Source organism: Ixodes scapularis, unplaced genomic scaffold (assembly GCF_016920785.2).
Source record: "Ixodes scapularis isolate PalLabHiFi unplaced genomic scaffold, ASM1692078v2 PGA_scaffold6__148_contigs__length_123643588, whole genome shotgun sequence".
Taxonomy (NCBI): Eukaryota; Metazoa; Arthropoda; class Arachnida; order Ixodida; family Ixodidae; genus Ixodes; species Ixodes scapularis.
Genome location: NW_024609881.1, coordinates 1,482,573 through 1,598,809, shown reverse-complemented (window position 1 = coordinate 1,598,809; position 116,237 = coordinate 1,482,573). Strand labels below are relative to the sequence as shown.

General features: G+C 46.6%; 3 protein-coding genes across 6 annotated transcripts; 1 reads left to right on the top strand and 2 right to left on the bottom strand.

Annotated features, from left to right (window-relative positions):
* Nucleotides 1-24,537: 24,537 nt before the first annotated feature.
* On the bottom strand, nucleotides 24,538-34,418 carry LOC8024445 (serine/arginine-rich splicing factor 2). Of its 3 annotated transcripts, XM_042294586.1 has the most exons (4): nucleotides 33,864-34,417; nucleotides 28,946-29,032; nucleotides 26,518-27,207; nucleotides 24,538-25,710 (listed from the first exon to the last, which is right to left on the bottom strand). In XM_042294586.1, the coding sequence occupies exons 1-4, from the start codon at nucleotides 34,253-34,255 to the stop codon at nucleotides 25,704-25,706; spliced, it is 1,176 nt and encodes a 391-aa protein (XP_042150520.1). In that variant the 5' UTR covers nucleotides 34,256-34,417; the 3' UTR covers nucleotides 24,538-25,703. The 3 variants fall into 3 exon arrangements, with proteins under 3 accessions (XP_042150520.1, XP_042150521.1, XP_029823051.3); XM_042294587.1 differs by having other exon boundaries at nucleotides 24,538-27,207; nucleotides 33,864-34,418; XM_029967191.4 differs by lacking the exon at nucleotides 28,946-29,032.
* Nucleotides 34,419-34,602: 184 nt separating this feature from the next.
* LOC121838383 (dihydrofolate reductase-like) lies at nucleotides 34,603-72,969 on the top strand. Of its 2 annotated transcripts, XM_042294590.1 has the most exons (5): nucleotides 34,614-34,697; nucleotides 43,394-43,649; nucleotides 49,863-49,974; nucleotides 59,521-59,805; nucleotides 71,834-72,969. In XM_042294590.1, the coding sequence occupies exons 2-4, from the start codon at nucleotides 43,426-43,428 to the stop codon at nucleotides 59,764-59,766; spliced, it is 582 nt and encodes a 193-aa protein (XP_042150524.1). In that variant the 5' UTR covers nucleotides 34,614-34,697; nucleotides 43,394-43,425; the 3' UTR covers nucleotides 59,767-59,805; nucleotides 71,834-72,969. The 2 variants fall into 2 exon arrangements, with proteins under 2 accessions (XP_042150523.1, XP_042150524.1); XM_042294589.1 differs by lacking the exon at nucleotides 71,834-72,969 and having other exon boundaries at nucleotides 34,603-34,697; nucleotides 59,521-59,850.
* On the bottom strand, nucleotides 69,270-110,643 carry LOC121832953 (protein-lysine N-methyltransferase EEF2KMT-like). Its single transcript, XM_042294588.1, has 8 exons — nucleotides 110,095-110,643; nucleotides 93,941-94,078; nucleotides 91,708-91,809; nucleotides 89,144-89,224; nucleotides 86,486-86,541; nucleotides 75,943-76,175; nucleotides 71,364-71,498; nucleotides 69,270-69,452 (listed from the first exon to the last, which is right to left on the bottom strand). Exons 1-8 carry the CDS (start codon nucleotides 110,170-110,172, stop codon nucleotides 69,334-69,336), a joined length of 942 nt encoding a protein of 313 aa, XP_042150522.1. The 5' UTR covers nucleotides 110,173-110,643; the 3' UTR covers nucleotides 69,270-69,333.
* Between the last annotated feature and the right edge of the window lie 5,594 nt (nucleotides 110,644-116,237).

Here is a 116,237-nt window from a genome sequence, read left to right as displayed (position 1 = left end):
AATCCTTGGTTACGTTTATCACGATTCATGGGGGTCCCCACAAGCAGGACCCTTCTTATGAAATGTTTGATGCTTTTGTTCTTGTTGTTTCTTACTAAAGATTGTGTTGTATCGTTTCGCACGCGTGGAAATTCAGCAAAGCGTTAAATATTAAGTCGGATGCTCCCATAATCTTAGTGTGTTGGTTTGTAGAACCTTTGTTCCTACATATTTTTTCTTATATCGCACAATCCATGGCCTCCATAAAGCGTGGAATCTTGATTGCAGATGGGGGTTCATCAACAAATTAATTCGATTGATCGCCACCCTTCAATAGACTATAATCAAGCAATAAGTTCGTTAATTGATTATTCTCCAGTCATATTACATGAAAGACGTTAAAACTACACATTTTTATTATCGTTACTACGTCATAAATGGCCATATTGCATTCCCTTCCTTTTCTATTTTCTTTTTTTTTTTTTACAACTTCTACACGAAGTTCGCTCCGCTGTTTAAAAAAAAAAAGAAAAAAAAAGAAAGAAAAAAACAAAAAAACACCGCATTGATATTGATGAACCCGAGAGTCAGTGACCTCGCCCACTTCCCCCCCTCCCTCCTCCCCCCCCCCCCCCCCCCCCCCCCTTCCCCCTGTGTACGCCACTGGACTGTACATAAAATAAAAGGAGGTAAACAAGTATTATCGATAGGATTCTGTGTTTTCGAAGTTTATTTTTCGTCAAGTTCGAAGAATGTTTTCCGGAGTTTTTTTTTTTTTTTTGCGAAAAATTCAGAGTTTATAGGAGTTTCTTTTTGTTCGGAGCTTAATTATGAAAACTACATAAATAATACCCGGGTGTAGATGCATGCTAGATAAAGAAAAATAAAACGTGCTTATATCAATTAATATTTCTTCAGCTGGATTTGGTGTTGTTGCCATTGCCATTGGCAATACTGATTTGTCCCAAGGCAAAAGTGGCACACATGTGTGGCTTCGATAAACGTCGATACCTTAAAAATTAGCTCCTGGAAGTAGTCGCTGAAAAGCACGTATTCATCCCATCCTATATTCCATGCTACTCCGCGGCCGCGCGAGGTGGAGTGGTAAAGGATGTAATAGGGAAGTTTCAACTGCCCCTCTTCCAAATGTATGCAATCTGTATGGTCCATAGCTTGAACTGATACAAAAACACAACCTCTCCTTCCTCTTAAAACACGAATAGTATGGCCCAAACTGGAAACCAATGCAGAGGCTTTGTCGAGACTCGAAAGTACAATGACATGTCGTCCCGACAGCAACGTACCCTTGACCATAGCCTCCTCTATACGGAGAAAGCCTGGCACATCGACGACGGAGCCATAGAGAGCGCGGCCGCAGGAAAAAGGAGAGGAGGAGCGCGCCGAACGGTGACCAATATGGTAGCGCAGAGCAGAAAGGGCAGACACTATGCCTTGACGGCATAGTGCTCCCTCTTTCCACCCTTTTTCATCCTTTCCCTTTTCCTGTCTCGGTAGCAATAAATGTTGCTGCTGTGTTTTGCGGTTTTGTTACGGTTTTAACCGGAAAAGGTCAGTTTCTTAGTGCCGCGTCGAGGCGGGGGGGGGGGGGGGGGGGGGGGGGGGGGGGGGGTGAGAGAGTGCTTTGCATGGTTCGACATTGTGTGACGTCTTCGTGATTGCCCTCTTCCAAGGTTCAACATGCAACGAAAGAGTCCTTGTAGGTTGACCTTTGCGGGACATTGTGATCAGGCTTAGAGTTCCAAATTCCTGATCCTAAAAAAAAAGAAAAAAAGTTCGGATTTGGGTTAGTATAAGGTTTTTCGCTTCATGAACTTCAGAGGACATCGATGACACCCTCTTTCAAACTTCTCTGTGGTTGAGAACATAAATACATTGGATTTATTGTGCCATTTGGCTGGTTTTTGTACGGTCATCACCTCAGACGGTCACGTCGTCAGAATGGGAAGGAAAAAGAAGCACGCTAAAGATTGTGCCCGCGCGTTCCTCGATTCTGAGGTGTCTTGACGGAAGTTGTATCGAAGACCACGTATGTATATGTGCCGTTATTCTTTAAGTGATCAGAAATATCACAGCTACAAGGATCATGTGGTCCGGTGTCCAACAGTGTTTCTTTCGTATTAAAAAAAAAAAAAAAATAAAATAAAACGCTGAATATATTTGGGAATAAATATACACCGAAAAAAGCCGGAAATGAAATATTTAAATAAACACAGAAAAAGGTACGCCGAATTTCGAAAAAATAAAAACCGAAAACGCGGAACCCTACCTCTGGTCTCCTGAACATTCCCGGAATGTTCTCAGAACGTTCTCGTGCCACATGGGCTGCCGGACGCTGATTTGAGTTGGTCACGACGCTCTCCTGGCGCTCCGAGAAAAAACTTCTTTTTTTTTTTTTTTTTTTTTTTTTTTGATTTTTGCAGTTATAGGAGACTTTACTTTCAAAGATGTATTTTTTCTGCGTGAACTGTTCTTGCTACAAACAGCTGTGGTTGCCAAGTGCCGGACCGCGTACACTGCAACAAGTGACAGGACTGAATTCCAGGCACAGCAGAAACAGAGTCCCACTCCTTTGCTGTCATGTCCCTGAACGCTTTGTGGGATCTTGCTACCAACACAGGTACCGATAGAGTAACCAAAGGGTTGTCTCAACAGCGGCTATATCACAAAGGAGACATCAAACCTAGTAGCGCGGTCCCCACATCTCCGCGGCAATGTAGACGACGTTTAGGGCTACATTACCGCGGGTCGGTTCGATTAATTACCTCCGTCGGTGCCAATGATCGTCTACCTTGTCTCACTCTCTCGAATATAGCGGAAGAGAAGACACACGTACCAGAGTAAGGACAGAGTCCAAGAGCATTTATTGGAACACTCTTTAAATGAACTGCAATGTCCCCATCCAAAATGCCCCCCGCGCCGGCAAGGCAAGGAAAAGGTCCTTACCTGGCCAAGCGCGGGGTTCCAGAGAGCCAAGACCGGGGAAGCATCGGAGAAGTCGCCGACACACGTCCTATCTCTTTCGCGGTCACCCGGACGAGTCCCTTTCCCGAAAGCGGGAAAACAAGAGGCGAAACCTCCTCGCCTGTCGGCAGTGATTCGCATCCGAGCGGGGGAACGGAAAGGGGTCCCCCCGGGAGAGAGTGAGAGGAGAGCCCCCCAAGCCAGGCGGCCCTCCGTCTCACGAACAGGTCGGAGCTCACGGCGAAGAAGGCCGAGCGTTCCGACCCGCGGCCGTTATCGCAGCCATCGGGGAAGGGAGACCAGAGGAATCCCCACACTTTGACGTCAGCTTTCGGGAGGTGGATTAATTTCACGTTCGACAGTTTAGTGTCCAGTGCGACAACCATCTCTGACGCCGGCTTGATCGCCGACATGGTGGGCCCTTGGAGGCTGTACAATGTTGCCTGGTGCTTGACAAGATCCCCGATTCTATCGCAGGCACTCTTAATTGCCATGTCCAGTCGCGGAAAAAAATCCACTTCGCTAACGTGCGCTTGCTGCTCTGCAGTTCGTGTAGTTGGTACTTGTCTTTAAAGTGGCTCGCTGCACCATCACTGACGTAGGTTACATAAGCAAACACTGGAATCCTCAAGCCACACGTGCACCTTGCTAACAGCGTAGCATGCGTGTGCGAAGTCGCGGTACATGTCGTCACTTATGACGGCGCAACTGCAGGTTCCTTTTCTCGTCGTGACCACGCAGAAGAATATGGAGACGACTCTTTTTCCAGTGCTACGGCTGTATTTCCTCGGGCAGGAAAACCGTCCACTTCTCCGCGAAATCAAAGTGGAGAACAATGCTAGATTTCCGCAGAAAATTCTTTGCATCGCTTATCGCCTTCCCCTGGAAGCGCCTGATAAAATCGTGGGATGTCCACACACTCTTTTGAAGGTGCTCCATAAACGTATTCGGGTTCACTTCCTTCTTTATTCGATCGCCTTTCTCCCAGACTGCGTAAAGCACTTCCTAATCTGGAATTCCAAGGTTAGGCGCCTCAAAACACCCAACCGAGGGGCATGCCCTGCACTCGCATGCCCTGCACTCTCCAAGTAAACACTTGGCAGAAGGTGAACTGCACAGGGAAAGGTCACGGAGGTCTTCGGCGCTTCTTATGACACATGCAGTTTTGTCCAGGGCGCACACAGCGAGCTTCGTGTTGGCGCAATAAACGCACGCACAAACCTCATGCGAGGGGATGTGCACTACCCATTCTGGATTCAAAGAATAGAATTTGGTAACGCCGATGGCTATGTCTGGGTGAGCTGTATTGGACATCCGATGAACCTTGCGAATTCACCGCGTCATCACACGTCTCGCAATATACTCTCTCGTTCCACTATGACGCCAACGACGTCTTTTTTGTTCGGACTCTGCTGCGTACAATTCAGCTCATCTTAATGGTGTAATAGTCCATCGCTACGCGCAGCTCCACCTCGCAAATTGCCAACACTCCCAGTTTTTCTTTGTTATGTCTTGATTTGCGGAGCAAGATTTGCGGAACATCTTGAATTTCTTTCGTCGAGAGCGACTCCGAGAGCAGCGTTAAAAGTCGGCAGCGCTCATGGTATGAGTCCGATCGAAGCGTCAAAGACAGACCTAAAGTTGCTCAACAACTCTGAGCAGGTACTGCAGCTTTGTGCCGAGGTTGCAGGCTTGTTTCCCACGCCATACGCTGTAATGACGCTTGATCTCACCTTCTCGCTCAGAGCGCGTTCAGTTTCTTCCAGCTTTCGCTTAATACCTCCTACAGTGGTTTTTCAGTGCAGAACGTGGTTTCAAAGGTGAAACTCCTGAAGAGGGCGCGTACCTGTTCAGCTCTTCGACGGCTGCTTGTTCCGGTACGAAGCTTCCCTCAGGTCCCGTTAATTACGACGATTCCGCAGTCATTTCCTTGAAACGGCTAAAGCAGTTCACGGCTGGAACCCAACGTCCCTCTTCGTCTTTTGAGGAAGTTTATTTCTTCAAATACGAAACATGTCTGAACATAGAATTAATAGTGATTTTATATATCCTACAGTATATAGAGAAGTTCGAGGAAAATAAAATATACGAATGTACAAATCGCGACACCGGCGTTTTTTGTTTTTTTTTGTTCTTTTTAGTTTCCTCAACAGCCTGTCGAGCGACGCAAAATTTTAACACCGGTTGGGGTCTAAGCTGAGCCCGTTTCACCGCATAAGTAATTGCGAAAATAATGTAATTTGTCAATCTACGATAAGAAAATCCGGAACCAACTCCTTCGTACTAACTCTGTCACGCCGTGTAGATCATCGTCGATGCAACGGGGGCGGTGGCCCGGTTGCATCGGTTGGTATTTTTAAGTTTTGTTTATTACCGCATATAAAATTCAATTGATATCAAATGTACAATTTAGTAAAACAAAAACGTTTATGTTTTTATTTGGCTCATAACTTGTATAATTATGCCCAATCATAATAGGCTTCTGTTTGGTTATTTTAACTTTTGACTTTTTCATTTTATGAAGGATTTGTCTAAGATGTATTCAGGAAACTTGATTGTGAACATTTTCGACAGAGATCTGTCTGGTTGAGAAAAGATTATGTTTGAACAAAAGAACTCACACCAAAATAGTAATTAAAAAAAAAAAAAAAAAAACGGTTCAGACAGCCGTTTCAAAACCTGCTCGGTTTCTTCATCAGGGATGACTACATCGCCGAGGAGCAGCAGCAGTTTTCATCTTCTTCTTAGTTGTTTTCGACTCGAGTTTTCTTCTTTCTTATACAGGTGGTTTCTTGTTTGTTGCCGTCGTCAGGTGGCGCAATCCATGGACATACACTAAAACCCCTTCATGTTTCAAAAGTAGCGCAAGGTGCGTCGATGCAGAAGGCAAGGCAGTCCTTGGGAAGAACATGGCGGCACAGCGCAGCACTGAGCTAGATTTCAGACGCCATGAACTTCCCAGAAGTGGCGCGCGGCGCGTGCCTAGAACGTTTCTACAACAATAGATGGCGCCACTTTTCCCAGGATAGAGAGGCTTTAATATACACGAGGGGCTTTAACATACACCGTTGGCAAAGCACCCAGGGACCTCTTCATGTTTCCCGGTGTGTGTTGTATGTGCCACGACTCCATAAAAGCGTTTTCCGGAATTGTGGCTCAGTTTCAATCACATGCGCGTTCGTAGAAAACCATCTGCACAAAAAAGAAGAAATTTCGAGTCGAAAACAACTAAGAAGGGAGGAAGAGGAAGCTACCGACCTGATCGGACGTTCCCTTGCTTGCTCTCTACCGTCTTCATTATTTTGATAGATCTGAGCCCGTCTACGCGTCCCTGACTGGCATCTAAGGGATCAGTCGTGACCGGGAACCGGCCACAGCTCATCGCGGCACGGATTGCGTCGGGTGACCGACACGGAATGAACTCCCAACCCGGTAAGCCTACACCGGCATCAGCGATGGATCTCTCCCAGCAAATTCCTGCTGAAGGCGACCACAACTATCATGTCATCCAGGGAAATCTGACGGGCAGCTCAGCTTTGAGAAAACGACCCAATGACATTGATGGCGATTCCCCCGAGTCGTCGCTGACACCAGCCAAAGTGCCGGCTGGAGCAAACGACGCAATGGATCAAGGATTCACAGAGGGTGACCTAGAACGATTCATTCTTGTGGAGCACCGCCGACAAAGAACATCAGGAGTCCCGGTACTACTGACACCAGCAGACAAGGCGCATCGCCTCCAGCAACAAAATCCGCTGATATTAAGCACCCAAGTCAATACGGCAGCAGGCGGCCCCATCATACGTCATCGCTTCACTGCCAGGGGGGGTCTCCTGGTGGAAGTAGCGGACGCCACTTCAGTGAACAAGCTCTTGCAAGTTCGCTGTCTTGGTGACATACCCATACAAGTAACCATACCCAGCGCCTATCTTCAGAACTATGGACTGATCAAGGCAGTGCCCACGTGGTACACGGATGCAGAAGATTACTTACAACCAGAAGGTGTCATCGCCGCTCGCCGCCTTTATCGTCGCCGAGGGAAGCCTGGCGACGCCGCAAGTCCATCAGATCGCGTCGTTCTCACGTTTCGTCCGAACACAGAGCGTCCGACGAAAGTGAATCTAGGATTTACTCGGCACGAAGTCGTCGAGTACATTAAGGCTCCTCCGAGGTGCTTCAATTGTCAAGCCCTTGGCCATGTGGCGAAATATTGTAAGAACACCTTAAAATGCAAGAAATGTAGTGAACCACATTCCAAAGACTGTGTAGTCGGGACACCACCGAAGTGCGCTAACTGCGGCGGAGAGCATCCAGCAGACTATGCAAATTGCAAAGTACGTTTGGCTGCGCTCAACAAGACAAAAAGCTTCGTGCACGGTCCGCGACTGACCCCTCCCATTAAGGACGACCCTCCACCTTTGTCGTCTTTCCCGCCATTGGATGTTCTTCAAGAATCATCAACCTCGACGGCCCCTCAGCAGCAAGTACAGCAGAGAACCCCTAAAGAAGCTAAGCCAAAACGTACTCCTTCGAAAAACAAGCAGGGGGCTCAGAATGAGTCCACCAATGAACCACAAGGAGCTACAGAAACATCAAGACCTGCTCCGCCACCTCCATCTAAACGCAACAAGCAGTCTAACAAGAACACAGATACCCATGCTGGGTCCACAAGGAGGCCACTGTTCCCAGCGCTTGGATTGATGACGGTCGGCGACATAATAAGTCTTATCTTCTCTGTCCTTGAAAGTTTTACTTCCAAGCTGCCATCCTGCACCTTTAAGAGCATCCTCGAGGGAATTATGGTCTTTAAACCCGCAATTGTAACAATGATCACCAGTATGCATCAGTCTAATGGCTAATGCCTCTTCTTTTGAAGATGATGTAAAACAAGCCACAGTATTTCAGTGGAATGCGAGAGGGTTACCTTCACGTCTTTCAGACTTCAGGCAGTTTGTATTCAAGTACCGGTTCCCGATCCTAGCCATCTGTGAATCACGTGTAGCCGCAGATTTCCGCCTGTCCGGATACGAAGTGTTTCAGTCGGCTCGGGATTCTGGCATTAGTCGGTTATTTCTAGCTCTTCGGAAAGACCTCACTTATGTTCACCATGATGTCCCATCACACCCGAATAATGAATACGTCTCTGTAACTGTTCGTAGGGGGAAAGTTTCATTCACCATAATTGCTTCATATGTAGCCCCGTCCTGCGTGTTTGACGTTTCTAGATTGGATGCTATTATTAGACAGTGCCCAGGGCCAATCTTATTGACAGGAGACTTTAACGCTCATAACGCGGCCTGGGGGAGCGCAAAAACTACGCGTCGTGGAAGAGAGCTGCTTGATCTGGCATACGATCATGACCTTTGTGTTTTAAATGATGGGCCACCGACTTTTGTTCGAGGCACCCGTAGCAGTAGTTGCTTAGACGTCACCTTTGTGTCACGCGAAATTGTCTCACGGAGCTCCTGGTTCGTAGATGTCGAGTGCCATGGCAGTGACCACATACCAACCTACACCACAATTTCTGGTTTCCAAGTCAACACCAAGCCTCATTCTGTATTATACACCGACTGGAAAAAGTTTAAAGATGATGTAGAAGTGCGCCTCCAAACCACTGGTACCTATCCTGAGTTTATATCTGCCATCCAACTGTCAGCAAAGGAAGCAACGAAAGCTGTTCACCTTTCGCCCTCCCGCACCACGGTGGACGCAGAATATGAGCGACTGCGGGCAATCCGCCGACGCGCAGAGAGGCGTGCAAGGCGCACAAAATTACCTGCTGATATCCGCAATGATAGAAGAACTCAAAAGCCCATGCGCCGCCATCTTAACAAACTTTCCAAGAAAAAGTGGAGACGCACTTGCGCTTCTTTTGACCCACGTGCCTCCTTGTCACTTATGTGGCATATAGGGCGAGGGTTACGATCTGCACCACAGCAGAGAACACCATTTAATGCTCTCTCAATCTTCTTACGAAGGCCAGCTCTTGCAATTGCTGAGGATTTCTGTGCTTCACTTGTAGGCCCATCAACGGTGAATACTATCGACCCAACAAGTGTGAGCTTTGAAGAGGTTGCTGATGATACTTCAAGAGCGATGGATAATATGTTTAGCGCATTTGAACTCGATCAAGTTCTGGCATCTTTGACTCACTCTTCATCGCCTGGACCAGACGGTATTACGTATGGTACACTTGCACACCTTGGACCTCAAGCCCGCCAACATCTTTTAGACGTATTTAATGCTTCCTGGCTGTCCAGCTGCGTCGCTCAGGAATGGAAAACCGCTTGCGTAGTACCCATCCTGAAAGTCGGTAAGTCTCCTTTCGATATCAAATCCTACCGACCTATTGCGCTTACAAGCTGTATCGGAAAATGCCTGGAACGAATGATTCTTTCGCGTCTGGAATGGTTTCTCGAATCCAACTCACTCTATCCGGAATCAATGACAGGGTTTAGACAAGGCCGCAGCTCTATCGACAATGTCATTGACCTAGTTGCTCATGTCGATGATCAGAAGCTCCGTGGCAAGCTCACAACGGCTGTATTTCTAGACATTCGGGGAGCCTTTGATAATGTTCAGCACTCAGCAGTTCTGCAAGGCCTAAGATCAATAGGTATCGGAGGTCGTCTTTATGACTGGATTGCCGACTACCTCCACAATAGGACAATTTTCGTCCGCACGAGTGATGGAGATACCAGCCACCATATTCTCACCAAAGGTGTTCCGCAAGGAGGGGTTTTGAGTCCAGTCCTATTTAATATCGCCCTCATTGGTCTACATGCACTAATCCCGGATTCTATCCATATCTCGCTGTACGCCGACGACGTGTGTCTTTGGACGTCAGCAGCGTCTCCTAAGAGAATACATTTACGCCTGCAAGCTGCTCTCCACAATATATCGAGGTTTTTGGCCATGCGAGGCCTTGAGTTATGCCCTGCAAAATCTGCTGCTATTGCATTCACTAGAATGAAAGTAGATCGTTACACCTTATGAATTGACGGTACTACTATTCCATACGTTCCATCTCATAAATTTCTTGGAGTTTATATCGACAAAGGGTTAACGTGGAGCTCCCATTTGTCACATCTCAAAAACAGACTCTCTGCGTTTATTACCTTAGGACGCTTTATAAGCGGCACAACTTGGGGTGCTTCAACAGCGGCACTCCTTCGTTTATACAACGCCTTATTTGTTGGAGTTCTTCGCTACAGCCTTCCTGTCATGCATGGACTTAGTCCTACCAACCTGAAAAAACTCCAATCTCTTCAAGCACAAGCACTCAGAGTATGCCTCGGAGTCCCTAAATCTACATCCACCATTGACACCATTGCTGAATCTCACTGCCTTCCAATAATAGCCATTCGAACCCAGGAAACTGTTCGGAATCATATTCGACACTTAACAAAACATCGCGCTCATCACCTGGCTGGCTTACCAGAAAGGTGTTTTTATAGCCGTATTGGACAGCAGATTCTAGACCATACTGACAGCATACCGACTACGTTTCAAGAATATATGCTACCTACAACGCCCCCATGGTTCCTCTTCCCACTACAGGTGTATACAACCATCCCGGGAATACCTAAAAAGGCAACTCTTCCTGCAGTCGCCTTGCGGCAGTTTTCACTGTCTGTGTTGTACACACGACATTCCTCCTCCTGTCACATCTACACGGATGCATCCACGACTCATACTAGCTCCTCTATTGGCATTGTAATTCCCGCCCTCACCCGTACAAATGGTTATAAGCTTTCACATCGAATGTCTTCAACAGCTGCTGAACTTGTAGCAATTCGTGAAGCGTTAAGATTTATTATTGCAATGCCTCCTCGTTCATGGACGATAATAACAGACTCTAAGTCATCGCTGCAGTCCCTAGACTGCCCAAGCAAGAACAGCCCTTATAAGCAACTGCTATTACAAATACTTCAACTCCATTACGACGGGGCGTGTCAAGGCCACTCGATGTACTTTCAGTGGATACCCAGCCATTGTGGAATTCCGGGCAACGAAATGGCTGATGCTGTCGCAAACCGAGCCCAAACATCCACTGAGCTGATGCAAGCCCCATTTACCAGGACGGACATCAGAAGCGTGGTGAACACACTCGGAAAAAGAACCGCCTCACGTCTCTGGGAAGATGCCGCTGACAAGAGTACACCGCTACGAATCATTGACCCACATTTAACATTTCGAGCACCTCCAGGTCTTAAACGGCGACGTGAGGCTGTGCTTCATAGGATACGCCTGAAAGTTGCATATACGAAACGTTACCTATTTTGCATTAGGCAAATCGACTCTCCAAATTGCACCACGTGTGGGATTACTGAGGATTTAAAACATATAATGACAGAGTGCCCTAACTACGAAGATGAACGACTTCAATTGCACGTACATCTCAACTTATCTCCTGGAACTTCTCTCACCATGAAAATGGTACTAGGTCCCTGGGAAAATGAGGCTTTTGCCGGAAGAGCCACGAACGCCCTCATCAGGTTCCTGTCAGAGACAGGCCTGGACAAGAGACTTTAAAACTGCACAAGTTCTAACCTTCCTCCTTTTTTTTTTTTGTGTGTGTGTGTGTGCGTGATACTTTATTTCTTTCTTTAACCTTCGTATCCCTCATTCCCCGTCCCTACTCAGAGTAGCCAGTCAGGAGATGACTCCCGGCTAATTTCTCTGAATTCCTTTTTCTTGTCAATAAAAAACAAACAAAAAACAAACAAACAAACAAACAACTAAGAAGAAGATGAAAACTGCTGCTGCTCCTCGCGATGCAGTCACCCCTGATGAAGAAACCGAGCAGTTTTAAAACGCCAGGCTAAACCGTTTATTTTTTCTTTTCTTTTTTTAAAATTTGGTTGGAGTTTTTTTTTTTTTTTTTTTTAACATATTCAGGTAACAGGATAAAGGTCCTTTAGCTAAAGGACCTTATTCTCTGCGGCCAATCAATTAACGATCTTCCGCGCGTGGCGTGTGCTCGCGACCCAAGATCACGGGCTGATTCGCCGATTGCAAAGGGACCCATGTTAAAGGTACCTTTATGTTGACCGTGTGAATGGGGTATGAGAAACATTGTAGTTTTTGCAGGTTTGTTTCTTTGCACTTCCCTACAGTGTGCTAAATACGAATATTTGTCTTACAGTTTTACAAGTGTGGTTTTATTTAAAAATACAATTCACGTTACTGAGTATCAGGAAACGACTTCAAGAACTTGCCCTCAAGCCAAAATGTTCCGTTGCACACAGCATCGCTGGCAGCCACACGGCCATTCAATCAATTGATGGCTGGGTGGGCTTCTGGTAGAGAGCTGGGTAAAGAAATAGATTTATTTTTTGAGAATATTTGGACTTCTAGTGGGAAACCGTCGGGGGTAATAAATAAAACAGAAATCCCAGCCAATAGTCCAGGTAAAGGATTACACGCGAATGGTTTTTATCCAGCGAAATAATAATGCACCACGTTGAAGTGAAGCTAACACGCCGAAATTACCACTTTTACACATAGCCACACTAATTTGGGTGCCTCAGTGTTTTCTTTTTTTTTTTTCGTCTTTTTTTATATCTTCTACATACAAAAGAATTTAAAAAGCGGATTGTGGAATAAATTAATAGACCTGTTACGTGATGGGTAATTATTAGAAAAAAGTACAAGGAAGACAAATGTTATTTTCGCAAAAAGCAGACTTAAATAATGACTGAATTTTATATTTGATAAATTTAAAATTAATATAGAAGTCTTTGTTAAAAATATAACACCGGCCGACATCCCAGGAATAGGACCGGAACGGACAGGAACGGTATTATTATTCATGACCACGATGTGAACCCAATCGGTGAAAACTACTTGTCCCTCGATTCCAGTGCTTGGATGTACGTTTGACCGCATCTGCAAAAAGCCATCGAAAGGGGGATGTCGAAATTATCTAAGTAAAAGAAATGCGATCAACAATGATATGTCAGTTACACACACAAACAAACACACGCACGCACGCGCGCACACACATACGCACAAAGAAACTATGGCCGAGTTTTATTTTTCTCAAATTTCAGATTTTATATAGAACGTTTTGTGATAACGAATAGAACTAAAATACTGCCGCTCGATAGCCGGGGTGTATAATTACAGGCTAATAGTATTTAGTGGTAACATTTTTATGAATCATATTGCAAAAAAGCCAACCAGCAGTAACTACCACTTAGCCGATTCTGGTGCCTGCGTGGTTATTTGACCGTTTCTACAGGAAATAAAACAGAAAAGGGGGAAATCAAAGTTTTCCACTAGGAAGGCAATATCACGAGAAGCAATACATTAAAAAAGACATCTCATTATGACTAAAGCAAGGGTGCATGCGAGCTGCTTCAATACTGACATGGTAACCCTGGAGCCGGGGCTCCAGGGCTGCCATGTCACCATGACCTTTTTATTCGTGTTTAAACGAAAGTCAAATTTCAGTTTTTATCATTTTTTAGATTTAATATGAATATTTCGTGATTCTGCGACAAATAAAAATAAAACCAGTAACTAGCCTCAGTATAGGACGACACGGTGATAGTATTTAGTAAGCAGCAGCTATGACGCATCGTAAGATATAAGGCTCCCAATATGTACCAGATTTTAAAAGGCACAATGTTTAGCATTTGTATCTCGGCAAATAGTTATTTCTACCTAAGAAATCTGATGTATGCATTTATTCCGACAATAAATGCGGAGGGCAAGTTCGTCTGCTTCTTGCGCAGGGGGTAGCGGTGACGTCAGAATGCCGAGCCCTGATTGGCTGATCGCGAAAGACGAAAATAAGCCCACTTGCGAGGCGTATACCTGAAGTTTGACATGTTTTTCGTATTTATGCCAGCCAACCAAACTACTCAGGTATTGCAAACACGAAATTTGGTTTTCACCTTGCTCCACCTTTAAATGCGTTATTAAGCGAAAAAACGAAGAACAAACTTGAAAGCAGTTTTGTTTTCTACGAAGTAGCAAAAATTCCAAAAATTGGTGTATTCGAGGTATAAAGATAATTTTATCGGGACCGCATTATTTGTGGTGGCGGAAGTCAGAAAATGCGCGACACTCGCTAATTAGTTGGATAATTAATTAAAAATGACTGATTAACTTTTTTTTATTAGTGGAAATGGACATAAGGCGCTCCAATTAGATACTTGCTGAGCGACATCGAAAACCACTAAATCTGTAATCTTCAGAAAGACTGAGCGCGTGAGAAGCGTAGTGGTGCGCTAAAGTTACCACTCGTGGATGGATGGAGGAAGCTTTTAAAGTTGGTGGGCCGCAACTACGACCACAGTAGAGCAGGGAGTCACCGCATGCGTAGAGCTCGTGCATAGTTATACTTAAGCTTCTTTTTTATTTCTTGTTCTCATATTGTCTTTGTATAATTTTCTGTTTTATCTGTGTACTATACATATAATATTTGCGTGCCCCCCCCTATGTAATACCCTCATACATAGGGCCTTTAGGGGTATTTTAAATAAATAAATAAATAAAATGGCTGACCCAAAAGCCGGGTGAGCTTTGCGCGGGATGTCACGGATGTCACGTGCGCGGGATGTCACGTGTAAAGGAAAAGTCAAAGCCGACAGTGACTGGGGCTATGTTCCAAATCTTACCCGAGTAACCTGCCTCCTACGTCAGCGGGTAATACCACGTGACATCGCGAGTAAACGATCCGCGACTCGATTTTGGAACGGCCAGGATAATCACCTGGATACTACACGGATTGGCTTCGTCTTGCGCGACGGCAAAAAGAAAACACAGCAGCGATGGCAGAAAATAGCAGACGATCCTTTTGATCCTTTTGATCATGGAGAAAGCACCCGAAGAACGGTAATGTTAATGACGACGCGGTGTATTTTGAGGTGGATCCACCAGCTCCTTTTACTCACCTTCGTTTTGAGCTGTATATTGAGATCAAAATTACTTACTCCTTACAGCTAGACATAAGAAAATGTGTTTTTATTAATCAGCGCGATCGCTGCAATTCTAGTCACGGTGCCCTAAACGCATATATTCCACGCATTGTAATTTGCACCGATTATGTTTTGCAGAAATATATTCCACACGGTGTAGCGGTACAGCGCGAGGGTGTTTTCTCCAGAATGATATAAAACTCACGTTCGCTTTGACGCGAATGTGATTACAGTGAAATTTTCGAAGCCTTCACTGCTTTACAAACGTTATCCTCTCATTACACACACTCTGGAGGAAACAAAAATATTACATTATCATATACCGAGTTCAAACATTTTCGGCCTTGAACGTGAGATTACGGCATTCCCCCAACGCCGAGGACGAGGATGCGGAGAAGCTCCTGTTTACGCTCGCACTCAGATAATAACAAGTACACGTTCCCGGGGAAGGTGGACGGTCTGGATGTAATGCAGTCAATTCCTGCGTTGACAACAGCAAATCGCAATAACCAGACATGCTGCACCTAATTCTTTGTAATTTCGAATGTCCGCCACCAAAACCAACGGAGCAAGCGAGCTTTGACGGCTGTCGGCGCAGAAAGCAGACGACGAACAGATCACGCGACGTATTTACTCGATTTGATCTGACTTTACCCCCCGATCGAGGAGGGTAGCGCGAGTAATTACTCCGGAGTAAACAACCCGCTTCTGGAACGTGAGTTCTGACGTCATCGAGTAAGCTCGAGCAAGTTTTGGAACGCCACGGTACGAAAACTTTACTCCGGAGTCGGATCGAGTAAATTTTGGAACACAGCCTGGGCGACCTCGGACGCCCCTCTTCCTGTGTGGAGGGTGGTGAGACTGTTATGGTCCGCCAGTCGGTTGTGTTGACGACTTGGTGCGAATTTGGTTCAGCGGAACTGCATTGTCCAAAAGCGAGCGCCCGACTCTCTTCTCCCCACCCTCTTCAGAGGGTGATCACCACTACTCATGGCTGTTTCCTTTTTGTGAATCGTGCCCCGCAACGCTCTCGGCGACCCGCTACGAGAACAGGGACTCTGTAGGCAAAGCTAGCGTCACGTTCCGGAGAGCGCAGCGTATGGAAAACAAAGTCAAATTTGGGGGGTTTTACGTGCCAAACCAACGACGGGTATCTGGCACGCCCCAGGGGAGGACTCAGGATTAATTTGAACCACCTGGGGAAGTGGGAAAACAGTCTACGAAAACTCCCTAATTACCCCGACCCGGGAGCAGGGTTGTAAAAGTTACTTGAAAAATGTACATACGATACAGTTACAGTTACTCATACGAAAAGGTCTGAAGAGGACTCTGCCCGCTGCGTGTCGGAGGGTGTTTACGTCGTCCGTTCCTGCAAGCCTGCTGCTACCAAGGTACCCGTAAAGCGAGTGTTGACATACCTGAAAGATAATTCCCTTTCCGTGTTACCTGCTGATAAGGAGGGAGGCTTCGCGGTTCTTTCACAAGGGATGTACAATGAAAAAACCCCGGAAGCTGTTGAGAAGGTATTTAATCGCCATAGGAGTGTGTCGCTGCCAAAACTAAAGTCGGAAGCAAAAAACTGTGCAAAGAACTTGAACTCAGTAGTGTTGTAAGGAGCACGCGCGAGTGTTTAGATGTTTTCTTCAGTGCCAAAGCCCACAAACTAGAAATGCCCTTACGCGTAATAATTTCCGAAAGAGGCACGTGGTAGAAATCAACCGCACTACATTTTTAAGAGAAACTTAATATGCTACACGTTGACGACCCTTTCCTCGTCAGATGCTCTGAAGAAGTTCTAGACTTCGTAAAAACTCAGAGAGGAAACGCTCTGAGGGCGTTTTCGGTCGATGTGAAAGACCTTTATTACTCCCTCCCACATTCCGGCTGTCGTGTGTAGAGGAGTGCATCGCCAAGTTTGGAGTGGTAGCCTTTCAAAATGAGCTAGGGATGTCAAGCAGCGCTTTTTTAGGATTACTCAGTTTTTATCTTCGAACAACTTTTATTCAGCGGGAGGCAAGCCTTACTTGCAAAAAAAAAAAAGGCCATATGCATATTTTTAACGCAATTGCGAACGCACTACGGCCTTTCTTTTTGCAATACCAAAAATCAGATTTCGGTGTGATGGCGCTTCCTGGATTTGTATCCTCCCTTGGAAAACTTGGCGGTGCTCGAGCAGAGGATTATCGGCGAGTCGGGGAAGAAACCGGGTTTTTCCCGTGCCGACACCCTTCTATCCCGCCTGCTCAGCTCCTCCTCGCTTCGGGTCGCGGTGGCAACGGCGCTTTGCTTCACAGCGTGGAGCGGAGGTCCAAAAGAAAGTCGAGTCGCAGGAGACCGCGAAATTTGACTCATTGCACTGGCGTGGATCGCGCGGGAACTTCAAATTCGGCATTTGGAAATTGTTTTTTTAATTCAGAAATACTGAATTCACAAGTTCCAAATTTTGAGGGTAATGTCCCGGCATCATTTTCAATCGTTTCGGATAATAAAATGAAACATGATTTTGATGTGTTGGTGCCTCTTTAAGGCGATGGACTAGAAATCCATTGGGGTCTCCCTGCACAGGTTCGAATCCTGTCGACGGTGCAAACATTTTTTTCTTTTTTTAAGAAGACAGATGGAATCGCAATCGATGACAGCACGGACACCGAACGGAAAAGGCTAGACCCTAAGGAGCTTCGCCCCTAAAAGAGGTTTATTGGGAATGACACAACGAAATGCTTTGCATCTAAAGTCACAGGTCCCTGACCTTTAGGTCCAAAGGTCGCCGACCTAGTCAGAGACAAATGACTTGCCACCCACCTGTTGGAAGGTGTACTCGAAGAGCAGAGCTAGGAACTGAAGCACAGGACAGTGGCTGTGTTCTCCTCAAACCGGTGAAGATGGACACTCACAAAGAGACGCAAAAACCCTTTAAGAGCCGGTTTCAGGGATCAAAGGTAAAAAGAAGCTTTTAGGTACGTAGATGATTTTCTAGTTTTCATCGCATCTGACACAGACGCTTTTGAAGCAGAGGCTGTCAAAACCCTAACCACTTTTAAGGAATGTTTTGGCCCACTCGAGGTCACGCATGAGATACCTGTGGACAACACTATTCGCTTCCTTGACATCAGATTTTTATTTCTCGACGACCACATCTGTTGGTGTTATGAGCCACGTGCAAATAAGCCGTTACTTCATTTTCATTCAGCCCACTCCAAGCTAGTCAAAAGAAGTATCGTTAACCTGCGTTTCATCAATGCACTAAAAAAGTCTCGTGAGCCTTTGATCCCCAGTGGTTTTGATCAGCAAGTTTTGCGCTTGCTCGCAGCTGGGTACCCTAAACACATTCTTGTTGCGGTTGCGGAGGGCCTTCTTAAAAAGCGCCGTCTCGTGGAAAACAATGGGAGCCTGCTGGCAATACAAAAAGGAAAAGTTGTTGAGATACCGTATATACACCGAGTGACGCACAATTTAAAGAAAGTAGCAATGCGATCAAATGTAAAGGTGTTCAATAAGTATGCGAAATTCGCTATGAACTCCCCTGTCAAGAGTACGGCAGCAGAACGTGACCGCAGTGCACTCGCACTTCACAGTGCGAATAAACCCGCTAAAAAATAAAATAAAAAAAAAGGCAAGAACGAGTTAGGAGTTTGCATGTCACGCGAATTCCTAACTCGTTAGGAAGTAAATGAGCTGCACTTAGAGTATCGGCACTATGTTCCCCGGCATTGTTTGGTACTTGTGCAGAGCGGACGCAACTGCCGATAGTCATGATTGAAAAGTGCGACTTCTTCAGCATTAGATTTGCTGTTAGGAAGCTCGTGTATTATTGCATTTATCTATCGCGAACTGTTTGAAACTTATGTTGAGTACGGAAGAAAACGTTTCCTCTATAGATGAACCTTACGATAACTGGCAACCATGATTTTAAGCCACAATATGGCCAAGTGTCTTTACTATTTGCGACTCCAACTAACTACAGGTGGCGCCACTCATTTTTCAAGATGGCGGGTTTAGTGAGGGTCAGAGATGCTAGAGCACTATATAGCTCCTTCGGAGCAGAGTAGCGCAATACACGGCTCTGGAGTGGCGCAGAGCCGTTTATACTGAGAGAGTTTGGCCTTCTTAAGGAGATTTTGGCAGTCTGACAACCACAGCAGCGTAGTCTGACAACCGGGGGATGACTACTTCCGTCCGCCATATTGTGGATCTGACTCATAGGAACTCTACGCGATTTCACAGGAATGAACAAGACAAAGAAGTAACGCCATATTGTGTTATCGCGAAATCCGCTGGTTCTAGCGGCCAACAAGCTCCGCCCATCGGCCAAACTCTCTCAGTATGAGTGGCGCAATCTAGAACGCCCTCTTTCGGTGACTAGCGGCGAACGCCCGGGGGTTCCAACTCCGATCAGAAATGCATGGGGAACGTCAGAAAGTCGCTGTTTCTTGAATATTGTGGGGATGTACGGAGCGTAAATAGTTTTTGACATAATAAGGGAATAGTTTACAATAATTTGCGCTAAGTTGCGTGCCATGTAAGGGCGTAATTAAAAAAAAAAAAAATTGCCTGAGCTTCATTACGCAGCAGATGACACGGCGACGTCACGGAGACGTCGCACCGTCCACGCGACCCGCTCCGGCCAACCCAGGAAGTCCATCTCCGCTGCATACAAAGATCGTCTGCTTCAAACGCCATTGCCTTGGAAATTGCCTTCTCAAAATTTTCAGACGCATCCGATATTATGAAAACTTCGATAAGGTGTTTATTGTTTTATCAACTTCACGACAGACTAGTTTCGAAAAGTGTAAACTTGGCGTTTATTTTTTAATCAGCCGTGTTGAGTCGATCTCCATGTGTTCTCCCATAGGGCGGGCCGCCTCCTGGAACCCTGAGTACCACGTGACTCGCGCCGCGCTGCTCTGTCGGCCATGTTGTCGGGGAAACACGCGGATCAAAGGATTGCGCTACTCTGCTCCGTAGGAGCTTTATAGTGCTCTAAGAGATGCGTGCCGCTGTTGAGCCTGTCTAGTGTGCTGGCTTCACTGAGCGACATAAATTATTTCTGGTAATGCGAGGAAGCTAATGTTTTATGAGCGCCGGTCACCTCTTTAACCTAAAAACAAGAACGGTGTTTAGCGTATGAATTACGGAAGGATGCGCGTTTTAATTCTGGAGCGAAACCGAAACTTACCTCCATTTTGCATTTAATTTTTGGACAGAGGTCTTCATTTCGGATTCTTTCGTGACTCAAGATGTGTCTCACATCGTAATTATTTACTTAGAAAAGTTGTTCGCGGAAACTTTATTTTGTGACATACTGTTCGATCCAGGATTCGTGGTTGTTGAAAAAGTCAGTGCTGATATCTGTGCGTTCTCGCTGACTTTTTCTCGCTCAGATAATTGCCATGGGAAATAATGACAATTATCCCAGCACAAGAATAAGAAAATAATTCAAATTTTTACAATATGTCCACGAAATGCCTAAACTAATAAACGTTGCTCTCACTGCAACAACCCAAGACGGAATCCGAGTCAGACAGCTGAAGTGTGTGTGTTTTCATAGCACCGCGTGACCGCGTAGGACTTCATATTACATCCAGCGTTTAACTGTTTGCTGTTTTTCGTTGCTGTTAACTGTTTTTCATATGCTAAAAAGAAAACAGAATTATACCTTTCTGGAAAGACTATTTTGGTTAAATAGAGTATTCTCGTGATCTTGGCGTTAATTAGAGGCATACATTGCCGCGATTTGTATTAATAATAATGATATTAAAATTCACATATTTGAATAAGTAATTCTTCAAGCTCTAATATAAATTGTTGTTTAGGATCTAATTTTAGACGCGCGAAGAAATATGACAATGAAAACTGTGCTAATTATCATCACTGGTTCCAATTGCTGCAATTTAATTACAAATAAAATAAAAATAGTCTAAAATCAATGAAAACATTCTAGCTAATGTGAGAAATCCATGTAAAATTACAATAATTGTGAGTAAAATATATTGTGCTATCAAGGTCGCGACTTTTGACAATCGGCGAAACGTCCAAAGTCGCCGCCAATATACTTCCAGACCAAATGCCCAAAAGTTAAAAAAAAGCTTTCTTTTAATTACTAGTTTTTTTTCATAACATTTAATTACTTTTGTATTTGCTCGCCGTCGCTTTGCCAATCTCAGCCTTTCCAGTTCGTAGGAACGCCTACCTGCTAGCACGTCTGCTCACTGCAGCACGTTTCGTTGGCGTTGGAAGCCGGTGAAACAGCAGCGAGTTTTAATATTGCGTATACGAGCGAACTCAAGCCCTGTGTGTTTGCGTTAGCTTTGCGCGTTCCACACTGCGCGTGCGCGGAGCCCGAAATCGCGGTCTTGGATGGCGCATGGCGATGAGGCGCACGCACAACGTGGGGCACGCAAGTCTAACGCAAACTCACACCGCTTGCGTTTGCTTCTATGCGCAATACTAAAACTCTCCAGTAAGGTACAATCCCATACCGGCTGCAGCACTACGTTGGAACAGTGAAGAGTGTTGTTTGCATTCGGAAACGACATTTCGCGAGCCATGATTGCGAGCAGTTCCGCCATGCCCGCTGAGCAGGAGAATCGGGGTTCTGGAGTTGCAATCGAAGTCCTGGAAGTAAAAACGAGTATAGTTTTTTCTCAATCGCATTCGCTGTCTCTTACTACTTTTTACTCCCGAATCTCTCGGAGATGTGCGTCAAATATTCACCGTTTTGGGCTCGCCAGAAGCACATTAGATAGTGGCTGGGGGTCTAAACCTAAGGATCAGATGTCAAAGGCTATAAAAATCTCGGCCGCAAGTTGTCACAGCGCTGAGTAAAGCGTGTTTCACATGCAGCGGTTTTGGCCCTAGAGCGGCGCGATTTCTGCCGCCGCGGCGCTCTGGCCAGCACCAGCGGTTGAGCGGCACGAGCGCCGCGACGGCAGAAATCGCTGTGCTCTGTGCAAACGGCAAAGGGCAGCCCAGGGGTTAGGGTGCCTGCATGTCTGTCTGTCTCAGGGTGAAGACATCCATTGTTGCCCTGAATGTGCCAGCGCGTGACGCTCTCGCGCACTCGGTGCGTGACTTGGGCGGTAAAATGGCGTCTATGCATTAGCCAAAGCTACGCGCTCGAGCTGAGTGACACCGGATTGCGCGCACTTCGAATTGCACAAGAAAACGATTGGGCGGAAAAATGGTTGAGATGTCACCACTCAAGCAAAAGCGCGCGTGTATATGAAGGCACTCTACCAGGGGTCAGAGCCGCCAGGGGTGAGGTGACAGCGCCCCCCGCGAATGTCGGCGGGAGGTGGCGATTGCCCCAATCGCATAGGCCGTAAGAGGAGGAAGAGAGCGCGCGCTTCGAGTCCGGCCGTGACCAGACCAAGCGCTCACGCCAGTAGCTTTGACAGCGTTCGGAGTATAAAGGGAACGGACGATCGTCTTGCATGCTTTCGCATTCACAACCCACAAGAAATGCTTCGGTCCACCTCGAGCTTTTTTTTCTTTTTTAGACACAACTACCACAGGTAATTGAAGTTGTGGGTTTATCAAAAGCACACACTCAATATTATGAAATAGAAGCAAAACAATACCAACTTTTTGTGGCTTCGAAAAAGCCGCAAATAGTAAGTGGATTGAAGAAACAAGTGTTGCACAGTCACGTGACTTCACAAGACGTCATTCAAAAAGCGCTCAGATGACCACCAGACAAGAGGGGAAGGGGCAGCTTCCCTCTTACCAGGATCTTTTGTGCTTCCAGGATTTGCACAAACGTCGCTATTCTCCCATATTACAGAGTAACCAGTCCCTCAAAATTCCTACAAAAGCAGTTTCCCTCTCCTCCTCTTACGTGGTGGTCAAGAATGCGATGTGACATCAGCGCAAGCCCCCCCCCCCCCCCCCCCCCCCCCCCCATGTATATATATTCTTCCTCCCTAGTCCAGTTACTATAGATAACAATCTTTACCTTTCATCGATGCGTCCGGAGGTGAGATGAGCACTGCTGAGACGTGTGAAGAGTGGTGATATTTCAACTTTTTTTTCAGGGGACCCGTTTCCTCCTCCCGACTTTGATTTAGAGCCAATTTTTTACGAAGGAATGGCCCCCATTAACCTTCTATGAATCGGGCATTACGAGACTGATTGACAACCTACCTTCTAACTCGTCCCCAGGCCCTGACAAAAGAACAGCGAAGCTTCTCAAACTTTGGAACATCTCCTCGTTTTTAAACAATGGCAAGACTCGGGCGAAATACCCGACGTCCGGAAGCATGCTCAAGCAGTTCCAAAGTGTGAAAGTGGTTCGAAAACCAATATCGTGACAAGTGCACCCACTAAACTCGTGGATAGAATTTTCAAACATAATGAACCACTGATGCACGCACAATTACTTCTTTGTAAACCAGCACGGTTTCCGAAGGTCTTACTCTGGAGAAACGCAGCTTTGAGTATACTAATGACATACATGAAGACCCGCACCGAAATCCGTTCATTGACAATACACGTTTTGGCAATGGAGTGGATTTGAACTAGTTTTTAACCGTACACAAAGCGTTAATTATATCGGCAAGATTCACCACCTGTCAAATCGGGTGCGCCTGAGCGAACCTTGCTCGGTCCGTTGCTGTTCCTCATACATGTAATTTGACTTGCCAACTTGTATTCGGTCCACAATTAGATTACATGCCGATGACTGCCTGATCTATCGGGAAATAGGCTGGATGACTGCGCACTTTTGCAGAATGACCAGACATGTCTCGAAACATGGTGTGAAGAGTGGCAGGTGAAAATTAATGTTTCCAAAACAAAATTTTTCAACTTCAATACCAAACATACAACAGTTCATTTTCATTGCGTCTATTGAAAATGTTCCTACATACAACTATCTTGGGGTCCATGTTGCCTCCAACTTTTCATAGGTGCCTTACAAAAATTACATTATTGCAAAGGCCAACAAAACCCACCGTTTGTCAAGGCGACACATCTACCTTACAACACGGGATGCAAAACTGGTTGCATATTCATCTCTCATTCGACCCAAGCTTGAGTATGCATCAGTCATCTGCATCACTCGTATCTAACCGTTAAGCTAGAAGCCATACAAAACCGAGCTACTCGCCCTTCATACTTCACAACTACACTTGCACGAGCATTACAGCACTGAAACAGCAACTTGAGCATTTTCTCTCAGACTATCGGAAGATGTCAGTTGGTCACCCTGCATGAGTTGCAATATCTCTAGACTGAATTAACAAGAGCAAATCACTTAAAAAAAAAGACAGGGCAGAGCACTTACTGTCAATAGAGAATGTACCATCGCTCGCCACCCAAGAAAGACTACTGCAGAACCACCAGCCACATCTTTAAAAGCTTTTAAGAAATATTGACAACCAATTTACACCAGACAACTACATTACATTTATATTGCAGCACTCGTGCTAATGATGTACAGCTGGGCCTCGCTATCATGGCAACGGCAAAGACTCCTCATTTAAGTGCGGAAGGGGGTAATTCACATTTTCCGAGAGATGTTTGTGTCACTAGTACAAATTGGTCAAAATTCGGGAGTCTCCTGGGAAATGCTGTACACTTGGCAGGTATGTTATACCCAGCCAAAAGTGCACCACTTCACTGCAACTCAAAAGTAACACGAGCCACAGAAAGAGGCGAATAAATGACATTTATTTCAAAATTAAGAAAAAAAAAAAAAAAAAACCTTTTGCCAGTTGATTTTTTGCATCGATGAACACACACAGGACACAATACGCTAGACCACAGAGATGAAAAAAAAAAAAAGAGAAATCTAGAGGGAAAAAAAAAAGGAGAATCACCAAACAGCATTCTCTGCACAGCACAGCCGGACAGCCCGCCGCACGCCACTGCTTACTGCAGGCCGGCCCCAGCTGCAGCCAGCCGCGCCTGTGGCGAGACTCGGTCAGCGCCCGTGTTCCCAGGAGAGCCCCCCTACTTACGCCCGTCAGCGGGAACAGCAACCGCAGCAGCACCCCAGCAACCGACACGACCGCCTCACTCGTCCAGGAGGAAGATGAATCCGCCGAAGGCAGCCCCCGCCCCACCCAAAAGGTACGGAACCCCAAATTCCCCGAGGGACTAACCAGCAGCATCTAGTCCTGCCATGGTAGATTAGCAGTCCCAAAGCGCCTCACTTCTGGAGACCCAGAATGAACTGCAGCCTCAACATTCACCCCTATCACTTCGATGGAGCCTTCTAAATACCCCATTTAAATCCCTAACAGCCCTTCCCAAAAGGGGTACCCATCAAACCCAGTTTTTTGATACCCAGAAAAGACTAAATCCCAGAGGGTCACCCTCGTTCTCTAAAAAGAGGTTCCCCCTCAACACCCCGGTTCTCCATACTTGCTGACTGCCCTAGAACCTATGCTTGACCCCCAGGATTAAGCCCCTCAAATTCACAGAACACTTTCCCCAGAGGTATACCCTTTTGAAGTGAACTGCAGCTGTTAGAGCAGGGTCAATCGGACATTGAAGCACCCATAAAAGGTGAAACGACTATCCAGCCTCCTTTCCCAAATACCCACATTTCCCTCAGTATTGAGACTACAGGGAAAAACTCTGGCCTAGCTTCCCTGATCTGGGGTAAACCACTGACATAGCTATCACCTTACGGGGGATGACATAGCTATCTGGGAGATGGCCTCGCTTTTCTGGGGGAAAACGCTCAGAAGGGAAGGGACATCAGCAGGACCGTCAGCAACACCTCTCCGCCCGAACACAGGCCGGCTGCAAACTGGGCACGGCTCAGCAACACCGCTTTCAAGGACAACCATCCGCCTTACCAACCCCTCAGCGCCTGCAGTCACAGACAGGGGGCAACACAACCACAGGGGAGGTCAGGCCACACCCTACCTGCATCAGACAGCCAACGACACAAGGAGAAACAGGGCTTCCCTTCGACACTGGTCGCTAATCAAAGGCGCCGTTTCTTCTTGTGTCCGTTGGCAAGACTCAAGTGTGCGAATGCGCGACCAGCACAACTCCCGGAAAGACCTTTGCGCAACATTTAAGCAGTACATCCTGTCTTCCTCCCAGGGGCTGTGCCAAGCGATCTTTGCAGCTCATAAAACAGAGCAGTGAGGGACTTCAGATTAGGATCATGCCTTCCCAAGCACAGGGACATCCCTCTCTCAAACAAGGGTGCTCTTAAAAACGCGCCCAAAGCTCGGCATGACTCTTCACACAACAAACAAGGCAGGCACGTTACAATGTGCCCACGAATTAACACCGACGGGAAGGGGTGGCTCAGTTTGTCAAGAACGATGGCACGGTGGCACATATCACGGGGAGATTGATACATAGTAGTGCTATTCGTTTACAATCCCTAGGCGTCCGGACTGTCTAGGCACACTACAAAAATGTGGCAAAGAAGGAGCATGGGGAAAATATCGAGCCACAGGAAACGAAGTGGTGGAACGGCAATGCCGACTTGAAACAATACAATGAGGTAAAGCAAGACTGAAAACTTTCAAATGAAAACAACTAAGGCGAAAAACAACAAAACAAAGGGAAGCAGGTACTTCAATTGTTCCTGGACATATTGTAACCCAGCAAAAGACGCAAAAAAAGATACTTTGTGAAGACGAATAAAGGAGCCCCTCACATGTCTGGGTTGGAGTCCTGAGAGGGCGACTTGGAGCGCGAGCGCTCCCGGGAAGCGCCAGGAGAGCCCCTGGCTCCTCCCCCGTTCTCGGCATCCCCGCCTCCTCCGGCAGACGGCGACCTTGCCCGACCGCCCTCCCCCTCCCCCCGGGGACTGCGAGAGCGCGACCTCGACGACCGACCGCCGTCCTTGCCCGCCCTTGGGCTGCGCGATCCGCTGCGTGCCTTCGCCTCCCCATTCACCGACCGGCTGCGGCTCCGGCCCCCTTTCGACTTGCTCTGGTTGCGGCTACGACTGCGGCTGCGCCCCGACTTGGAGCGGCTGCGGTCCTTGGACTTGGATCGGCTGCGTCCCTTCGACTTGGACCGGCTGCGCTCCTTGGACTTGCTCCGGGCCTTGGTCCGGCTGTGTCCCCTCGACTTGGATCGGCTGCGTCCCCTAGACTTGCTCCGACTGTGGCCCTTGGATCGGCTGTGGCCTCTGGACTTGGATCGGCTTCGGCCCTTGGACCGACTGTGGCCTCTGGACTTGCTTCGGCTGCGGTTCTTGGATCGGCTACGGCCCCTCGACTTGCTGCGGCTCCGGGGTTTCGACTCCCGGCGACGGGAACGGCTGCGGCTCCTCCGGGACTTGCTTCGACTGCGACTGCGGGTGCGCTTGCGGCCCTTTGAGCGGCTCCTGGAACGAGACCTGTCGGGAATAGACCGCAAGGTGTGTGAGTACCGAGAGGGCAACCACCACGGCAGCCAGAACAAGCTCTAGGCTGGAAGAAAGACCTAAGGTCATGCTGGTTCTATCATGCCACTCACTCCAGCCAACACTCAAAAGCAGGAACCCAGACTTACACCCGAGAAGACCTGGCCCCAATAAACATACACTAATTTCCTGAAAGGGATATTGCCGGTCCCAACCAAGCCCTCACCTTGTAACAAAACAAAATCCAATGCATACCTGTCTGCCAACAAGCCACCACCTGCCCAACTGATGCAAAGATATACTCTTTTTCACCCCAAGAACCTTAGGAAGAAAAGTCCTCATGGAGTTAGATAAGAAAATTAAGATCTATGCACCGCAATATCACATTAAATGGAGGTGTGCTATCTCTGGGAATGAAACAGCAAAACTCCATCTAACCACGTACCACGCGTTTAACCCGTTTCAGAACGTGATAGACACAAAATTTGCCACAAACTCCACTAAAAAAATATTGCAGACTGCAGATTTGTGTTTCATGGTGCAATTAACAAGTGGAAACCGGTTAAATGTGCGTGCCATAGAAACTGGCATTGTGTGTACAAATTGTGAACAAAAAATGCAAAAACTCAGTAAGAACTCGCATATCATGGGAATTGATATTAAGCGTGCAGAGTGCGGACAAAAATGAAGAAACCCGCTTGTCACATGCAACGGTACCGCAGGTCGTGCGGTTCTTGTCGGACGTTGCGTGATGTCAAACGGATGTCCGATGTCTGTTTTGAAATTTTTATGATATGTAAATTTACCCGGAAAAAACGGATGAGTGATCTCTGAGAGGAGGGCCCTTTGAGATTTTACAATAGGTGCATTTCAGATTAGATGTCATTCTACCAAGACATTTCAAATGCACAAAAACACTGCTTGTTCCTTCGACAACCAAATCTTGTAGGAACTACTTTGCACAGCGTATAAATAACACAATTTCTTTTTTCTTGAGGTGAAATCGAGTATAGGTGATGCACATCCTAAACCACATCATCTTGCCAGCCCAACATGCAGGTAACATTGACTTGGCCAACACACTCACAGCACAGGGGGGTTACAAACTTGCACACAAACACAGACGCTCACAACCAAGGGCAAAGTATGCAAACAGGGTGTCCACCACAGTCGCTGAATTTTTTTTAGTTAAATACCTACACTGATTTAACGGAGCAAAGGTACTAAAAAAGTCCACAGTACTGCCCCAAACACTCTGTGCAGTGGTCAGCACCAGCCCAGACGAAGTGGGACGTGGGTCACAGTACGCCCAAAACCGCAGGCTTAAGCACACATACGTCCAAGGGAATCTAGAGATCTCCCCCTCCCCATAGTTTGCTTCACTTCAAGCGAACTCCAGATTTCAAGCACGGTGCACAGACGACACACCATAGTCACTGAGAGAACGGCGGTGTTTTAGTTGTCCCACCTCCAGCCTTGCACGCGCAGCCAATTTACGGTGGAAGGCAACAACCGTATGCCAGGGGCATCCAAAAGGCATCCTCGCAGCTTCTGCTTGCACTCAAGTGAAATCGAGTACAGACGTTCGCAATGCAGGCTACGCTGAGTCCCCTTCCCGGGGCTAGACACCCTGGCAAAACAAAGTGGGAGGGAGTGGGTGGGCAGAGGCTTCTCGCGGATGGGGTGCGAGGGGGGAACACCAGAGAGGAGGGCTCGGCCAGAGAGCGCCCACCTAGAAGCGGACTTGCGGTGCTTCCTCTCCCTGGAGCGGCTCCGGGACCGGCGTCTGGATCGGGACCTCGATCGAGTGCGACTCCTCCTGCCCGTGGTAGACACCTCCCACCGGTTAGCAGACGCGTCCGTCGCAAGCGGCCCACCCGCTACCAAAGCCAAGCCAAGCCAAGCCCCCCCCCGCCCCCCCCCCCTTGGCAGACCCTCTCCCAAACTCTGAGCAGTCGGGGACAGGTTAAGAACCCAGTCTCCACTCCGTCTGCCTTCAACGCTCGGTACATGGAGGTAGGAAGAAGGAGGCGACACCGGCTCGAGCCAGCTAAGCGAAAAAAAAGCGAGCAGGAAGCAAAGGCTGCAGTCAGTGGGACGAAAAAAAAAAAAAAGCTGTTTACAATTCCCTGTGATGCCGGATTAGAGCACAGCTCTTGAGGAGGATGATGGAAGTGTACTGAAGGATAAGTATGACTCCTTGAGGTCATGTGACCTCACGGGGGCGGGGGGTCACGTCACCTCGCGGTTACATAGAAGCCGCTCAGGTCGGAAACAGGCCCCTAAGAGCTGCCCTCTAAAAAGCTCTTTGCACCAGATCTGCACCTCTTTCCACCTAAGAGTCTCATCTCCCTCGGTTTCAGCTCTAGTGGCGTCAAGTTGACGCCAGAAGCTTCCTACCTCCATGGTTCAGTCACACGCGCAGCGAAAGGCCGGCAGAAGGTGCCGAGCACGCTTTGGAGACTGAGCTTCTAATGAATTCTGAGCCTGCCAAACTAGTGGCGAGTTTGTGCGGACTCGTACGCCTCCTTTCTAGTCTCGGTGTCATTATTCCCAATCTTTTGTGGCGCAGTGTAATCAAAGAACAAATATGAGTCAAGCAACCTTTTCCCACACTGATGGCAAAAAGAATGCAGAATCTTAGAGGGCAGCCACTTCTTTATGTCAGCAGCAGACAGTGATCTGCCATTGTGCCATTCATTCATAGTCATTGACAGCACGAGAACAGCAGGGAGCTTCTCGAGATGTTCCGCTTCCTATCTCTCGTAACGCTTGGGCATTTCATGAGATCCGAGCATGAAGGGAGGAAGCTTCTGGAGGCCACATGACGTCACCAGACGAGAAGTCGGGGAACGTGGAGCCCCCTTCCTCACTGAACGCAACCTCTACTTCTAACTGGCTTGAGCCTGTATGTCGTCTCCTCTTTCTCCTACCTTCGTAGAATCAAGCACGGACGTGCAGCCGGGCACCACGAAAGGCAGTCATGCCAGGCATCCTAAACAAACGCCTTTCTAATAACGACAGGGACTACTGCTATTGATTATCCGAGGCTGCCATATTGTGGGCAAATACCCCGAGCATGCACTGCAACGAGTGCTGCTCAGTCTTCCAGGCATACTTGGGTCAAAATGCATTCAACACAAGTGCCACGTCACTGCTCGGACCCAAAAAACCCTTCCAAAATTGTGAAATGATGCACAGCAACCATTCATTGGTCTCACTGATTCTGGCATGAAGCCCATGATTGGTTCCTTCCGAGTTTGTGGCGAGCACCGACGCATCACTCGAGTGGAATATGTTTCAATTTGCACACCAACAGAGCGTGTTCAAATTGCGCTAAAAAGCTGCGGGAACTGAATAACGACTCTCATGTGATAAGAATATGTAATATGCTTGCAAACTGTGGACAAAAATGCAGTGACCCGCTCCGAGCCTGCTTCTCACGTGAAACGGTAGCACAGATTGCCCGGTTCCTGCCGGATATTGTGTGATGTCCGACAGTAATTTTTATGCTACGGATATTTAGCCAGAACCCTTTCTGAAATGATGCACAGATTCTGCGCAGCCGCCATTCATTGCTCTCACCACTTCCGGCGTGAAGCCCGCCATTGGTTGAGTTTCCGCCGAGCACCGATGCATCAATCCCTTGTGCGGAATGCATATCAGTCCGAATGCTGACGAAGCGCTCGTGTCCGAGTGCTTACAGTGCACGACCAACTAATGGCACCCGCACCTCACCTATGTATCATTTCGAAAAGGGCCTAATGCACGCCAGGTGCAGGAGGTGACGTCCAATATATTTGAGCTGGAAGTGTCGCTCGGAGTATGTTCTGTACAACTAAGAACAAACGTTGCCGATGAACGGCGCTGAATTAAATGGTGTGATACAATTCTGCGGCGCCCCCGTTATACTGAACCAGGGATGGGCAGTATTTCAAATACAAGTATTTGAAATATGTATTTCAAATACTTTGTGTATTTTGCATTTAATTACAAATTGGGTAATGTATTTGACATGCATATTTAAATACTAAAACAAGGGTATTTCAAATACAATTGTAATTAAATACATATTTGTGGGCGAAAATACACCTCTCAAACTTATTGTCACTGTCCAGAGCAGGAAGAAAACAACGTCCTGCATCGAATGCAGTGTCTCTCAAGCATAAGCGTTTAGTGACGAAATCGACGTTCACAGGCAGACTGGTTAAATAACTGCCTATGACAACTTGTGATTCTTTCCAGCCTGATTTCCATCTACATTTTTGCCTGGAACATTCTAAATTCGTGGGTCGTCCAGATTTTCGTAGCTGGTGCGAGCTGCAACAATAACAAAATTCTGTAGCTAGTGCTGTGCGTCTTTGTCGTCTCGGTTCTTTGTTGGTCTATACCAAAATGTAATCGACAAAAAAGCTGCTTGAAGCTCGGAACTTTTTTCGCTTATTACGTCCAAGCTGATTACATTTTTTGTGATTATATTTCTATTACGTTACTCGCACATTAACTCCCGAGTGTGCGATGCAAATTTAAAATGAGATACCCAGAAACCCGTTGCAGGTGCCCTAAAGTCGCTGACGCAAATTTTGAGGAATGTATTTGGAAAAGTATTTGGAGGAGAACAAATACATTCGGTCGTATTTTTATCTTGTTCTAAAATGCTTTTTTGAAAATTTAATTAACTTGTAATTAAATACTTTTGACGAAGTATTTTGTATTTGTATTTCCATACATATTTGCATGTATTTTGCCCATCCCTGTACCGAACCAATATAAATATTATTATTATTCATATAAACACCAGAAAGGCACTTGGTTTCGAAGTAGACCAGTTTTGCCTTTGGCGCTCGCAGCGCGCCTGATACGGCAGCGGCGAACAAAGGTACCATGGTGTTGGAAATAATGCGTCACACAAAATCCATTGTTCTGGCCCGAACCCCCCCCAGTGGGGTGAAGCTCTCGGCTACTTCCGTCCCGCCGCGTATACTTATGACGTTTGTCCGGTCCGGCGAACTGCTTCCGATTGCCGCGCTCCCAGCGGCTGTTGGCACTTGTTATTTTATTTTAAATAAAATTGATTCATATATTTAATGATGCGAAATAAAAGTGAAGTTGTTTTGAAGGTGTGAATGGCTTTGAAGCTTGTTATTGTAACTTTCTCTTTCACTCTTTCAACGTGTCTGGGCGCGCTTTTTTCTCTCTCTCCGAACCCACGCCTCGCGCCTCGAGATGCGCTGGCCGCTGGCGCCGGGAAGTCGGTGGACCGTTAGAACGCGCGAGGGACGCGAGCCGGCGAGTTGTTTCGCTTCTGGGAGTGCGTCGCGGCGTGAGATTCGTCCAGCGTTCGTGCGCGCGCGGCTATCTTTTCTTTTTCGTGGGAACTTGTTGTTGGTGTAATGTGATCAAGCATGGATTTTCGTCATCAACACACCACCTGATGTGCCAAGTGGGGAAGCAATGACTGCCGAAAGCCGGGACATCAATGGTTTCGAGTTTGAATGGACGTGCGGTACGCTCTTTTGGTCGTCTCTTGCTTAAAGTTTCTGATTAGATGTTTGCAACAAAACCTAACTGTCGCAGTGGTAGTGAGTATTAATTGTTTGATTTTGGCAATAGCTACAATGGTTTCCAATCACAAAACCAAATCCTATCATTGTTCAGGATTGCTCTTCACTCGCCGCGAGAAATATGTCATTGTCAAATTACTGGAGACTTCTGTGTAGACTTTGTCATATCAAGATCGAGCACATATGCTCACTTTAAAAGATGGCAAACTTTTTGCTGTGAGCTGTTTATTTGGCACTGTTGTCAGCGATTCACGCGTCTGTTCGCGAGGAGTGAAAATATGAGCCTAAATATTTTTCGATTACTGTAACTGAGGATGAGCGATAGAGCGATCCGCTCTGGTTTCCCGTTTCGTTTAGCAGTGACTCACTCCTAAAATTAAGTGATAATGTTAAAAACGAATGGGCAGGTTCTCGATGAAGACTCAATACCAAAGAGCTGAGCTGTATTCTTGGTACTCATTGCTTAGTTTCCTTCGTCGCACGTAACCTTAACGTTTTATCCTGTTTTGTTGTTCAGTTCTTTGTTTCTCGTCTGCAAAACAGTGAGAGATTTCGTCTGTATTTTCTACTGTCTGCTGAATAAAAATGAACGTAAAAGGACGAGCATTGCATATTTTTTGTGTATGTGTCACTTTCGTTGCTTTGCTAGGTTTCTGCTGCTTTGCTGCTGGTCTCGCTTTTCAGTGCTGGCTTGTGTGTGTTTCAACGCACATTAACCAGCATTGAAATGCGAAAACCAGCCGCAAAGCAGCAGAAGCCTAGCAAAGCAACGCGCAAACCGGGCTAAAAAAAAAAAAAAAAGAGCTACAATATATATATTTTTAACTCTAGGTGGCGCAAGCTACCGCCCATCCATCCAAGCACAATGGCGCTGCCGTGCAGTTTCGGTTTTGGTTTCGCTGTGCCGCCATGTTGATTTTAGTACAGCCACCAGATACCAGGGGATTCAAATGGCGCTGCGGCCTCCCAGGGTTTTCCAATTTGCGTTCCATGGGCGGTATAGGAAGTTGCACTCCTCTGCCCCCCCCCCCAAAAAAAATTACCATCCGAGATGGAAAGGCGGTGGTAGATCGGCCGTGAACTCACCGTGATCGCCTTCTGCTCCTCGACCGCGATCTGGAGCGAGACCGGCGACTGGACGATCCGCCGCCGCTGTAGCGGCTTCCCCGGGACGACTGGCGGTAGGGGTCGGTAGGCCTACCGTAGCGCGCCATTTGCACGCGGAGCTCGCGGCCGTCCAAGATGTAACCGTCCAGGGCGTCCATGGCGTCTTCGCCGTCCCGCTTGTCGTAGAATCGCACGAAAGCGAAGCCTCGGCTGTCCCTCGTGTAGGGGTGACGCGGAATGTAGACGTCGCCAACATCTCCGTACTTCTCGAAGACGCGTTTCAGGTCCTCCGGCGTGGTGCGGTACGTTAGGTTATCTACCTTCAGGGAGGTCATCCCATCGATGGTAGGCGGGCCGCGGCCGTAACTCATCTTGGCGAAAGCGGGAGGCGACGACCGGCCTCGTCAACGTCTCGATCCGTCCTCTGGAGCGCGCTCGAACGACGACGCTGCTTCTCACGAACAATGAACGCAACTCGCACGTTGAAATGGCGGCTGCGTACTCTCGATCACGGTGCTCTCGATACTCTCCAACGAAGCGATTCTAGGCTGCGCTATCACGTGACTCAGTTTAATACTTTATTATAGGTATTGTATATTTAATATAACTGCTGTAACCATAGATACATTATTAACTGATAAATATAAGTACCACTGATCTCTATGGTTTGCTGGGCGCTGGGCTGTGCTTCAAAAAAGTCACGTGATGCCCTCCCTCTTGTTTTCTTTTTTTCTGCTGCCCGTTTGTTTTCCCGCCTCGGCAGCAGTAGAAGAAACCAACTTGCAACTTGCAAGCGAACGGCCTGTTCTAAAGGTGACCACAACTTCATAAGTTAACTTATCCCATTTTTACGAGATGATAGAAAGATGTGTCCATCCTCCAGTCCATGCATGTTTCGTGCGTGCACAGTTGGGACGGTACATCGTAAAACACAAACACCGTCGGCTACCGGACGTAAAGTACACAACTTTCTGTCCAATCTCTATTTTATTAGGCGACAACTCAACACTTGTCGAACAAAGGGCGGTCAAAAATATATATATATATTTTTTTATTTCGGGTTAGCAAAACCGAGCTTTCGCGAAATCGGCCTGTTCACGCGTGAAGTTTGACGCTCGAAACCTGTGACGTATTTTCGCCAAACCTTGTCATCTGCACCGGGAATTACGAGCGTTTCGCATAAAAATGAAACGAAGTACGCATAGGGAAAAGACAGTCTGCTTTATGAATACCAATCGTCAGATTCGGCTCACTGGGTTTCCTAGGCCTTGATGAAAAACGGCGCGAAACAAGGACACATAGGAGAGAATTGACCTTTTTCAGAGATCGCTGGGCGCATGCGCCGACTCTGAGAGAGGAGAGGAAAGGGAAAGGCGCCATTTTTGGTGGCTCTCTCGCCCGCTCGGTCGCTCAGACAGTGCTGGTTATGCTTGACTCTTCCGGTATTCTCGCGGCTTGGCTTCATAGTCGTCAGGCCTCACCACCGCGCAGCAGAAGGTTGCGCAAATAGAGGCAAACATTGTTAAAATTCCAAGTTTTATAAAGTTCTTGTAGCCTTTGGTGGGTGGTGCACGAAAGCACCCGATGTCAAAACACCCCGCCGTTTTTGCCCTGCTTTCAAAAGCCTATGACGAGAGTCCCCCGTGTCAAGTGGCTGGAACATCAATGTGACGGCGGGACATTCTGCTTTTAACTAAAATACAGTAAACGTGAACAAGATGATATAACTGAAATAGGGGTAGGAAAAGGAAAACGCAAACGGACACGAAAAACGGGCAACGTCTTCTGAGACGTTGCCCGTTTTTCCTTTGCCGTTTTCCTTTTCATAACTCAGTCTCAGGTTTCATAATTGAAAATGAGCGTGTTGCTGATTAGATACGAATACATGACAAGATAAAACATCAAGGACGGGGACGGATACGGGACCTTTTGAAAGAGGTACTCTTTCCGTCCCTGTCCTCGATGTTCCATCAAGCTTTCATGTCTTCAACTTACACCAGCTCGCCTGCACTGTGATCATTTTTTATTAATAGTAAACGTGGAAGCGAGGTTGTGTGACGTAATCATGCCATACCCGGTACTGAATTAAAAAATAACAGCATAAAGCTTTCCGTTCTTCAGGCGTGCGCTATGCACATTCGCGTCTTGCCACGTTAAAAAAAAAATTGACAAAACATTTAAAGCGAGCGAAACGAATTTAAGCCTTACGGAGACAGAACCTTGATAAACTTTCTTGGCAACCAACTGTGAACTTGTGGCTGTTTGCTCTTTGCCCTGTTTGCTGGGCCCACTTTGTCGAAGGTTCGTAAACGTGCCGAATTCAAAGACGGATTGTTTCTAACATACCGTTCCTTACTTTTTGACGGTGCAGGTTCGCGATATCAAGACGGCCCGGATTTCGCACCGTCCGAGTTTGTTTACACATTCCCAAATACGGCAATGTCCCGTGCCCTCGCGCGGTACGCAGGACGGCGAAGTGACGGACCGCGATAAGCTTGAATAACTTAGGCGATCAAGGAGAGTAAATTAAGCTGTTTGTAGTGGCCGGGCCTCATAAACGGAGCTCACAAACTCCGCACAAGGTGGATGGTTGGGTCGGTATCCAAGCTGGTCACCATTACTCTCCTTACATAACACTCTGCGACTCTGCTTTGAATACAGGCCCCTTTTTTAGTTGCTTGCAAGACGCGACACCGAAGTGACGATGAAGTGACTCCGAGTCGATGGTAAGAACCGATGCGGCGTCGGCGGTCTGTCCATCCCTGAAGGTATAAAAACGAACGAGGTCCTCTGTATCCTAGACATTGACTTTTGTTAATCCTCTAGGTCGTTCTCAGCCATTTCGAAGAAAATATGCACGCGAAGTGACGACAGAAAGACACATTCAGAATGGTGAAGGACGGAACAACGCCACCAGAAAACACACGCAAACACATGCACCGGGAGACAAGCCACGCCTGGCGCGGACGACGGAGAGACGTTCCCGGAGCCACCAAAAGTGTTTCGAGGGATGCCCGCGAGGGCGCGCCACGATCGTGGCCAAACTCTGAAAAAGGTCAATTGCAGACAGGACAAGGCGCTGGCTTTTTGAAGAAAGACGAAAATAAGAAAGTTGATGAATTCTTTCATCAAAATAAGAAAGTTGATAGCCAGCGCCTTGTCCTGTTTGTAATTCTCTCCTCTGTGTCCTTGTGTTTCGCGCCGTTTTTCATTATGAACGTACCGGATGTTTGTGAGAAATCTGAGCCCGGCTTTTCGCACCGCAGAAATAAACAAGACATCGCGGAGAGCTCGAACTCCGTCAGAACGTAGCCTCAGCCGTTCGAGCAAGATGCCAAAGTTTCAGCACCAACCGTTATCTTATTAAAAAGTTGGAAGTGTTTTTTTTTTTTTTTTTTTTTTTTTTAAGTTTTAATGAGAAAATGGGACCCATTTTCGCCAGTTTTCGGTTTCTGGCGCCATAGAGTTCCATGTGCTCTATGGGCGCATGTCTGTTTTTTGTGCCTTACACCATGATTTCCAGTTCCATGTATTCGAGAGCTCCGTCGGCTGCCTTTTTTTTCATTGAAAGTTTCTGAAAATCGCTTATATAGCTTTTGAATAAGATAACGGTTGGTGGTGAAACTTTTGGCATAGTTGGTCTAGTTCATTTTTGCGGTGCGAAAAGTCAGGTTCGGGTTTCTCAGAAACAACCGGTTATACCAACTAGCCCAAGGGAGGCACTCACTTGATCTAATGACGTGTTAGCGAACACCACCGAATGACACTTGTTGAATAGTTGGTCGCCGCGAAGTGGCATTTACAGGTGGGCCAAGTGGGTTAACATTTTTGTAATGAGCTGCCGCGAAGCAGCATAAGCGCAGCACAGGGGGTGGGTTAACCCGCGTCCCAGTTGTTTGCTAAAATGCCATTCGCTCGTGATATGGACCCTTAGCCCGACTGTCCATTTTAGGAAGCTTTACTAGGCTTGCCAAACCCGGTAAAGACCGCAAACGTCAAAGAACAGGCGAATGTTCTCGAAGCATTTCGGACATTTTTGCACCGCTAAAAGAAAGTTCCTCCGGTCATCACGTTTATATGCGGTGCTTGCACTCGTCGTGACTGTTCATGAATCTGCACCGCGCCGCCAAACCTGCCCGTACTGACTGCTTCTCCGCCTGTTAATCGCCGCCATCTTTGCTTTTCTCTTTTTGACTTGGGCGTTGGGTTTCTATTATTGGCGAGGAGATTGAACTATGGGGGTGCTCTGACCAATTTGTTGCTAAAGCCCCTTCATGTTTCAAAAGTAGGACAAGGTCTGTCGATGCTTGAGGAACGTGCAGCCCTTGGGAAGATCATGACGGCACTGCGCAGAACTGAGCTAGATTTAAGACGCCATTTTCTTCCAAGAAAACGGGCACGGGGGGCCCGTGTCTCAAGCATTTCCACAACAATAAATGGTGCCACTTTTCCCAAGATAGGGGGGCTTTATTGGTTGTCCCCATAACTCTGTGTTTACCCAACTCAAGGCCCGTGAACATGCCTACGGTCCTTGTGGGCATGTTTATGTTTTAACGCAAAAATACGAAGCAAACAAAGTAACGTTTATTGTTAGTGCCAGATCTCTCCCGAAAGCAATCGTCGGAGAATGCGAGCTTGACCTACTTTGGCTTTTGTGCTGAGCCGGGCATATGCACCGTGCATGCTGCATTGTTCATTCAGGCTGGAGTGGTAGCAGAAGAGCCCCTCCTCCGCCTCACCGGAGAACAGAAACTCCAGCCGAACGCTGACACGCCGATCGGCTAAGTCGGCCGAGCGCTGAATCATTGTTATTTTGTTGTCCCGATCCCTGTAGTCCTAAAGATAGCCGCTTGGGGCGCCACGGTCTGATGTCATCCCCAGTGCTCCGTTTCACCATAACTTGGCAAACTGTGGAGGCTGTGGCCCCCACGACCCAATAAGGGCCCCGGAGCAAGGCACATTATTACTCCGTGGTCGAGGCCACCGGGGCCTCGTTACCGCCTCAGCAAGAGAGCCCTCCGAGGCAACAAGTAGTTCTAGGCTTTTTTTTCTTTTAACGGCAATTGAACTCGTGCGATTCTATCTATAACGAGAAGATACAAAGAATAAATAATCACAAATTTCAGAGTTTCAATTATATTTACACCAAAAAAGTGATGCCCCATCCGTATTTGCTAGATTTTTTTCGCCTCGTGGCGCCGTGGCCCTTGACGATCGCAGCCCTGTAACCGGCCGTTTCCGCCTAAAGCATTGCACTGTGCCCTGACATTAGCACCCGTCGCAGATTTGCGTCTAAATGGATGACACAAATTCTCCCGTGGCGTTGGGTCACAAATACAATCGCTATGACCGATTGTCATTGTATCTGGTCGTTATAAGCGGTACATCGTTATGTGCAGTATAGGTGGATTGCACTGCAGTGTTGCAGCTTGACGATTTCAGCTGAGACTGCATGTATGGTAAAGTGTAGTTGATTTTTTCAGCGAAAAATGTATATTTCAACCCTTTGTATAAATTGAGTAGGCACAGAGTGTGCAGCATGTTTTGAACCGTGCTCGGTGTTCCTGAGCTCGGAGGTCGCACTAAATTCCTCTAAAATTAGCCGGAAGCATTTCCCTGCTAAAAATCAGAAAACCTGGTGCATAAGTATTCACCAAATCAATTTCGTCTCTAAATTTAGGGGGAACGATCTAAGTTTGTGTATAAATACACACCAAGTCGGATTGTTGTACACATGTATACCCCTTGAATTTCCCCGCTAAACTTGGCGTCGGGTAATACATTTGCGTTGCGCTTCCACGCTACAACCTTTGCATTACACAGTGATGGAAGTGCTGCGCCAATTCGCGCCATGGGGGAACGTCCGCCACATCTTGCGCCAAAGTGCAATTTTTGATAAGAATTGCGCCACACGTGCGCCGAAATGGGCTTAAAAAAAGTTGACTAATTTATTATTGGTCAACCCTAATATTCGGAAAAGTAGAAGCAAAGGAAAATTGTACAGATATGAGTTTCACAGCGTCTCTACTCATTATATAGTTTGTTTCGTCTTGGGTCAGAGCACATTCGAAGGCTCGAGCACACACAACCACAAACACTAAAAGCTCGAGTCACGCAACATTCTCCGCACTTGATTGGTGTAGCCGATGAAAGAACACGTATGAGGAAATGAAGAATGCCAGAATGTCCTGCTTTGATGCTGCAAATCAACTGGCCAGGGCAGTTGGTGCTAGGCATCAACAGCTCTGGCCGGTTGATGCAATGGCTGGTTAATCTCCGACATCGTCTAAAGTTCCGCATGATGTCGTCGATTCCGAGAAAACTTTGCAAAGTAGTGAGATTGCCGATTGCGGCTACTGTGATAAGACAGAACTAGGGTCTTGGGTACTCCTCGTAAGATCACTCGATTATTGTGCCTGCCACGTGCCTTTGTCTCGTGACTGCAGAATACCGTAGCACTCCGGTGCAAGGCTTCACAGCTTTGCACCAGAGTGCTAAAAGCAGCGGCTGACCTGGGGGAGCGCCTGACTTAGTTTGATAGTCGCGCAGATAATACTGAGGATTATTACAGGTCGACCTTCTTTGACCTAATTGTAAATTAATCTGTAATAAAAAAAGAAAGAAACTGAGCCGAGAGACAGAGAGAGAAAAGAAAACAAGGGTCTATATATTCTTGAATAAATATGGTAGTCAAATAGTTCCTGTGCAGCTGCAGATCGAAAGAGCAGCGAAGTTTGACGTAACTCCGAGTCCTTCGCCGCTAGTGTCAACTTTAATGGCCGATTCACACGACAGACTGATCCGCAACCGGGTTGATCACGTGGCGACGTGTCCGCGGTTCGTTTGTCTCCCAAGCACACCCACACGAGGGAGACAGCAAGCAGACACCAGTGAGGACAAACCGAACCTGTTCGCCACCGCTCAGTGCCGCGAAACTCTAACATTGCACTGTGGCACCGTTGCCCAAGAGAGAAATCGACGTTTGCTACCGCAATAGAGAATTGTACGCTGCTGTTACATACAGATTGAGATACAACACCATAATGGGCTTCGCGCGAAACGCCATTAGCTTTACTAACCCAAGGCATGACTGCGACACACGCATATTCAATCTTCGAGAATTGTTCGGCGTGCAAGCGACGAAGTTCTGGGCTTGCGGAGGGCGTTTGGAGATGCCTTCACTCACTCCGCGCTCGTGCACTACACTCAGGCACACCACAGCCAAAAGAAACGTCTCGCTCGGTAAAAGGCTGACTAGATGGGCGAGAATTTTCGCGGCATGATAGACAAGTTTTGACGGAAGCTCCTTGACACGGACCTGGAGGAGTAGCGCAGCCTGCGTCGCGTCAGCTGTACAAAGGTTCTGCAGTTTCTTTCACGCGTGAAACCAAGAATCGCGCACCAAAATTAACCAGCGAACGCACAAAACACAACAGTGCGCCATTTTTGTTTTAATCGTCCGAAAAAGAAAAGAAGAGCAAGAAAACACTATTTTTGCCAGACAAGCTTTTCAATTCAATCTCCTGCCGAAAATCCACGAGTGAAAAGGTGCTAATCTTTATCAGCCTGCATACGAGGCGCGGATCGCGGGAATCGGTGACGCGACAATCATTTGGTACACGGTCCGCAGACGGAAATCGCGGTTCGGTTCATCGCGTGAATAGGTTACAAAAAACAAGTGTAGGATTTTATAATTTTTTTTTGTGCTTGATTTTGCAGCGTATGATATTAGAGTTTTGAGTTTGATAGGTTCATTGAACTTTCGGGAAACATTTTTATTGGTAGATGTGTTAGCAGATATACTGGTTTTTGCTGGCATTTCACAAATTATATTTAGAAGCTAAACAAACTACCGACTGTAAAATGCAAGGTGAGAGAGGATTTATCGCAATGAAGTATTGCGCAATGCTGCACTTTTCAATCATTTTTTAATGCCCATAGTAAATTAAACCTACTCCGACTAGTCTTATTTATGAAGACTGTGTTCCTTTTACGCCCTCTCTATTCTTATCAATAACAAGTAATATGCTCGAGTATCAAAGTGGAACCCTTGATCACTATCACGAATGAACTCGTTTAGAGATGCAATCACTTTTTCATTCTTAAGTGATGTGCTAGCAGATGTTGGCATCTGCTCCAAAAGCGTCAGTGGGTGCTCCAAAACAATATTTTGCCTGCTGCAGAAGCTGCTATAAAATTTCAAATGTGGCTTCCATCGCTGATTACACTCATTTTGGGGACACTTTTTTTATTAAGCATACCTCAGCGTACACAGATTCGGAACCACTTCCCTAAGCTGGTGTCTCCGAGGCGAAGCGCCAGCCTATGGTGGCGGGTTCGATTCCGTGTCGGGGTTCCCGCAATCTGACGGAGGTGCAGCGCAAAGGTTCTGCAGTCGCAGCATTTTCTGGAAGTGGAGGTTTTCCTCCGGTTTGCTTTGGCACATTTTTCTTGCCACTTCTCCGCTTGCATCCTTGGACGTCTGCCACTGACACGCTCTGCTGGCCCCCACTGTCGGTCCCCGATTTCCCGAAAACAAAAAGGGAGGAAGCCAACCGTGCAGTTTGCATGGTTGATGCCCTCGCTGAAAACAAACATGTGTACCGAAACCTTCATTTTTTTTGAGCAGCACTTTTTTCCTGCACGGCATCTGCTGTGTTTTGCATAAACAGCCCTTAAAGGGATGCTGAACCAAAATTTAGATTTCGCAAAATAGGGCCGCAGGAGCACTGAGTGGGATGCTACAAGCTTCAAAACATCACTCTTACATTGATATCTCAAACGGATGGCCATACTTTTGGAAAAGAGCTATGTGATCAGGGGGGGACTGTGACGTCACAATCCTGCTGGAACAGTTGAGAATGAAGGGAAGTGGCCTCGCTTCAGTTCATCAGCTTGAGGGGATGAAGCAGAGAGGACAAAGAATGAGAATTGTGACGTCACTTGTGTCGTTGGCCTCGTCAACCGTGTTCAGTCGCGCACTCTTTTTCCACAAATACCTTCATCCGTTAGAAATATTGTTGTACGAGTGATGCTTTTGGGTTGGGCCACCATACCCTCCTTCTCCTCCTAGAAACGTCACCGGCTGTCACATTTGTACATATCTATATTTCTTTCTCAAATTCTTTAGTACGATATATCCCAAAATCAAAATACCTCAAGAGCTGCACTCGTAATTTTGCATTACAGAAATTTGTAAACGGCGTTCATTTTATAGCGCAGCTCTTAGTGTCTGTTTCCGGCTTGAACGTTGTCGCGGTCGGTGTAACCGTGCGTTGCATTGTACAACGTTTCCCATTGTGACGTCTCGTGGGATATCAGAAGGTCCAAATGTGCCCGCTAAGTTTGTCAGGAAATTTTTCCGCTATATGTAGCGGGAGAATGGTTTTGCTAAATTTATCGGAAAAATTTTACCCTCGTGACGTCACGTGACCCTCCCCTCTTCAAGAGCTGCGCTCTAATTCGCCGTTACTGAGAATTGTAAAGGTCTTTCACTTTTTCCCCCGCAGACTGGCACGATCGGAGACCTGGAGCCAGCGCCATGTGTCCGGGTGTGCAGGAGTCCCTCCAGTACTTTGCCATTGCGGCCATGTGCCACAACCGGGGCATCGGCGTCCTCAACACGCTGCCCTGGCGGCTCAAGAAGGAGATGGCGTACTTCTCGCGCATCACCAGCCAGGCGGCCGAGGGCAAGACCAACGCGGTCGTGATGGGGCGCAATACCTGGGACTCCATCCCACCCAAATATAAGCCCCTGCCTGGAAGGTGAGGGACTTGCCAGAGTCACCCGATTTTGGAAATGGGGCCATGGGCTTCAGCCTTCCTGGTTAGTGAACACTATCGTAAAATACGGCGGAAGCGCCCACTTTGTTCAAGCACCCACTATTAATGTGTTCCAAACTTTGGAATGCTGCAAAATATATGTTCAGCGTCCGATTTGACTGGACAAGTATCCATGACTAGATTATTTCATTTCATTTATTGAACCTTAAAGGGAAGATGGGGCACTTCTACATTTGAGAAAAAACGCTTGAATTGCATTCATTTGGCCTTTAGATTAACAGATATCAAAATTGTATTTCAATGCGACGCGCCGGAGAGCCATACGAGCAATTTCGAAATAGGACTGAAGCCCCGCCTCCCTAGCCTTGGGCAGCCAAAAGAGCCGTCGATGACGTCACGGACAGCGACTGTCTTTCGCGTTTTTCTCGCGTTTAACAATACTTACGCAGCAAATGGTTTGGGTATTCGGGTTCACGGGGTAAAAATACACTAGAATTCACTTCTAACTCATTTTTTCTAAGAAGCTCCGTAGCTTCCCTTTAAGGGCCCGTGAGGGCATTACATAAGGGGGGGATCATTCATATTATACATTGGAAAAAACGGACACAAAAAAAATACATTCTGGAAAAGGTTGGTAAACAGTTAACAACATAAAAAGTGCGATTGAAGACTTGATTTAAAGGCGTTTGGTTCTACGATGGTGACGATGGAGGATGGGAGGCTGTTCCAGTCATTGATAGCTTGTGGGAGGAAAGATCGGTTGAAAGCGTTTGTTGAGCCAGAGATCCTTTTGATGGTACAGGCATTGCTTAGGCGAGATGATGTTCGATCGGGAGGTGATAATAATGCTGTTTTAAGTTCAAGACAGTCATAATAAATTTTGTGAAGGAGGCAGAGCTGAGAGATGTTCCTACGAAGCTGCAAAGAAGAAAGGTTGAGTTGACTATTAGTGAAGAGACACTGATGGAGTTATCGTACGTGGAGAGGATGAAACGAGTGACCCTGTTTTGAATTGCTTCCAGATGATTGATAAGGTAGCCTTGATGGGGGTTCCAGATGGAGGCAGCATATTCTAATTTAGGTCGGATAAGTGTGTCGTAGGCCAGTATGCGGACAGTTGGTGGAGCAGGTCGAAGGTTACGTCGGAGTACTCCCAGGGTCCTGGAGGTGTCTGCGGAGATGGCTTCAATGTGATTATTCCATGAAAGGTCTGATGTTAATTTTACACCAAGATATTTGTACGAAGGAACGGTCTCAATTAAATCGGAGCCCAAGTAATATTGGTAGGACAAAACAGTTTTTTTTTTTCTAGTGAAACTGATTAGTTTACATTTAGATTTGTTTAATGGCATCAGCCACTGTTCACACCATCTATTAATTTTTACTAAATCATCTTGAAGTTGAATGTTATCATGTTCACTTGTTACTTTGTTATATACGACACAGTCATCTGCAAACAGGCGAATATTAGACAGAATGGTGGCCGGAAGGTCATTTATGAATATTAAAAAAAGTAGGGGACCCAGTACGGACCCTTGGGGAACACCAGATGAAACGTTTGTTAGGGCAGACTCATGGTAATTAGTAACGGTGTATTGCACACGGTGAGAAAGAAAGTCACGTATCCATGAGAAGATTAGCGGGTCAAGACGTAGGGATGCCAGTTTGGATAGTAGTCGTTGATGGGGAACATGATCAAAAGCTTTCGAAAAATCCAGAAAGATGGCGTCAGTCTGAGCCCGACACTCGAGATTAGTATGTAGGTCATGAATGAAGTCTCAAAGCTGCGTCTCACAGGAGAGTCCCTTTCTAAATCCATGCTGCTTTTTGGAAAAAAATCTATTAGTTGTTAGGTGACTCATAATTTGCGAATATAGTATATGCTCAACAAGTTTAGATGCGATTGAAATTAAAGATGTTGGACGATAGTTTGAAACCAAACAGCGACTTCCCAGCTTGAAAACTGGGACGATCCTGCCAACCTTCCAGTCAGAAGGGAGGGAGCTTTCAGATAGTGACTGGTCAAATATTAATTTTAAGAACTCACTCGAGATACTGGTAGTATTTTTTAGAATTTTTGAATTGATGTTGTCGGTACCGGCGGATGATGAGAGTTTTAATTTGGCAATGAGGTCTCGAATACCGGCTGCGCTTACACTGATTGGAGGCATGGTTTCGTAAGGTTGCTCGGGGAGGCTGAAAACAGTGTTCAAACACTCGTTAGTAAAAATGGAAGAAAAATATTCGTTAAACACTGTAGGAATGTCTCTCTCTGGAATGGGATCGCCGTTGTCGGTACGTAGCTGGATGGCAGAGTTGTTGTTCTTTGGTGAAACCATATTCCAAAACTTCCTCGGGTTACTCCTCAAAATGGACAGTAAGTCATTAAAAAAGAATTTATTCTTGGCTTGTTTTATGCTCCTGGTGTAGTTTTTTAATGCAGAATTGTAGACATCCCAAGACTGGCTGGTATCTAACCGTTTGGCCTTTACAAAAAGTCTTTTTTTCTTGTTTCGCAAAGAGAGCAAGGTTTTTGTAAACCATGGATTACCTAAATCGGTGCGTACACGAACTGTAGGAACAAACATTTTTACTAGATGATTCATTTTAGTTTTAAATAATGTCCAGTTTTCTTCTACAGATCTAATATGAAAATGAACGACGTAATTGTCAAAGAAGATTGCCAACTCGCTGTTTATCGAGATATAATCAGCTCTGTTATAATCGTGAATAGTTTTGGAAATGGGATGCTTGGTGAGAGTGGGGAGTGACAAATCAACATGCAGCAGCCTGTGATCACTGAGCCCGTCACAGTACTGGATACACTTGACAAGATCCGGTGACGTAGTTAGTATTAAATCGAGAATATTTCCCAAACGAGTTGGTTTATCAACAAGCTGTGTAAGGTTCAGAGTAAGACACATGTCTAGAAAATGTGCGGATGTGGCCGAGCCTACGGATGAAAGGTTTGACCAATCGATTTGAGGAAAATTAAAATCACCAAATAACAACATATCAGCCTTTGGAAACCGATCTCGTATATCAAGTAAGACAGAGCATAGATCAGTATGAAATGATGAAGCACAATTTGGTGGCCTATAACATACGCCCACAATGACCTTATTTGATGGCGTACAAACACATATGCAAGTAAATTCCAAGTCATGGTTCGCTAAACAGATATCAAAAGAAGATATAAAACTCTTTATTGCGATAAGCACACCGCCACCCCTCTGGCCATGCCGGTCGTGGCGGAAGATTTTGTAATCTAGGTTTCGCGGAAAAAGCTCCTTATCTTCGATTTCAGGGTTTAACCAAGTTTCTGTCAAAATGACTAAATCTGATGAGCTGTCCTCCAGTACACTGTGAAACTCGTTGCGTTTTGGCATGAAGCTGCGAATATTAGTGAAAAGAACAGAAAGGCTTTTCTTTTTATCGCGCAAGGCGGCATAAGGGGATGACGGTAACGCTTTATTTTTGCCAGAAGCATGTAGCTATGAAAATTCAACAACTGTTTGAGATTCCGAGTTAAAAATAAAACGCTTGTCCGCATGCAGTTTGTTAAAACGCACTTTAAACGGCACGTTCATACTCCTACCATACTCAAAAAGTTTGGCACGGGCAACTCGCACAGACGCAGAAAAATCTTTGCGTACAGCGTAATGGGTGCCTTTCAGTTTGAACCCACAAGCCAGGATGCTCTCTTTGTCTTTAAATCGGGCAAACTTAACTATTATTGGCCTAGCTTTCTGGGGCTCGAATTTCCCTAGGCGGTGTAATCTTTCTAAATTTGCGGCATCAAGCTGGATTCCCAGCTTGCTCGAACAAAACTCAATAATTTTTTGTTTCGACTGCCCCCATGTTTCGGTGCTGTTATCTGGGCAGCCAAAGAACAACAGATTTGACCTCTGAAGCCAACTTCGTTGTCATCGCACTGCTTCCGAATATTCGCTAGGTCAACAGGAAGATTTTCATCATGGGGGGTTAGAGATGCAGAGTTCCTATCAGCCAACTTCGTTTCTACAGCACTCATCCTTGAAAACAATTGTTGGACAGATATCTCGGTAGCCTTTTGTCCGCTCTCCAGTGACGAGATTGTTGCCAGCAAAGTTGTCTGAGCAGCCTCGATTCTCTGGACAGCTGCAAGAATACTCGTGATTTGCTCACTATCGGTTAGTGGTCCCGGGTTTGCCTCCACGTCTCCGGACATTAACAAAAGGAGCCGAGAAACATAAAAAATGTATGAGTACTGCAAACAGTAAAAACACAGCCACTTTCGCCAGAAAAGGTCGTTGGGGCACGACATCGCAATAAAATTCGGATTTCTACTTCGAGAACAAACTGCATTCGGAAGGTAACCAACCTGAAGAAGGGAGAGGTTTTGCATCGCTGTTTGTCTGGCGACGCCGTGCCCCAACTGGCCATCCATAGCGGTCGGCTTATGTAGCCACCCGTCCGGGTAGGAACCATGTGATGTTACAGTGCTTGATTGTTGCCAGGTGCTGATGTTGAACGCCTCCTGGTGGATCCAAGTTGGTGGCGGAAACGCTCGAGGAAATGCCGTGACACTCTCGATGACAACAGATGACGTGTCCCAAGCCAGAAGATGACGATGCAGCAGATTTCCTGGCGGGATCGCAGAAAGGGCCGCAGTCAGTTAAATTAGTTTTCAGTGAAAGTGGAGTGGGCCGGTATTTTCCAGTGAACAAATTTTGCTCAAATCTGAGGAAAAATGCCTCTTCACCTCAAGCAACCCAAAATGCATAAAACTAGCCATCAATTACTTCCAGAAGCTGCCGCTTGATTCAAGTAGAGCCACACACTCGAGAGGCCAGATCGAGAAAGAGACATAAAAGCAATCTGCCAGTTCTTGGTTATTTTATGGCTAAGGACAATGGTTCTTGGTTATTTGATCAAAACATAATCAAGTGCAAGAAAACTATTTTTTCTTTGACAGCCAAATGTTCTAAAAAAAGACATCTAACATATTTTGCGCAGTGCATAAACCATGCAGAAAATTTTTCTTTTCTTTTGGGGGCGTCATTGCAACGAGCATGGGGGAATTGGTGCCCCTTTTGTCCAGTTTGTCTCGCAGTAGCTTTGTCTCGTTGAAGAAGAGATGTGCATACATACTATCTGGCACGAATGAAATGTGAACATCGTGGCCTTGGATACGTGCTGCACGACCTAGATGTAATTAGTAAGTGATAAAACTGCGGCTTGTTTCCGCTCAACCAAAATAAGAAGTTTTGCGCATTGTTCATACGCCACACAAAGCAGTTCTTTCAAGACTTGGTTGTCAGAAAAACAAGCGATGCTTTTGGCATTTGAAGCCTGCAAGTGTTGATAAGATAACATATATCTAATCTAAAATGCACCTGCCTATATCTTAATTCTCCAACTAAAGGGGAAAGTAATGCTCCGTGAAAAGCCAGGCCTTCTTTACTAAGGTTCTTGAGGTGAAAACGAGTATAGTTGCCTTTAGGTGGTGCAGCACGTATTGTAGGCCACAGTGTTTGCATTTCATTTATACTGGATAGTACCTGAAGAAAACTGTCTGGGTAATTTCCATTCTTTCTAACATATGTGTTCTGAATATGTGTGCTTGATCTTTTTGACTGCTTTTTATGAGAAATTTATTGCCTAGTGAAATTTAGGTGATGGTACAGTGTTGCAGGGGTGTAGTGGAAAATTGGAATAATGATATCATCCTCGTTTTTGCACTGCCAGCCTTGCACTTGTTGCTCGAGTGGTAACTTTAGCGTACACTTCCCAAGTGCTCCAATTGTTTCTAAAACCTACTGTTTTAGTGGTTTTCAGTGACACTCGGCAAGTTTCTAATGGGGGTTTACTTCCCCAACTAAAAAGATAATTATCAAATTTTAGTTAATTATTTGACTTATTGCGACGATTAGCGCCCTGTATTATGTCTCCCTGGCTGTGTAACTTGCCCTCACAAACGATATTAGTGTACCTTTTGCGCCTTTTTTTTTATGGGTCTGTGGGAATCAAAATCTGTGTATGTCGAGCAGCCGTGATGCTACTAAAACGATTAGCGACTGGCTCAGACTGAGCGGCCACAAATGGTTGCAACGCAGTCGATGGCATTCAGTCGGTCCTGGGCGTATTGGGTGGCTCCACCCTCGACTCGGGATCTCTGGATTGGCACAGATTGCATACCCTTTTGCGCTGCAGAGTGAACGTGGTGGTGAGCCGAACTCTGGAGAAAGTTCCGGACGGTCACCACGTGGCAAGGAGCTTCTCGGACGCCCTCAGCCTACTCCAACCGCTCGTGGACAGCGGCAAGGTGAGTTGGCCCCACATTTCGACCAACTTGAAGGACTCGTCCTGTGTCGTCTGGGTGCGCCGTTTTAATTTTTTCTTTGAAAAAGAACCTCTTTTTTTGCCTTATTGTTGACTGAACTCCCCAAACACAGTGTTTTTGGAGTCTTGGGAAACCAAAACATACGAGTGACGTTGCACTTGTGCAGAGGGTACACTCTGTCACGGAGCTAATGTGAAGGTTAAAAGCGTTAAGAAGACGAGGACCAGTAAAATAAGACACACACACCACAGAGCACACTTGCAACTGAAGTTTAATCTGAATATCGGATAGGAAGAAAAGCCTATACAGTCGCCGACCGATTAATCGGGCTTTGCACGGACTGAAAAAAACGTCCGAATAATAGAGCAGTCCGAAAAATCAGCAGATTCAAAAACTTGCCTTTATTACTTCCAAGTGGGCTTAAAAAAGGCATAAATAGTGCCTTGCTTCAAGTTACGCCTGCGTGCCTTGTTTTAGGTCACGCCTCCGTTTGCGTTGGGCAACTTTCTGTTAGCTTGAGAATCGCTCCCTTCTTTCCTAGCGTTATGGTCGAATACTTTCTGCACTTCTTTGCGACACATCACGGCGGCAGAAGAACAGACGGAGACGTGCCGTTCAAGCCAGCGTTGTCCGAACGAGAGGAGAGGCGCAAAATGGCGACTAGCGATGCGAAAGTGGGGCGGAGGCGCGAAGGGATGAAAGCGATGGAAGGAAACAAAGCAAAATTATAGTAATGATGATGATGATGATAATGGCATGCAGCTAAATGAAAAAAAAAAAAAAAATGGCTAGCATAGCGTCACTTAGGCTGTGTTCCAAATCTTACCCTAATGGATCCGAGTTACTCCGGCGGATCGTGTCACGTGACGGCACAGACTGAAAAACGCTGGACGCAGGTAGGTTTCAGAACGCCGAGGGTACAAAACCCTTACCCTGGAGTATGATCGAGTAAATTTTGGAACACGGCCCTAGTGGTAGGACTCATGAGTACTCAAGTTGCGCTGCCAAACCAAGCCAATCCATTTGCAGCCAACATAGAATTCAAAATGGCCGCTTCTCGGTTATGGTGGCCAGAAGGGGAGGTGGCAGCATTGGCCGCTGCGGAGTGTAGCGGCCAATCATGCTAGCATGCTAGCAGCGGCGGCGCTGCTGTCGACACTTAGATCGGTCGGCTTGCCGGGCAACCGCCCGCGAACGCGCAGCAAGGCCGGCGGTTCGGACTTTGTCGGTGGCATTTCATATGCACAAGAACCACTTTTGGTATTTGTGGGACATTTGTTTGTTACATTGATAGCAAAGCGCTATTTGTGAATGGGTACACACAAAACAAAAATAACGCTAAGGACACGCAAGCGTACAGCGCATCAAGCATGATCGGTTTTCCTCGCGCGCCCACACTGCCTAAAGGTAAAGCATTTGTTTTTTTACGCGTGAGCGTATATGCGCCCATTTTCACGAGAATCATGTCATGTCTGAAACTCGGTGTTTGTTTTGGCACGTCATTTGTCATTTGATCAGAAGATCATTCAGAAGCGTATTTCATACGCTTCTGCATGCCACTGGCATCCAGAAGCCTTGAGTGATCCGAGAAGTGAGTGGGTAAGCGTGGTGGAAGCTTCTAAAACCATCCAACATTACGCATAGCAGCTGGATACAGCCAAATTGGGATTTCGCATAAAGCGAGTAATGTTGGAAAACAAGTCTTTCAAGCAGAAACGAAAATATCTGCTTCTGTTGGGTCGTTACTGGCGGGATGCCGGGGCTCCTCATCTATACCTGCCAACTCTTCCGAATCTTTCGTAAAATGTATGAATTCGGTCTAATTTTACGACTGTACAAATCTTGCTGCAAATTTAAAAAAAAAAAAAAAAATTATAATTTTTTTTTTTTTTTCATTTTTTTTGTTGTAAAATTGCTGTTGGCAGTACTTTGCACCGCCACAAGGGGGCGCTAGGTACCGTCGACGGCAGTGTCGTGGTTTTTACTGTTCGTCTATCCGGTGGCCACGGATCCAAAACCAATCCAAAGCCCAATGCCTGTGTTTGGCAACGCACGTTGGTGTGGCGTGTTGGGCCTTGCTGTTTCGGCCAGTTTCGTGGCAAGCAGAGCGGTGTCTGTGTTTGTTGCACGTATAATCATAGCATTTCTCTAGTCGCGGTGGCTTCGCGGCGCAATGGCGAACTCCAAACCTCAAAAGAGGTACTTTCAGGTGTTCCTGAAATGCTAAACGGTGGAATTCTTGTGTTCGTGCCGTCCAAGAAGGGAGAGATGTTTGGATTCTGTTGCATGTGCACATGTGATGTAAGCGTTTCGCGCGGTGGCAAGGCTGACAGTAAGCTGCACATCGCTTCGCGTAAACACCATGGATAAGTGCCTGCCTCTTACTACTACTACCAACCTCCCCCCCCCCCCCCCCCCCCCCCTTGCGGGAGTTTTACGAATTCGAAAGTTCGCAGGTTGCCAAATATGCTCATCTCTGCGGCCGATGGGAAAACCTGACTTCCCTGGCCCCGTACCAGGAGCAGAGAGACGGGTTTTTCCGTAGCGGCGACGACAACAGGCGAGGTCGAAATCTCTGCAGAATGTCGCGCGTGAAGCTATTGCTTCAAAATTGATACCAGTTCGTCAATGTGCATACCTTGAAAATAGCACATGGGATGTTAATTTTGCCCTGTATACTGAACATAGTACCTATTGTTATTAATTCTAGTGCAACTATCTTGACTGCCCAGTTATACGGTTTACTATTGGCCAGACTATATTATCAAAAATAGGCATCCATACTCTGTAGTTCACACTGATTCACTAAGTGCTCTGAGAGCATTCAGATCCCTTGAGATAGCAAAAAAACGCCCTAATAACTCAGCTACAACATAAAGTGGTTGCTGCGGCTAGGGACAACAAATTGCAGATAGTCTTTTGCTGGGTGCCTAGTCATGTGGGTATTCCCGGCAATGAAGCTGCTGATCGTGCCGCTTCCACATGTGCTACAAGGAAGGTTGATAGTCAAGACATACCCTACCAAGACTACAAAGCGACCGTAAAGAAAAGTATCAAGGTTAAATGGCAAGAGGAATGGTCCCACAAAACCAGCAACAAACTTTAAGTGATAAAGCCGATGCTACAGGAGTGGCCGAAAGCCCGTCACAGGGACCATTTTTTTCAGGTAGTCCTTTCGTCGGCTAAGAATTGGCCACACACATACAACACATGGGTATCTGCTTCACCGAGAGGATCCACCTGCATGCAAACACTGCTCAGAACCATTAACTGTAGTGCATATCCTTGAGTGCCCCGCATGTCAAAGATACAGTGTAGACCGCATATAATGTATGTCGCGGGAGTCGCGAAAATCCGCACTATAAGCGGTACCGTGCTATAACCAAAACATCAATTTTTCAGGCCAAAACTTACCTTTGTAAAACAATTTATTTTATGTTAAATGAAAAATAAAGCTTAGTTTGAGGAAAGTCTTTATTTCACCAGACTAGTACACTTCCCTCTTAAGGGGGGACACGGGCTCCAATTCCCGATTTTTTTTAAGAAAGTGCATTTTTCAAATTTGTTATATCTGATTTCAGAAACTAATGATGTACCCTTCCATAAAATTTCATGCCCGTACGTCGAGTATTTAAGCCGATATAAAAGATTTTCGACAGGTCGGCGACGCGCCTCCTATCCCCGAGTTGTTCCGTCGCGCGATCGGTTGACAATATTCGCCATTTTCAAATGCCGACCGCTCCGCGCCCATTTGGCCTACCGCGATGTTGATACCCTCGTTAGAAGCGTCGTTTCTTCGGGCTTTTATGACGATAGTAAACTTCGTTCGAGAGTAAGCATGAACAAAGCCAGAGCCCTCTAGTTGTCGGCTATAATTGGCTTGAAAACGAAACTCAAGCCTGGATTGGCCCGTGACACCCCACGTGATCCGCTCGCCCGAATTGTTGTTTCGTCTCGTTGCTTCTGGTTGCTTCGGCCGAACGTTCGCTTCGTTTGCTTGCTCGTTATATATTTCTCACACTTTTATCGTTTTATCTACGGTCTCGTCGCCGCGATGCCGGCCGTTAAACGGCATTCCCTCCAAGCCTTTGGAGCTCGCCGCCGTTCTGTGAAACCAAGAGGCTCGTCAGGTGGACGCGTACGATGCGCTAACCCTAACGGAACCACGTCGGACGCGTCAGCTGCTTCGCTCCCGAGCGCGTCACCATCTCCCGGTTCGTCGCTTCAGGACCTGACCTCTGAACAACCAGCCGACGTTTCTTCGTCTCTTCCTGAAGATTATGAGGTTGTGGAGGAGCTCACGGCGATAGAGCGCAAGATCTCGCTACTGCAAGAGAGCGATCCCGCTGCGGATCCCACGGACGCTCCCGCTGCTCCCGACGGTGCCCCAACCGAAGGTTATCGTCTGGTTGCTTTATCTGCCATCGAGACACTGGTGTCCGCTCTTCTGTGCCCAGTGTGCCGTGGATCAGACCTTCAGCTAAGCGAGAGTGGCAAGGGAGTTCAGGCGCAATTCGTCGTCGCCTGCCCAGACTGCGGGGACGTTGCTCGGACGCCGCACTCGTCGACCATCGGACACTCGCGGCAGAATGAATTGGCAGCACGGATTTCTCTTGCGTCTCGTGAATGTGGAATCGGATACACGAAGCTTACGAACTTTTTTGCCGGTATCAATGCTCCTTCGCCCATGCATCTCCGATCTTATCAAGATCTGGGAGAAAAGGTCCACGACGCCTCAGTGAGAGCAGCCAGCAACGTAATGAGCAAGGCAGCAGAAGCTGTACGAGAAACACGCGAGTCAGATAGCGGCGATTTGATGGACGTTTGTGTGACATACGATGGCACTTGGCATAAGCGTGGGCACACTTCACACTTTGGTGTTGGAGTTGCCATCGAGCTTGAGACTGGACTAGTTTTGGACTATTTTGTCCAGAGCAATTATTGCCATGGATGTAGCCTTGGACCTGCACAGGGATCTGACAGCCATGAAGACTGGGCCAAGAATCACAGGGCAGTATGCCAGAAGAACTTTGCTGGGTCTGCAAATGCGATGGAGCTGCAAGCAGCAGACGAGATCTTCCGTCGGTCTGTTCAACTCCACAACCTGCAGTATGTGACAGTGCTGTGCGACGGGGACAGTAGAGCCTTCAACCATGTTGCGGGACTTGATCTTTACGACAAGGGCATGAGGAAAGAAGACTGTGTGAACCACGTCGCCAAAAGAATGTATGCTGGCATGGAGGCCCTAAAGAAAACAAAAAAAGGTCTCGGTGGAAGGGGCAAACTAACGAACCTTGTCATGAAGAAATTGACCAGCTACTATGCATCTGCACTGAAGACCAGTGCCCCAGACGTTCCAGCCATGCAGAAGGCAGTGTTTGCCAGCCTCCTCCACAGCTACTCCACCGATGAGGAGCCCCGGCATCAGGCCTGCCCTCATGGAGAACATTCCTGGTGTCACTTCAATCGCCAGAAAGCGCTGGAGGCAGCAGGAGAGCCGACGAAGCCACAGCCACACCGCCCTGCCTTCTCCAGAGACATCGCAAAGGAGTTGGTGCCCCTCTACAATAGACTCTCAAGGCGGGACCTACTCGAGAGGTGTGCAAGGATGGGAACGCAGAACAACAACGAGTCGTTCAATGCTCTGGTGTGGAGGCGGTGTCCCAAGACGGATTTCGCCTCTCGAAGAACTGTGGAAACTGCCGTGGCTCTTGCCGTCCTGGAATTCAACCTGGGCCCCAAGGGCTTTGAGAGGGCCCTTCATGAAATGGGAATCGAGCCCGGAAGCCACCAGGTTCAGCACGCTGACAAGGCCCTCCAAGCCAAGGTCTCCAAGGCGAAGCAGAAGGCCTTCAACTCTTCAAAAGTGGCCCATAAGCAAAGGAAGCTGGCGGCAATCGCCAAGGCACAGAGGGACCAGGCAGCCGAAGGGGAGACCTACTCTGCCGGCGCCTTTTAGTGGACACAGACTGGGCCAAACTAATAAAGTAAAGGTGCTCAATGTTTGAATGCGTTTTTCTCAGTTTCACTTTTTTGCTGCAAACTTTGTAGCAAGGAATCTATCATTTGATGGTAAACATTTTCATGTGCCTCGTTCAAAGTGTTTCTGAACTGAAATTTACTGGGGAATTGGGCTATCTACTTCATTTTGTTTTAAGTTGAAGTCATCACTGAGAAAAAGTGACATTTTGGCAAAATGGCATTCAAAGAAAGTGCATACGATTTTTGGAGACAGAATTTCTCTCTGAAATATTTACATTTGAATCATACAAATTAGATAGCCCAAAGCCACATACCCTCTACTTCATATCCAAGCAATAAAAACAGTGGTTTAACATTTCATTTTCATACGATAGATTTCCTAAGGAAAGGTGCCACAGCCTCATACACAAATATGTAACTTTTTACATAATCCTCCTAGAGAAGTCAAAGTTTGCACAGTGCCCCTGCATCTGCTCATAAATGCACTCTCCAAATTTCATTAAAATCGGACGAGGAGTTCAAAAGTTAATAATTACGCCAGTGTCTCCCCTTAAGTGTGTCGCACATTTTGTAAGAAATGAGTGACTTTTGCCTGGCGCAGCCGGACGGACGTTGCGAGCGTTCAGGATTGCTAACCCTAATCACTTTTCTCCGGCGATGAAAACGCGTAAAAATTCGCATCCTTCATACGGTACGCGCCAGTAATACCTTCAACTTGAGCACAGGCATGAAATGTGCCAAATAAGAAATCCGGGCGATGTTCGAAAACACAAATGCTTAAAAAGCACCACTGTAGTCGAAGTAAACAAACACGACGACACGGGCGGTTCTGCCGTTTTGAGAGTGCCGCCACAGCATCGCCGCACGAGTAGGTGGATCTTCCCTTCTAGTACGTGCTGGGTTATCATAGCGACACACAACGAAAATTCACAGTCAAGGATAGCGCTTTTTCGTGGAACGATGAGCTTCCACCACGCTACGGTGGCTCCGTAACTACGCCGTCTACGTCGACGATCACAACCGGCGCCATGTTCGCGGATAGAAACAGCCGGCCCGCGACCGGCATGCAACGTGCGCGAACACTTCTCCTCGACCCGCGATTGGTCTGTCGTTGCGGTTGTTTGTTTCCAACGCAACGGAGGGACGTAGCACGTGAACGACACGTGCGTGCGTCCCTCCGTTGCTATGGCAGCTGAAGCCTCTCTCTTCGCTTCTCTCCACTTCTTCGAGCAACCTCCTTGCCCCGCGAGTGCCGCTCGCCAACTTGCGGCTCGCACCGTTATATGTCGCACAGGGAAGCGTGCTCGCTGCGCTGGTCAGTCGGCGCGCTGTTCCAAAAACCGCACTATAACCGGTATTTCCCTTAGCGCGCCTGCATTTTAAGCGGTATGTAAATACATGGAGTTCTATGGGAGGCGAACCGGTGGTTTAAAAAAGCCGCGTTATACCCTGTCCTGCACTATAAGCGGTCACATTGTAAGTGGTCTATACTGTACTGCCAATTCCACTTTGCCCATTTTGTTCAGCACACATGCCTCTACACCTTGCTCTTCTGCTTGGAGATGAACCGTTTATAAATCATACATAGGTTTTTAAAATCTTAGAAAGCTCTTAACTTTTATGCCGACTTATAATCTACCTTAGCAGCTTTTAAATTTTTCATCTACCTTATTTATATACACATTCATGTCCATAGTTTTATTCTATGAGTGGCCACTGAGCCCTCTTCCTTCTCTAAAAACCGTGTCTTGAAGTAGTGTCAGATTTTGGCGCTCTGTAGCCTTAGATGCTTTTGCGCTAATAAAACTCTGTCATTCAGTCAATTGATCAAACTTTGCTGAATATGGTCGAATGACGGACAGCGCCTGTCAGCCGATCGCGATCTATGGGTTCCCACGTGGACGGGCGGGGCTGATTGGCCGCTTGCGCACGTGGAAACCGATAGTTCGCGAGTGGCTGACAAGTGCTGTGTGCCGTTCGACCACATTCAGCAAGTTTCGGTAGTGCCATCTGTCTTTTTGCGCCGACAATAAGTGTCCGTAACTTTGAACACTTTTTTAATATGCAAATCGGTTGCACATGAATGTAAGTTCAAGTTTTTTAAGATGCTTAGAGTTCGTAGATTGGGTTATGACCATAAAACGAGGATCTCAAAATGCCCTTTAGGGTCCCTTTAATGCCGTTTACAGATCTCTAAAAAAAACTTTAAACGAGTCGCGAGATTTTTCTGGTTTACGGCTCAAACTTGCCTGTCTTAGACTTTGCACCAATGTTCGGACAGATATGCCCACCGCCTGCAGTCGGCAAATTTGAAAAAGTTCCAACATCTTGGAACTTTTTCATTATGGCAGAAAAATTACGTAGACAACTGGCTGGGCTAGGCCATTGTTCGGAGCTTGAATCATTCCTTGGTTTCTCCGAGTTGCGTTGCCAATGAATCCATCCATACCGACTAAGATAGGGGAGGTTGTAAATTTTAGGGGGAAACAATTGCACGTGACAATCACCAAGTACGAGTTTGGAACCCCCCCCCTCCGGGGTTTACGCCGATGCCCGGCCCAAGCGGCAAAGATGCCTCGAGGAGAGTCGCTGCAAAGCGGTGCTCGTCTTGGTGTCGCCGCACTCTCGTTGCGAGTCTCTGCGAGATGCCCTGGGGGCGATGTTGACGCGGGCCTTGTGTTCTAGCTGGGCTCTACACTTGTGACCAGACATGACCATGTACTGCTTAGAACCACCAGCATACCTGCCAACTCTTCCAAATCTTTCGTAAAATGTAAGAATTGGAACTGATTTTACTAATATTGCTTCAAATTTTGGTAAGAAACAAAATTACAAAAAGAAAATGTAAAAAAAGTTACAAAAGAATGCTAAAAAGAGACTACTGCTGGCGGTATGGTTTTTAATATTCGTCTATCCGATGGCCACGGATCCAAAGCCTCTGTCTGTGTCTTTGGTGGTGCACGTTGGTTTGGTGTGTTTAGCCGTGGTTGAGCCTCACCGTTTCGTCCAATTTCGTGGCGACCAGTGCGGCGTCTGTGTTTGTTGCACGTGTAATTGTGGCATGCCCCTAGTTCCAGTGGCTTCACGGCACAATGGCGAACTCCGTACCTCAAAAGTACTTTCAGGTGTTCCTGAAGTCCTACACGTCAAAATTCTTGTGCTTCGTGCCGTCCAAGAAGGGAGAGAAGTTTGGATTCTGTAGCACATGCATGTGTGATGTAAGCTGCACATTGCTTCGCGTAAACACCAGGGATATGTGCGATATCCCTGGTGTTTACTATCGTTCACCCCGAAAAGTGCCTTCATCCTACTTCCCCCCCCCCCTTCCTTTGCAACCGCAGGAGTTCTACGAATTTGAAAGTCTACAGGTTGGTAGGTTTCCAGTCTCTAGACTGGAAACATTAAGTTTCGGGTCCAGATAGTACAACAATAATCGGTTAGAACAAATCTTTGGGTTCCCCCATAAGTGGATTGCACTGTATTTTTGAAATTCGTTCTGGTTTGCATTGGCTATGGCGCCTGAACGTAGGACGCGTGGCTCTGCAGGTGGACAAGACGTTTGTGGTGGGCGGGGCCCAGCTGTACCGGGAGGCCCTGGCCGACCCCCGCTGCACGCGAGTCTACCTGACGGAGATAGACGCCGACTTTGAGTGCGACGTCTTCTTCCCCGAACTGGAGCCGGGCCAGTTCCGGCTCGTCCAGGAGGAGGGGGTGCCCCAGGAGGAGCAGACGGAGGGCGGCCTCACCTACCGCTTCAACGTCTACCAGAGGATCTCTTCGGGCTCAGTTTGAGCCCCCTGTGTTTCCTTAAATGGAATTGATGAAAGGAAGGTAATACCTGCATTATTGTTCACCATTAAAGAGCTTGCCGTTTACTGTTTTTATTTATGTATTTATTTATTCGTAATGTTGGCCTTTTGGTCGTTGCAGGAGTGGGTTGTTCGTAAAATTACAAAATTTTTAAAGCACACTTTCCCAAATGATATGCACATTAATGATTCAAACACAGATGCCTTTAAACCTATATAAATATCATCCAAGTAACAGGGGTGGAACGGCTGCGCCATTTGCGCCATTTTGCGCCAGACGCATCTGTCTGCGCCGTCCTGCGCCACAGCCGATACCTCGCGCCATTATGCACCAAGTCGCAAAACGTGCGCCAAAACAAATTGAATTTTGTTTTGGTTTCGGTTTTTATCGACTCAATTGGCAACAATGAGTGCGTTTAGCTTGGTCGTCCTTGCAATCCTTTGTTCTTTTTGTTCTCCCTGTGTATCCCGTGTCTGAAGCGGGCGAAAAAACTCGGGGTCGGATTCCAAGCGCCGCACCACCTGCGAGTAGATTGCTATTCTTCAACCATAAGCGGTTAAGCAAGTCGGCCGAGGTGAGGTTGAGTCGTTAATCATCAGATTGCCTGAGGCTCTGCGGCCCAGGATCCGGACGTCGTCAGTTGAAAGCAAATGAGCAAAAGATTTCGCTTAGCACTTCATCGTTAGAAGTTGGAACCGCATTCCCGCAAGATAAATCGTCATTTGATAGAACTGAAACGCGGTCCGATCCGAAACCTTGCCAGCCAGTAGCTCTCTGGCGAGCGGTAGACCTGCTCGGTGTACTTTAACCTTGCGCCTGCTTATCACTTTGAATACGATAACTCCCTTAATCGTAATCTGCTGCTTCAATATTGAGTTGCACAATAGGATAAACTCGAAATTTGTTGCCCTGTTCCTCCGCGCAACTGCACGTCCGTTGCTTACGCACGTTACGTGGTTCGCACATATAATTACTACGTCCAGCCTGTGTGGGTTGCGCGATAAGCAGTGCTGGTTTCGAATTTGAGCAGCTGAAAGCCACTCAGAAAATGTGCAGGACACTATCTTCAGAAACATATGGTACTTTATTTTTGGTTCTCATTAAGGCTCACAAAGTTTCAAGTTTTCGCATCTATTACACTGTTATCCCATCCACCTAAGGTCCCTAACCACTCATGTTCATCTGTGCTGCTAAGCACAATTGAAATTTCTCCCGTGCTTGTCTAAGACACAAGCTGAAGTGCAATGAAAGCTGACCTGGGCTGCTGCTAGCCTGCTCCAGAATGTAGCCTTAGCTGCTCCCAACCTGCTCCAAAACAGCTGCTTCAGCTGCTCCCGTGGCTGCTCCCAAGTACATTTCATGAGTTTCACCCCTGAAGTAAGGAACACAGAAAAGGAGCGAAAGGAAATTATGTATATTGTTGGGCAAGGCCTCTCAGGCCGACTTCAACAACCTTGAACGGTGTCACATTCAGAAGCATCTTGCGGAAGGCTGTTCCACTTGGCCATAGTCCTCGGGGGGAAAAAAGGAATACCTAAAAAGGTCAATCCGGGCTTTCATAGGCCTCAGCATTTCAGTACGACTGCCCCGAAGTCCTCTAGTAGAGAGAGACTTTAAATATCCTAGTAAATCTTGACCTTCTGTTTTTCCTCATGTTCCTCTAGCTATTTGCTTCCCTCATTGAGCCAGACATATTTGTATTTTCCTACGAGGTCTATGAGAATGTCTTGCATCCTCAGGGGTTCCCTCTTTTCGTCGTTAAACACCATTACCCCAGACTTGTCACTACTAAAACTCATGCCCAGGGTGCCCCCCTCCTCTCCGCATATTCCAGCTAGTTCCTGTAACCCAGTGGTTCTCAGCCATTGATGTTTCGCAGACCCCTTGTGGATCGCTTGAGATGATGGAGGACCCCGTTTGTGGTGAGGGGAAGGGAAAGTATAACTTAATTATGACAGTGATTTAATAAATTGATATAAGCAGGGCCTTGTGTGAAGTATACTTCTCTTTCTGACATATACAGGAGGGAACTCACCCAAAAATTGGAATGTTTCTTCACAATCTGAGAAAAGACAACTTTTACCTCCGGGCTTGACTGATAAAGCTGGGCTTCGCGGACCCCTAGAATACCTTCGCGGACCCCAAAGGGTCTGCGGACGCCCATTTGAGAACCGCTGCTGTAGTCTATCCTGGTTATCTACCATAAGTACTATGTCGTCTGCATACATCAGTCCTGGTATTACCGGTACTACATTTCTCCCTCCTTCCATATAACTTGCATCAAAATCTAAGCTCTGCTCTAATTTCTTTTTCATTTCCCCGAGATATATCATGAAGAGCAGAGGTGACAGTGGACAGTCCTGCCTGAGCCCTTCCTTTATTGCTGCGGGTTGTGTGGTTTCTGCTTCCCGTGTTAGAACTATCTTATTGTCTGTGTACACCTGCTGAAGAAACCTAACCAAATTTGCATCTAATACCTCAGCTGACCCCAGTTTTTCCTGGCTCACATTGTCGTACGCCCCCTTGATGCCCAAATAAGCTAACCATAAAGGGGTTTGGTTCTTCATTGAGTGGTGATGAATAAGTTACCTTATAGTCTTATCTCTTCGGAATCCATTTTGGAGCTCATCCAGTATTTGCATATCTTCTGCCCATTCCTCTATTTTACGTTTCACTATCTGGACAGCTAATCTTTTACAGTGATGGAAGTGCCATTTGACCTTTTGGAGCAGGCCTTGTAGCAGGCAAAATGTTGTTTTGGAGCAGGTAGTGGCCCTTTTGGAGCAGGGTCCGGCATATGTTAGCATAATACTTGAAAATGAAATAATGCTGCGTTGCTACATAAAGCCCATCTTTATTATTGGAACACAGCGCCTGTCGCCTTTTTAAGACAGGATATATAAAATTCAACAAAGTAAACACACACAAAAAAAATACATTTTTTAAATAAAGTTTATCTGCTCGTCAGACAAAAAAATACAATTAAAAATGTCACACTGAGTTCTGATGGTACAGAATATTTAGTTTTATCAGCCTGCACTTCTTTTAAGGTATCTGTAGCAGCACCTAACGACCTTCACTGTTGTGGAATGTTTTAGTTTGGATTAGTGTTGTCTTTCGGACAGCAACTTCAAATATTGCGGTATCTGATATTCGCTCCAAAAATTCCTATTCATTTTCGATGTGCTGGTGAAGTCACGATCGGATCACGGCGAGTTAAACCGTTGAGTGCGCTCCTTGGCATGCACCGACGCGCTGCAGAGAAGTGACACCCGCGGAGCAGACACTGCCGTCGCGCGAGTCGCGCAGTGCTTTGTGCTCCGAAAAGGACGGTGAGGCTTTACCAGCACTACATCCAGAGTTTGGTGCAACTAAACTATACTTTCTTTCAGCTTCGGTGCGAGCGCAGCCGAAGCTACAAGCGCGCGCATGGAGCCCGTAACGGTACCCGCACTGCACGAACCCACGCGCGAGTCAGGAATGCACAGAGCATTGGGCTCGCGCTAGCTTTGACTTCGCTGGTAGCTATAGTCGGATGCAACCTAAGAACAATCTTTTAGCTCCACCCACAAGCGCATTGCGCCCATCTGAAGTGCCTCCGCCGTCGAGAAAGAAGTTCGCTAGCAACGTTGCTTTTTCTTCCTCCAGGAAACGTGTCTTAAACTACTACAATATTTATTTAATTCATTCAGGACATTTAAATAAGTTAGAATACGTTTTTGTCAACGAAATAGCTGTTTAGTAAAAAAAGAAAGTCATATGTCCAATGTACCGTCTTCCCAATTCATTTTCTGTCCAAGATACTGTCTAACATACCGTCTAACATACCTCTCAGCAGTGCTAAGCCTCGCGCCCGCTTTGAAATTTTCGTTGGCGATAGCGTCGCTGGATTCTCACGTCGCGCAAAAACTGCTGCAAACGCAAGGCGATACCATTAAGATTTTGTGGCGTAACCTCGGGCACGTAAAACACGGTGCAAAAAAGTAGAATAATTGTCACGAGAAAGTAGCGTCGCGTTGGTAAGGCCAGCAGCCATGTTGAGCATTTTTTTTTTCAAAAGGATTGCGATTGGTCCACGGAATCGTGACGTCATGAAAACGATTGGCTGGCGTTTCTCGGCGTAGGATTACATTTTCCTCTGAGAGGCATTTCCGTTTTTTTCTTAGCTTGCAACAGACTATAGCGCACGGGAACAGGGCGGGCCAACATTGAAAACATCCACATGCTCGGCCTCTTTTTTTTTTTTTATAGGCTGCTCAGTGGGATGGTTCTTCGCTTAGCCTCTGCGGCTTTGGTCTCAGATGTTGCTAATGTTGTTCCTTTCAATGATGATGATGATAATGCGCCCTCGCAGTTTCGGTTTGCGTAACAGTTGCGGCGTGGAAAGTACCGCGGTACCGCCACGCGCTCTGATAAGACTTCAATTTTTATTTTTTATTGCTACATCTCATCTCGGCGCAGGCATGGCGCAATTCTTCGGTAAAATGACAATTTGGCGCTACATGTAGCAGGGTTGCGTCCTTGGCGCAATTTGGCGCAATTGGCGCAGCACTTCCATCACTGCTTTTAGAACTGAAGTTACCGTTATCGGGCGATATGACTTAATGTTGTCTTTGTTTCCTTTGCCTTTATACATTGGTCTTATTTTACTGTTTCCAATCATTGGGTACCACTCCGCCCATAATTACTCAGCTAATCACGTGCCGTAACTTCCATTTGCTTGTTTTTCCTAGTGTCTTTATGAGTTCCATGGTTATGTCGTCCGGGCCTGTCGCTGTATCTGCTGGAGCCTTACTTTCTGCCTTTTCCCATTCTTTTGTGGTTGTCTTCATTGTCACACAATTCTGCTCCTTCTCTATGCTGCTGTCAGTGCTATCCACCGTCCCGCACTGTTCACGCTGGGAGAAAGCCTCTTTGATTGTCTCCTCAATATATTCCCCTGCTTCTTCCCTATGTCAAATAGATGAGTACCATTTAGTCAAAATTCAAGTGCCCAACCGAAATCTCACACTTTCACTCGTCCTGTGCAGCGGGTGAAGAACCGATTATTGCAGTTTACATAAAAATGGTGGCAAATTAATTAACGCTTTGAGTAAAAATGGTTCTAAGACACTGAGCACGATGCTCAGCATGCGGATTTAGACTGTAAATGTATTATGAAGGCGAAAGCCCTCACTCCGCTGATGCGATGTGCTTCGTGGCAGTCGCCTGCATCGAGGGTGCAGGCCGCCACGATCCGCCTGCTATGCCAACTCCAAGCACCAGATCCTAGTGGCCGCTCAATGTTGAAACAGTCGCACTGGCTGCCTTCAGCCCCCCCTACCCGAATGCAGAGGCACGGCTCTTCCTGACTGCCACGAGCTGTCGCTTCATGGCGGCAGCTGCCCTCACACTCACGGCGACATTTCTTCCATCAGGAAGGCTGCGCATGCGGTAGTGTTTGGCGTTACCTATGCCCCTTGGCGCCCCTGTCCGACTGCGGCTGGGGATTGTCTTGCCTCGACAGCACGTTGGAGCCGGCCATCTCGGGCGGGCTCATGACTAGACCCGCCTGCTCTAGTCGGGGAGGGATGTTGGGCTGACGGAAGGACTGGTCGCCTTCCGTCAGCCCAACATCCCTCCCCCTTTTTGTTCCTTCCCCTTCTTTATAATAACTTTCGTTGATGCATATGTATGTACTAACGGGCCAAGGTTGGGTACATAAGCCATTCCGGTTTGGGCAGCATTGCCTTTTGTGACCCTGTATGCCCGGGTAATCCCCCTCCACTGAGTACAAATAAAGTATTAGTACTAGTAATTTCATGTACAAGGGGATTATTCACAAGACTAGATAAAAATAATGTTGATGGTTTATAAATATAATTAGAACTCCGTGTTTTCGGATAAATTCGAAAAACGCCCGCCGGTAAAATTTTTGTCAATTCGGATTTATTCAAAAAACTCTGAATTGTTATATGCCCATGCCGCCGCCGCCCCCCCCCCCCCCCCCCCCCCCCCCCCCTTTCCCTTCTCCCCAGCAAAAAAAAAAAAGGAATTTTTTTTTTTTTTTACAATATGAGCAGGCCAGGATTAATGGTCCTGGGAAAATGACACCATAATTATCTTTCAAGCCTCGGACCGTTGTCAAAAGGGGGTCTTACTTACGGCTTGTCTCGTCAAGGTTGGTTCTGGGAAAGAGGTCATCGTACCATTCGTGCCACGACAAAAGCCACTCTTTAGGTTTCCAGTTTGGGCCATGGGATTTAGAGAAAAGAGAGGGTATGTTTCTGGGGTAACGGGGAAAGCTATATGGACTATAGAGATTGTATAAAATAGGGAAGAGGGGCAGTTGAGACTTCTCTATTACATCTTTAACCACTCCACCTCGCGTGGCCATGGGATAGATTGATGGGATGACTACGAGCTTCCTTGCGGCTATCTCCGGCAGTTTATTGATTTTAAGGTATCAACGTTTATTGAAGCGTGAGCGACTTTTGTCGTGGGACAAATCAGTATTCCCAATGACACCGACGTCAAATTCAACTGAAGAAATCTTAATTGATACAAGCGCGCTTTATTTTTTACCTGGCATACGTTTGCGTCCGGTTATTATTTATTATTTTTTAATAGGAAACACTGCGAAATTTATCTCCGAATTTTGGAGAATTGGGGATTTACGAAAAATAAACTCCGATAAACAAAATAAACTCCGAAAAACACCCTCCGAATTTCATGAAAAGTAAACTCCGAAAACACGGAGCCCTAAATATAATCAAACCCCCCCCCCCCCCCCCCCCCCCAAACTGCAAATAACGTCCGGTTTTAGATACCGACCGGCAGCCCGACCTTTGTCCAAAAATCTGGCCGTGTTGGTCGAAAGCCGGGCAGGTGGCAACGCTAGGAACCGTGCAAGCAGAGGGTGCCAGTTTCAGGATTTCAATTATTTTACAATATCAATGAGATTACCCGGAAATTTATCCATGGGCACGGAGTCTCACTCGGGAAACAAACAAGGTGAAAGGAAAGAAAATGATTCAAGATTACTGCACTTTTTTTCATGGTTTGCAAGTAGTTATCACCGATATCTTGCCAAACTTGTTTGGGATTAGTGGCCAGCATAGTGGGCAACGTGTATAGGTCTATTCGATTCGCTTGAACTGGCTGAACTAGTTCAGCTGTGCAACATTCGATTCAACCGGAAGTTGCACGGCTGCTGCACTGGCACGTTCGATTCATCCCAGTTCTGAAAGAGTACAGACCCAGTTCTTCAGAACCTTGCACCGGCTCCGTAGTCAGTTCAGTGACCGTGCAGAAGCAGTCGATGAGGGCAGATGACACTCGCGGTTCCATTTCTCGGAGCTCTTGCTCAAATGTCTGCTATGTTTAAAAAAAGCTTACATTTGCTCTCATTGATGAAAAGAATGTAGGTACTTTTGGTGGACCCAGGATCCTAACGAAAAGTAGGAATTAGCCCGAATATATATTTTGAAAGTGTGTTACGCAGGTTTGGCTCCCTGTGGTTAGTGTTAAGCTCATATAAATTGTCTCTTTTTGATGTTAGTGGTACTATGTTTATATGCTTAAGAAACACAGGAAGAGTATTACACTCCTAAAATATATTCAGTAGCTGTTGGATGTACACTGACAATTCTGATACATTGCAGGCATTGTGTCCCCGTAGCTGAGCATGATACTGCATGCTTTGTCCGCTGGTATCTGGCTGCCCACTAACGGGCCTGTTAGGTTTAAAGACCTCTGGGTTGTTGTCTTAGGGGGATTTTGGTGGGGTTGGACCGGGCAAGGAATGCAGGCCTTGACATGTTTATGAGTCCCGGACGCGACGGCAGTTGACGAATTCCGAGGTAATTCGAATATCAAGCACCGGGGTTGGAAATGTGGGGAGTTGGCGAGAAGTACCGCCGAGTCGGAACGACGCGGTGTGTGTGTGTGTGTGTGTGTGGGGGGGGGGGGGAGAGTGCGGAGCGACCCAGCGAGGTGACAAGTGATGCTGACCAGACACCCGGGAAAGTGGGGACGATTCCTGGAATTTTGGGGGCACGCGGGAAAGAGAAAGGCAGTCTACGCTGAGCATCTGATGGGACAAGATGCCACCAAGACTCAGAGAGGTCTCGCGTAGCTCATAAGATCCAAACCTAGTCTGTGAGTGTATGCAAATAAACCAGATATACATATTCGTTAACTTTATCTGGATGTGTACCTGTGTGTCAACGTCTCCACTTGCCGCACTTGCCTCCAAGAAAGTGTTTGCCGCACAAACAGTCGTTCGCGCGAGGCGACCATAATTTTCGATCTACGGATATTATCCACCTTCTATGTCTTTTAGGGTCTGCCGGGAACTTGTAGAAACTCACTCCGCTACTTTTCTTGTACATTTCGGTGAGATTAACGGCAACGCACCTTCGCGGCATGCTCGAAATGCTATGACGCCCATGCAAAACGTGCGCTCTCTTGCCCACATCCCCCGGCTCCGGCGGGATCGCAGCGCCGCGACGTCAAGCCCGCGTGTCGGTCTATAGACCTTCCTGCGTGGCCTGGAATCGCTAAACTTTTAGTATGCTAAAAAATATGGCTTTTGCTCTCGCCACACTGCCGACAGCGTTCACGTTTTAATCGCAAATGTTGGTCATTCTAGTTTTACCTCTTCCATATTATGTTTTCCAGGTTGTAATGGTTTTTCTTTTTCACAAATATTGAATATTTCAACTACATCATGTACGCTTTGAACTCTCTTTAAACAGTCCGCAAATTTCAGTTTCTCAATGTATCTCGCTGTGATTTACTAGAGAGGTGCAGCTAGGTGGTGCAAGTTTGGAGTAAAAAATATCATTGAATGAACTTAGCTCGTTTAAAAAAGAAAAACCTGTCACGGGCAATCTACGGCGACATTTTTAGATGGTGCCACGACGGTGCTTGCCGACTTGGAAGTGCTGCCGATAGATGTTGCAACGTAAAGTATGAGAGAATGCGGCAGCTCGTTTGATCGTCTTTGTACAAGGGATGGGGGGCTCTGGGGGACTTCTTTTCATATTTAGTTTATTTAAAAATATCATCACACTTTCGAAAATTGAGCATTGCAGAGACAGGGACTGCACTGAGGAATTAAGGAACCATTTTCGGAAGATCGTCTACCAAGCTCGGTGCCGGGGCATCCTCGACGCTCCCAGCATGTGTCACCAGCATTGTGCAAACAGCACACGCCGTCTGCGAATGCCGCCATATATTGCCCCAAACAGGTTCTTCTTTTCTCTTTTTTTTTTACCGGGGTAAGTTCAGCCTAGATTTCAGTGCGATACGTTGAGAAACCGCCTTTTGCGGACCGTTTAAAGTAGGTTCGAAGGGTTAATGTACACACTGTGTGTGCCTCGCAACGAGTGCAGTATGGGAGGATACAGAGAGGAGGAGTTCTCGCAGAAAATTGAGGTTAATATGCCATTAATGCCGGTCTCTTCAGGATTGCCGATGTCTGGATCGGCAGTTTGTTCAAATGGAAAGGCAAAATAGATTGTATTTCAGGAAGTCTGTCTTGGTTGAACCAAAATGCACGCAAACTCATGGAGTTGTTGAAGACGCTCGCGTGATCCGGAGGATTTCCATCTTGCACGACCGGTCGTACACAAAGACCCGATTCTGCGGGGGAAGAACGACTGTCCACAGCAGCATCGCTGTCTCTGGGAGAAGAGAGGGTAAGGTTCACATTACCTAGTGCATTACACAAATAAAGGTAGCACTAAAGACGAGCACAAGCAGAAGACACGAACCAAGCGCCGACTCACAATTCACGTTTAGTGAAGATTCAAAGGAAGATAAAGCAGAAGTGCAAGGACATATTGTCACGAATGACGGACGATAAGGCAGGAGAAAACAGAACAACTATAGATTTAATGGGGGTGAAAGTGTGCTTGAAACCAAAAAAGAACATGCGAAGGAGCAGCAGCGAGCGTTGTCACCAAGATTACACTGTTGTCTGTGTTGCTTTACTGTTCTAGTCTGTACAAAAGTTAAAAAGGGCTAATTGGACAAGCTCAGATCAATCTGAGCAATTAGTGGAATAAAAACACTATATTATCGGACAGTTTTCAAGTTGTGAATCGCGAGACATGTCTTTAAAGTTGCAAAATTCCTATTTTTTTTTTTTGTAATAAGAACTTTGCGGCAGTCCTCTTGGTTACTGTCTAATGAAATATGTGCTCATATAATCATGCCACTGGACATCAAAGGGTTACCGTGCCATCTCTCTAACTCAACGTCATGATGAATTTATGCAAGCCGGCAGAGACACATACTGCATAAATAGGGTTGTCGACTTTGTCAAACAACTACTTAAACAACAATTTCATCCGACATTTGTGAGGCCCTATGGAGCTGCTCAATGTGCGCGACACTTCACATTTCTCACAATCATCCTTTGCTTTGTGCTCTTAGTGAGCCTCTAATCCACAATGGCATCTGCTTCATTTCGACCCAGTGAAACCCTAATCAATGAATCTACCGGTACAGAAACATTCTAAAATGTATCATAAAATGAACAATATTTGTATTTTATAAAGCGGTGAAATATACATATTGCCGTCTGTGTCGTTACCATCACCACAATCGTCATCATAGTCAATATTATCATTATGAGCCTCATGAACTGCCTTAGCCCAAGGCATTAAAATTCCTTGATCTGGACCTGGCGATGCCAACTTCATTTCACGGAGTTACCGCTAAACTGAACAACTTCATGCGTCTTTCCATCGAAAAAAGGATTGAAAGTGTCCTCACAGATGAAAGGCACGACGGCCTAGTCCATTTTTCACGTGGAATGATTGGAAGTCGGAAAACAATAAAGTTGCTAAATCACAATCAATGGCAAAGCGTCTTTACTTTGAAAATGCTGAGAAACCGAAACTCAGGAAATTTGGAGCTACCAAGATGGCCACAAGCACAGTGCTGCCAGACCACCAAGCAGTTTCACATATCGTCTTTTGCAATGTTTGAGAAATTGTTGGTTTTGGTAGCGCTTTTGTATTGGCACTAAGATCAATCGTGGGTCACGTAACGTCAAGACATGCTGTCGAGTAATGTCACGTCATGTGGCCCCATGACATACTTGCGTGACTCACTGCGTCGGCTTAAATTGAGGACGTCGCAAGATTTTTAGCGTTGTTGACACCGTGACATCACATATTACTTTGCCCGTTGTAACACAACGACCGCAGCAGAGCACTAGAGTGGTGAGAAAACCTAGCAAGACTGACGTCATCGGTGAGGTCAGATGACCTTTCCTTGCCACTAAGCTAGCTCAAGGATGCCGACGATGAAGTCACGGCGCTTGAGACAGACAACAGGTGGCAGAGAGGTTCGCCGCATGCGCTGCGGCAATTGCTGCGTGTACTTTTTATAATAAATGCGGTTTACATTTACTTCTACACAAGTGTAATAACTGAATTTACGAGACAAGAAGCCATAGAAGTCTGCTCCTAACTTGGATTTCTCAAAAAGTGCTTCCCTTTAACCTGCAACAGGGTCACATTGGTTGAATCTCGACGCCACCTTAGACTGGAAGGAAATTCGGGAGGCTCGGGACAAGCACCCACCCAACGCCGTTTGAAACGTGTAGTATGTGTCTGCGTTGCGAATCGTCGAAGCGATGTAGGCCGTGCCACCATGCCGCAACAGGTCTGCCAGGGTTGCTGCCAGCGGCTCGATCAGGTCGGGGTCGAACACTAGGTCTGTGGAAGAACAAAGACTGAGTCATTCGCGGGACGCCCTCGGGGAGTTTGTCTAGTTGGGCGCATGGATCCACCGCAAAGATGGTTGCTACTCACTTTTAATAAATAAAAAACTCCCAAAAAACATTTTTTACACAAAAAAAAAGCTTCCCCCAAAAAAATAAAAAAATGTTTAGTGCATCTCGCTGGGTAAGGAGCAATTTTAAGGGAAGTAAAGCAAGTTTTGGGGAACTCAGTATATGTCTTGTAACATAAATATTGCGCTAAAATGTTTTTTTTTGTTTTTCTTAAATGCAGTATTGCATTCTTACAAACGCTAAATGATTTATCCTTAGAAAGTGAAGCATCCAACGATCGAGGAGAGTTGGACGAGTGCCGTGCACCGACCTGCAAGCTCCCCCAGCCACACCATGCAACTGTGGAAAAAAAAAAAAGAAGCAGAAGAGAAGACTGAGATGTTTGAAAAGAGTTTGCAAACTATGGAATCTTCAAAAACAAAGAAAAAAAATGATGCCGAAATCGCTGGTGTCATTACGCTGATTCTCGATAGAATTCATTATTGTACTGCCCGGCTGCACATCACATTTCAACAAGTACTGACCACTCTCAAAAACTTCATTTGACCACACCGAAACCAAACCATTTCAAATTTCCACCGCTTCAGTTATCCATTTCAGACTGGAACTCACTTCAAGAGAGTATTGTCAATATTCAGGAATCGTCCGGTTTCAGAGCTGCACTCGGCACCTCTTTTAATACTTAGCAACCTGACATCTTTGTGTTTTCCATTTCTTTAATAATTGTTGCGTATGCCCCCCCCTCTTATGTAAAGCCCTGGGCACTTTAAGGGTATATTAAATGAAATGAAACATTTCGAGTAGGGGTTCGCTGTTTTCAGAGAACCAGTCTGTTCTTTCAAGCGTCGGCAGTTTCGGATGCAGCCACCACAACTTTAAAGGAGTGTGTGTTAACATGTCATCGTTCAACAACATCAAGAACACTGTAATCCACATTAATTTTCAGGCTTCTCTCTAATCTTGTACACTGTTCATCAATACACCTGACACATCAAAACATGTGACCACCCACTCAGATCGTGTACACCAATGTCTCTGATTCTGCAAATTCAAACTAACTACGGTGCTTTTTCATTCACATATGTAGCAACTAAAACATGGAACGGTCTACCGGAAAGTATAACATCAATGTCAAGTTTTCAAACGTTCACCCTCACCTGGCTATTATATATTCACTCTCAAACTTCACTGGAAATCAACTGACTGATGCTCTACCGATTCCTTCCTATTTGTTTTTTCATTCATTCATTCAAGCTGCAGGCTTTACCAAGAAATATACCAGATTTGTATGTAGGTGATATGGTGCGGTAGAAATATTTTTATCATTATTATGTGCCTTTGTTTTTCCCCTTCATCTTTTTTCTAGTTGGCTAGAATAAACATTGGGTTGAAAGTCAGCGCTGTGTTTGTGCCTTCCTTGTTTCTTGCATCTGTTTTTCTCCACCATCCTACCTTGTAAGGGAATCAACCAACTCGGCCAACTTTCTGCCTCGTATAATCTAAACCTTTCCTGCTTGACGATTCTTTGATTTGAATACAAAACAAATGCTCATAGAAAGCGTCGAGTGATGGATGATAAATGTAATACTATTTTAATTGTTTTTATGGTTTGATTTATACCGTCGTAATTTAAATCACGATTTAAATTGTCTTTCTCCACCCTGGGGTTGGACAAGAAATGGGTGTTTATCGGCAGGGGCATGAGATTCCCCAACCTCCAGGGAGTGTCGTTCCAGTAAAAATGTTCCTGCGCCGATAAGGGAAGCCAACGGAGGAGAAACAGGCAGCCTCGCGGACAGTTAAGTGGGGGCCTTGTTCTGGCTCAACACCAAGTAAACCTCCCATCAAGTCTGGCTTTTTCTGAATCAAGGACGAGATTTCTCCCTTTTCCTCAATTTGAATAAAACTCGCTCGGAGGCTCATTTTCGGGGCTATATGCCCAATATATTTAACCTTACTTATGGTCCTCGAAAAAAAAAATTTAAAAATGAGCTCTTTGTTGAGTCCTCGAGGAAGCAGTTCAGAAAAAATTGAAATTGTCCTCAGTATCCATTTAAAATTTGCAAAAAAAGTAAACGAAAAGTTATGTTTCTAACTTTTAGTCAAAGGAGGATCTTCCTTATATTCCACTTGCCTGCATTGTCGAGACTGGCCTAGTTTCCACGCCGCCGTGAAAGCTATAAGGGCGTGGCTTAGTTCGGCATCTTCTTCGCAAGAGAGTGCGTCCCGACAAGATGAAGCCACATTTTTGCGTTGCAGTGTGGGGCCGAAGCACTGCGGAAGCTACGCTATCCTCAACGACATCATGTAGAGCAGGTGATGCCAAGTCTGGGTGTTTTCATGTGGCAAATGCAGTTTTAGTCGCACCTCCGTCGTAAATTGGACTATTTTTCGCTATAATGCACACTCCACATTTTCCGCAGAGACCGGTCCCTTAGAGGTCAGCACGTATGTCCAAATTCTCGACAGACTCGCCCCGTACCTCCCCATGCACCACTGGAACCACTTTTTGGAAGTACCTCGCACCCGAGGCTTCCAGATCGTATGCAAAATGGTGCCTTCGCAGGGTTTTTTTCGTGCCATCAAACAGGCCCAGTCAAGTTGCACCCATGCACGACCAAACGTCCGACGGGTCGTACAAAGTGTCGAAGAGACGGCCGAACCCGATCGGCTGCCGGTCAATCACTGCGACACTCGCGTACAGCCGTAATTTGCTGGCGTCCGATCGGGTTTGGCTGTCTCATTCGCACATCGTTCGACCGGTCAGACATGTAATCGTGCATGGGTGTGGCCTGACACCAGTGATTATCATCCGTTGGGAAACACAAAGTGAGGACGCCATTTCGCGGTAACTGATGTAAGATATGAGGGCTGAGTCTTCGAAAGGAATGAGGAAAGTATATTCACATTAAATAAAGATGTTAAGTAATAGGGCTAAGAGCGAGTTAGTGCTGGCTGACTTGACTGGCTGAAGGCTTGACAGGCATGAGACAGGCGCCAGACTAGAACGCACGTGCCGTCCGGGCCGGGCACGAGGGTGGCTTCTTTCTCAACTGTCACTAGGCACGCTCACCTGGGGCGCGTCAAAGGTAGTAGAAAGAAGAAAAGGAGACGGAGGATACCACGCACTCACACTGATAACTGGAAGCAACTGTCGGGAAGGTTTATGTACGTACCGACCTCTAAATGATCGGTGTCTACAGCAAAACAATTAATTGTAAATCTACAATCGCGTACAGCCCCCGCATATGGAAGTAACAACTGGAAGTAGCAACAAGCTTTGAGCGAAGGTTATCACGTGTAAGTCCTAGTCCACTTATAGCAAACTTCTAATATACGCCACTCGTAAAATATAGAGTAGTTTTTCCTATACCGTGAAGCCACTTATAACAGGTTCACATATAACAAACTTCTATTATAACTAGGGTTCCATTTTTCCGGGGTTAATTTTTCTTTCAATTTCGCGCTGCTTTTACTAGGCAAATTTTTTCCCACAAATTCTGCACTTTTTAGTATCATTATTTTTGGGGTTGGACGAAAAATCGGGGTTTCTGTTGATGAAAATGGGACATGGGCACGAGTTCCATCGACCTCCAGAGAGGCGTGACCCGAGCGCTTGGACAACTTCCCTGTGTCGACCAGAGACGGAAGCGAAATAAGGTCCGACCGAAGCAGCAGCCTGGTGGCCAGATCACCAGGGGCCGTGTTTCGACTCAACAGAAAAGGATGCTGTCTTTTTCTTCCTTTGAGGCTCAACTTTTTCTTCTACCAACTCAATCTTTTTCTCAATCTCAATTCAATTCAAGCTTCAATTAGAGATTTTTCCGTGTTCCCCCATCTAGATAAAATCGGGGGTTAATTATCGGGGTGTATCGGTATTTACCGAAAACACGAAACCCAATTACAACGAACAAAAAAGAAGAAAGCACAAATTTCGAGCCAGGCTTATTACATATTATTCGTTCTTAATAAACTCTCGATGAAATGATCACACTTTGCAAAATGAGTGGATTACACTGCACGTTTAAAGATTTGTTGTAATTAGGGTTCCGTGTTTTCAGTATGCACGGATAAATCCCGAAAAGTAACCCTGACCCGACGTGATTATTACTGGGGAAAACAGAAAAACCCGGAGTTGTAGTCGTACTTCAATAAAAGAAAAACCAAGCTTCACGGAAAGATACTTTAACTCAAAGCTTAAATTTAGGGTTTGTCGGTATTTGTTGCAAACACGGGACTCTACCCACAATTAGGGTTCCGTCAGTAAATACAGATAAACCCCAAAATCGACCCCCGAGCTGATTTGAGAAAAATCAGAGCTGTAAAAAACAACCCAAGAAAGAGGAAAAAGTCCAGGCATGGCTTACCGGCACCCAGTACCACGTCGGTCCCTAAGTGGTCCTCCTCGAGCTGCTGGCCCCAGCGCAGCGTCTCCACCTTGACGTCCGGCATGGACGGCCACCGGTTTGTGGCCACGTTTTCTTCCACCACCCGGAGGACGCTTTGATGGCCGTCGGTGAAGGTGTAGCGAGACGGCCGACACGCCCGGCACACCACCAGGCCCGTCAGCCCCACGCCACTGCCCAGCTCCAGCACTCGCCTTCCCAAAGAAGAAACTTTTGAAACTGTGGCCCCTAAACGAGCTGCGCTTAGACCGTGGCAACTGGGTTCCTAGCGGGGCAGCAATCTTGGAATACGTACACAAATACTAATTCTTCCAAACTGCGGTTCGTGGCCAACGCAAATGGTTCATGTTTTGGTAACTGCTCGCAACGTGTCGGGCTTTCCTTTCGGATTTCCCCCCCTGGGTCAAGTTCATGCGGTGAAGTTGGGGCCCCGCGCTCCAAAGGGCTGTTTTTTAGTTTATCGTAAGGACTCGACGGATGATGGTCGACAACAAATCTGACGAAGCATGGTGGACGATTGCGACATATTGTCAGCGCATTTCACTACTGAAACACAAATCCATTTGTATTTTCATACAGAAATACAGATACCCATCTCAAAGAGAGTATCGCAACAAATCAAGCCCGTTTCTTAGGATGATGGCCCACGCTACTCTCCCCAAGCTCCCAAATTTCCTGGGTTGTCCCTTACCCCCAGTGAAGTGTTATGTAAAGGGACACTAACACCCCTTAAAATTTGTTTTATTTCTTGCCAGGCAATTTATTATAGTGTCGGAAGACTACCCAATCAATATTTTGCTACGGCGTCCCATATATTTTTAATAAAGTAAAAAGATGCAACTGCTCAAAACTGAAATCGAAACTGGACTGGGGAGGAAGAAGAAATATAGAGGAGGAGAGAGTTGGCGGAAGTCACGTGGCTGGCTTCAATCAAAGTATTTGCGGCTTTTTAGAAGCCACAAAAAATAGGTGTCATTTTTTGCTTCTATTTTTAATATTAGGTGTGTGCCATCGATGACCCTCAACTTTGATTAGCTTTGGTGGTTGTGAGTAAACCATAGACAACGGCTCGTGACCATGAAGAAGACAGTAAGCACGACTCGAACCGGCCAGTTCTCGATCGGTGGTTTTCGGGCCGGAAGAAAAGAAATTTGAGCCGCAAATTGTGCTCCGAGTAGTTGGGCTCTTTTGCGTCATGTAGAAATCAAAACCTTGACGAGCATAAATACCCGTCAGTGTCCCTTTAAGCAGATTTTGGGCAGATCTGAGACACCCACTGATGTGTAGCTATGGGCCAACCACTCTGCACTATCTTGAAAGTAAACATCTTCGACAGAAATCTGTCTGGTTTGGGGAACAATTCGGAGAAAAGGAAACTCAAACCAAAAGTTTATAAACAAAGAGTTCCCAACGTTTCGGGGTCGACTTGACTCCTTCTTCAGGGGTGATTAAAAATGGAATGCCACAGCACGAGCTTCGACCTCTCCTTCCTCTTCTACCGAGGTGATATTTTGTGAACGTGACGCAGGCCATGGACGTAAATAGACAGTAAGGCCCCAAGGGACCTGTTAACGTTCCCCGGTGTATTCTGGATATGCCACGACTTCAAGAACAGGCGTTTTCGAATATGTGGCTCCGTGTCTATCACGTGCGCGTTTCCGAAGTCGATCCAATGATCAAATATCTCACAATGTTCCGCGACGGCGCTACGCTCACGATCGAAATTGCACACATCGTTCTGGTGCTGGCGCATGCGTTCCGGAAAAGATTTAGTTTCACCGATGTAGGCGGTGGGGCACTCTGCACACGGTATCTTATAGACCACGCCTTGTGCTTTCCCTTTTGGTAGGCGATCTTTCGGCCTTGGCATGAGCCGTCCTAATGTTGACATTGGCTTGTGCGCCACTTGGATCCCTTCTTTTCGCAGCGCGCGCGCCAATGTCTCGCTCGTCCGTTTTACGTAGGGGACGCTGATGCGCGCGTGCTGCAAAAAGAAGGGATCCAAGTGGCGCACAAGCCAGTGTCAACATTAGGACTGCTCATGCCAAGGCTAAAAGATCGCCTACCAAAAGAGAAAGCACAAGGCGTGGTCCATAAGATACCGTGTGCAGAGTGCCCCGCCGCCTACATCGGTGAAACTAAATCTTTTCCCGAACGCATGCGCCAGCACCAGAACGATGTGTGCAATTTCGATCGCGAGCGTAGCGCCGTCGCGGAACATTGTGAGATATTTGATCATTGGATCGACTTCGGAAACGCGCACGTGATAGACACGGAGCCACATATTCGGAAACGCCTGTTCTTGAAGTCGCGGCATATCCAGAATACACCGGGGAACGTTAACAGGTCCCTTGGGGCCTTACTGTCTATTTACGTCCATGGCCTGCGTCACGTTCACAAAATATCACCTCGGTAGAAGACGAAGGAGAGGTCGAAGCCAGGGGCTCCGGAAGCGGGGGGGCAGGGTGGGCTTGAGCCCCTCCTGTCCTCAGGACCGAGCTGCCGAACCCCCCCTCCCTCTCCCTCTTTTTTTAGTTTGCGTGTTTGTAGGTTATCTGGTATGGGCCTTCGGCCTATCTGCTGTACCTCCGTCTCTCCTGAGCCGAAATAAATGAAATGACCCTTTCCGCGTGCTAACCTACCGCCCTTCTCACCTCCGCCAAGCACAAAAAGCACCGGGGCGGCGGAGAGGCATGCTTGAAAAGTCAAAACCAGGAGAAAATGACAGGCACGACTCACGAGCCTGATTGACAACCAGTTTAGAGCGAGCAAAGAGGGGACAGCGAAATGAATGGATTCCGACAAGACGACGTCGGCGAGCGTTTGTCTGCTTCCACCGTGTGGAAGAAAGAAGCCCAGAAGATGCATGGTGCTTCTCTGGCCCGCGGACAAAACAGGCAGGCGGTACTACCGCGGCGCTAAAAGGCCATCATTAGAAGAAGGAGGGAGGGGGGCTGGTGAGCTTGAGTGGGGATTTGGGAGTGCTTAGAAAAGGCGAAAGTCTACGAGCTCCCAAATTTGACAAGGCGCGTTCGATGGCGAAAGCTTTGCGCGCATGCGGCGTCGTGCCCGCAGGGTGGTGAGGTATGAGGCGACACATGTTTACAAACTCAGGACAACACAACACGAAGTCTCAAACACAGCTCTTATCCTTCAGCACCTTACTTTTGTGATGTCCCCCAACCTGCATTGATGCCAGGAGTCCGAAGCGATCACGGTCGATGTACTTGATCCTGAGGTACATACCGATGTATGCTATCTCTGCCTCCAGTTGAGACATCCGATAGCCCAACTTGCTGTGTTTGAGACTTTGTGTTGTGTTGTCCTTTTTTTCCCCCGAGTCTCGGGGTTTTGTTTAAAACGTTTAACACTTGTTTGTGTACGTCTGCGTTAATACATCATGCTTCCCAAGAATCTTTTAATGAAGGAAGGTTTTCATTTTTAGACATAGCCAATTTAACATAGTGAGTGAGTGAGTTTATTGAGCAAAAGAAAAAGGGGGTAATGCGGAACGAGAGGTTAGTCTCCCAATAGCGGGGTCAGCTTTCTCGTTCCGCTTGGGGAAAGGGAAACCAAGAGTGGTTAAGAGGAGGAGGATGGCTGACGCCCGTCAGTACAGCCTAGAGGCGTGTTGAGAGGCCAGTCTCTTGGAGGAAAAGAAGGATGACTTTGAATGTTTGCACCCTTAGTGCTTGTGGTCCTGCGGGAAAAAGAAGACTTTGGGTATCCTGGTTACTGCCGTTCGCAATAGATTTTTTCAGGACGTTTCTTGAATTGGCGTTTTGTGGGCATGTCCAAAAGATGTGGTCCAGATCTTCTCTTTCATCACATGCGGGACAGTTTGGGCTAGACGCTTGTCTCATGAGATGTAGACGAGAGTAGGTGTTTGCACAGTTGACTCGTAGTCTATGTAGCAGCGATTGTTGCGGTCTCGGGAATTTGTTTTTAGGAATGGTTGGAGGAGGTAGTCCAGAAGCCGTTCCTGGGTGGGGGTGATTAGTTTGTGCTTCATTATGGATTATGATTCGATAGTTGTTGTATGGATGTATTTCTATTACTTGGGATACATTATTGTGGGCTTCATTTGCAAGGGCATCTGCTCTTTCATTTCCATGTATACCCACATGCGAAGGGATCCACTGAAAGTAGATGATTGATCCTTCTTTAGCCATGTGGTGTACGAGTTGAACAATGGATCTTGCCAAAGGAGTTCCCCTTCTCAAGTTTTCGAGCTGTCGTAAGGCTCCTTTCGAGTCCGTGAAAATAGCCACTTTTTCATTTTCCGAAAGTGTTATTAACTCGGAGAGCGCGAGCCATATCGCAGCAAGTTCTGCTGTGGTCGTGTCGGTACAGTAGCTCAATTTGGCTGTAGAAGATTGATTAGATTCTGGTATGATGTAAGCAGCTGTGGTGGATAAGTCTTTCCTGCTTCCATCGGTATATATGTGCTTCATGTTGCAATAGGACTGGATGACGTCATTTGCGATGTCGCGTGCCACGATATCGGCGACGTGGCCTCGTCGTGGGAGGTCCATGATCTCTGTTGTTATGTGGAGGTGATCGTTCTGCCGGTGTGGAGGGGGGAGGGGAGGGATGTTCTCTGGGTAGCCGACGTGGTCAATGAAGCGTTTCATGGTCCTACCGAGGTAGGAGTGATGGCGTAGTAGTATGCTGTCAATGAGTGTCTCGTATGATGGAACTCTGAGCAGTCTGGCTGCGTGAAGTAGTGTTCTCTCTTGTGATTGTGTTTTTAGTGGTGAGTCACCTGCCTCGACTATAGTGGAGACGTTATGTGACGAGCGTGGTAGTCCGAGACAAATCCTGAGTGCGTTGCGGTGAAATGTCTCGAGAGTTTTCCATTGAGAATCCAGAATCTCCAGCAGGGGGAGGGAATATAATATTCGGTTGACGATAAGGCCGCGATACAGCGTAAGCATGACTTGTTGACTGGCACCCCAGTTGCGGCCTCCTATTCTTCGGATAGCGCCAAGTAATTTGCGGGCCTCATTTAGTGTATGTTTGACGGCTGGGCGCCAATTTCCTCGGTCGTCAATGATTGCACCAAGATATCGCACCTCAGTGCTTCTGCGAATCCGTTTGCCATCTACGCGTAGCGAGCTGAATTTTCCTTTAAGTCTAGCTCTTGGCCGATAGCTCAACGCCGATGTCTTTGTTACTGACAGCGTGAGACCCGCGTGGTAGAGAAATGCGGCTGTTGTGTTCAAGGACTGTTGGAGTTTGGCTTGTATTGTAGTCGAGATGCGCGTTGGCCCCGTACACCAGAGCGCAACATCGTCTGCATAGATAGCGCAGTTGACTGCGATTGTGTCACCTTTAGGAAGCGCAGAAGGTAGGCCGGCCATCACGATGTTAAATAGCAAGGGACTTAAGACGCTTCCCTGTGGTACTCCCTGGGAAGAGTCGCGGGGCGAACTTGTATGCCCAGCTATTTTTACATGGAAGGTTCTTCGTTGTAAAAACGACGCAATAAACTTGTACGTTCTCCCTCTGACACCGATATGACGAAGGCGCTCCATAATCACGTTGTGTGGAAGTGCATCAAATGCTCGGTGAATGTCTAGAAAGACAGCATGAAGAACGTGTTTTTGTGCCTTGGCTTGCTCTAGTGATGATGTCAGATTTCCAATCGAGTCCGCTGTTGAGCAGCCCGCGCGAAACCCTGATAGCTGTGGTGGTAGCGCTTGTGCGTCTTCAAGTTGCCAGCTGAGCCGTCGGTGGATCATCCGCTCTAAAAGCTTGCAGACACAGGAGGTTAAGGAGATTGGACGGTAAGATGTTATGATGGCTTTCGACTTGCCTGCTTTTGGGACGGCTACTACAGTAGAATGTAGCCAGGAGGAAGGAAGTTCGCCGAATCGCCAAATCACGTTGAGGTACTCTAGAAGAAGGGGTCTATCCGTAGCGTCAATGTTTTTGAGGGCTTGGTTTGTAATGCCGTCGGCTCCTGGGGCACCCTTGCGGCGACAGCGAGTCAGGGCATAGTCTAGCTCTGGGTTTGTGAAGTCGTCGTTTATAGTGGCTAGGGTGAAATTTGGGACTGGAGGCTTCGGCGCTGGAGGTTTGCCTTGCGGTGGAGATACAGGCCTTGAGAATTCGTCAGCGAATTTTTCTGCGAGGTTAGCCATAGTAAGGTTGTCTTTTATCGCTATCTCAGCAAAAGGATATGCTTGAGATACAGGCTCAAGTAAGCATCTCACAGTGGTCCAAGGTAGCCTCGACCCCGAATCAGTTTTAAGCGATTCGCTTCGAAGTTGCCATTGTTGTCTGCCTAGGCGTCTGGTATGACGACGTAGTTTTGCGTCTATTCGCCTTGATTTTGTCCAGTCGGCGGGGGCATTTGTGCGTCTCGCAATTCGCTGAGCTCGTCGAGAGGCAGCGCGGATTTCGAGATATATAAAGTCAGGAACTTGGTTGTTCGCGGGTAGGGTGACTGTTTTGGTGACTTTAGAGATAGCTACACATATTGCATCTTCCAGTGGGATGCTACCCGTGCCAGTGCTTTTAAAGAGTTTTACTAGTATTTGTCGATACTTTGTGCTATACCAACTGTTACCTATACCTATACCAACTGTTACATATCAATTTAACATAGGCACAGCTGCGGTTGATATGTAACAGTTGGTATAGGAAAGAAAAAATAAAGAACACATGGTGCGGCTGATTTCAATGATTATCCAATCATTGAATGAGTTGTCAGTGCAAGCTTCTTTTCCTGTTATTTTACTGAGCCATTGTTTTAATTTGTTTTCCATGGATATGTGCGTGAATATGCGAACGCGCTGCATTAATATGTTTTCATTCAAAGATGGCAATTAATGTCAACCTGAAACCAACCTAACCTTGAGGATTTCGGCGATGTCGAGCCCCCTCTCTAAAGAAAGACTTCCGGAGCCTCTGGTCGAAGCTCGGGCTGTCCCATTCCATTTTTAGCCACCCCTGAAGAAGGAGTCAAGTCGACCCCGAAACGTTGTGAACGGTTTGTTTCTAAACTTTTGGTTTGAGTTTTCTTTCTTTGACTCTGTAGTATACACATTGCTGTTTACAAAGTACGTAGGCTCCTGCTTGGTTGCACGAATGCCAGGACCGCGAGGGGTTCCTCAACCACTGGATCTTTGAGACGGAAGAGAAATCCCAGCTCACAGTTCCATTCCCCAACGGTCTTACAGATGCTCTCGCTGCTCTATGTGGAACGGGTGCAATTGGCGACAGCTACAACTTCAAAACTCTACTTCCCGGGCTTTAGATAAGCAGCCGAGGGAGGCTCGGGCAACATGTTTCGCTCCGTCATGGACTGTTTTCACATTCAATACTTCTAAGCTCCGAAATGGCAGCAGTGTGGTTATTCTCAGGCATAGCTCTTTGAGTGACTCTAGCTACGCTAAAAAGTGTTTAAAATTGCCGCTGCCAGTTATATGAAATATTAAATTGCGCGAAACTCTTTTCTGTCTTCCAGGAATGTGAAAACAGTCGCGAGAGAAAAAAACAATATCACCTGACCGAGTCATTCAACATCTTATATAAAGATTGGGAAGTCCGAGTTTTTAATTGGAGCTATCGCAATTTTCGCCCGTTTCGCACAAGGCCGCAAAATGGTGGCACACGCAAGATGTCGCGTCAAGACTCCAGGCGTAGCTTAGTTAGTGACACTATCTGTGCCTTTGCTCCGTGAAAGACACACGTCGTCATTTTCGTCTGCCGTTGGCTAATTTGCGCAGGAAACATCGTTAAAGTGCATCAAAAAGCAAAGTTTGTACTGCAAGTTAACATGTGGCAGACTAATATCAAAAGTTACTCTTTGAGGCTGAGATTCCAAGATGTGAAACACCTCGAACAAGGTTGCTTCGGCGTGAGGAGTGCAGGCAAGCTAGGCCGTGTTCCAAAATTTACTCGATTCTATTCCAGGGTAAGGGTTTTAAACGCTTGGCATTCTAAAACTTACCCGCGCCCAGCGTTTTTCAGTCTGTGTTGTCACGTGACACGACCCGCCGGAGTAACTCTGATCTTTTTGGGCAAGATTTGGAACACAGCCCTAGAGAGTTGGTGACAGGTTAAGAACTCAGCCCTTTCCACCCCATTGTAGCAGAGTAAAGGTTGCAGAGAAGACAACCTCGTCTCCAGCTCTGCTAAAGTGGGAAGAGCTTCCCCTCTTAACCTGCCACCAAATATACAGTATGGTATTTCGTGCAAGTTCAAAAACCCCACATTAGGATGTAACCGGGGCACTGCGTTTGGGAGCTTTTTACAGCGGAGCTCTTAGGGGCTAGGTTCCCCAGGATCGTGTCCGGTATGTCGACACAAACCTGCCTGGACAGCTACCGCCATCTATAAGCGACGGCGGCAAGCACACAACCTGTATGGTTTCCGCCGTTGCTCGTAGATGGCACCAACCTTTCCGGCTATAATAGAATGGATAGTTGGGTGCGTTGGTGGGAATTCATCGTAGGAAACAGTGCGAAAAACAGACGACGATGAAGAAGAAGCAGACAGCGTATCGAGTAGAGCTCCGCTGGTCTTCCTTCTTCACGAGAGTGGAAAGGCTGAACGTTTTTTTTAATTCGAGGCTGCTTTTTCAGGTTTTCCCAGAGATTCAGCGAGTCGTTTATTGAGGCTTACATTAAAGGGCGTCCCAACCTCCAGTGAACGGGTGCAAATACCGAAAATGTGCCAATAGATAAGAGGTTCCCAAAAAAAGCAGCATTCTTGTGGACATTGGGCGCTGCATTGTGGGCGAACTCAAAATAAAGCTGCGGATACAAATTTGTTTTTGGGAACTTCAGAATTTTCTTATTCAAAGACAGCAAATCGAGTGCCGGTTTGTCCGAGTCAGACTTTTAACATTTCTCAAAACTGCATCGAGAGGAGGAGAGCTCGTCATGCAATGGAGAGGCTTTGTAAAGTACCTCTGATTTTGAGTCTAAAAAAAGCATTGTAAATGTGCCAAAAAAAAAAAAAAAAAAGAAAAAAAAAAGGAAATGGAAGAAAGGTTGGTTATTAATATTTCCATTCAATCTGGAGAGCTTGCAAAGCGCTGTAATGTTTCAGTTAGATAATGCGGAGGGCAAGTTCGTCTGCTTTTTGCGCAGGGGGTAGCGGTGACGTCAGAACGCCGAGCCCTGATTGGCTGATCGCGACCCCCTATCTGAGCGTCGTCTGCTCCTTTGCAACGTCGTTTGCTCGCAACGTCGACTGCGTCTGTCTTACCTTTCCCGCGACTTTCGGAAGTGCAGAGGCCAGATTCACGAAACAATAATCTTACGCCAAGAATGTGCGTAAGACAAAACTTAAAAACTAATTCGTATTCACAAAACGAAATTTTCGTAAGTTTTGCGCAGGTTACGACGAAATCCTACGACAGCTCCGAAGCTGTCTTACGCACTTCTTACAATCAAATCAGCATGGCCGACAGCGTCGCGATCGCGACGACCCACGGACAATTATTTTTCTATGTGCGCTTCTCATGCGTCCCGACTTCAAGCAGCAAGAAAAAAGTAAGAAGTGCTTGAAACAGACCACAACGAACAATAACGCTGGCTCCACAAACACCCGGGAAAAGCTCCAACGGCCACGATTCCACCGAACGCACCAAGCGAGCTTCGGCATTTAGGCCTAGCAGGCATTCTGCGACTCGGCGACCGTCTGCCCACTACCGGCTGGCGTGCTGAATGGAATATGCCCGCGCGACCCTTGTGAACCCTTCCCCCAATATACTTCGATCGCTGACCTCAATTTTAGATCAAGAGATCAATTTCTTCCTCTTGTTATCTCCTTGTTTCCCGAGGTAACGGTTACTCTCGCCGGTGAAAAAGCGGTAAATCTCCGACAGATGCAGGAAAGGTAAAGCAGCCATCGCTTTGACTAGCAGACGTAAAGCAGGCGACGTTAACTGTGCCAACCCGCCGACGCCGTTAAAGGATGAGGGGTCTTGCCGCACACGAAAGGAGGGAAAAAGTATTTGGGAGGGAACTTGTGGGGCACTAACACGCTCACTCTCGGTTCTTAGCAAACAAACCTCGGCGCCTCGGGACACCTCGCCAGTGAGTCCTTTGACTTCCCTCCTTGATGCGCGTCTGCTAGTTGTTAGACAAAAACAACGTACCGCTCGAGTTATTTCGTCTGCCCTCTCTGAAAGGCTAAGTCGAGCTCGCACGTAAAGACCTGCACTTCCGAAAGTCGCAGGAAAGGTAAGACAGACGCAGACGATGTTGCGAGCAGACGACGTTGCAAAGGAGCAGACGACGCTGAAATAGAGGGTCGCGATCAGCCAATCAGGGCTCGGCGTTCTGACGTCACCGCTACTTCGTTTCTCATGCGCAGAAGATGAAAATGAGCCCACTTGCGAGGCGTATTGACTTACTCTCTTTGGAAAATTACCGGGGCACATTGCTCGAGAAGGTGCACATCACCCCAGCGCCGCGTGGAATACCTTCACGGAGCATGGTACAGTACCAAATGCGCGCGTTTTAGGTGCGACGGGGAAGCCTACTTGCCACTCAGGACTTGCCGGTTCTCCAGACACCACTCTGCCAGAAACTTGGAAGCCTTGGGCACGGGAAAACGAAGAAGCAACAACAAAATTAGACATCCATCTGTCCACGAACATTACCGCAAACAACTTCATTTTCGTGAATTTAGTAGGGTTTCAGAACTATTTCGAGGGCACAAAAACGTCTCGGGGTGATAGGATACAGTATCTGTTACCATGGGAAAATATATTCGCAAGATTAATTTTTCGTCAAATTATTCGAGTCCCAAATTTACCACAAATGAGGTCCTCCCGAAAATCAAGTTGTTTACAGTATATATTTCATGGCCGCCTATAGTTTGTCGCAACCTAAGAACTGCAGGAGACAGAGTCCTTTCCTCTTTCCATATTAGCAGAGCGAATGCTGGAGAGGATGAGAGAGCGCATTCCAGCGTTTGCAGTGCTAATGTCGACAGAGGGAAGGGCTCCGTTTCCTGCTCTTCTTCAGGTGCAATGCACTATTGACGCTTTACAGCAGCGATGCATGGGCGCCGCCATGACGGACCTTCAATTTTTGTTTTCTCTTATTATCTTTACTTCACTTCATCATTACCATAGTAGGCCAGGTTTTTGCCGTATTAGCTTCTATTGTGTTCTTTGTCCCAACAGCCTTTATAGAGGCACGGCAATGCCCGTTTCAGTGGCTCGGAATCTCGGCAAGACAAGAGAAGGTCAGCCATGGCGGCTGTAATTGGAACGTGTGTAAAGCATCTATAGAAAGCCCAATGTTTGGAAAAAGTTGCTTCCCATAGGAAAACTCGTTCGTCCACTTTTTTTGCGGGGGTTACGGCGACGTCGGGATGGCGAGTTCCTATTGGCTCCGACTGAAAGATAGTGGGTAGACCTCGAAGCAAGCTGCCCTCGAGGTCGACCCACCACCCTTCGATCGGAGCCAATCGGAGCTCGGCGTTCCCACGCTGCCGCAACTCCCGCAAAAGAAGTGGACGAACCTGCACTCCGCGTAACTTTGTCGTAAGTTTTAAAGCCCATGGTACGGGGCCCGAAGTGCGTCTCCCACAGGCACGTTTGGCGTCTGCCCATACGGCCAAAGCGAAGCGGCAACAAGCGACACCGTACAAGCCAGCGAAATGTTGGCGAAAATCACGAGCCGACGCGAGCGTGGTTGCCGAATATTCTAAAGGTAGCACACTGCACAGCGAAGTGCAGCAGAATGGGCGTCTGCCACATCCGGTGCTGCCGCCAGGATCTCGACTGGAGACAGCGTGACACCGGGCGGAAGTGGAGGGAGCACTTTTTTGGAACACACCAGTCGGAGTTCCAGGCACCCTAGTGAAATGATGATATTCCGCCCAATCAGTGTGTTCTTTCTTTTCAAGAAAGCACAACGCACTTGGTTGCAAGCATGTGAACCAGCCTTCAGTGTCTGCGTAGTGCACAAAAATTTAGATTTTCCTCGCAGGTTCCATTTACCCGCACCTATCGTGCCGGTGCAGTAAAGTGTGGGGCAGTGTGGTACACGTATCGAGATACGACCGTAGGTATGCCACCTCACACGTTTCTGTGCCGGTGTAAAAGGTGCGGGTAAATCGAACGAGCCTAGCGACAACAAAAGTCTGCAATTCATGTTTTGTGTCTCACTCCCCACATTGCCAGGAGTGCGACGCCAAGACACTGGGAAAAGTCGCCCCGTCCGAAGGGGGCCAAATTACCGAGCTTTGTCGTGGCACTCTCTTAAGGCTTGTATTATTCACCGACGTTGAGCGCAGCGAGCCTAGCATAGTGCAAAACGTGGGCTTTTGATTGGCCGGTGAGCAGGAACTCGATATATGCAACCAATCAGTGGTGTGTTTTATAGATTTCCATCCTCGTTGAAGCGCCTCACCCGGCGTAAGATTGTAGGGGAGGTCACCGCCCAAACTCGGCTCCAAAACGTCGGCGAACCTCTTTCGTCCTCTGGCACTCCGCGCAGTGGAGAGCAGCCTTCACTCGCTCATTGGGAGCTAATCGCACCAACAACTTATACTCCAAAAGAGCACGGATGGAAATTGCAGACAAGAGACGCGGTTACAACCAGCGAATGCAAAGCAGACAACATGTAGCTGAAAATAATTGCCAAAAAAAAAAAAAGATATTACAGATGTTTTATGTTTGCGTTTATTTGTTACATTCGATTGGCAAAAATGAAAGAGTCATGCCCTGAGAATTCGCGCAGAAAAAGAGCGCGTTGCTTGGCTTGGAAACCTCATCTGCTAATGCCGGGGTGGAGGGAAGTGTCCGTCATGGCCGCCTGCCATTTTACGTGCCACCATCTGTCGGCTCTTGTGCCGATCGGGCTCCTTTCATTAGCAGATGGACGCCGTAGGTACGGATTTCAAGTTTTTGATTTGTAACTTTTTATTTGAGCAAGTTTGTTCAGTGAAGTTTTATTTTTCTTGCCTTGATGCACATTCTTTGGCCACCTTCGTACAAATTTTGGGCTCAATAGGTCTAGAAAGTGATTTATGCAGTCCCTTCAAAGAGCTAAGAATCTCTTTGACCCAAATGGTAGACCAGTTACAATGTGGTCTAACAACCAGAGAAGCCACAACTCGGAGGTTCTTACAGCTGGAGGGATCTGGGCAAGCCGTGCAGAATGTACCCTTGCCCCGAGGCACTCACCTGCCACGCCCTGAGACCGGTGGTGCCGTCAGCGACCAGGGCTTTCGCCTCTCTCACTGTCACCTCCATGTCATGGCCATCCTGAAAAACAAACCAAAATATGCTAAGCAACTTAACGTGTTGCGTGGATTTCACATAATGCCCGTTGGAACCACACTGCAAAAAATGCATCGCGCAAGTACACCTTTGGTGACCAACAGACACCGCAGCATTACCAATCGCGAAATTCTGTGCCCACAGAACATTTCCGAAACTGGCACTTTCCCAAATTCTTAAGGGGGGACATGGGCCTAAGTTTTAAATTTTTTTTAAAAAACTCATTTTTCAATTTTGAGGTTTTCAGTTTTAGAAACTAATTATACACCCTTACACTAAATTTCATAACTATGCGCCAAATAGTTACGTTGATATTAAATATTTTCAACACATTTAGAGGCAGTAACAAAGTAAAGGAGTTCAATGTTTGAATGCATTTTTCTCAGTTTCACTTTTTTCTGCAAATTTCATACGAAGGAATCTTTTGTCCGAAGGTAAAATTATTCTGATATCATAATCAAGGTGTTTCTGGACTGAAATTTACTGGGGAATCGGGCTATCCACTTTATTTTGTTTTACATTAAAGTTCTCATTAAGAAAAAGACATGTTTTCAAAAATTGACATAGGACAGATATGCATCTCATATTTTGAGGTACTAGTCACTCTTTCTGAAATATTTACATTAGAGTTATAGATAGCCCGAAGTCCCACATCCCCCACTTTATACTCAAGCAGTTAAAATGCTGCTTAATAGCTTCATTTGCATATCATAGATTTCTTATTGAAGAGTGACACATCTCCTTATGCAAGTATGTGAAGTTGTCTTAGGGAGCTGAAAGTTTGCACAGTACACCGCTGCAAATTTCATTCCGATCACTTGAGTAGTTCAGAAGTTCAACCTCTAGCCAGTGTACCCCCTTAAAATGATTTAACCCTTTGTGGTGAGACACTCTGACCGACCTCACGGTCACTCCAACTATGACTGCTCATTCTAGAATTGCAATTACTAATCGGCTAAATGACGTTTTCATACTAATTTTGTTCTGTGTTGAGCTTGACCCCGACATGCAAATCGAATGGCTTTCCGAGCAAGATTTGAACTCTCGAAATTTTGCGCTGTAGTTACCGGAGCTCGATACGGCGTGAAAATGCTGGGCGAGCACGTTGGAGACATCTCTGACCGACCCAAGGGGCAAATTAAAGACCGGGATAGTGAAACCACGGTAGTTGCCTTTTATTTTTCTTACACAATCTCATGCCTCTTTAGCTACCACAAAACTACTTACAGAGGAAATATGTTTAACCCCCGATTTCTTCTTGGACTGTTTTCTGGTTCAACGAGCTTGCACTCGTTAGACCAGAATGACAAACGAAAAAAAGAAACCGTGACTTTTGTGGGGCAGATAAGAGTTCTATGTCAAAGTAAAACAGAGCTGGTATGAAACAAATAATGAATGCATCGTGCTTAGATTTTGGTGAATAAACATTCTGAGATGCTTCAGAAGGTTCAGGGCATGCGCGACATGCATATTATTTATTTTTTAGCCGTACACTTCCGAATATTCATGGTTATTTGGCCGAATATTCAGGAAATTCCGAATATGCAATTCTCAAATCGAATCTGTTTCGAACAAGGAAAATATTTAATTCATACTTGAATATTCTAAATATTCACACACCCCTAAAGGAAGGTAACCAATTTAGCCTTCAATATTTCCACTTGATGCTTCTATCCCTGAAAAGCTTGCAAGCACTATACGTGCGTCTGCTAGATAATTAGGAAAAGACCGGTGCATTACCCCTTTCTTTATACTGTTTCTTTAGAAACAAAACTCAACCACTGGGAAACATCTTTTTGGAAATAAAACTCAACCGTCAAAGTTCCAATTACATGTTCCTTGAGTCCTGTCATTGACTAATTTGCTTCTACCTTCTGCCGACGATAACGCTAACATGCATGCGAAAAAAAAAAGATCTAGCAGAAGGTCTCACCAGCAGGGCTGCACATGGCTTATTAATGTTAGATTTCATGGTTTTGGAATATCTTGCTTCGTTGTGTGCTCGCAATTGATGTGTGCAAGAGCCTTATGAATTTAAGGTATGTTTGTCTGAATATTATTTTTGTATCTAATTTTAAGAAAATTAGCGAGCACAGCAAAATTTAGGCTCACAATTTTGGAGAATTGAAAATCCAACAAAAATAATCTAAAAAAAAAAAAAAAAAAACAACCCTAGAGTTTTGAACAACACAAATGAACTCCAGAAAATACCCTTTTAAATTTCATGCAAAAATAAACTCTAAAAACACAAAACCCTAGTTACGAGATATTGTACCATTGGTCTTTCCCTGGTAGTCGCGTTTATTACTGTTCATATATTTGCGTGTGCATACAGAATGTATTTGTTACACATTGATCATGCACTCCAACCACTATCCCGCGATCATGTCCCTGGGAAGGATGACCCAAACGAATAAATAAAAACCAGTTTGCTTTCAAAGCAGACAACAGACAACCAAGAAGATTACCAGCACATAGGTGACGAATCCCGGGCCGCTGTCAACGCTGCCAAGTAGCTCCGTGTAGCAGACGTAGAGGTCTTCAAGCACCTCGACCTCGCGGCTCTCGAGCTGGAGAAATCAACGGGCCCACATAAGACCGGAGCAGGACAGCAGAGACGCCACCTCAAAAGCCTCAATCCTCTGATACCCATCTTGAAAAATTATTTTTTTTTTGCTTTTGTTGTTTATATACTTTAAACAATAATTTTTCTGAAGACCTACCCCCCTTAGAAATAGGTGCTTACAAACATCTATTGCTCGTATGCATTGCACCATGGTAACAAAATGGTAACATATTGTAGCATCTTTGCCTCGATTGAGGCGTTGTTATGCGGGTCACTCATGTTGGGGTTAAGCCTTAAAAGGCTTAACCCCCACGTTAGGGTGTCCCTGAAAAGTGCTTTGTAATGCGAAAGCATTAACTGTCTCATGGAGCAAGCCGACGTCCTCAGTTTTGAAACCGCGCCAAACGGCACCTTAAATCCTTTCTCCAAGTGAAGCCAGCTCCCAGCTATGAAACCACGCGAAAAGCTAGCCAATGGCACCAAAATTTTCTGATCCCAAAGGAGCGGAGCAAAGCTGATGGATTTTCGGCTTTAGTCCCATTGGCTGGCGTGCTCCGACAAGGCTCCCATTGGCCACAGCGCGTCAGTTTCAACGCCTCCACCGCTCCATGCCCAAGGTCAGCGCGTGCGCTTGATCGTCGACGAAAGAAGGGAGCGAAAGAGCGGCGTGCATGCTTTCGCATTAACAACTCATAAGAAGTGCTTAGGTGTACTTCGAGCCTTTTCGCTGCACAAAGAAACTATGCATTGCCAAATGCTCTGCCCAAATGCACCAGTTCCAACCAGATACCAAAAAATAGTCAGAGTGCAGGCGAGCTGGTGTAAGTTGAACATGATTGTAAACCTGAGACTGGGGTAGAAAAGAGAACACAACAGAAGGCAGAAAAAGAGGAGGCAACGTCTCAAACTCAGCTGAGTTTGAGGTTTACAATCATGTAAATACCAAAGCCTCCCAGCTTGCTCTTATCTGGTTCAAAAAGCAATTTTTGAAAATTTTCAATGGGAAAATGGCGGCTGACCAAATCCACAAATACACAATGGCTAAGGGGACCAGCTGTTTTTCTGTCTTTCAGAAAATCACTTTTAACTTTGAATAAGATAGCGGGTAGTTGTGAAACTTTGGTGTCCAGAGGCACAACATTTAAGCGGACACTCAGCATTCAGCTCTGTGTGCTTCATTTTCGTGGCAAAATAAACTGTGAAAATTTGTTTCAGGGACATGTTTTTTATTAGGCAGTGGTTAGCTGTTAGAAACACTGGATAGGTGGTGCAAGCTGCTGTCCGACTCGAAGAGTTCAGCCATTCGCATCCATCTTTCCATCAAGTTTATGCTGTCTGACTCGTGACCCAAACAAAAAAATTAATGGGGAACAAATCGATCGAATAGACCACAATCGGACCGTAGTGGCGAGGCTGTGGGCAGTTGCGGTGGACAAACAAAACATACGCACAACGTCTTTGTCTTCTGCAGTCGCCCTTGCTGAAAGCAAAACAAATGTTTTCTTACAGATAAACAAAACAAGACATCGGAGAGATGCACCATCAAGCATAGTCGTATGCCTGAGAAAAACTTGACGGCACTTGGAATTTCCAGAAAGGAGAAAACACAAACTAAATTTTTAATAACCTTCAACGTCTTTTCGAAGCAAAGCTTGAAATTGGTGGAAATTTTTCATCTATCCAACGTCTTTGTTCTACTAGCTGGTAAGAACTTAGAGACAAAGTCTGATAGCTATGACCGAAAAAATCATGGCGTCCCGCTGTACAGAGCTGCTTCTAAAAGCTCTTTTTAGCTGCTGCCTACACACAAAAACCGATTTTCTGATATGTGTCGCCACCTCCAGTACATAAGGGGAAAAGTATATAAATATATATTATATATATATATAATATAATAATATAAATAAAGTATATAAAAAGAAAAGTAAATAAATGTCGTTACTATGAAGGAAGACCTGCAAGCATCAAATTGTTTCCTACATTTCACTGCTCTACCACTCACTCTGGGCTAAAGAGAAGAACCATTATGATGAACCAAGACTGCAAAGTTGAGGCCATCCAGAGTGTCATTGATCTGCCCCAAACGCGCTGAAGCTTGACGGGTGGGGGTGGGGGGAACTGGTTCAGGGGTGTACCTTGTCGATGAGAAGCTTCAGGTAGTGCTTCACGTAGGTGCTGGTGGCCGGAAAACGTTTCGCAGTCGGGTGTTCCAAGGTGGCTGCCATTATTCTCTTCTGCAGTTCTTGGGTAAGTGCGTGCGTGGGGATACCTTCCTGTGCCAAAACAACCACAGGATGCTTCATTTAGAATATTCTGCTTAAAAGCACCATCCTTATCTACTGGGCTGCGGAACACATACAGTGCAATTTCAGACGCCTTTCACAGCCCATTCTTCACTAAGCACCATAAAGGACGCGCAGAGAAACGCTTATTCAAGTAATGGCCGCAGCAGGCAGCTCCAGTTAGGCATCTGGAAGAAAATCTTAGAAGAATGAAAAACCTCTAAATAGTAACTTTGAAATCGAGTTCAAATGCTACAGGAGAAGGATGGATTGCGAGAAGAATTAAATGCACATAAGTATCAGGGTGTCTAGCAAATTAGTATTTTGAAAATCCCCGACTTTTCCAGGTTTTCCCTGACAATTTCAGGTGAAATTCCCTGACAATTTCAGGTAAAATTTCCTGACCACTGTGGAGGCGGTGAAATATATAAGGCCATTATAACACAAGGCATTGAGCATTGAGCACTGTGAGGATCATTTTGCACGGGCCTAATCTAACTTGCATATTCCGAAATATTTAGGTTCGTCCAGTCCGGATTAAACGAGCGTTTTCTTGCCGTCGACATCGTCAGTGAAGAGGCCACTTCTGGAAACACCATGAAAACATGACGCTCAAGTGCTCAAGCACGGACGCCAATAACAGAATGGCAGCATGGCCGCCAGATGCACACTTTCGAATACTTTTGGGGTTTGCGGCTTTCCCATTTGTTACTAAACCTAGTTGCTCTAACTGGATCTAGCCTAATGTCGCGCTCTCACTCCAATTCAATTCAAGGCTTGGACTGGATTTGTCAGCTGTTCCCTTTGTATCGGGCAGCACACTCTACATCGGGTGAGCAGGGCCCGCGCTCCGCTCTAAGCCGACTTTACTGCATATTTTTCTGCCTCCAAGTCCTCAACTCTGCGCTCAGGGCACTCAATGGTATTTCCGGCTCATTTTCCCTGACTGGGCTTGCTTTTTGACAATATCCCTGACAATTCACTGATTTTTTCCCAGTAACTAAATTTTCCCTTACAATTCCTGGTTTTCCTGGTTCTCCCGGTCGCTAGACACCCTGTGCAAGTAAGTGTATTGTGCATAGAGCAGCGGGAAGTTGGTCGGCTTCAATGGGCATTGGGACGCTGTAGATGAGCAATTCAGCCAGTACGGGACCCCTGCTAGCTCGGGCTCTGCAATGCGCACCACTCGGCAGTGATGAACAACCGTGTAGCTCGTCCAGACTCAATGGGCAGGAATTGAACCCACAATCCCTGCCCTAGTAGAACATATCTCATGTCCTTAGTGTAGTACAGAGTGTCGAGCCGGAACCGAACCAAACCATTATTGTTAGCGGAACCAGAACTGAACCGAACCGAAATCTTTGCCGCCATCTTGGAACTAAACCGGGAAAAAATATAATGGTAACCCATTCAAAATGGTTCACAATATTTTTTTTTTGTATTACAAAATTGATGTTTGAGAAATAAAAATGGGCAGCTGTATTTCTATGTTGTGATCGAAATGTCATTTACTGAATCGAAATGTATGAGAAATAGTGGGTGTTCATGGCACTTTGTATTGGCACTATTCTAAATCGTGTCACGTGGTCATGTGACGCCATGGTGCCAAGAAATGCTGCCAAGTAATGTCACATCACGTGGCAACATAGTCACGCGACTCCCGTGTCAAGTCGGCTTAAATTGAAAATGTCACTAAATTTATTAGCATTGTTGACACCGTGACGTCACATGACGTTGCAACTTCTCAACGCGAATCACGTGACATACTCGTCATGAGTCCGAATCGAGTGCTCGGGTTCATGACAATCAGCATCACTAAACATTCGGGTAATGGCTTGTGTTCAATCAAAGATAGAATGGCCGAACTCTAACAATGTCTAAAGCTCAACCAGTGCCTCCTATATAAGTTACACTATGCCTATCAGCTCCGAGCATTGGCAAGCGGAAGGGAGAGGGCAAATAGTATGTGTGGTTGCCGTGCGGTGGAGCCACCTAGGCGTACAAACGTGCCATGGAGTGAAGCCAACCATCTCTTCCGTAGCAGGTCCAATGATGTTGCCCCAGCAGCACCGACAGCACGAAATCTAATGTTTTTGACTGACGGCTCGGGACCAGCTCGCCGTTTTCAACGGAATATTACTTCTTATTTTCCTACCTTTTCACCCACACACGACCCGGCGCCAACTATTTCTATGTGCGCTATTCAAGGTGACCGCCAAAGCCCCAAAGTGCCGCCAAAGCAGACGATCAAGCGGCCAAGCGTTCTCCGCGTTCGCGCTGCAGAAGCGAAACCTGGCCGTGCTTGTTTCGTAGTTTCGTATTTTGTCTCTGCGAAACTGTTTGAATCAGGGCGGTCACATTCAGAACAGTGTTCGGCATGTTGTTAAAAAAACATATATATGATATATCTTCAATAATAAGGTAAATACAACATGCTAGAAAAATAGACAAAACGAACGTCCGCCAGGCGGCGCTGCCTAGCTGTACGTGCGTGTTGTGAGGTGAAGCATCGGGCCTGGACACGTCTTGGAGAGAAGCTGACGGGCATAGTGTAACTTATATAAGAGGCACTGGCTCAACCCATGCTTTATTCTTTACCAACCCTAGCACATGACTATGATGAACACCGACGGTATATGTACTGTAATTAGTGTCAGATCACGTGGCCATTTATTCTAATAGCAAGTTGAGGAGGGGGGAGCTTTTTTATTTTTTATTTTTTCCACGTCTGCCATTGCGTGGAGAGGAAAACTAATGGGTGTTTTTGCAAGTTATCAACGTTAGGGATTAGCTCTTAGCGGTATTTACTGAAAGTAAAAATATAGTTGCACGACCCGTTTCACACGTACACATCATTGAGGCACCCAAGGATGTTATTGCGCTGTTGCTGAACTGTTCCAGAAAGTCGAATCCAAGAATAAAAGCTAAATGCGACTTATTAATCCAACGATAAAGAGAACGACTAGTGTGTACGTCAGGGATACCTTAAAAGGAAGATCCTACTGGCTTCAGAAGGACAGCCGAACGTTGGCAGTCACTCAAAATCTCACAGGAGTGTCATTTCCAAGTTCTTCCCCAAACCTTGACCATCTCTACCGCCGCTGCCGCCGCAAACACAATGGAGTTCTCGTCTTTTTTCACTCCGTTTAGTGCTCCTCCTGGTTTCGAGGTTCGATTCGTAGGCCCCCTGTACTGGAGCTTTGAATGTATTGTGGTGCCCTCCGGTGGCGGGCAATAGAGTGTCAGAGTAGTACAAGTCCCATGGCCCCGCACAATAACAAACCTGTTCGGGCGACTGTTTACCTCTGCACGCAGCTGTTATTTGTATGTTCGCGTGGTCACGACTCAAAATACGTCCCTCGTAGTCGTCACCACACAACATTACCTTGGGGACCCGAGCTCGCCGCATGCTAGGAATTGTTTCTTTGTCCAAGCATGTCAATACCGGGAGCAACAAGCGCGGCCTCAATGCATTTGAAACGTCACCATCAACAGTACTTTAGTGTTGTCAACTGTCAAGAACAAGAAGGGATTACCCCCCGCATAAAATTCGATAGACTCCCATCGAAACCGTACAAAGTCGAGCGGAGGGAATGATACTAGCCACCCAGCACACTGAGTAAGCGAGACAATTGTTTTTCTCGCAGTCCGGGTTGTTCTGCTGAGCACGGCCACACGATCAAGCGGTTATGGCATGCAGAGAAACGTATGTCATGCGAATTTTACGAAGAGGAACACACTATACTGTCCGACCAGTGGAGCGATCCGATTGAACTACATCTTTTGCAATGTGAGATCAGCAGTAAAGGTGCCGTCTCCAGCGAGAGCTTTCATTTGAAAAGACAAGCGTGTGCGTGCACCAACGCACTACAGACGCTAGAGGGCAAGCATGTGCTGTAGGCAGAGCTTCTACTGCTGATCTTATGTTGTGTCAAGCTTAGAGTGCAAATGTGCAAAAAAAGCCGCAAGAACTCGAGAAGCAGTGTGCAGTAGGAACAATCTGCTCGGCCGACAGACGGCCAATCGCAGCTCAATCGCTTGCGTCTGCTTCTGTGCATTTTTGAGGTTGGTCATCAGCGTGAAGCGAAAAATAGGGACTCTAACCAAAAATTTCATAAACATTTACCCGACGTTTCGGGACCAGTTCGGTCCCTTGCTCACGGGTGAGTGACGAAAAGAAAAGAACACGTGTCGTCTAAGTGCACATACGGATGTAGGGGGCTTTGCTCACGTCACTCAGTCCCGAGACGTAGCTGCTAGGCAGGGAGCCCGAAGAACAATTCACGTTCCCCTTTGTGCGCTGGATAAACCAGGACTCAACAAAGAGCCGCTTTGGCCAATTCTTCTCCAAGGCCAGCACGGTGCTTCCCTCGAAGTCGACAGTGTGGCCGGCTGCTTCTGCGTGCTCCGCGAGGGCGCTCACCTCCACATCCTTCTTCCGGACATCATATTTGTGTCGCGTAAGCCTCTCTGCGAAGTTCTTTAATTACTTTCGCCAACGTATGAGGCCGGGCAATCCTTGCATGGTATGCGGTAGACCAAGCCTTGGGCCGTTTCTTTGGGGGGCCGTTTCTTTGGGGGGCCGATCCTTCGGGAGGGGGAGGCGATGACCGATTGTCGACACGGGCTTATGAATCACCACAATCCCGTAGCGACCGAGAACGCAGGAAAGGATCTCGCTAATGCGGCTAATGTAGGGGACACAGACGCGATCGGAAGGGGGACTGCTGCGCCCTAGGGGTGGATGCCTTGATTTCTCGAGTATCCGAAGAAGAAACCGTTTAGGGTAGCCGTTCTTGCGGAGATCCGATGTGACGACCTTGATTTCCTCCTGGAGGCTTTTCTTTGTAGAGCAGGTGGCGAAGGCGCGCCTGCTCTGGCACAGTCCATGCCAGGTGTCATGATCAGTTGATTCACCGGTAAGCTCTGAACACACAGGTAGCACAGAAATCATGTCCTCATCTAAAGACAGAGTACATGTCACATGAACAAATTGTCTATATGCTCCTAGCGGGAACTATAGGGGGCGCTTTGAAAAACGCGCGCAGCGCCGCTAGCGGAGGAGCTGGCGTTCAACAGTGAGGCGCGTTCAGCAGCCTGTGGCGCCTTTTCACATGCCAAGCTGTGGCGGCGGAAGCGCGCACGGACGAAACTTTTGCTTTTTGAGCCGATACGTTTAGGGTGACGTTGCATGAGTGCTGGGGCAGAAGGGCATTTAGCTCTTCTCCACTTCTTATATATTGAGTATGAGTCGTCATTAGGGGTAATTTCTCTAGTTGCGGCCGAAAAAGGAGTTGGAGCAATTTTCCAAAAAGCAAGACGGCCACCTCCATAATTGCTCCGAGTGGGAAATTTATTACGCTCGTCGCTGTAAACGTATGACTGCTGGAAGGATGATATTTGGAGGCGAGTGAGATGTTCACTAAGTTTGTGCACGAAGTGTGCCAAGTTTCATTAAGACAGCAGGTGTGAAAGTTATGTTTCTAACGAATAAAGAAATAAAGCTGTACGGGATATCCAACATTGGACCCAAAATGCTGTGTTATAGCGGGCTGTGCAAAGTGCAGATTTAGGCACACAGGTGCTTGGACTTGGCAGTAACATGACACAACACTTATTATACCAAAAAGAGGTGGCATAGGGAAACCAGGTGGAAACTTGGTTTGGGTGGCGTAACTCTATGGGAACCGGTTTTGACCATAAAAGGCCTGTCAAGGGAATACCACTGGTCGTGGGAGGTGGAGACTTCACAGGTAGGAAGAGACTAGTGGACTGTACTTCCGATTAAAATAACTTTACGAAAGGTGGTTCTAAAGCCGAGAAAACAAAGACATGGTTTGGCTGTCAAGGGCTTTTTGCGGTCAGCTGTTGTGGAATAACCTGTTGTGCGAGGTGCTGATTTTCGGCGCACAGGTACTTTGACATGACCGTAACTTGACACAACAATTATTATACCAAAAAGAGTTGGCATAGCGAAACCAGGTGGAAATTTAGTTTGGGAGGTGTAACTAAATGGGAACTGGTTTTGACCATCAAAGGCTATCAAGATAATACCACACATCGTGGGAGGTGCACACTTTACATGTATGAAGGGACCGGTGGATGGTATTTCCAGTTCGAACCACTTTGCGATAGGTGGCTCTAAAGCCGGGAAGAAAAAAATTGTTATCTACAGAACTCAGGGTGTCAGCGTTTCCATATCCAAAGGAGGCTGATCAAGAAAGAAGGCACACCACATAAACTTCCATACTAAAGCGTTGATTCTCCAGTGATTCCGAGTTTCATTGTTGTTTTCTTTAGATTCATATTTGTCACTTTTTTTAACCGTTCGAATCTTTCTTTATGAAGTACAGATTGCGTGCCATACTTGTCCAGAAATATTATCGACACGTACGATGGGGACGAAACTTCTTTGGAGAGCATTCCTCCAACGAAATTGGCACTGCATACCCGCGAGTGTGGGATGGCATTTCAGTTCGTCCCATCGGCGCTAAGACATGTAGGCGTTACTGGTACGAAAACAAATGCAGAGCGCAAAGCGGCAGTGTAGAATATGTGAGCCGTGCCGACACAGTGGCAGACATGATCGGGCGACCGAATTTCTCGCGTCGTACGGCACACGTACGGGTTTATCGTTGTTGCTGTCCCACAAAACATCGGCGAGGTGAAAAACTGTCTCTGTCCCCACGAAATACGACGCGTAACTATTGAAGCACTTAATGACGCAGCACAGTGAACTCGGTGCAACTGCACCGCTCAGACTTCAATGCGTACCAACGTACGCAGTGTGGTTCCGGTTTCGTTTTCTCTGGGGTTCTCACTGCCTACCTTCGGTACCGGCCGCGCGGCGGTGCGCCAGTCGCGTCGCACGGAGTGTATAGAAACAAAAAAGAAAAGAAAAAAAAGGAACACACAGCAAATGTTTGATAAGTCCTTCAATGAAAACACTGTAGAAACTGAAGTTCTTTTTGTGTTAGGGACACTGAAGCAGCTCTTATGTATTTTTCACCACTGGTGAAGATGATTGTTGCTTCGCACACTTCTCTAGTATTTTTAGCTCGGAACCGCTTCAGAACTCTGGTGTGTTTGAATAATGGTGAGTATCTGCAGTCCCTGACATGCACCGTAATATTTCAGGTGATTTGAGTGTTTGGGCATGTTCTCTTAACCTCGTATTAATACACTGCTTGACTGCCCCACATATATTTTCTTGCAAGTAAAGGGTATTTGGCATATCACTTCACTTTGACACCCTACATATCTGAGTCAATGTTTGAGACTACATTCTGCCTGGTGATGCTGTTGGCTATTGATCTTAGGGCAGAGACTTTTTAGTTTGTCCGGTGCTGAAATCACGACTCGGACTTCAAACTTCGCGGCTGCCCTCTTCAAGTTGTGGGACAATCTGTGAATGTAAAGCAGAACAGCCAGTCGGTGTTTCTTGTAGGAAGTGGAAAACAAATGCCGGCAGTTGTCCCCTTATTAGGTCTCGTATAAAACGAATTGTGAACACGGCTATTTAAAGCTGTAGAGTAGTTGGGAGGAAGAAGTGATCGGAAGTGACCGCTTAATTCACGCGCCGTCCGAAACTGCCGGCATTTTTTGCCCCGGGCTATTGTCCCGGCTGCCAGCAAAATAGTCACACCCTTTTTTGTATTTTTCAGTGTCAAGTTTTCTATTCGAGGTCATCAAGGATTCGGCCACGTCAAATATGATCAAACTCGGGTATCCCGACGCTTTGAGTGTTTGTACTTGAGCACCGAATTTCGATTTCTAAAGCTACACATGCCGTGTTAGTGGCATATGAGAATTTATTTCCATCTTTCTTTTCTCGTTTTTCACTTCCACCTCGCATTTCTCTACAGGCTCTTTTAAACTGACAGTTGTAAGTAGGGGTGTCGCGAACCGGCCGCGGTTCGAGTTCGACCAGGTTCGACTTTTTCTAACTTTTAGTGCAAAGTTCGACGAACCTTGTATTGAGGTTCGACTCGTGTGCGCATGCGCGACAGGCTGGCCAGTTGGCTTCGGATTGGATGGTAATGGCTAAGAGATGAATTAAATGCAGCTCTGATTGGCTATTTCAGTTAATACAGTACTAAAAATTAAGTTATCTTCTTCAGTTATCAGAATTAGTTTCTTTTAATTGCAGCTGTTCACAAAATAAAATAACCCTTTGCACAAAAAAAAAAATATTCTCCAAACCTAGACATGCTTGTATTAAGGTCTGGCCACATTGTCCACAAAGTCGAACCGGTCGATCTGGTGAAAAGTTCGAAGGTTCGTCGACCGGTTCGACCCAGTCGAACCCCGAAAGTTCGACCAAAAAATCTGGTTCGGCAAAAGTTTGCGACACCCTTAGTTGTAAGTAAGCGCTCTGTCCTCATTTGCGCTTAAGAGGGGGCGCACCTCAGAGCCCCATAGAGAATACATGAGGTTTTTCACCAAATTAAAAACATTCTCACATAATAACGGCTGCGCGGATCTTCTTGAAAATTTCGGCTTTAAAGACATTGAGTCATTATCGCGACACTAAGCGCAACAAATGTTTTATCATAAATTTAATTATATTCTTTAAAAAATCATGAAAATGGTCAAAATCGGCTAATTCGGCACTCTTGCGTTCGGAGCGAATTTACAAAATTATCTAAATTCAAACATAAAAAGTATTGCGCTTAATGTCTTCTAAATTTATTACGGAATCGAATAATATTCAAATTATTCATGTAAGTCGATTGGTTCCGTAACTACAGCAAATATAAAGAACCAAAATGTCGGTGCTTGTTTTCGTCATTTTTAAGGTACCTCTCTCTCCCGTGCGGTGGCGCTCGCTGTCCACGAAATGCGAAATCGTCCGTTCGGAGATCGGCCGGATCGGCACTGTGCGAGGTGTTCTTCCGCGGCCGTATTCCGCGCCCGCATCCTGTTTCATTCTGCACGCCGAGGCGTCAGTGTGCGTGTCTTGCTTTCCTGGTTCTCGCTGGGTAGGTCTCCGTGTTTTCGCAAGTGGCAAATTCACCTTGGAGCTATGGGTCGAAGACAACCGTTCTGTGGCAAGCGGACCGCGAAGTGTTCCACAACCTCGCGGTCCGTCAACGCGTTGTGCTTGTTTCTACTTTTTTTTTTCTTTTAAAAACGGGCTTTTTTTGACGCAAAGTTTTATTTTATCGTTATCCTTCACACAAACGTCCTTCGGCCTTGGGGTCGTGGAAATCGGGGATGAAGCGTGCACAGAGTAGATCGTTGTTTGCCTCCTTTTTATTTTTCACGGACGTCCTGTGACTTCCGTACGGTTCGTGGTCACCGCAATCTAACGCGGGGAGAAACGGGTCGCCTGCTCTGTAGTCAGGGTATTCCTAGGGGAGGATGATAACTCGCTGTTCTTCTGGAAATTCACATATCACCCAAAAAGGTGACATGGGTAATGATTACGGTATGTTTTTTCCGGTGTTTATTTTTGAGCGAAAATCGGTGCATGTTTTTCGGTGCTTATTTTTTAATCACCAGTGTATTATGGGTTGAACGTCTTGTGATGACGCTAAAAAGCGTTGATAACCAAAGAAAAATGCGATTGGACAAGAACATTTCAAATTTCCAATTCTATTCACATATCCATTACGCTCTTCTCGTGGGAGCATCTATCCTGACGAAAAATGCCTAAGTCATTGAGCTGTGAACGCATACTCAGTGTACAATCTTTCGGCCTAGAGAGGTTTTGCGCACGCTCGAACGCGCTTCACAGCCCAGTAGACGAAGTTGGTGGCATCCAGAAGGCGAGTTTTTGAATGGTCTGTAGTAGGCAAAAGAAACAAATAACAATCAACGCATATCAGCTCTTCAAGCGAAGAGGCGCGTTTCTAAAGTCAATGGTTCCGGACGGCACTAATGTTGTTGGCGTTGTCGTAAGATGACGTCAGTTCATACGAACTGACGTCATCTTACGTGATCACGTGACACAAACACGTCATCTTACATGATCTCGTTACACGAAATGACGTCATCTTATGTGATCACGCTGCACGAAATGACGCCATCGTATACGTGACCACGTAACACGTCATCTTGTAAGTCAACCTCTCCCCACAGCAGCGCGCTCCGCGCTTTCCGGGCCCGTGCAGTGCTGTAGTCGAAAGCAAGCTCCCTATGGCAAGCGAAAGCTTCTGAAGTCTCACATTGAGAATACTCGCAAGCGACCGTCTGTGGAAGCTTCGCACGTTGAGGTTTTTGTTGAGATCGAGCCATCGTGTTCCATTAACTATAGTGGAAGTTATCGTTCAATAAAGCCCTAAAAAATATGAATGTAGTTGGTGTAGACATCAAGATCTAATCAAAAATGCGGTTTGACGTCGTTTAATTAACGTGTATATACAAGTGTAGAAAAAAAATGAGTTATTTGTACATAGATGTTTAAAAAAGTGTTTATTATTCGACATACGATTTTGGGAGAAGGATGTGTTCAGATTTTTCTTCATGAGCGCAAATATACCTGACGCAATAAAGAGTGATGATTTCATCGTCCCAGTGGTGAGCAGGTGATTTCTTGCTCGAAACAATGATGCCATTTCATAAACCAAGTTCTGTGACATATGCTTTTCCAATGTCTGGTCACTATTTTGTAAACCTTTCAGTCCAAACGAGTATACTTCTGTTTGTTTTTGTTAGCTTAGGAGGGGGGTCACAGAGCCTATCTTTTTGTCTTCCTCTAGGACAGACGTACAGAGTTATACCGCAACACGCATCTGTGGAGCACACAGAGCTATCGCTCTCCTGTTGGCGGTACAGTAGCAGACGACACAACGCAGCTCCGTAGTCTATCGAGGGCACGGCTAGCCGCGGCCCGTAGCGCGACCGTTCAGACTAGGGAAATGGTTTTGAAGAACCGAGAAATGGTATCTTGTGTACAATAATCACATGTCGTTAGTATACTAGTATTCTACTTGCTAAGCCAAATAAATATTTGCAGCTTGTGAGAATATGTTTGCGTGACGATTTACCGTTCACACTCCTGACGGATGTTAGCGAATCCTTCATGTTCGTGGCTCGCAGTTATCGGTACCCCCTCGGAGTGACTTCACCATATATATTTTTTTCTTGCTTGCAGGACATCATAAAAATCACAAACACGCGAGAAAAAAAAAATCTTATGAGTACGCGTGATTTTGAGCTTCGCAGCTCTAAAGATGCCCGGTAAATGTCGTCCAGCTTGGGAAGAAACTAATCCTTTTTGTTGGAGTTTGACTATCGTATGCTGGCAGCTCGTTTCCGGTCTGTTTTGTCTATACTCTGTTTCACCGTAATTTGGCAACCCTCAGTCAGAGCTGCTGTGAGGGAATCACAGTCGCGGAGCAAAGCATGTGACAGCTACTTTTAGGAGCAGTACTATGGCACCTGCAGTGCGTCTCCGACTGGTGTGTTTAGCGTCTTATGGTGGCCATACATCAAAAGTGGTCCCGAAGTGCAACAAATGACGTCACAGAAGACGGAGTGTAATGCTGTTGCATCTCGCGATCCTGGCAATTCATCGTAGAAATGCTGGCGAAAACCACGAGGGAACACGAGTGTCGCTGTCGTCATGGCGTCCCAACGAAAAGCAATTATACAATTTCGACGTTTTTGTAATTCGGTAATTTAAATTACTGTATACAATTTTTAAGAAAATAAAGACATCATAACCAAATAGGAACTTCCGTGCTAAAACATGCAGTGCGAAGTGAAGACAACTACTATCTTTTTTTTTTTCTTGATGTCCACAAAAAAAAAAGGCTATGCAGCATCGATCCTACCGTTTTTTTGTTGTTTTTTTTCGCACATTATGTGATGTCCTCTAACACGAAAGTACCGACGTAAAAGCGCTGTAGAGACGATATAAAAACAAAAGTTTATGTGAATCGAGCTTTGTAGTGGAACGGAAAAAAATAAATATTTAACGACTTTTTACGGTAAACACTTCACCTCTAAGTAGAACTTCAAAAAAGCGACGGTTACGCGCTTTCATGCCCATTTCAACAAAGTTGGGAGAACGATGTATTGCATCTTGTGAATAGACATGTGGAGCAGCATGTTTATGTTAGAGGCATTGTGTGTAATCGCTGCGCAGTACCTGCCAAAAGAAGATATTATTTGGGCACAGTCTCAACCGTTTCCGTCTGTGTGTGCTACGAATACAGCAACTCTTTTTGTAGAAGAAGTGATGAGGAAATGGCGTGCCCTTGATGATACGATTGTGATTATGAAATAAAATTTTTAATCAGCCAATAATTGCGACCTGTCCGGTCGCCTGGAACCCCGACAATAACTATCGTTCTCTGGAAAGTTCATTCTAATATTTACACGTTTTGTGGAGTTCATCGAGCGAATAAGAATGTTCCAACAATGAGCTAAACCTACACGAGTTCCCGAATCCAACATGGCGCTTTTGAATTTTAGCGCCGTAGATAGTTCTGCGAACAGTGTATACTTCTGTGCAAATATTTGTCTAACAGTTTTGCAACGTTGGAAAGCATCGGAATGATTCAGAATCACTGCGGAGTTGATACTCGGGAAGATAAGACGGGCACTTGGGAGAAACGGACCGTGGCATTTGAGACGGCTGTAGGACCGTTCGTCGAAAGACAATTCGTAGCAGGGCAACTCGTAGCAGGGCTATTCGTCGCATAGGGCAATTCGTCATAGGGCACTTCGTCATAGGGCAATTCGTCAAGATGACAATTCGTCACCCTATTGAAAAAGCTTCTTATGTGTTTAATTTTCCCAGTTTATCAAGTATAGTGCTTCGAAATGAATATTCACGGACGGAGCTCCTCGCTTGTTTGGTACTTCCCTTTGAATGGGTTGCTCAGTCCTTCGGTTCGTAGTATATAAAAATCCTCCGCAAACCAGCATCTTTCCGCCCCTTGCAGTCCCGATGACTTCCATAGCGACTGCGAAGATACACGCTCAGACCAAACATTTTATAGCATTCGGCAGATGTACGAACATACCCTGGGACCTAAAAGGACGTGGCTAACAAAGAGGTCTTCAAAACTTTATTTTGTAAGCCTTGAAAAGTTACTTCCGATCTTTCCGAAAAAGAAAGATAAGCGAAATCGAAATAACAAAGGCACTTGAGTCAGCAGTGGGTCTAGGCAGTTGCATAATCACCAGAACGAAACGCCAGCGAAAAGCGGTAAAGGTGACAGGAACCGAACAGGAGGAAGAAAGGTGGTAAAGGTAATAGGCACCAAAGAAGTCTCCAAACTTCTGCTTGTAGGTCCTAGAAACCGGGCAAAGGGTTGTGAACTCTCCAAACAGGATACGACTAGAGAAGAAAAGCCTCCGACTTTTCTGAAACCCCAAAAGTACGTGGACAAGGTGGCGGTCGAACGTTTCTTGGAATGCTTCTGAACTTTACCATTTATACATACATGTTCCATGTCCCCAAACCCCCGGTAAGCGGTACGCCTTGAAAAGTTTGTTCTTCACTTAAGCGGTAAAGATGACACGGACCGAACGATAAGGAAGAAAGGTGGTAAAGAAAATAGGCATCAAAGAAGTCTCCATACGTCTGCTTGTGAGTCCTAGAAACCGGACAAGGGATCGTGAACCCTCTAAACAGAATACGACAGAGCACCCAGAGAAGCAAAGCAAGGAAAAAAAAAAGTAAAAGAAACATCGAAGCCTTATCTTCTACACAAACTTCTTCTATGACTCGACCCCCCCCCCCCCCTTTCCCACACACGCACACACACACACGCCGGTTTTCGACAAGTTGCCCTAGCGACGAATAGCCCTATGACGAACTGCCCTACGTGACGAATTGCCCTGCTACGAGTTGCCCTGTTACGAATTGCCTTTCGACGAACGGCCCGTAGCCCAATTGAGACAGGGGCACAACGGGGGGACAAACGTGCTACAAATACAATCGCATACCCTTCCAAGGTCATCGCTTGGGCGACCGCGCGCGCGCCCAAGAAACCTTTCTTTTCTTCTTTTTAGGGGTGGTTGGGGGGGGGGGGGGGGAGGGGAGTGGTGTAGGCGCTGATTGTCTTCCTCCTTTGTGGCTTTTGACAGACGCACAACGAGACTGGCAGAACAAGCGCATGATTCATTTCTTTCGATGGAGGCGTTCTGTCTGTGTATGCAAACATGATTTTTTCCCCTTTTAGTAGTTAGTTGTTCTTGCCTTGACTCGGGTCCCAGTGGGTGCGTTGTCGTTGTATGCCCACTGTTTTTTTTTTTTAGTTTATGGTAGTTTTTGCGCTGATCGGGTATCAAGGTAGACAAAAAGAAAAAAAAATGAAATAGCGCCTCGACAAAAAAAAAAAGTTGTTGCGATCAGGAACGTTTTTAAAGCGACTTTAGGAGCCTGCAGTGTTACCACAGGTGCAGGATTGAGAGCGTAACCCGCGCACTTGAAGAGAAGGGGAAGCTCTCGTCTTATTGGAACTCTCTTTTATGGGTTTCCACGTCGCGATTGTCCTTCAAAATCTACTGTCATTTATTTCTCGCTCGTGGCTTCCAAGTACTGGAAGCCACGACTCGAGCCACAATAGTTTTGCGAAATCAAGGTTTCGCTGAAATGGATAACTCTCACGTACAGTTCGACGCGTAATACCTTTGCCGTATTGACTCGCGAGAGATGCCCCCAACACGGCTCAGTATGGCGGTGCTCCAGACCTAACATCTAAATTTTGTTGCCTTACCTGTTACTATTTCGCGCCCATCTTGAGCCATATCAAAATGAAAGCGCATGATGAAATAAAAATGACACTCGTTTTCCGCTCGATGGAAATTTCACGCCAGCTCGCTGTCTTTGCTGGTATTTTGAGCGTTTCCCAGCGATGCGGAGAGTTAAAAAAAACACGTACGATGGCATCCTTTGCACACTCATTACTTCTATAACACTGAGCCACCTCGTATCCTTTTGTTTTTCTTTCATGGTACTAATTTTTTTCTGCGCATTACGGCTGTTACGACGCTAACTCTGTCTGCCCTTCGAATTTGAACTTAGGCTCAGATCACGGACGAACCAGTTTAAATCAGGAAAATATAATTAACACTGTAGCAAAGTAAATCTATCATATCGATCGGAAATACGATTTGGCACATTCCATCTGAACACATATTGTGCACAGCGAATGCAATAGCGAGTCAGCGTGCAAAACGCCGCCACACTAAGCTACCATAACATCTCAGCGATTTTTGCATAGCACCGAGCACGGAAAAGAGAAAACAGTTATTCATTCACCTAAACGAAGCAAATTTATTTAAAGCCCGGACACTCCGTACGTCCAATCTAGCTAAGGTTATCAATAGACTCGACCATGTCATTTGTCGAAACAGATAAAAGACGTTGGCAAAAATGATTAGACTGAATAAGTGAATCTAACGCACGTATTTTACCAACCGACGGTCGCGCGCCTTCAATACCCTTTCCAATTGTCATTGCGCACCTTGGACACACTTTGGGGAGCAATGCATATTTACATCGCCGCCCGAGGTCTCCATTGAACGTGTAGTGCTGACCCAAATAAAATGCTAACCTGACTCTCAATCGCTCACCGCAAAGGACGATTTCGAACAGGCGGTACTGTAGGTCACTTGAGATAAAAAAAAACAAAAGAAAAACAAACTATAGAAACGAGCGTCGTAAAAAAGGGGACCGGCATTTTTATTCCTACCTCTGAACAGAAACGAGCGCAACCCAGTGCATCACACAGCGCAGAGGCCGGACTCGGCCACCGCGCGTACATACCAAGCGCGCGCGAGGGAGGGAGAGACTTCCTCCGCCGGGAGAACACGGCACATTTCGGGATCTATTTCACGCAGCGGATAACGCGGGCCTTTTCACACCTCGATACTGGCGCCATCTAGAAGTTGCGCGTCCAACCACGTTTCGAGCCGCGCGCCATCTGGTGGCTGAAACGGACGAATAAAGAGAGGTACCGCGCCCTCTTAATTCAGTCCAAAACCGCTGTTCGCTAAAACGTCATTCGCTCACGTGATAAGGACCTCGTACGAGTTCAACTTACCAGGCACTGCATCGCTTCCGACGCGGGAACACAGGCAAGGAAGCGGTTGGCAAGTTCTTTGAGAACACCTTCTGTCATCGCGACTATTCTAAGCACACTAAACTGCTAGTGTTTAGAGTTATCGCCTATATTCGAACATTCGTTTGAACTGCTGGCCTTTTCAAGCAAAGCTTGAATTACTCCGGAGTGAAGGAGTCTGCGACCCTTTCCACTAGACAGCAAGAACAGCTGACTTCCGGTGCACCTGACGATTCCTCGTTTAAAAAAGGACAACACGGTCTTCTAACGACAAGTACCGATAAGCATGCGGTCAACGTGCCGAACCACCACCACCAGACGACCGGACTGACCGGACTTTACGGAACCCCGCCAACCCCGCACCGGTGATGATGACAACTAAAGACTCGGTTGAAATTGATAGCTTTTGGAAATGAACAGTTTCAGAAAGATGACTTAGTATTCGCAATGCCATTTAAATGTATAAAAACACGTGTATTGCGCGTAACTGTGTGCTGAAATAGTCCAAGAAAACTAAAATTTAATGATGATGATGGCAAATGTGTGAACGCGGGCGGACGGACGGACCACTGTGGGACGGACGGATCTAAACGTCTAAACCGTCTAAACCATCTGGTGGACGGATGGGTGGACGGGCGGTGTTGCTGCTGTTGCGACGTCAAGTTGAAGCGTTGAAGCCTCTGATAAACTGTGGTTGAATCGTGTGTCTTGGCAACGTCCCTACAGCCATGTCTTCGAAGGGGGTTGTGCGCCGCAATCTACGTAAGCGACGCCCTGTCAAAGACGCTGAGCACCCTGCCGACCCTGCAGCGGTCCCTGTTGAACAGTCATCCGCACTTCGTGACCAAGGAGGGCAGGTATGTCTTGCGCTAGAAACGGCGCTATTTTTCCCTGCGATTGCGGTCTGTCAACGGATACTGAAAGATGAACCGCATGTAAGCGATGAGACGAGCGACGGAGACTTCTCGCTGTCACTCGTCGCGTCGCGCGGTTTTTGGAAAGCGCGATTCAAACCAACTCGCTTTTGTGCGCGCGTAGGCAAGCGTAGGCCGTGCGTCTGCCGGAAATTGCGTAGTTCGTGACGTAGCGCTGATTTCTTGCGCCTTCTGCGTAAGAAAGTTGGATGATTTAAACTTTTTCTGAACGCGCAGGGAAACGCGCATTGACGTAGTAGGGCGCTCCTTTCCCGGCCAATCGGTGGAGGGCACTAGTCTTCGCCGTCTGGCGCAGATGCTCTCCGCTGGCCCGACCGCGCACCGCCCTAACCAACGTGCCTGGTTGGGACTCGGAAAGCGCCCCGGAAACAGCAACAACGTCACGAAATACGCAATTTCCGGGAAGCGCACGGCCTACGCGCGCACAAAAACGCGTTGGTTTGGATAGTGCTTAACCCCACGACCAGACTCATGTGCTCACCGGGTTCATCGGAATGACCGAAACATCATTGACGTCGTCAGGGTGTCGAACCAAAATATTTTTCGTTCCGGTTTTCGCTCCGGTTCAGGGAAAACGGTTCAGCTCCGGTTCAACTCTGGAGTGAAAAAATAAAGGTTCAAACCAGTTCGAACCGGTTCGTACTTATATGCTACAAAAACAATTGACGACAGCAAAAGATAAACTATGCATATTTTATAAAAGTGTTACATATAAAAAGCAAAGTCTCACATTACAGTGTGGTACGAACAAGCTAGTGCTGGGGCACTACAGGACGTGCGGGTGAAAGCGCAGTTCAATGTCAGGCAGCTGACCGAAGAAGCAGGATGTCGTCAAGCATATGCGGGGAAAGACGGCACCTCTGAGACGATAAAATCAACTTCAGTGCAGAAGGTGCTCGCTTCATGCTGACCTTGGTCGCAGGCACTCCCAGGGCTACTTGCGCCAATGCGCAGAGTTCTGGATAGCGCTCCCGTCTCTCCTCCCTAAACCGCAACACGTTAGCGTGCCTTGAACGCCGCGGCTCCTTGTGTAGCATTTCAAGGAGGTAGGCTATATAAAGTGGGCTATTGGTACCTCAAATGTACTATCGGGGAAAAATGAAATGCGAACAGAGGAGCACGTGGCTCGCAGTACAGGCTGCGCCGCCTGGAAGTGAGCCTAGGGGCGAGGGTGAGTGGCCTACTTCGATGTGTTCATGCCGCTCGATTGGCGCTCCCCCAGCTTCGGCAACGCGCCTCTCAGTGCACTGAAAGCTGTCACCGCTATTTTTGCCTGCTCGGCGAGTGTGGCGAGCTTCTTTGCACCGCACGCGCTGAGCCAGCAAAGATAGCGCTGATAGCTTTCAGCGCACTAAAAGACGCACTGCTGAAGCTTGGGAGCGCAGAGGGAGGGGCGTGAACACGTCGTAGTAGGCCACGCACCCTCGCTCCTAGGCTCACTTCCAGGCGGCGCAGCCTGTACCGTGAGCCACGCACTCCTCTGTTCGCACTTCATTTTTCCCCAATAGTACACGCCAGGCTCAACCTCTTTTTTCTTGAGGAGCGCTTCCAGGACGTCTTCCGGATCTTCTGGAGCCGCCGCAGTTTCAGATGACAAGGTAGAAACTTGCTCGCACTGCAGAGCTGTGATCCGCGTCCAAGTCTTTGTCAAATGCAATGTGGCCCGATACTTTTGCTCAGGGGTGAGAAGAAGGCGGCAGCGGGGATTTATGTACACCACTGCACAGAAGACATTAGTGTCAAGAAGTTGTCGCTCCCTCTTTTTCACTGACTGAACCAAAGCCTTTGCTAACAACGACGATATCTTGGAAGTGCCCATGGAATATCTCAGCCATGCGCCATAGAAATCCCCTACAGTGAGCTATTCCTTCTGCAATGGCTTCGTCGCCACTTCTGCCGGGCGAAGCGATACTGTGAGCATTTGACTTCCGCCCATACGTTTTCAGTCGACCTGGTGCTTTCTTCTTTTGAAAGCAACCCTCCAGCAAAGCCTCCTAGTTCAAGTAGCCTGGTGAGCATATGCCGCGTGGACATCCACCGCGTTAGACAATCAAGCACTGCTCTCTTCAATCATAGCTTCATGATAAGGGACATAATATATTGGACACAGTCTCTTAACAAGTGCACGGCTTTCTCCGGTTTTCACAATTTTTTTTCTTTTTTTTTTTTTAGGTTACTGTGTTTTTTGCGACGCTTTTTTCACGCTACCTGACTTTGCGTATAAACCGAAAACCGCATGGAAAACATCGGTTCCGATCCGGAGCGAAACAAATTATTTCGTTGGAGTTCAATCCCGGTTTGAGCGAAAATAAAGTTTTTTTCCGGTTTTCGGTTTACGGTTTGGGTTCGGTTCAATACCCTGGACGTCGTGAGATTGCGTGGCAAGCCGGCAGTCTGTTTAGCGCTTCTCCTGGTTCTGAGGTTCGATTCATGCTGCGCCGCTGTGACCCCTGAGGGGTGGCACTCAATTGGTCAAACAAAGTTTTAGCGAACGATTGGGCCAGGCCAGGGAGTGCACTGCAGCGATTCTTGTGATGCAAATTCACTCTATGCGGCTTTCGCCTGACTCGTCGTGCTGCCAGTTGCAATGGGAAGCAGCGTGTTGTGATATTATTGTAACTTTCGTACTGCTGTAAAATGAGGATTACTTCTTTAGAGAGGCGAACCTCCACAAAGGAAGGTTGCTTGTGTGTCAGGTCTCTGGGCCGGAGCAGATAAACCAGGCACGAGAGAATTTGTCGATAGCTAAGTGTGCCTAAGAAGATGAATGCTGTTTTTCTTTATGATTTCGCTCACTCTTAGAAGACGGAGCTATTCGAACAAGGATGACGATGCTGTAGTGTTCAAATTGTCTTTTCACATACAGCTGCGCAGTTGCAAACACTCCTTGTACCGATGGCAAAGTAGGAGTTATTGGCTGTTTTAATTCATGCAAATGAGGTCCATGATGAGATATGCACAGCCAGACCGAAACACTAGTAGATGAAGCTGTCAGAAAAGCGGGACATGAATGCAACCATCGCTCATCTGTTCCCAGATAATCGAGAGGGGCGAATTACAAAATAAAGTTTTACTACACATTGCAACACCTTGCGCTTGCGCACATGTACTGCTGCCGTTAAAGCGGCAGAATTGTAGTTCATGTATGAGCATAAGTAAGAAAATCTCGTACCTTTATGAGTAAAATTAGTTATCGCCGATTAACTTTCTCTCGCGCCAATAATGTTGCCTAAATTTTTTAAAGTTTTTTTTTATGTTACCCCAAAATTAAGAATTTTAGCGCGGTTATGGACAACTACAAGTAAAATATTTCTTGTGTGAATTTTTGTTTTGTTTGCTGTTTAGGCACAGTTTAATATATCTAGAATCTTTGCTCCAGGAAAGGATTTCAATATATACATAACCTCTCTCTCTCTCTCTTTCTATCTCCTCTCTGCAAAAAATGTGGTTAATTCTGAATTTCAATCATACATTTTCAATTATTTGCTTCGGTGATGTGTCCTGTCCTCCTCCTATTTATGTTACTTTCCTTTTATACCTCTAACATAACCAGCACCAATTGGTCTATTCAGGAATGTTCTAGTGTCTAACTTTCTAAAGTGTCTTGGAAAACAATTATGCTTGATGCATAGGCTAACTACATCCTTTTAATAATATATGTAGAAAACTAGAGTACAGCCACCAGTGCCAATTTCTTTTCAACTATGGGATCAGTTTGCAATGCAGGCTACAATTACCTGCCTCATTTTGTTTCTTGTGTCTTTGGCTGCTTACTTGCTTTTTTCTGTAAGCATCGGGGAACAGTATTGGCACGTAAGCTAAGTGAGCTTAGTCCTAAAGTTGTTTAAGAAATGGTAACTGCATATTGGGGTTTCTTTTGTCAACAGCCATGGGGACCATCATAGCTATTATGTTAGAAACTTCTCATAGATCGTCAGCTGCAGGTTGCAGGCCCTGCGGGCGCAAGCTTATTCTCCCATCAAAGTGACGGCATGAGCTCCCCAAGCAACACAAAACTCTTGCATGCGATCTACGAAAAGTCTCTATTCCCGTGCCAAGTACTCAGCATAGTTGCACTACTGATTCATGCAACAAGACAGGAAAACAATAATTAAACCTGTCCTCCTCACAGCTCTAATTCGTCTTCCGCACAGGCCTAAATCATACTTCTGGCGATTTTCTGGAATCATCACCCAGGGTCTGAATAAAACTTTCCTGCAGACACATATTTCCTTTACTGTTTAATACAATATGCTGTGGCCTTTTAGTACACAACAGTACCTGGTGCCCTGCCCTTTTGCCTTTGGTGTACCTTACTTTGTCAGGCGTGAGGCCAGAGCTAGGCTGGTGTGCTTGTCAGGAGGCTGGTGCGTTTGTTGGGCTGGCCTCGTGGTTGTAACATCCCTTGCAATCTGGTTTCAAGGGAGGTGTTGAGGTCCTAGCTTTAGACAAAGAAGATGACAGATGTGTGAGCATCCCTTCAATCATTTTGCAAGCCAAAGAAAATTTTTTTCTACATGGGACTCTTCGTGGGTAGTTGATTAAAACCAGAGGCAAAATATAAGAGCAATGGGAAAGAAAAAGCAGAGAAAAAAAATGAGACGTTTGCAACACCCTGTAACGCCGAATTAGAGCGCAGCTTTTGAGGAGGAGGAGGAGGAGGAGGAGGGAAGGGTATTGGGGGAGGGTATACCCCTCCTCTCACCTCATTCTCCCTGCCACTCCTCCCCCTCCTCTTCCTCCTCCTTGTCCTCCTGCTCCCCTCCTCCTCCCTTCCTCCTCCCCCCTTCACCTCCTCCCCTCCCTTCCCTCCTTATCCTCCTCCTCCCCTCTCCCCCTCCTCCTCCCTCCACCTCACCCTCTCTTCCCCCTTTCTTCCTCTTTCTCCTTCTCCCCTCACCTTCCTCCTCCTCGCACAATGCATTGAGACATTTCCCATGATGCACTGCGTGGGGAGGAGGAAAGGGAGGAGACTTCCCGCACGGTGCATCATGGGAAATGTCCCATAATGAGGTGTAAAGTTGGGTGAGTTGATTGATGGTCATATTGAATGGGTTAAAACAGCGCAAAAAGACGAAAGACCAGTAAAAGGAAACACACAGACACAGTGCTGTCTGTGTGTTTCCTTTTACTGGTCCTGTGTCTTTTTTGTGCTGTTTTAACCCATTCAATATGTCCCATAATGCACTG

Excerpts from the sequence above, each read along its gene's own strand:
- LOC8024445 (XM_042294586.1), bottom strand. The coding sequence starts at position 34,255 with ATGAGTTACGGCCGCGGCCCGCCTACCATCGATGGGATGACCTCCCTG. Across the intron at positions 29,033-33,863 it reads AGGAGCAGAAGGCGATCACG|GAGGAGTCGCACTCGATCGA; the intron begins GTGAGTTCACGG and ends TACCACGGGCAG. Across the intron at positions 27,208-28,945 it reads CACCGCAAGTCCGCTTCTAG|GTCTCGTTCCAGGAGCCGCT; the intron begins GTGGGCGCTCTC and ends TATTCCCGACAG.
- LOC121838383 (XM_042294590.1), top strand. The coding sequence starts at position 43,426 with ATGTGTCCGGGTGTGCAGGAGTCCCTCCAGTACTTTGCCATTGCGGCC. Across the intron at positions 43,650-49,862 it reads TATAAGCCCCTGCCTGGAAG|AGTGAACGTGGTGGTGAGCC; the intron begins GTGAGGGACTTG and ends TTTGCGCTGCAG. Across the intron at positions 49,975-59,520 it reads CGCTCGTGGACAGCGGCAAG|GTGGACAAGACGTTTGTGGT; the intron begins GTGAGTTGGCCC and ends GTGGCTCTGCAG.
- LOC121832953 (XM_042294588.1), bottom strand. The coding sequence starts at position 110,172 with ATGACAGAAGGTGTTCTCAAAGAACTTGCCAACCGCTTCCTTGCCTGT. Across the intron at positions 91,810-93,940 it reads TGAAGCTTCTCATCGACAAG|CTCGAGAGCCGCGAGGTCGA; the intron begins GTACACCCCTGA and ends TGATTTCTCCAG. Across the intron at positions 86,542-89,143 it reads CCGGTCTCAGGGCGTGGCAG|GCTTCCAAGTTTCTGGCAGA; the intron begins GTGAGTGCCTCG and ends CCCGTGCCCAAG.